Raw genomic sequence first — 121,289 nt, forward strand, 5'->3', positions numbered from 1 at the left:
TGAGCGTGCTCCACCCTGCCTTTGCGACATCTCTGCTGAATTCCTTGAACTCAGGAGTTGGAGGTGGCCCCCTCCCGGCTCCAGCTCCGACCATCGCTGGTGAAGGGAGCTGGCAGTGCTGAAAACCAAAGGGCCCTGCAGCTCCTTACATCTCGGTGGAACCTCCAATTGTGAGGGAAAAATCCATCCTCTTCTCAATAATTCTCAGGAACTCAGCAGCGAGGTGACAAAGGCTTTATTTTCTTCTCATGAGAAGGAGGAACCCTAGTGTGCAGCTCTACGAGCAAAAACTAGCTAATCGGAATGCAGTATTGCCACCCCTCTTCCTTGTATGGGTATAACTCCGGAGTGGACCTTATACTTCCTTATATGGACAGAACTCTGTAGAGGACCTAATTGAGACCAGGGCTCCTTGAACCATGTGACCTTGCTAACCTGAGGGGGAGGAGGGGATCTGAGACCTTTGTCCTACAAACAGGTCAGAGGAGTATGACTAACTTCTTATATCCACATTGAGAGGAGACAACTACCCATTTCTCACAAGGATGATTTGTAGTAAAGATAAATTTAAAGCAATTAGAAATATGAGTGGAGAGAAAGGGACATATTCTAGAGTTATCACTAAAAGTGATAGGTCATGTGGAATGACTGTTAAGTGACAAGTCAAGATGATATCAACATTTCAACTGGGTTAAAAGTGGTAAATTAGGGAAGTCGAAAAGAGGCGAGGGTTTGGAAGAAAAGATGTTATTATTTGGACCTGTTGAATCTGAGATATTTAATTCAAAACATCTATCATTCTGTTGGTTGTGCAGGTTATTAGAGCTGTTAATTAGGAAATTTATCTGTATAGACATGATTATCAAATTAATGGAAACTCATGAAGTGAGAAAACAGTTTACTACATAGAGAAAAAAACATGAGGCTAGCCTAGGATAGAAATGACATGGGGTGCAGAGCACCCCAGAAGTTCTCTGGGGCACATCAAGGAACCTTCTTCTTGAGAAACTAAACCAGAGAACAGATAACGCCTAGAGAGATAAACTGAACCAAATCGGACTGAGCTAGCTTGGGATTCCTACCCTTCATTCTGGTCTCCCTTACTCTGGGGAGATAAATTTGTGTGTGGCTGCGGCCTTTGTGTCCTGAAGAGGGATCCATAGCCACCCCTCACCCAATTCCTCTAATCACTACCAGTGGGGGATGGTCCTCTCTCACTAAAGGAACTTTTCACAGGCAGATGGTCCACCCCCATCAGGCCTCTATAAAAGTACTTTCCAGTCTCCTGTTCGAGGAGATTTGGTACCTCTGAGTCATGTGCTTTATGCCAATCTCCCCATGAAAAAGTCCAAGGATTTCTTTCATGGTTTCCCTCCCCCCACCCTTCCTTTCCCTTGCTCCTAAATAAACTATCACCTTATTCTAACTACTTTTTGTGTGCAAGAGGGTGTAATTCTTTAAAGAGGAATTCCTAAGAACCCCAACCCCTAACCCTCAACCCATACCCCATTTCCCCCCATTACATCTGGCGCCCGAACGTTGTAGGGACGCGGGATTTTCCTCTTTCCTCTCAGCACACAAAACTGGGGGGTGGGAACCTCCCTTCTGGGTTTTCTTTCTCCCTCTCCCGCCTGACTCAACCTCCCCTTTGAGTCACAGAGAGGTAGAGAGAGGGTCAGCTTTCGCACGCGACAGTGGAGGGGAGCCTGAGTCTCCCTCCCTCGCCGAAAGCTCAAAAAGACGTCTAGACCACGCTTGGCACACAACCTGGAGGTAAGACCCTACCTTCTGGGTTTCTCTTCTCCCTCTCCTACCGGACTCGACCTCCCGTTTGTGTCTATCCCTTACCAGCTCTCTGCTCTTGGTTCAGACTATTCTCCTTAGACAGTAGTTGTGGGACAGAAAGGGAGTGGTCCGAAAAATTCACCTCTGGGGTGCATCCTAAGAGATTGGACTAAATTGGAACTTAAAAACCTGAGAAAGAGATGTATGATACATTTTTGTAACAATTTATGGCCTCATTATCCTCTAGGAAGTGAAAGAAATTGGCCTGTACATGGCACCCTTAATTATAATGCCATTTTGCAATTGGACAAGTTTTACAGGCATGAAGGGAGATGAACAAACATTCCATACATATCGGCTTTTATGAATTTAAGACAGAAGTCAAAGGCAAAGGATGAGGTCCCCTTGGTGGTGGAGAATCACCTCAAGTCCAAGAAATTAGCTAACCCTTCGGGCACCTACTCTGAGACCTCAGCCTCCCCTCCTCCTCAAACTCATTCCCTACCTGTTTCTCATTCCACTCTTTCTTCCCTGCCTGCTTCCGTACCTATGGGTCAACCACAGTCATATCACTCTATGACTGAGACCTCTCCTTGCCCACCGGCTGATCTCAGAACCAATTCCCTGTGCCACATGGGGAGTGGATATCAGTCTCCTTCTATCCTGCTCTACCCCATTTACAATCTGGGGGAACTCCAATATGTTCCCATTTCTCCTGTTTTTTCCATTCAGCCGACCCCATCAGCTTTACCTAATCTGCAGTCACCTACGGCTATCTCCCTTTCCCCATCTCCACCCATGCTGCAGCCAAAGACTGTTTCCTCTCCCCCACCTACTCCACAGCCAAAGGCTGTCACCCCTCCCCCACTGAGCCCTGCGCCCAATCCTCTGTCTTCACCTGAGCTATCTCCCCAACCCAGGTCCTTACCAGTGTCTCCCACTGCTTCCCTGCTTCCATTAAGGGAATTTCCCATTGGGAAGGGCACAACAGTAAGGCATGCCCCTTTTTCTATAAGCAGGTTATCTCAGACTAAAGAGAAATTGGGAAGCTACTCAGAGAATCCCACAAAGTTCATAAATGGCTTTAAGTCTGTGGCACTGGAGTTTGACCTTTCCTGGACCGATTTGCAAATTATTCTTGCCAGGTGTTGTACCCCTGACAAGAAAAAACAGATTTGGGACCTGGCGGTACAAGTTGGGGATGAACACTCACAGGTTGGAAATTGGGTTGGGGTCCCTGGATTTACAGCTGTCCCTCCCAGTCATAGAACTGAGATGGAACTATGATAACAGGGAAGACAGGGCTCCTAGAAATCACATGATCACCTGCCTAGTTGAGGGAATGAGAAGGGGGGTTGCACACATCTCAACTTCTGTGACATTTATTTCTTCCAGTTTATCTTCAGATACCCTTGATGGAAATAATCCCTCTGCTGAATCTTCTTCCACTTCACCAGCTATAGTCACTGCTACCACTGATTCTCCCATACCACCTTCTGAATCCAGCTCTCCATTTATGTCAGCAGATGTACTTACCTATTTGATACTTAGTTTTTTCAATTAAAAGAAATCATGTTGGAGTAAACACAAAAGTCTAAAATGAAAAAAAATTGTTATTTCCTAGTTGGCCTTATTCTGTTTTTTAAAAAATTTCCAGGGAACTTAACAACAGTTTTCCAAAATGCATTTACAGAGTGGTAAGACTGCCACTTTTCTTTCTAGTCACCTTTGATGAAACAAGGGAACTGATGTTTACTTTGGTAAAGTAGTAGAGAAATCTGATGGATTTTTAAAAAATAGACCAGAGTTCTTCCATGAGTGTATTAAAACCTCAGTGCTGTATGGTAAGAATTCACAAAAGTCTTCAAAGAAGAGCTATATGATCTTTTGTAGTTTTCATGTTAAATAAACTTTGTTCTAACTTTTTCAGCTCATTCAGCTTGGCAAATATTTATGGAATGCCTAATATTTGTAAGATGTTCTCAGAACAGTGAAACTTATTACAATTCAATTACAGGGAACCCCCTAACATTTATTTATATGTTTAAGCTATAAGTATTGTAACAATTGGAATAACGCCACCTGCTGGAGACTTACTGTAGAAGAGTTCCACCCATGAAGAGAAGGTCTTTGAGGGCAAGACCAGGAGTCTTTTCTTTGGCGTCAGGAAGTGACGCAGGCTAGTGGAAGGAGGAAGGAAGAGACTGGCACTCGGGTCACGCTTTTTTTCCCTCTGGACTCTGGTGGAGAGTGGAGCTAGAAATGTGCTCTCCCTTTAATAGATAGGAATCTAGGCCTTTCTCTCCCTTTACCAAATTCTTATTCTCCTTAATAAATGCTTAAAAATCTAACTCTTGCTAAAGCTTATAATTTATTGGCGACCACTCATTAGATATTTTAGACAGTTTAGCTAGAATTTTAGCCCTTAACAGTATACATATTCAAAATTTAATTTTATTAACTAGCCATAATTAAAAATCACAGCACCTTGCTTAAGGAAGCATTTTATACTCCATTGTTGTCTATTCATTTTTGTTATAAGGATCATGGCTGTAGTCTTATAAGCATATTTAAAGGAGGGATCATTTTCTTGGAATATTTTTCGATGTTATTATTCAGACCAAAAGATTCTTTAACATTACAAACTATTTGTACTGAGGATTTGTATTTTTGTTATCGTAGATTTACCAAGGCTTCACTTTTTTTTATTTTGCTTTTCTTTGTCTTCTAGAAAGATTATTTCAACTGTCTCACCTACAACCCTACTGAAAGAAATAATAAAAGGAAAAGATCAGATTTGTGGTATAAATTTGAATACTTTTCCTGTTCTATTTATGGGCTTTTTAAAAATTCCAATAAAGAAAACATTAAAATCAGCTGTTGTTTTTAAAGAAAGATTTCACCAACATCCTTCTCTTTCCTTACCCAAAGATGTCTTATCCCTTATTACAAAGAATTTTTTTTAATGAAGGAAAAATAGCAGTTCTTCAGAGTCAATCATTATATCAGTTATACAATTAGCAAACATTTATTAAACATAAACTATGTACTAGCCAGGTGACCCCAGGCAATCCAATAGGTGGTACAATGGAGACAGGGCAGGGGCTAGAATGAAAAAGACCCCTCCTCCTGAGTCCAAATTTGACTTCAGACACTTGCTGTGTGACCTTGGGCAAGTCACTTAACATGGTTTGATTCTTTTTCCTTTTCTGTAAAATGAGCTGGGGAAGGAAATGGTAAACCCCTCCAGTATCCTTGCATAGGAGTTTATTAGAGAATTTATGATAAAGCCATTCCTAACAAAATAGACATTTTTTAAAACCATGTCCTGTATTTATTTACTTTGTTTAGCTGTATTTATTTCATAAAAAGGCAGGAGGGGGGGAAGCTAGGTAGCACAGTGGATAGAGTACCAACCCTGGGTTCAGGAGGACCTGAGTTCAAATCAGACCTCAGTTGCTTGACACTTACTAGCTGTGTGACTCTGGGCAAGTGAGGGGAAAAAAAGGCAGGAGGAGGGGATCGTTTCTCATTTTTTAAGGGGAAAGGGTGATGTTCACTTGATAGCTGCTCCTCCAATCTGAGATGTCCAAAATAAAAGGGGGGGAAAGTCTGTTGAAACTTTTTAAAAATATCCATAAGAAAAATAATATAGCTCAGAAAGAAACACAGAAAAGCCTGCTTTTTTTAAGTAGTAAGTTGATTTCATTTTGTAGTCTTTTGGATAGGTTTTTTTTTTCAATTAAGCAGTGTTAAGTGGAGATTCTGAAATTAGAGATCTAGCCATCAGTAACACTGCTCAGACTCTAATTTGGATCACCATAGGCAAAATAGAACAGTGGCAAATGGGGAAAAGTATGCTGGCTTTCAAAATCCTTGACATATTTCAGCAGAAAAAAATGATGAAAAGGATAGATTCAAAGAAAAGTGGGAAGCTTTATATAAACCTAAATGATATGGTAGATATGAGCTAAAGCAGAAGAATTTACAAAGAAAACGTTGTAAAAGCAAATTACTCTTAAAGACCTGAGATTAATTTTTTTTTACTTTAAAAAAGGGGGGCGGGGCATCTGGGTGGTGCAGTGGATGAAGCATTCAGGAGGACCTGAGTTTAAATTCAGCCTCAGACACTTGACACTTAACTAGCTGTGTGACCCTAGGCAAGTCACTTAACCCTCATTGCCCTGCAAAAGCAAAAAAATTTTTTTAATTGATATTTTTTCCTGTCTGTCTCTGGTCTGTTTTCTTAGGAGGACGGGTATGTTTTTTTCTGTCTGATTTGTAGGAGAAATTAAACATTTCTCTGATCTGGTTCGTTGTAGGAGACGGGCAGATATATCATGTTCTTTTTCTAGTTAGTAGGAGATATATTATAATTTCTCTGATCTGCTTATTAATTTGTAGGAGAAATTAAACATTATTTCTCTGATCTGTTTGTAGGAGGCAGGCAAAAGCTATATTTTAATATTTGACAAGAGAAATCATAAACAGACCCTCGGGGTCTGACAAGTTTAATTAAACATGTCTTTAAGAACATGAGCAGGACCAAAAGTTATCCTTAGGTTCACCTTATTATATCTTTAAATGCCAAAAACATAACCCTAGGGTATGTTAGGACCCCAAAAAGTCCAAAATAGAATATTAAAAATATCATTCTGCATTACTCTGACCCCTCAGGTGTATCCTTTAAAAATTGGGGAAACAATTGGATGTAGGCGAAAAGAAATGAGTGATATTCTATTGTAACACCTAATGGCTGTTATTTTCAGGAGAGAAGAGAATTAAGTTAAACAGGCCTCCTGATTAGACCCTACCACACTCTGGAGTGGGCCGGACTGGAAGGATAATACCTCACAGCTGTTGGTTTGCTTCTTGTTTCACACTGTTCATCTGCTTCTTGCCTCGTGCATTTATGTGTCTGTAAAACGTTGTAAACGTGTTGTATGGGAGAAGTTTTGGCTGAACCCCTATTGCCTTTGGAGTGGCGGCCAGGCTTGGGGGAGGTGGGGGAGGGGAAGGCAGTCGCTGATCTTTACATGTGCGTGTCTACTTGTGCATATGTACATGTTTATATATGTATCTCTATTTCCCCTACCCCCTTAAAAATCTGGTATAGACTAAAACTAGCACAAACCACATCGCCCCCACACCATCTGAGATGACTTGGTTATTTTGGAGATGTCCATCTTGGAATGTCTAATTCAGCAAGAAAATCAAAAAAGTTCAGAAAAACTTTATTTTCAAAAGCAATCACAACACTGTCACAAGTTTATAACACCACTAACAGCAAGTTTTATAATTTACTGCATGAAAGAAATGTGAACTATTTTCAAACCTTTAAAACAATTTTTAGAGGATAACTCGAAATTAGTCGTTAGTAGTTCCCTACCACTAAACTCAATGCTTAATTTCTTTGAAAAGACATTTTGGTTGAAAAAAAAACCCCTCCTGTTTCTTTTAGTATCTGTTTCTGCCTCCTCTTTCAGATCGGCTTCCTGCACGGCCACCACCTCCTGGTGCTCCACGGCTGGAAGTGCTGTATGAATCACGAGGGGCAGGATATCCCCTATCCATTGAAGAAGGAAGCCCTCTCTCTTGTCTGCCAACACGATCACGACCACTTGAATAAATATCACTTCGGCTACTTGAGTAACTTTCACGGCTTCCACCATATCCATCTCGTGTGCTGCTATAATAATCCTCATAGCGACTACTTCCCCCATAAGAGGGAGGAGGCCCTCGAGCAGTTGGAGCACTACGGGAGTTACCTGCAGGTAGTTGTTAAAGACAAACATGCAACATTTAAATCTAATTTTACATAAATATTTAAATTAGTTTTTGCAAAGAAATAGATTTCTTTTTCGATGCAAATTTATGTAAATGACATCAAATTAATCTAATGCTCGAATATTTAAAAAAAACAATTCCATAAACATCATTTTTAATTTAATGTTGAAGCAGTAGTATTTTCCAGGGACAGCCTGCAATTTTTAACTGGCACTGCCTTATACTTTTTCCAGTATTTTCACCACTGGCAAGAAAAACAATGAATGCCAATTCTTTCACGAAGACTAATGAGTAAGTTTAAAGCAATTCCTTAGAGAATAAAAATTTTAAATCCCTTAAGTTACCAGGAGACTAAAAAGATATTCTTCTTAAAACTTGCTAATGACGGGGCAGCTAGATGGCGCAGTGGATAGAGCACCAGCCCTGGAGTCAGGAGTACCTGAGTTCAAATCCGACCTCAGACACTTAACACTTACTAGCTGTGTGACCCTGGGCAAGTCACTTAACCCCAATTGCCTCACCAAAAAACCAAAAAACAAAAAACAAAAAACTTGCTAATGAGGGGCTATGCGCTTGTAGTTTATGATCTAAAAAACTATGTTCTTACCATAACTCTCATAAGAATCTCTGTAGAGCCCTCCACTTGGACGATCTGAATAGTCTCTATCACGACCTCCACCATACCCATCATGGTCACTAAATAAAGAAAACTTACTAAGTAAAAATTGTGAAAGCTTAAATCATAAATATCCCAATTTAAAATAAACCAATTTTGATGGTACTGTACCTATATCCTCTAGATGTATACTCATCACGGGAGCTAGAATGGCCATAGTGACGGTATATATAGTTCCTTGGAGTTGGAGCATAATCTTTGGAATCCCGAGGACTTGTATAATCTCTGCTTGAATAACTAAAATTATGGAGTGGGTTTTTCAAATTTAATTTAATTTAACATAAAATGAAAACACTACCCAACTAAAATACTACATTACTTTGCTTACCTCTCTTACCTAGATAGGAATCTAGGCCTTTCTCTCTCTTTACCAAATTCTTATTCTCCTTAATAAATGCTTAAAAGTCTAACCCTTGCTAAAGCTTATAATTTATTGGCGACCACTCATTAAATATTTTAGACAGACTAGCTAGAATTTTAACCCTTAACAGATGGCTGACCACGAAGAGGAAAGCTGAACCTCACTTCTGATCTTCCGGTTGGGTAAGAAATTTCCCCTACCCTTTAAACTGCTAAGTACTGGCGCACTGGCTGTGTTTTCCCTTTAAATTTTTTCGAATGGACCTTTTAAACTCCCTAATTACCCTATTTTTGATTTTAGTCTGTTTAACCAGACAAATGGGAGATAAGATCATGTTAATGCTTTGTTTTTGTGGATTTTCTATTTTTCTTTTTATTTTTGTTAAAAGAGCCAGCAACTTACTTACACAAGGAAATATCTCTCCCTTTCCCAACCATGCTTTTTCAGAGGAACCTGAAGAGATTCCTGCAGCTTTTCCCAGTTCTAACACTAATTGTTGCTCTAATTTTGCATGCCTGGAGGCAATGACCCACCCTCTAGTAGCTTTTAATCCCCTAGCGCCTGGAGGCAAAGTGGGGGAAGAGGAATCCAGGCCTGAGTTCAAAATCAAGTCTGATTCAAATTGCTCTGGTCCCTCCCCTCCTCTCCAAACCCCACCCTCTACTCCTCCCATTTTTTTCCCTCTGAGGGTCAACAAAGTGGGGCAAAACTTCAAGTATAATCTATTCTTTTGGATCATGAAGTTTTATTTAATTTTCAAGAAAACAAACAACACATTTGCAAAGGAAGTGTTTTTTCTTCCTTCTTAGGTTAAGAATAAAGAAAGGTTCATTTGACAAAAACAAATCATCAGTGTTGAACTTTGTCAGTTCAGGCACTGATTACTACATTACCCAAATGCCCTCCACGAGGTGGCCCTCTTGTTCCACCACTTCCTTGTCTTCCACCTCTAAGACCTCTGCTTCTTGGAGAGGATGATAGCCCTCGACTACCACGACTTTCAAAAGATGGTTTGGTGGCTTGTTCCACCTTAATTGATTTTCCATCTAAGGACTAAAAGGAACAATTATTTTGTCAAATGTTAAAATGAATTATAGTCCAAAGAACTCTATTTATGTTGAAATATGAGATTATTTTTTCGCTCAATTTTCTTTGATAAAGACTTATTGCCCTCTCAAAAGACAACATTAAGTTGACTTTTCACAAAACCCGTGAGTAACCCAAAAACCACCTGTTTACTGTTCCTACGACTTTAAGAATGCCTTTGGCAGAAAAAAAAAATGGACAGCAACCGTGTTCTGTTTCCTAATTTGGGATGGGATCATGTAGTAGAAAAAACGTTAGATATCAAGTGAGTAAACCCACATTTTAGCTCCAACTATGCCACTTACTGCTTGCACACAACCTTAGGTAAGTCAAATTAACTTCTCTAGTCTTCAGTTTGTTCCATCATCCACTTCTCAGGGCTGTTGTAAGGCAAAAATTAACTTTGCAAACAGAAAAGTGATTATGAATCATGATGATCAAATATTTGAAATCAATCCATTCCATAAGTAATTTTAAATAAAATAGATTTTATACATTTTGGTAAGTCTTAAGTATTGCTGTGAATAGAAAGTAGCTTGACTTGAATTTAATATTTTATATGTAACTTACAAAAACCAAAGTTAAAAAACACAAATTCCCTTCATTTTGCTTAGCCTCAGTTATACACTAATGTGGCAAACATATCAAATACCATATAGTACATTACTCTTTTTTGGTAGAGTGCGGGGAGAACCCCATCCATCTCCTTTGCTGATTTGCTACCATCAGTTTTAGCGGTTTCCATTTTTTTTCTTTTAAAGATGTTATCTATTTTATTATTTTTATGACCATGTTTGTACTATTTATACTAAAATGTTTATTTCTAGTTGCCAGTTGAGTTTCTCTTTCAAATGTTTATTGGTAAAAATGTGAACATTCTAGTATTTCTTCAAACTCAGTATTTTAAAGCCAAATTGCTTTATTGAAAATATGAGGATAGAGGCAGTGTATAAAGCACTGGCCCTGGATTTACACACCTGACAGTTATTAGCTAGCTGGGTGACCTGGGGCAAGTCACTTAAACCCTCATTGGCCTGCAAAAAAGAAAAAGAAAATATGAGGATAATATTAATTCAAGCTAGCCAGCCACCTAACTAGACATACCCATCACCTCTCATCTTGCTTTAATGTAAGATTTATATAATCTGATTTTTAAAGTTATGGTTTGATTGTTTTAAAGTTCAGTCCTTGTTTTAATTTTTCAGATTGTTTTATGTGACTATACTTTTAAAAAACTGTTAGAAGTTCATCTTCCTTTTGTTCATAAACACACTTTCTAAAATGTATCAAATAAAATGTAAAGTCATGTTTTTCATCTAGATTTATTAATGGTCTCTAATTTTTCTTTATTACAGCTTGATAGGTCTCCTTTGTGATCCTATGTATTTATTTCTAATTGTAGAATCTAAAAAACCAAAAACAAAATTTTGAAGAAAAAAATAGTTGGGTTAGATCACTTTGACATGGTTGAAATACTGAAACACCAAATGATTTTGGAAACAAAATTATAATCTAATAGGAATTGAAAAAGAAATTAGTTTGAGTTAAAATATTTTTTTAAAGGTACTGAAGTACAGGTTTTAGGGGTTAGATGTGATTGCATATTGTAGATGATTATGGAAAAAGAAATCTCTTGCAAGCTATTGCTTATACTACTATTTGTTTTTATAGAAATGGAAAATGAAGTTTAATTAAAAATATAAAGAAGGGTTAATGGGGGAAAGAATATATGTTTTTGTTAGGATGAAGTTCTGTAGATAGATATTTTAGTTGGGCAAGATTATCCTGAAAAATTGTTTGCAGAAGATTATCCCGACAAAAAACGAAGATACTGTAAATTAGGATGGATAGAATGCATGTTTAAAGTAAATGAAGTTGGGGCGGCTAGGTGGCGCAGTGGATAAGGCACTGGCCTTGGATTCAGGAGGACCTGAGTTCAAATCCAGCCTCAGACACTTGACACTTAACTAGCTGTGTGACTCTGGGCAAGGCACTTAACCCTTATTGCCCTGCAAATAAATAAATAAAGTAAATGAAGTAATTCCTTAAAATTCTGTTTTGAAAACATGTCATAAAAGGTTTGGTGTTTTTTGAGAGCATGAACCTGTTGAGATGTATTTTGTCAGGGTTCCAAACGGAATAAATTAAATGAAAAAAAATGGAAGAAGCCTGAGATGGAAATAAAAGTACAAATAAAAACTACCTTTCCATTCATGTCTCTTGCAGCATCTTTGGCATCAGCTGGATTCTCAAAAGTAATGAAAGCAAAGCCTCTGGATTTGTTGGTTTCTCGATCTTTCATCAAAAGAACTAAGACAAAAATGAAATTTTTTTTAAATGAAATTTAAAATGTTAAAAGGATTTAAATAAAGTTTTCAATGTTTTTCTGGATTAATTTCTCACAGATTTGGGCAGTAAGGTACATTAAGGGCATTTTATTTCTTACAAGATCTAAAATAATTGCCGTTTCTTAATAAAAGAGTATCGTTGATACTTACCTTCTACTATACGGCCATATTTCCCAAAAACTGATTCAAGGCCTTTTTCATTGGTTTCTGTACTGAGCCCTCCTATAAACAACTTCCCCGGACGATCCGCTTCCACCATTTTTGCAACAATCTGTAAAATAATGGTAAAATCTGGCGATTTCACAGCAAAATTCTTAACCTGAAATTTGTATATATAGTTATCCTAATCGAATTTTACTTCATACTTTTCTATTAAATGTACAATGAAATATTCTGTGGTATCTGTCAATGAGTAAATTTTCCTCAGATGTTTTAAAATCTATATTTATGAAAAAAAAAATTTACCTCAGCGCTATTCGGTGGGCGGGGCGCAAAGGAGTGAGGCGAGAAGGGAAGTGAGGCGCAAGGCGCCTGAGGCGGAGGTGGGGGGGGGCAAAGCAAGGCTAGGAGTGGGGGAGGGACAAGACGAAAAGCGCGGGAAGGAGGAGTGAAGCGCCTGGTGGAGGGAGGGAAGGACGAGGCGGGAGCGGGAGGGGTAAGGCGCGAGGCGGGGTGAGGAGGAAGGGGGAGAGGCGAGACGAGAGGCGGGGCTTGAGGCGGCAGAGGGAGGGAGCCCGAGGCGGGGCTTGAGGCGGCAGAGAGAGGGGGCGTGGCGAGGCGGAAGGAGGCGGGGTAAAACTCGAGGCGGGGCGAGGAGGGAAGGGTGAAATGAAAAGCTAGGCAAAGACTTGACCTCTGCACAATATTCCTACATGCTTTCCAGCAATGCCAAAGAAGGAAAGGGCTATAGCCACTGCATCTTCATACGTGACATGTGCATGCCAGACAAACGCTTTTCATGGAGAGGCAGCTCAGGAAAGATTTGCTCAGCAGGCCCTCTGCTTGCCAGGGCGTTCCGAAGCAACAGAAGCACAGCCCAATTACCAATGCAGTGCATGTCTTTGGATCCTGAATTGTGGAAATCTTGCATCTCGCCCCTGTGGTCTCTCCTGTTTACGGCCTGCCAAGGCCATGATTCTGGGCAATTGCCCGAAAGCCGCTTCTGGCCTTTCCCAGGAGGGAAGCTGGAAACTCTTTTCTCTGGCGTTGCTTCAAGGAAAATGGGCTTGCGCTGCCAATGGTCTTCATGGCTCGAGACCAATTCTCCTCCAAAGGAGGTGACAGTGCTTTCCTACAGAGAACCTCGAAGTGATTCTTGGCCCTCCAGAGGAGAAATGGGCTTGCAGAGCTGGGGAACTCTCAAGGTTCGAGGAGAAGTGACCGTTTCTGCCCCAATCACGTCGGAAGTTTGAGGAGTCAAAGCACCGCCCTTCTTTTCCCACTTTACCCAGCATTTTCCAGATCCACAGGGAGACAGTCACCTCGGGCCATGCCAATACGTGATCCCTGATTGCTAGAAGCCCGAAGCAATCATGCCCTGCTGGAAAGCCAAAGGATTTCTTTGGGCTCCTCTTTCGGTGGAGAAGTCCCGGAATGCTCGAACCAGAATCTGGGTTTTCAGGAATCAAGGCCTGGCTCAAGATCCTGCACCCTTCTGCAAGGGCAAACGGTCAATTGCGCTCGCTGTAGCAGAGGCCAGACATGGAAGAAAGACATGGATGAAGTCGGCTTTGGGAAGTGACCAAGTTCTGCACTTTCCCTTTTTCGGGGAACACGGGGAATGGAAGGAGAGCCTGATACTAAGATGACGTGCAGAAGGACCCCTGAGGTCTAGGGCAGAACTGAGGATAATCTTCGAGTTCCTTTGGACTCCCCGCTGAGAGCCGCCACCAGAATTACTGGCAAGCCTGCTACTGGAGGAAGTTCATCCAGCACCTCAAGCACTCTCCCTCAGTAGGAAGCCCACTTTTCCCACAATGACTGCCAAGAAGGCCTCAAGAAGTTGTTCATTGTGTGTGTGCATTAGAGCAGGTGCCATAACTTGATTTCCTGCTTCATGGAAAAGGCATTGGAAATGGAAAAAAAATTCCCTCACAAGGTCTCTGAAAATGCCTCTCAGACTATGCAAAACTTGTCTGCAAGAGAAGACTCCTTAGGAAACCTGGAAGCAGTTACATGAACTGATGCTCAAAGAGATGAGCAAAGCCAGGAGAGCATTGTACACAGCATCTACAACATGGTGTTTCCATCACCTGTGATTGACTTGATGATTCACAGCAATCCAAGAGAGTTCCAAAGGACTCATGATGGAAAATGCTCTCCAAATCCAGGAAAAGAACTGTGGCATCCAGATGCAGAGGGCACCATACTTTTTTGACCTTTTGGTTTTTCTTTCTTGAGGTGTTTCCCTTTTCTTCTGATTCTTCTTTCACAACCTGAGGAAAGCAGGAATATGTCTAATGTGATTGTGCATATGTAACCCTTATTGGATTGCTTCCTTTCTTAGGGAGTTTGGGGGAGGGAGGGAGAAATATTGGCAACTAGAAATATTAGGAAAAGAAATGCTGACAACCATTTCTACCTGTAAGCAGAAAATAATGAAATACTGTCAGAAATACTGAGAGAGAGAGAAAGAGAGACAGAGACAGAGAGAGAAGACAAATAGGTTTCCTCCCACACCAGTGTGCTTCCGGTGCTGGATTACATACTTCCATCAGCAGTTTTTTGAGGAATTCTGAGGAAGGAAAATGGAATTGAGGTCTGTCAAGAACCAGTTGAAATGCTTATCAATACCGGTGGCCTGGGGAGATGGGTTCTTTTGTGAGGAGAGCTGAGCCCACCGCCAGACCTGCTGATGTCACTTGACATTCTTAGCAACCCAACGGACTGTTTCTTTGAGACAAAAAAATGGCATTTTCCTGCGAGTGTTGATCTGTGACCAGGCACACTGAGTTGCCCCTTGAAGGAGAGAAGTCAAATCCCCCAGGTCATCTGACTAGCAAGAAACTAGTCAAGAAGCACACTCCCCTGGAGCACTCTCAGCAGGGCTGAGGGATTTGAAGACTCCTCTGGGAATTCAGTAAACAGATCTAAGTCTAACTCTATCAAGGCCTTTGTGTGTCATCCATAAAAACTTTTAAAAGAAATAAAAATAAAAGAATTGTTGTGAAACATCCAAAGCCCTGATTAGAATTAGAGGCAACACTGACACCTAAGTAGAACAAGGTACTACGGTGCAATCATATAAAAGTTTCTAGGCTTATTGGACATGGTCTACTAGTGCAGATTGTGGAAAATTAGGCTGATGGTGGTGGAGAAGCTGATGTGGCATCACTGATAGGTCCAAATAGTAAAACTGAGTTACTTTCAGTGCCTTTAGAATCCAAGCCTCATGTGCTTAAAGAGGAAACTAAGGGTTAGGGATTTGAAGGCCCCTCTGTGAGTTCAGTAAAAAGATCCAAGACTAACTCTATCAAATCCTTCAGTGTTATTAGTATCTAAAGCATTTTAATAACATAACAACTTTTTTTAAACACCCAAAAGCCCTGTAAAACTGGAGACTTAAAGGGACTAATCTGGGTGTATATAAAAAATTCTACACTTAAGAGGACACGGACTCAATGGGGCAGCTAGGTGGTGCAGTTGATAGAGCACCGGCCTTGGATTCAGGAGGACCTGACTTCAAATCCTGCCTCAGACACTTAACACTTACTAGCTGTGTGACTCTGGGCAAGTCACTTAACCCCAATTGCCTCACCAAAAAAAAAAAGTACATGGACTTAGGCAGCTAGATGGCACAGTGGATAAAGTACTGGTCCTGAATTCAGGAGTACCTGAGTTCAAATCCAGCCTGAGACACTTGACACTTACTAGCTGTATAACTCTGGGCAAGTCACTTAACCCTCATTGCCATGCAAAAAAAAAAAAAAAGAAAGAAAGAAAGAGTACATGGACTGCTAGGAAACTTTGATCTAAATAGGGCTGAGGGAGCTGGAGAGGCTGATTTGACATCAATGACAGAATCCAATTATTAAAACTGCCTAGGTCTTCAGTGGCTTTAGAACTTAAGTGCATATTTAGGGTAACTGAGGCTTAGGAATTTGAAGGGACCTGTTTGAATTGTGTTAAGATAGTGGAATTTGATTCTATTATCTATCCTCCCACTCATCTATCCATTCATTCATCCACTGAACTGTTATCTGTTTATATACCAATATTTGTATCAAGGTATGTATCAAAGTCTATCTGTCCACGGCTCTTTGCATCTTTATCTCCATACATACATTCACTAAAACCATCCATTATCTCCTCCTTATCATCCTATATGTCTGACCAAGCATCCCACAGTATCTATTTCAGGGCCATTAGAACAAATTGTTCTCATCTACCCATTCTGCCAATTAAAGTCTTCAAATGCTTGGAAGTAGACACTGCTCTAACTCACTAACAGGCTTGAAGCCTACAGGTTACCCTTAACCTGATTTAACAAATCTGCCCTGGTGGTTTACAGCAGTGTAGCCACTGCACTGTGGTAAAAAGTTTTTAACAGTTGGTTAGCATTAAAGGAAAGACACCAATTTTTGAAGGACCACCCTTTCAGGGAGGAGACTGTGCCATGTACTCCACCTCCGCCTGCTAGACACTCCACTTCCGGGGTGCAAGCTTAAAAGGCAAGGAGAGAACAGAAGTGAGGTCTTTCGCCTGCTCTCCTGGTCCAATGACTGGCACGGCACACAGAGACGCTGACAGAGGTTGAACTTGGCCCGGCTTGCCGTGCTTGACACGGCTCTCCCCGCCAAAGGTGGCCTTGGGCTTTTGGTGAGTTTTATACGGAATATAGACTAAGCTTAAACTTAAGACTATTTGTTTTGTATTTCTACTTTCTTATCCCTCTAATCGACCAGAGGCTTCTTCCATTTACTAGTCTGGGAGATAAATAAGGGAAAGGTTAAAAAGGGGAGGTTAATGCTCTAGTATCCAATTTTAAATCTCACAGCACATACTACAGACTCCTGGAACAAGTGTTTTTCCTTGGATGAAAAACACAAAGAAAACATTTGCAAGGAACAATCACAGTCAAACAAAACATTCCCTGGTGGTCATGTAAAATATTTCTCATTTTGTGCCACCTTCTGTGAGGAAGTGAGCACTCTTCATCAATTTTGGAAATCATTGACTGCTGCATTGATCAGAGTTCTTAAATATTTCAAATATTTTTGCATATATATACACACAAGATAAATCATAAAGGTATGTTGCCAATGACTTGACTTCATTGTGACTTCATTTAATTTAACTACATAGGTCAAATACAGATATACACGTCAATCCTGTATAATGATCAGATGGTCTTCAAAGAAATAGCTTTCTTTTAACACAGTTGGGAAAACTTAAGAGCCAACATACTGTCTTTTTTTTGTTTGTTTTTGTTTGCAATGGGGGTTAAGTGACTTACCCAGGGTCACACAGTTAGTAAGTGTTAAGTGTCTGAGGCCGGATTTGAACTCAGGTACTCTGACTCCAGGGCCAGTGCTTTATCCACTGCGGCACCTCGCTGCCCCCAACATACTGTCTTAACTTACAAAAGCAGTCATTTCTCTCAAGGATAGGAATTCTTAACCTCAGGTCTCTGAACTTTTCTTTTCCTGAACTTTTATATATATGTATACATACACATATATATACAATGAAACACAAATATACATACACATATATGTATTTTACATATTAATATATAGCTGTATTTTAGCATTACTGGTTTCCTTTGTATTTTTAATTTTAACAAAAATCTGCCTTCATTTCCTCTTCACTCAAAAAGGGGGAAAAATTGATGCAAAAATGTATAATCCATCAAAATAAATTCCATCATGGCCTAAGTTCAAGAGTTACGTCTTAACCTGCATTCTTGAGTCCTTTACTTCTCTAACAGGAATAGAATAATTACCAGTTTCATTATCAGGGCAAATGGCTGGTAATATTCCCAGGAAGAGAGCTATGTAGGGATTTTCCAATTCAATTTTATTTTTTTTAATCATTAAAAACCAATTTTCTCTCTTGGAAACCTTCCCCCACATTGATAAAGAATTTTGTTTTAATTTGTAGAAATATGTATAGCCAAGCAAAACAGATTTCTACATTAGTCATTTCTAAAGGAAAATGTGTGTATATATATATATTGGTACATAAATTGTACCTATTGTTGTTGTTGTCTATCATTCATTCTTTTTTTTTTTTTTGCAGGACAATTGGGGTTAAGTGACTTGCCCAGGGTCTCATAGCTAGTAAGTGTTAAGTGTCTGAGGCTGGATTTGAACTCAGGTACTCCTGAATCCAGGACTGGTGCTCTATCCACTGTACCACCTAGCTGCCCTCTATCATTCATTCTCAAGGAGGATCATCAGGAGGTAATGTCATGATTTGAATTGGATTTAAGTGAGGGAGAGCTATGCAAGGTCACCAACCTCCTCCAGATGCCATCTAGGTCCAGTGGCAGCAAATATACTTAAGGCAATTGGGGTTAACTGACTTGCTGAGGGTCTGAGGCCAGATCTCAATTCAAATCCTCCCAACTTCAGGGCCAGTGCTCTATCCCACTGCACCACCTAGCTGTCTACTACATATGTATAAATGTATAGTATGTCATTCTGTCCTCTGTGCCTTTCACTCCTCTATGAGAAGGTATCATTTTCATCACTAGTCCTCTGAAATTGTTCTTGATCAATTACGCTGATTAGAATTCCTAAGTCTTGCAAGGTTATTTTTCTCTTTACTATTGTAATTGTCTAAATTGAGCTTTTGTTCATAGGAACTAGCTTTGACTACTGTTTGCAATTTACTTACTACCTTGGATGACTTTGTGAAACTCATTTAAACTTGTTGGGCCTCTTCCAACTCTAAATTTATGTCTCTGTCATCATATAGGGGGTATATGGGTCAGCAAACCTGTGTGAAATCACTCCTCCCCTTCAATAAGTCTGTTACCACGGACATGGAAATGTCTGTTTGCCATTTAAAACTCTTTACCACACAACTACACCCTCCACATACTGGGGTCCAGTCAAACTGACTTCACACCTGGAACATACTCCCTCCTTGTTTCTATCTTGCAGCAAAATCTCTCATTTCCTTCAAGGCAGAAGCTCAACTACTACTATATAAAACCTTTCCTAAAGACCTTCCTGGTACCTACCTTCACAATAATCACTTTGTATCCAGCTTACATCTCCCTTTAAAGGTACACGTTGAAGGGAAGCTAGGTGGCGCAGTGGATAGAGCACCGGCCCTGGAGTCAGGAGTACCTGAGTTCAAATCCAGTCTCAGACACTTAACACTGACTAGCTGTGTGACCCTGGGCAAGTCACTTAACCCCAATTGCCTCACTAAAAAAAAAAATTTTTTTTAATAAATGTACATGTTGTCTTCTCTGCCTAACAGACTTCAAGAGAACAGGAACTATTTAACTTCTTTTTATCCCTAACACCTAACCCAGTGCCTGGCACTAGGTGCTATTAGATGCTTGATTGATTGATGGGCTAAAACCTTAGAATAAGGACAGAAGCACAGCCAGATCCAAAAGTAGAGAATGAGAAATTTTTTATTCAAGTAGACATCTCAAGGGTCAGGCTTTATGGCCCAAGTTCCACACTTATGTTTCTCCAAATTGGTGCAAACAAAGCTTCACCTCACTTATGCGACAGGTGGCCAAACTCCCTGGGCCCCTCTAAGATGAGGACGGACCTAGTGAGCTTGGGTGTTCACCAGGACCAGGCCTGAATTCTTGATCTTTCTTCTGCATCCTAGGAATCTCCATGACAGTCTGGGGGGATGGGGCAGAAAAGGATAAGGATGGACCAAGAGCCAGTTAAGAGTGACATCCCACCACTCACCTCTCCCTTTATTCTGTGTCTTTTATTAATCCTAGCTGCCAGCATCTTTCTTCCAGATATCTTTTTCTAGTTCCTTATGTCACTATCTCCTAGGTGCTTTTGATTCTTTTTCCTTGCCACTAGAAGATGGAGATTTTCATAATATCTACCTCTCTCTCACCCACATTGGTAGCAATACCACCTTCCCCTTCAGCAGCTTCCTCTGGGCTTCTCTCCTTGGATCCTCCGATAGCACAGTGGCCAACAGCTTCTAGCTCCCTCTTCAGCCTGTGCCAGGAGCCAGAAACGGAGAGCCCAAGCTGAGCTGAGTTATACAAGGGAGATGGACAGAGAGAAACAGAGTGAAGAAGAGAGAAAGAAGGGAAGAAGGAAGAAGCTGGAGAGAGATAGAGAAGAAAACATTGCTGAAAAGATGGATCCAGAGAGACACAGACACAGACACAGAGAAACAGTAAGAGGTTAAAGAGAGACGGAAGAAAAGACACAGATAACCAACTGATCACCACCTCTTCTGGGGTGCCTTGGGGGTTTCACCTTTGGTATTTCTGCTGTAGCTGGTGATAGCGTAGGGAAGCTGCTTCCAGGAATTCTGTGGCTTTCTTGTTTTCTTCTTCAAACAGTTGCCTAAAAAATGTTACTTGGAAATTAAAGGGGCAGCTAGGTGGCACAGTGGATAGAGCAGCGGCCCTGGAGTCAGGGGTACCTGAGTTCAAATCCGGCCTCAGACACTTAACACTTACTAGCTGTGTGACCCTGGGCAAGTCACTTAACCCCAATTGCCTCACCAAAAAAAAAAAAAAAAAGAAAAAGAAAAAGAAAAAAATAATTAAATTTAAAAAATTAAAAAATTAAAAAATTAAAGCAGCCACTTCTGGCAAGTACTGCTCAAACCCTGTCCCCCATCCCAACCCATCCAACCCATCTCTATTTCCTCCTCCTTCCCTAGGAACCAAGCAAAGGTTTACACAGCTGCAGCAGCCTCCTCACTGCACAGGAAGGCATCTATGCTGGTGACAGCCACAGCTTCAGTCTTGGCCTCAGGTGGGGTCAGTCTGTCCAGCTGCTTCTGGATGCTCTCAAGCTTCTTCAGAGTTAGCCTTTCTGCTCACAGGAGCACAATTATTTCAGACATTCTCTCATCAGGGATTTTCCTGTTCCTATCCAGCCTCCTTTCCCAAAGACTCTGAACAGGTGGACACCTCAGTTTTGGGCTCTATTTAGAACAAATTTTCATCTCCCCCAACACAGGAAAGGTATCCTTGGGAGAATCTAGAATGCAGTCCTAGGAATGGAGGAGCTCATTTTCTCAAAAGGGGCATTATTCACCTTTCTTCCCTCACTAGAACCCTCTGCCCCCCAATACAGTTACTCACCCTCCATCAGAAGCTGTTCTTTGTTGTTGTTGATGTTGCTCATTTCCTGGGACAGTTTGTCTACCTTCTAATAGAAGGAAAAGAAGGTCAGCTGTGCCTAAAGATCCCTCTCTCCAAAGTCATGCCTGTCCTCACACCTTACTGTAGAAGTTCACTGGGGCAGCTAGGTGGTGCAGTGGATACAGCACCAGCCCTGGATTCAGGAGGACCTGAGTTCAAAACCAGCTTCAGACCCTTGACACGTACTAGCTGTGTGACCCTGGGCAAGTCACTTCACTGCCCCACAAAAGAAAAAAAAAGTTCACAAAATTTCAGTAAGAAAGGACATCAGATGAGTGAGATGAGAAGAACCAGGAGAACACAGTACACAGTATCATCAACATTATGTGATGATCAACTGTGATAGACTTGATTCTTCTCAGCAATACAATGGTACAAGATAGTTCCAACAGACTCATGATAGAAAATGCTCTCCAAATCCAGGAAAAGAACTGGGGCATCCAGATGCAGAGTACACCATACTTTTGTGACCTTTTGGTTTTTCTTTTTTTGAGGTGTTTCCCTTTTGTTCTGATTCTTCTTTCACAGCATGACTAATGCAGAAATATGTCTAATGTGATTGTGCATATATAACCTATATCAGATTGCTTCCTGTCTTGGGGAGTTTGGGGGAGGGAGGGGAAGAAGGGAGAAAAATTTGAAGCTAGAAATCTTATAAAAACAATGTTGAAAACTATCTCTACCTGTAACTGGAAAATAATAAAATACTTTTATAATTAAAAAAAAAGAAAGTGGTTGGGTTTCTCTTCATTGGAAGTATTCAAATAAAAGGTGAATGACTAAATAAGAAAAAAAGAAAGGACATCAGAGTCCTTTTTTCCTAACAAGATTTTTTTACATCACCAACAGATGATCCTCTAATTGGAAACTTCCACTGAAATTTCATATCTAGTCTTCTTCTTTTTTTTTTTTTTTGTGAGGCAATTGGGGTTAAGTGATTTGCCCAGGGTCACACAGCTAGTAAGTGTCTGAGGCCAGATTTGAACTCAGGTACTCCTGACTCCAGGGCCTGTGCTCTATCCACTGTGCCTACCTGCCCCATAACTACTTTTCTTAAAACCTTCTAAAAATCAGGTTTGCCCTCCTCCATGTTCAACAAAACTCCTTAATCTATACATTCTCCCTAACCACTTTCTTTAAAAAAAAAAATAAACATTTTTATTTATCATTTTGAGTTCCAAATTTTATCCTCCCTTCCTTTCCTCTCCTCCACTCCCTCTTGGAGGCTGTAAGCAATCAGTTATGGCTTATACATGTGCAATTATGTTTTAATAATGTTTTAACATTACCATATTAGTAATTTTGTACAAGAAAACTTGAATAAAAGGGAAAAAATGAAAGAAAGTGAAAAACAGCATGTTTCAGTTTGTGTTCAATCAAAATCAGTTTTTTTCTTTGGAGATGAATCTAACTACACTTTCAATTCACCCTCTTCTCTAAACTATGGTGGTTATTTCACTGTCCCCTTCTCCATGTTAAGTCCCTTTGTTCAAGTGTTCCCCATATCCTGCACCCCACCTTCCATACTCCCCACCAATAACCATTTTTCTTTAGATACTAAACAAAGGTTATCCCTCACATGGAATTCCCAGAGGGTCTTATGCTTCTCCACCATTTCCTCTAGTTGCTGGCCAAACTCCATTCTGAGGAAGAAGAAAGCACAGGACTGGTAAGGGTTATGACCAGAAGATGCTCACCCTCCAACCCAGTCACTAATCCCAGACCTTTGGGACCAATCCAGCTCCACTTCCCTCCAGGAAGTCTTTCTGAGATTCTTCCAGTAGAAAAAGTCTCTCCTTTTACATATTTCCTACATTAAACTTCAACTGTCTCATCACTTGTAGAGTCACTCAGTTCCAGAACTAGAAGACTTCTAGTCTAAGCTTCTTACTCTAAAAATCAAGAAACTAAGAGAAGTAAAGAAAGTCTTGACAATCAGCTGGGAACAGAACCATAGCTGTCTGAACAGCAGTGCTCTCTGGGTCTTAATATCTTCCCCTATAAAATTAGATCTAACTGTAACTTGGTGTTTTCTAATTTCCCTTCAAGCTCTGCCAGTATAACTAATTACCTACAAACTTTTCAAGGTGAGAAGAAATGCAGTACAAAGCCTGAACAACTTAGTCAGGTGACTCAAGAAACTTGCAGATGCCTAATTGTGCAATACTGGGCAAGTCCCACCTTCTCTTTGGATCTCAGTTTTCTTACTTCTAAGTAATGTGCTTGGACTGCATGAGCTCCAAAGACCCTTCGAGCTTTTACATTTTATGATTTGGGTCCTTTCTAGTCTTGCTTTCTGTGTCTCATATTTTGAGGAGGACTCACTCTTCTGACTCTAGTTTTCTTAAATTCACAATCTCAATTTTGCCTTGAATTCAGAAGTCAACAAGCATTAGCCTAAAGGCTGAAACAAGGTTTTACCTTTGATTTCTTTTCTTCAGTTTTTCTTCCTGGATTTTGGAACTCAGCTCATTTATCCTCTTCTTGCATCCCTCAGACACTGCCTGCTTTCTGGAGAATGAAAGGTTGAAGGAAGAGAAGTAACCTCAGAATTTGGTAAATCTTATCCTCTCTGGCAGTCCTTAAGAACTCCTTCTCAAAGTGGGGAGAAAGAGGAGAGAAGGGGATAAAGTACTCAGGAAATTTTAAAGAATTCATCTCAACATCTTTTTTTAAATGTTTCCCAGATGATTTGAAATAAATTTAAAATGTATTGAACTCAATTTTAATGTTTTTTTCCTATCCAAGAATAAAGTAGACAGTATGGTAATATTAAAAAGAGAAAGAGAAAGAACTCCTTCTGTCTCTGATGTTCTTCTGAAGTCAGAGCTCAGTGCAGGGGAACATTTCACTTTGCTTGGAAGTCTGTATCCCTTCCTAGCCATCATCCTCTGAATTATGCCTGATACAATAAAGGAGCATTCATTTATTACTGGAATCAACTATATGTAAGCCACCTTTAGGTGCTTGGATTTCGCATGGTACCTGGTAAAGCCTAGTAGAGTCTTAATAAGTACTCGTTGCCTTGCCATCACAAGCAAAACCAATGCACTAATGCCACTTAAGCACACTTTGCTGTAGCTTTTTCTCAAAGGATGCTGGATATGGAAAGAATTCTGGTGAAATAACAAGCAGGGGAAGTGAGAGAAGGAGCCACATACCTTAGGGCCTCAGTTTCTTTCTCCTGGCACTGCAGATGAAGCATCCTCAGAGTTTCTGGTATGAAAGATGTAAGTAGGTGGCCAAAGGGTCAGAAAGGAATTTAAATGTCACATGAACTATGTTCTCAGAAGCCTTGCCCTTTAAGAGTTACCTGACAATGGAGTCACATCCCCAATTCCCAATTATTACCTCTCAAACTACCCTATATTTAACTACTTTGCATTTATTTGACTTTGTTCTCTTTATATTTAATCTTAATTTAGTTAACACATATAGTTGTTGTCTTCACTATAATGTGAGTTCCTTGCAAGTTGGGGTTGTTTTATTCTATTTTTATCTGTAACACCTAGCATAGTCTCTGGCACATAGTAGGTGCTTAATAAAGGCTTGTTGATTGGCTGATACCTTGCTTCTTGCTCAAGATTTCCTTCAGCTGTGTCTCCTCCAAGCTCACTGCAAGTGACAGAAATCAGACAGTCAACCTCACCATTCTGTCCTCCCCCACTCTTTGTATTCTTAGGGCTAGAGCAAGTTGACTGGGCTAACAAAATGATTTCCTAAAAGCACATATCTGGGGGCAGCTAGGTGGCGCAGTGGATAGAGCACTGGCTGTGGATTCAGGAATACCTGAGTTCAAATCCGGCCTCAGACACTTAACACTTACTAGCTGTGTGACCCTGGGCAAGTCACTTAACCCCAATTGCCTCACTAAAAAAAAAAAAAAAAGCACATACTTGTCCATGTTGCTCTGCTCTACTCAATCAAATTGAGTGGTTTCCTGTGGTTTTTAGGGGTATATAGATCTAGAGCCAAAAAGAACCTCAAAGTCCCCCTCACTTTGAAGATAACAAATTGAAGACCAGAAGCAGAGTTTAAGTCAATAAAAAATAAATTCCTTTTTAGCTTTTAAAGCCCTTCTCACTTTTCCCCTAACCTTTTTTTTGGTGAGGCAACTGGGGTTTAGTGACTTGTCAGGGTCACATAGCTAGTAAGTGTCAAGTGTCTGAGGCTGGATCTGAACTCAGGTCCTCCTGAATCCAGGGCCGGTGCTCCATCCACTGCACCACCTAGCTGCCCCTGCCCTAACCTATCTTTCTATCTCCATAATAGACTGTGCTCTACAACCCAGACAAACTGGCCTTCTCTCTGGTTTTCACCCAAGACACTATTTTATCCTCCTGTCTTTGCAATGGCCAGAGCTCATGACTAAAATATACTCCCTTCTTATCTCCACCTTACAGCATTCCTCTCTTTCTTCAAGTACCACCATCTATTTGAAGTTCTCCCTGATCCCCACAACATTCTAGAGGGCTCCCTCAATAACCACGTCACATTTAACAACTATGTATTTACTCACTTGATATTCATTCCATATTTGTGTACCTGTTTTCTTCCCCGTTAGAATGTAAGCTCTTTTAGAAAAGGATTGTTTCATTCTTTGCATTTGTTTTTTCAGTGTCTGGACGATAACGATATGCACTTAAAAAATGCTTGTTAACTGAATGATTTGATACTGATCCTTAGTTTTATAGATAAAAAAAGTAAGGTCTAGAGAGTAGATGGGACTTTCACTAGGTGCCATAAGGGGAAAAACACATTCACATTATATATAAAACATATATATAAAACAGTAGGTAAATTGGAATGGAAATCGATAATCTCCAAAGTCTCTTCCTAATGTCACATTCTCAATGGATAGCTATAAAATGGGGGCATCTCAATATAATCAAGTGTGGGGTTTTTTTGAAATTTTATTTTAACTTGTGTCTTGTCTTCTTAGAGAGCTTTCATCCAATAGGCAGAAACTGGAATAGATGATGGTTTCTATAGATCATCCCAACTGTACATATTTGTGGTTTGATATTGTTTATATCTCTTCTATCTCATTTCACTACCTAGCACAAAGCAATACACACAGCATGCACCCAATAGGAGTTTGTTGAATTAACCAGGAATTTAAAACTTCAAGATCTCACTGGCTCCTGTGAATGTAAGTATGGAAAGCAGACCTGGTAAGATAAAATCAGATGACTTTGGGATGGTATGGTAAGTTCTGGGGACAAAAGCGTTGTTTGAATTTGTGGCACCTACATTCATCAAGTTGTTTCTGCAAGGATTGCCTGTGGGCCTGGGTCTCACAGAGCTCCTTATTTGCAATTTTCTTAGCTGTCAAGAAAAAGACAAAAGGAGATCTTTACAAATTCCTAATCCCAACTTCTTCCACTTCCCCAGTTATTTTACTGTGGAGGAACCTGAAACTCCAAAACAGTATAGGGTCAGCTAGGTGGCACAGTGGATAAGGCACAGGCCCTGGATTTAGGAAGACCTGATTTCAAATCTGGCCTCAGACACTTGACACTAGCTGTGTGACCCTGGGCAAGTCACTTAACCCTCATTTCTCCCCCCCAAAAAAAAGAAGAAAGAAAGAAAAACAAAAAACCAGTAAAGAATTTATCTGAAATCAAACTTAAGGCACAATTCAGTGCATAGTTTCTGGGCTTCTACTCTGTGCTCTCTGCACCTTCTGGTAAATGAGTTTCAAGTACATAGAAGGAACACAAAGGCTACTGCGATAATTATCTCTACGTGGGGTTTTTTGGATTTCTCAAAGCCTTGCCTCACCTTGCTGTAGTTCATTAATTCTGCTGATCATGTCTTCAATCCTAGGCTCTGCAGTTCCTTCTGTGGGCAGGTAAGAGAATTAGTTAAAATAAGGAACAATTTAGAGCAAGAATGAAGAACTTGATCTCAAGTATTCCAAAATCTTTGACATTATGGGCATTCTCTCCATGAGCACAGGTTACAAATTGTCTACAAATTATTATAAAATTACTATGGCCTAAAATTCCCACAAGTCAACTTACTCTTGAGTCTTTCTGAGACCAGTTCCTGTATAAGACATGTTTGCTCCATTACCAGGCCCAATTTTTAAAGTCTGTTAGTAGAGCCTATCAACATGGTGCTTCATTGGCAAAGACTCTGAAAGCCTTGATTCTCTTCCACACCAAGATCAATCAGTCATCAAGTATGTATTAAACATTGATATTTGCTAGGTACTGTGCCCTTTCTTGCCTAAGAGGGATACAAAGAAAAAGCAATGGTCCTCTGCCATGAGGAAGCTTACATTGTATTGGACAGATGACACATATAAATACAAGAAAACTTTTTCTAGGCTTGGGAATGTGGCTGTTAAGTTTTCATGGAGGAGGTGGCACTTGAATTGATCTTTCAAAAAAAACAGATTTTTATGAGGCATCAGTAAGAAAGAGATTAATTCCACACATAGAATATAACTGGTGCAGAGGGATGCACACAAGAGGTGGCATCCCATGTGAGAAGACTAGAAAGAAGAAGGCCAATTTGGCAGAACAATGTGGTTTGTGAGCAGGAATAATGTGTTACTGGTCCTGGAAAGATAAGCCAAGAGAATAGAAAGGTTCCGTTTCCAGCATCACAACATGTGAGGGCCAGAAGGGACCTCAGCAATAAGAAATTAACCTGACATATATGTTAACCAAAAGTTAACAAAAGATACTTTTTTTTCCTTTGTTAAGCGTTCAGGAATACATGAGCTTCATAATGACAGACTGGCAGTTTTTCTAAGTGGTAAGCACTCTGAGGAAAGCCAAAGAGAAGGATAAAGAGGGTGATGATAGCTGTCTTCAAGTAAGTGAGGCTGAAGAGGTAGTATGAAATTGTTCAGTGTGGTCTAAAGAACCAGGATGGAGAAGAGTTAGGTCGAAGATTTGGGGGTTTGTGTCACAAGTTAGTAACTAGCCATTTATAGATGAGGAAACTGGGGCCCAGAGAGGTGGTCAACCATTCATATAGTACTTATTAAATATATAGTAGCTGATAAGGCCAAGTTCAAACAGGCAGGAAATAGAAATGGGTAAGAAATGAACTCCTTCCCCCCTCCTTGAGAAAGCAAGCTTTACAATGCTCATGCAAAACTTTTTTTCATATTAGCCATGTTGCCCCTCCCCCCCCAAAAGCAAGAAAAATAAAGTGGAAAAAAATGCTTCAATCTACACAGAGTGTTTCTTTCTATGGAAGTGAATAACATTTTCCATCATGAGTCCTTTGGAATTGTCTTGAATCGTTATACTGATCAGGATCTTTCACAACTGATCATCAGTACAATATTGCTGTTATTGTACACACTGTTCTCCTGGTTCTGTTCACTTCATTTCCCAGGTTTTTCTAAAACCCTCCTAGTAATGATTTCTCATTGCACAAATAGTATTCATCACAAGTTATTCATATGCTTTTGGGGGCCAAAATTCCATTACTTTACCACATGCCATAACTTCTTCAGCCATTTCCTAATGATGGGCATCTCTTCAATTTCTATTTTTTTTTTTTGCTACTGCAAAAAAAGCTGCCATAAATATTTATATTTTACATTTTCTTTGATTCCTTTGGGATACAGAGCTAATAGAAGTACTGATGGGTCAAAGGGTATGTACAGTTTTGTGTTCCAGAATGGTTGTGTATTGGTAAACCTATTTTTCTACATTCTCCAACATTTGTCATTTTCTTTTTCTGCCATATTAGCCAATTGTGTAGGTGTGAGGTGGTTCTTCAGGGTTGGTTTGATTTGCATTTCTCTACTCATTACTCATTTAGAGCATTGTTATATGATTGTTTACTCATAAACTGTTTCTTCATCTATAGATCTGACAGGTAAATATTTCTGTGGTTCCCTAATTTGCTTATGACCTCACCCTTTGTGTCTACAAAATATACCCAGGTTACTCAAGTCTCATCCATTAATCCATCCTATGTGACGCTGCCTACTCACACATGTGTACTTTGTACTTTTAAGTACTTTCCTGTATTTATAAGGACTTGTTGTCTTCCACTCCCAAAGCCTATTAGTGGATTTGTTTCTTTGAGTAGGGCTTGTTTTGCATTTTTTGGTTGTTTTATTTTTTGTTTGTTGTGCTTTGGTTTTTCCCTAAACTTAGCACAATGTGTGGCACATAGTACAAGTTTAATATATGGTTGTTCATTGCTTGCTTGTTTGCAGCTTAAGAGTCCTGGAAAACATTATCCAAACATCCACCAAAACACTGCCAAACCATGTTATTTACATTTGGGCCTTCATCCTGTCCACCTTCCCCTCCACCACTCAGCCAACAGACACACCTTGGATTTTGCCTTGGGATGCAGGGTTCTTAGATTTTGGTTTTATTTTTGTAGGGGACTGAACTCATATGGTTTCATTAGATTTTTTTCCCTTATGGTTTAAGCCCCAAGTTTTGAAATTCAGAAGGGTCAAAGTCAAATTGTTTGTGAAGTTTCTTGCAAATTAGTGTTTCTCCAGTGTGGGACACTGAGAAATTAATCCTTATTGCATTTGAAAGGCTCAAGGACTGTGACTGATGCCATTACCAGAGATTATTCCAGAAGGCGTATTCTGGATTGTGTTTGTCACTAATTTTTTTCCTCTTTTTTTTTGTGAAATGGTGATGGACTAGGGTGCAGAATAAAAAATACATTCGGATATGGGTAGCTGTGGATTTGTGGTTTTGTTTGAGGTGGAGAGAGGAGTACTGGACAGTTTTTAAAATAGTATTTACGAAGGGGCAACTAGGTGGTGCTGCAGTGGATAAAGCACCAGCCCTGGATTCAGGAGGACCTGAGTTCAAATGTGACCTCAGACACTTGACACTCACTAGCTGTGTGACCCTGGGCAAGTCATTGCCCCTACCAAAAGAAAAAACCAAAATAGCATTTATGAAACATTTTTTCTCCTCTACAAACAAAAGGTCAGAGAAGTTAGTTCAAAGGGAGATAGGTTGAGGTGTTGCGGTTTTGGAGGTGCTTTGGGGAGACTGGTGGCCTTTTGGAAAATACCAAGGTCTATGTAGGTATGTTATGGTAAAGGGTGATTGTTGCTTTTAGGGGTGTGAAGTTTTATTTTATTTTCTGGTGAGGTTTTATTTTAAGCATGTTTCTACAACACTATTCCGGCAAGTTCTTCCTACGTTTTTGAGTGTGCTTGTTGCTGAGGAAAGGTAGGGGAATGAAATTAATGTCATGATTGTGGGATCTTGGGGGGTTTTGGTGTGTTTCAAAACGACACAGTGAAGTGGGTATTCAGAGAGAGCGTCTTTTAATTTAGTATGTCTATATATGCATTTAGGTACTTTGCTTCCTAGTTTAACAAAAAGGTGAATGGAATGTCTACTTCCGGAATATGATGGTAACTGCTTGAGGATCGGTGAATTCTCTGAACCATTCTAAGTCAAAGTGGGTTTTTTAGTGATTTTATTTCAATCTGAAGTGTCTATACTACGGATCAGGAGGAAATGGGGGTGGGGTTAGGGTTAGTTTTTTAATAAAAGTTAATAAAAATATGTCATTTAGGTAGAAGGGGAAGGAAAACTTAGGCACTGGGAGTGTTCTGGGATGTCCCGAGAAGTAAATGAGAATTGAAGGGTCACCCACCGTTACTAAAACAACTGCCTCGGCCTTCTTCCGCACTCGACGAAGACTCCATGGCTACCGTCTCTTCTTGACGACTACAACGTACCGTTGTAACGTGCGCGTGCGTAGAAGATTGTCCACCTAAACCACTTCGCTCCGTCATTCTCTTTCCTTCTCTGTGTCCCAACCTCAGTGAGCCAAAAAACACAAATGTTTAATAACTCCTTTAATTTTTGTTTTTAGTTGACAGTACCATAACATCGTATAATTTACGTGTGAAAATTTAAATCTCGCAAATAGCGAAAAATAAAAAATAAATTTCAAAAACTTATTGAAAGACCCCCTTAGTGACTTTTGACCCACTGTACATGAAAAAAAAAGTGAAAGGAAAAAAAAAACTCGTAAAAATAACCAGAAATAAACTACCAGTAGGTTTTAAAAACAGGATGATTAGACAATTACTAGAATGCTGGGAGCTGCTGCCAGCTTCCCACATGGTCTAGCGGTTAGGATTCCTGGTTTTCACCCAGGCGGCCCGGGTTCGACTCCCGGTGTGGGAAAGCATTTTTTTTTTTTTTTCGGTTTTAAGGTCCTAATTACCATGTTTTCTTATTATTCATTTGCTTTGTCTTCCTCTACGTATAACTTTGTGCATTTAAAAACATTCTTGTTAAAAGAAAGCGATGTGCTTCCTCATAAAACCACACTTAAAAATTACTGGTCACAAACATAAAGAAACTTTTAAAACCCGAATAATCCCCACTAAAATCCCTGTTATGCCTATACAATAAGCCCAGAGCAATTGGCAATTCCTCTTACTTTCCTTTTTCTCCTGCTCATTATTTTATTTACCCCCTTCTTTTTTCTATCACAGCTCCAAACTACATCAACAAAAAACTTTCCCCCAAACATTAAGCATTCGATTGCTCTGAGCCTGAAAGTAAAAGTTATATCCGGAAAAAGATCCTTTATTATTACTGTATTAGAATTTCAGGAACTTGACTAATGTGAAATATATCTATTCTTTAAACAAAACCTGGAAATTTGCTTTAGAATATATACAAAGTAGTTCCAAAACAGCATTCCAAAAATTTTAGCAAACGCCACCCCCTCAAAACCTAAGAAACAGAAAAAAAGATGAAAAATAAGTTTGCACAAAAACAAAATACATGTCTTTTGAAATAATCTTCTCTAAAAATAAAATGTCAATTTCATTTCTACCCAAACTGCAAAAAAAAATTAATTAAAAACTAAAACCACAGAAAGTAAAATTTAGAAATCTAAAGTGTCTGATTTGAAAACATTTGGATTATTTTAATAATCTAACTCAATCTAACAAAAAAATTAAATACCACTTAAATCAGTAGAACTACACTGTGGTTTTAAAAGAACAAATACAACTGTAAAAAAATTAACTTTAAGAGGCATTTTAAATTAGATAATATTAATAAAATTTAGCTAATCAACTTATTTTATTAAGCACCTAATGATGTGGGTGGAATTTGGGGTCAAATTGATAGTGAGTTGTCCCAAAAGAATTAGAAGACTCAGTGACTCAATTTCCCAAGTTTTATTGCAATACTGTGAATGACCACAGGGAGAGAACCAGAAAAGTGGAAAGGTATGTCTCGAATAGGGAAGGAAAAGACAGTTATATTTATAGTATGGATAAATTAATTATCAGCCTCATTACAATAATCTCCATCTTTGGGAGATGGGAAGGCCCATCCTAATTTGGAATTCCTGAGGTCCTAAATCAACCCCTGAGGCAGTTACCTTTTTCTGTGTTGTGTTTACCCGTCATAAGGTGAATCTGGGGACAAATTTGGCCTTTTCTGCACATGTCTCTTTCTGATTTCCATGCTTAATTTCAAAATATCTTCATTTATCATTTATTTCTAGTCTAAGATTCTATAGCCTGTCAATGTATCATTGTTATAGTCTTAGGCCTTCACTGCCTAGCTCCCTCTGTTCTCCTTGTGGGTACTGATTACTGTGGGTAAGAGAATTTAGCATCCTGACTTGTAAGTTATCCATTAATTGGGGTCTGAAATCCCTTTTAGAGCTCATATCTGAATTAGAGCTTGTGTCTTAGATGTTTTTGTTAATCCTTTTTTTAGCCTTCTACATCACTAATATATCCCAGGCACTGTGCTAAGTGATGAGAATCTAAAAAAATAATCCCTGACCTCAAAGAGCTTACAATTTAATGGTGTAAACAACATGCAAACAAATATATATTAAGCAAACTTTAACTAGACAAATAGGAATAACAAATGAAAGGCATTGGAATTAACAAGAATTGGGGAAGATTTCCTGTAGAAGGGATTTTAGAATTTTTAGGATTAATGTTATTATGTGTATATATATGTGTGTGTGTATATATATGTATATATATATATATGTTTATGTATAGAGATATATAGATATAACCTATATAAGATTACCTGCTGTCTAGGGGAGGGGGTAGGGAGGGGAGGGAGGGAGAAAAATCTGAAATTGTAAAGCATGTATAAACAAAAGTTGAGAACTATCTTTACATGTAACGGAAAATAAAATATCTCATAAAAAAAAAGATACATATAGAATTTTAAAGGAAGTCCTAAAGATAAGATTAATCGGAGGAGAAAAACTGGCAGCATTCCACTAATGGGATGCATTCACAGAGAATGCATGCAGCCTAACAATGGAGGGTCTTTCAGGGTATTGCCAGGAAACCAGTGTCACAAGATTCAAGAGCAGAGTTGAAGAATAAGGTATAAGAAAACTGGAAAGGAAGGAATAGGATATGTTACAAAAGTCTTTGAATACTGTCAAATATTAAAATATAGCTTTTATAGCTGCCTGGTTTCTACAAACAGATCAGAGAAATTATAATATTATATTTCCCACTAACTAGAAAGAGAACATGATATATCTGCCTGTCTCTTACAACAAACAAGATCAGAGAAATAATGTTTAATTTCTCCTACAAATCAGAGACAGACAGAAAAAATATACCTGTTCTCATGCCAAGCAACTGCAGGACAGATTGTAGGTCCAGTACAGCAAAATCATCAAAAGGGGCTAATGGATTGCACTAGTCAGTCTTTAGCCAAAGCAAATAATGAATCAAATCAAGATGGTCTGAATCTAATTCAAAAAGCTGGTGTAAGTTGTGGTACCAAGTTTCAGAGGGACAGTAGGATGGGCTACACAGTTTTGCATCTGTCTTGCCTGTCAGTTTGTAACATCACCATACAGGATACAGTGGAGAGGAGCATGGATGACTTTACTGCAGCAGCTCCTATGGACTTCGGTGAAGCTGGCCACCTAAGAAAGAAGACAGATATAGCTACCACCAAGACCACCACTAAACATCAACCTAGCACAAATCCAAAAGGATGTTAAACTTGAATTTTGAGGTTTGAAGACAATGATGAAGCAAAGGTTGATGAAGGAGGTTGTGGGAGTTCTAATTACAAAATTAAATAGTTTGGATTTGAAGATTGCAGTGAAAGTGGGAAAGAGATAGTTGGAGGCAGCTAGGTGGTGCAGTGGATAAAGCACCAGCCTTGGATTCAGGAGGACCTGAGTTCAAATGTGACCTCAAACACTTGACACTCACTAGCTGTGTGAGGCTGGGCAAGTCTCTCAACCTCCACCGCCCCAACAAAGAGAGAGACAGAGAGAGAGAGAGAGAGAGAGAGAGAGAGAGAGAGAGAGAGAGAGAGAGAGAGAGAGGACAGGGATGATGATAACTAGCAAGCAGAGAGAAAAGCAAGCAAAAAAAAGAAAACTAAATCAGCATCATCAGTCTACTTTCAACCTCCCACCGAAAGCAATGATAGATAATTATTCCCAGGATAGTCAATCTAATGTAAATCCAGAGGATTTACCTGGTGTGCCTGGAAACATAAAGAAGACCACAAATAAACAAGAAGATAAATCAAAGGAAAACACAAGGAAGATTTTTAGTGGCCCCCAAACAATAACCTACAAAAGCTGTTTATAATGCTAGAAATTGGAATCATTCAGAATCAAAGGAACTCACAGCCCCACCAGTATTGAAAACTCAGAGTGGCCCATTATACACTGTTGTTCAGCATGTGAAACACTTCAACAATGTAGTGGAGTTTAGTGAAAATCAGGAAATTCTTTGATGTAACCCAAAGAACTTCTGGGTTATGCTAGCCCTGTAACATTATGATGTGGTAATAACACATGGAAAGTTAATTTTAAATGGCAAATTTAATATAATTGAATTCTGTGATGATTAAAAATGTAAGAGATATAAGGGGCAGCTAGGTGGTACAGTGGATAAAGCACTGGCCCTGGATTCAGGAGTACCTGAGTTCAAATCCAGCCTCAGACACTTGACACTAGCTGTGTGACCCTGGGCAAGTCACTTAACCCCAACTGCTTCACTAAAAATTTTTTTTAAAATACAAAAAAAATGTAAGAGATATAGTTTTGGCGTAATTTAATCATTTTAGTAATGTGGCTAGTTGTTACCTCTATCAGACCAAATACCTCTCATGGCCGTGTGGTCACAGATCATATGCCCTTTGAAAAGGTGCTCCTGACTGATGCCTGATCACCTCTGATTGGTGAACTTAATCACCACCTCACCCAGAAAGGGTGGAAAAGTGAAAAAACAATTTAAAATAAGTGTTCTGAAATAATTCCTGGTTACAAAAGAAAACATGAACCCTTGTTGTTGGCTTATTTTAGAATCTTTTTGACCCCATTTGAGGTATTGAAGTACTTTGCCAATTCTTTCTCACATTTGTTTCAATAATTTATGTGTGTATGTATGTATGTACGCATGTGTGTATGTATATGTGTGTATTTGACTATATGGGATAGCACTTATTGCGTTTTTTTAGATTTTATATTTTTGAGGTAGAGGAAGAAGTGTTGGTAACAAAGCTTGTTTTCACCAAACCATATCTGCAAATATTGTGAGGAGGTTTAAATGATCTGTAAGAGGTGAGACTCAAAATACAGTTTTATGTGAGTCTAAGCCTGTTTATGAAATGAATGAATGCTTATTTGAGAAATAACACCTTTAGTCATTTTAAATCTATTATATGATCCAATTATTCTAAAACTTTTTAAAACAGACTGACATGAATATAGTATATACATTTTTTTCATACAAAAATAGGGGAAAATATTCTTTCAAACTATTAAACATGACTTATTTTCTTGGAGCCAAGATCCAAAGTTTGTGGTGTGGTGTGGGTTTTTTATTAGTACAGTGTTTTTAAATACCTTTTTTACCTTGATGTGATTTTATTCATGCATTATCAGTCTTGCACAAAGTCAAGCCATAGTTTGTCATGTCTTTTTTTTTTTTGTCAGGACAATGAGGGTTAAGTGACTTGCCCAAGGTCACATGTATCTGAGGTCACATTTGAACTCAGGACCTCTGATCCAGGGCTGGTGCTTTATCCACTGTGCCACCTAGCTGCCCCTATCATGTCTTGATTAGACTTTGGCTGTCTTGACATTGTAACTAACAATTCCAGATCCCTTTTTCTCATCTTCACATAGCAAGTACTATTGAGTCTTTCAACTTTTGAGGCTTTTTACTTTATAAGCTTCATTCACTTCTTCAGTTTTTACCATTTGGCTACTGTGAAAGAATTTGCAGAATTTGTTAGATATAAACATGAAAAAAGAATTAAGACTATTTACTGGTTTTGGAGGCAGAGTGACAGGGAAAGAAATATATATCTCTACAATGACTTGGAGAAAGAAATGGAAAACTACTCCAGCACTCTTGCCAAGAAAGCCCCAGTCATAAAAAGTTAGAAACAACTGTTGTGGGCCTAGCGTACCCCAGAAGTTCTCTGGGGCAAATCAGAGAACCTTCTCCTTGAGAAACTAAACCAAAGGACAGACACACCTAAAGAGGTAAGTGGCATTGGGACTGAGCTAACTCCAGAACCACCACCCTTCATTCCAGTCTTCCCCACCTCTTAGGGAGACAAGTTTAGGTGTGGCTGCTGCCTTTGTGGCATGAAGAGGACAGAGACGGCTTGAGAGTTCCAGAGTCACCCCTCACCCAACTTTACCCCGACACCACCAGTGGGGGGATGGTCCTCCCCCAATAAGGGAACTTTCCACAGTCAGATGATCACCTCATTGGACCAGCATTCGTCCTCTATAAAAGAATCTGCCTGTCTTCTGCTCGAGGATTTATCTCTTGGTTTCCTTTCCCTAGTGCCTAAACAAAGTATTATTTTATTGTAATTAGATTTGTGTGCAAGAGGGTGTCATTCTTTAAAGAGGAATTCCTAAGAGCCCTATTCCAAACCCCACATCAATTTCCCCCATAACAATTAAACAACCCAACAAGATGCATATGAAACACCTATTGATATTACTTTATTCTTTCTTTCTTTATTTAGATGGTACCTTTTAGTAAAATGTAGTTCCACTGATTATCTCTTTTAATTAGGTATGTTTTTTTCATGTGTCTCCTCTGAAATCAAGATTGCTACCCCTTCCTTTTTACTTCAACTGAAGCATAGCAGATTCTGCTCTGGCCCCTTCTTAACTCCATCTCTCTCTCTCTCTCTCTCTCTCTCTCTCTCTCTCTCTCTCTCTCTCTCTCTCTCTCTCTATATATATATATATATATATATATATATATATATATATGTATATATATATATGTATATATGTATATATTCTTTTTCAAATGTATTTCTTATAAACAATATGTTTTATGACACAAATATGGTGGTGATACCAAAACCAGGCAAAGCAAAAACAGAGAAAGAAAATTATAGACCAATTTCCCTAATGAATATTGATGCTAAAATCTTAAATAAGATATTAGCAAGGAGATTACAGCAAGTGATCACCAGGATAATACACTATTACCAGGTAGGATTTATACCAGGAATGCAGGGCTGCTTCAACATTAGGAAAACTATTAACATAATTAACCACATCAATAAGAAAACCAACCAAAATCATATGATTATCTCAATAGCTGCAGAGAAAGCTTTTGAAAAAATACAGCACCCATTCCTAATAAAAACACTAGAGAGTTTAGGAATAGGTGGAGCTTTCCTTAAAATAATAAACAGCATCTACCTAAAACCATCAGCAAGTATTATATGCAATGGAGATAAATTAGAGGCCTTCCCAATAAGATCAGGGGTGAAACAGGGATGTCCATTATCACCCCTATTATTTAATATTGTACTAGAAATGTTAGCTTTAGCAATCAGAGAAGAGAAAGGAATTAAAGGAATTAGAATAGGCAAGGAGGAAACAAAACTATCACTCTTTGCAGATGATATGATGGTATACTTAAAGAATCCTAGAGAATCAACTAAAAAATTACTTGAAACAATTAACAACTTTAGCAAAGTAGCAGGATATAAAATAAATCCACATAAATCATCAGCATTTCTATACATGACCAACAAAGTCCAGCAGCAAGAGATAGAAAGAGAAATTCCATTTAAAGTAACAGAAGATAATATAAAATACTTGGGAGTCTACTTGCCAAGACAAACCCAGGAACTCTATGAACACAACTGCTAAACACTCTTCACACAAATCACATCAGATCTAAATAACTGGAAAGATATCAATTGCTCATGGACAGGCAGAGCTAATATAGTAAAAATTACAAGACTGCCTAAATTAATTTACTTATTCAGTGCCATGCCAATCAGACTACCTAAAAATTATTTTATAGAGCTAGAAAAAATAATAACAAAATTCATGTGGAAAAATAAAAAATCAAAAATATCTAGGGAAATAATGAAAAAAATTCACAGGAAGGTGGGTTAGCAGTACCAAACCTGGAGCTTTACTATAAAGCCGCAGTCATCAAAACTATCTGGTACTGGCTAAGAAATAGAGTGGTAGATCAATGGAATAGGCTGGGCACAGGAAACGAAGTAGTAAATGACAGTAGTAATGTAGTGTTTGATAAACCCAAAGGCTCCAGCTTCTGGGATAGGAACTCAGTATTTGACAAAAACTGCTGGGAAAACTGGAAGATAGTATGGCAGAAATTAGGCATAGACCAACACCTTACACCTTATACTAAAATAAGTTCAAAATGGATACACGATTTAGACATAAGAGGTGATACCATAGATAAATTAGGAGAGAAAGGAATAGGATACCTATCAGATCTTTGGAAAGGAAAACAGTTTATGACTAAACAAGAGATAGAGTATATTACAAAATGCAAAATGGATGATTTTGATTACATTAAATTAAAAAAATTTTGTACAAACAGAAACAATGCATCCAAAATTAGAAGGGAGGCAGAAAGCTAGGAAACAATTTTTATGGCCAGTACTTCTGATAAAGGCCTCATTTCTAAACTATATAGGGAACTAAATCAAATTTATAAGAATCCAAGTCATTCCCCAATTGAGAAATGGTCAAAGGATATGAACAGGCAGTTTTCTGATCAAGAAACCAAAGCTATCTATTCCCATATGAAAAAATGCTCTAAATCTCTAATGATTAGAGAGATGCAAATTAAAACAACTCTGAGGTACCACCTGACACCTATCAGATTGGCTAAAATGACAAAAAAGGAAAATAATAAATCTTGGAGAAGCTGTGGAAAAATTGGAACACCAATGCATTGTTGGTGGAGCTGTGAACTGATCCAACCATTGTGGAGAGCAATTTGGAATTATGCCCAAAGGCGATAAAGCTGTGCATACCCAGCAATACCACTTTTGGGTCTTTTTCCCAAAGAAATCATGGAAAGGGGAAAGGGACCCACATGTACAAAAATATCAATAGCTGCTCTTTATGTAGTGGCAAGAAATTGGAAGTTCCCCATCAATTGGGAAATGGCTGGACAAGTGGTGGTATATGAATACAATGGAATACTATTGTGCTATAAGGAATGATGAGCAGGAGGAGTTCAGAGAAACCTGGAGGGTCTTGCATGAGCTGATGATGAGTGAGATGAACAGAACCAGAAGAACATTGTACACAGTATCATCAACACTGAGTGTTGATCTACTGTGATGGACTATATTCTTCTCACCAATGCAATGGTACAGAAGAGTTCCAGGAAACTCGTGATAGAAGAGGATCTCCAAATCCAAGAAAAAAAAAAAGAACTGGGGAGTATAGATGCTGAATGAACCATACTATTTCTTTTGTTTTTGATGCTGTTGTTTTTTTCTATTTTGAGGTTTTTCATCATTGCTCTGATTTTTTCTCTTATAGCATGACTAATGCAGAAATATGATTGTTATTATGAGTGTGTTTATATATATATATATATATAACCTATATCAGATTACCTGCTGTTTAGGAGAAGGGGGAGGGAGTGAAGGAAGGGAGAAAAATCTGAAATTGGAAAGCTTGTATAAACAAAAGTTGAGAACTATGTTTACATGTAACAGGAAAAAAGATAAAATACTTTATTAATTTTTTAAAAACCAATATGTTGGATCTTGGTTCCTAATCCATTCTGATGTTTTTGTTGTATACAAGTGAGTTCATACATTCATATTCACAAATAAAATTTCTAATTGTGTTATTTTTCTAAAAGTGTTATTTTCTTCAGTATTTTTGTGACTTACCAAGCTATAACCTAGCTATTAATTATCTTTTGGGGGGGTTTGCATTGCTTTTGTTTCTTTTCCCAATTTTTTCTTTACCACTCTTATTTTAAAAAAATATTTTGTGGGGGCAGCTAGGTGGAGCAGTAGATAAAGCACTGGCCTTGGATGCAGAAGGACCTGAGTTAAATCCAGCCTCAGACACTACTAGCTGTGTGACCCCGGGCAAGTCATTGCCCCAACCCCGCCACCCCCCCCCCAAAATTTGCTCCTTATTTAACTTTTTCAGAGATTATTGTGTATATGTCAAATATCCTTTTTTTTCTTTAAGGCTTTGCTTGTAACTGTTTTCACATTGATTCCATCTTCTGACTTTTTTTATCTTGAGCTTCCATGTTACCAGAGAAATTTTTTATAGTAGGGGTATTTTTGTACTTTTTATTTATTCATTTTCCCAGACTCTTTCTTGACTTTGAACTTTGAACTGTAACTTAAGGTTACAGTCTTCTTACTTTCAGGGAGTTGGGCTTGGGTGGTGGGAAGGAGAGTGTCACAAGCTTTAGGCTTGTTTGTGACACTTCTGGGGATCTTTAAGTTTCCAGTGCTTCCAAGGTGATAGGGAGAAGCATTTTCACTGCTTTCCTGGGTCCATTCTTCCTTGAAGCCACAAACACCACCAGTCCTCTCCAGTCTGTAACTAAGGAGAGGCAATGGAGTTAGTCAACAAAGTTCAGTCCTGTGCAACCAGTAGTCCAATCTCCTTGCTATTTCTCTAGGCTGAAAATTTCTGAAGCTGCTACTGCTGTTCTTGCAGCTACATCCAATGTCCCCAAGTAGTGTTGCTTCATGATTTCTGTGACCACCACTGTGTCTCATACCTCTTCTTTTGACTTCCTAAGTTTTCATAGATTGGAAAAATGTCACACCCCAACTTATTTTTGCCTATTATACTAAAAAATCCTACTTCATGCATTATTTTAGTTTTTTCGAAAGGAATGTTGAGAGAATTTGACTAGAAGTCTCCCTCTACTTACCATCCTGGGTTGGCCAGTGGTAATAATCTTGGCAATAAGAAAGTTAGGAAAAAGGTATGGACTGGGAAAAAATATTGAGTTCAGTTTTGATTGTGTTGAGTTTATGATAGGAGATAATATAATATCATAGTAGATAATGTTTAGATAGTTAGCACTTAAAATGTGCAAGCTTTGTGCTTTACAATTATTATCTCATTTAATCTTCACAATGACCCTTGGTATGTATTTTACAGATAAGCAAACTGAGGGAACTAGTAGACAGTGTGTACAAAAACAGTGTTGTACAAAACCTATAAATAAGAGAGTATCAAGAAGATGCTTGATTGTATAAGAGAATAGGATGGAGGGAAATATGGTTAGCAATCATAACTGTGAATGTGATTAAAAAAACCATAAAATGGAAGAGGATTGCATAATAAATTAGAAACCAGAGTCCAACAACATGTTATTTACAGGAAACAAAAACAGATACACATAAAGTTAAAAATAAGGAAGCTGATGGGGGCAGCTAGGTGGCATAGTGGACAAAGCCCCAGCCCCCTGGATTCAGCAGGACCTGAGTTCAAATTTGGCTTCAGTGACTTGACACTTACTAACTGTGTGACCCTGGGTAAGTCACTTAACCCTCATTGCCCCACCAAAAAAAATAAATAAGGGAGTAGAATCTATCGTTTTGTTGTTGTTTTGTGAGTTTTATTTATTACTATTTTTATCATTGGTTTTGTTTATGTGATAGTACAGTAACAATTTAGGAGTCTTATACCCTTGGGTAGATGTTTGTGTGTTTTTTAAATTTTCTTATGAATATAATAAACATTTTTCTTTATAGTTTTGGGTTTCAATTTTTATCCTTCCTTTCCTCCCTCTCCTTCGCCATCCCTGAGGTGACAATCAGATGTTTGTGTGTGTATGTGTGTATCTTGTTGGCAGCTACTTCTGAAATATTTCACTAATCTTTTAAATTAAATTTTATTTTCCAAATAAGCATCTAAGGGGGCAGCTAGGTGGTGCAGTGTATAAAGCACAGGCCCTGGATTCATGAGGACCCGAGTTCAAATCCTTCCTCAGACACTTGACAATTACTAGCTGTGTGACCCTGCGCAAGTCACACCACCCCAAAAAAGCACATAAAACTGGTGACAAATTTACTGTTCAAATGGAAATGTAGTATCCTTAAATAACAATGGTAGGAGCAACATGATCTTGGTGCCATTTCCTTCTCATTTTAGAGATGAGAAAACTGAGGCAAATTGGGTTAAACAAACTGTCCGAAAGTTTCTGAGATGTCATATGAACTCAGGTCCTCCTAATTCCAGGTACAGCACGCTATCCACGGAGACCTGGCTGTCCAAATGTTTCAATAGATATTATTTTGTTGGTCAGAGACTGGTTGAAAGTACAAAGACCGCATGGTTTTTGTTTGTCTTACCTTTTGGTTTAGATATTAGAATATTCGAGGTTTTAATTTTTAATTTGTTGTAGGAGTAGCTTTTGGAATATAGTCTTATATTCTTACTAAAATTTTTCATTCTGTGGTAGATTTTTTCTTAACTCGATTTTCGAATTAATATTAATTTTGTTTCTTAATATGTTTTTGTCAAATATCTGCAGGGTTTTTCTCCCAAAGATTTAGTTTACTTTTTTTTAAATCACAGTTTTTGGCGGGTTGTTTAATTCAAATGTTTTTTTAATATTTTATCCAATCACCAGCTCCATCTGCTTTATACGCATGTGGGCTGAGGCCAGTGGTTGTTCGAAGAGACTGTTTTAACCATGGTGACTGCCAGCCAATGAGGAGGCTCTCGTGGAATCAGATATCGCGAGGTTTAGGGAATTTTTTTAGCCCCCTCGTTGTGCCTTGCGTTATACAGACTAGCGAACAATACAGGTACGTTTTTGCTCCGCCTGCTTCTGTCGCACTCCCGCTTCCTGGCTGCATTCGCGTATTCTCTTATAAACCTTTGCCTTTTTTTTTTCACCCTTGTTCAGCCTTCTTTTTTTCGTTATTGTCCTTTTCTCCTTTATCGTTTGCTTTCTTACACTTTTTTTGCATGAAAGTCTATAATTTGTATTAAGCTATTTTGTTTTACTAAACTTAAGATTCGTTCGTTTGAATACTGGAACTTACATTTACTAAAATATTTTATTCTACTCTAGGGTTTGGCGAAAATATTGTAATATAGTGATATTTTTAAAGTTAAGTGCAATTTACAAGACAGTTTTTAAGAAGATATGGAATTTTAAAATGAGTCCAAACTGTCTTTGTTATAACGTTTTAAGCTATGTAAAAATGTTTTATATATTGAAAATGAATGTTAAACTGTTTAAGAAAATTGAAAGAGAATTGTGTATTCACTCAAATCAATGGAAATCTGTACTTTTTCTTTAAATATCAATTGCATTTATTGAAGATTAAGTCTTAGCACAGATTCGTTAATGCACACTAAAGAATATGATTAATTCCATGTGTTCCTTCTAATTTAAAATGACCGTTTTAATTGCAAATTTGCTATTATCATAACCAAAGTTAGACGATATTTATATGTTGAATTCATTTTTATGCTTTCTTTAAAAAAAACACCTTTGCAGTTAATTTATTTTATTTACTTGAATTCTAAATGGCTGAAAGGGAGGCTTTGTTGTGTACAGTAATAAAACCAGGATTTTCTTCACGAGAGCCCCTAAAACTAACCTCCCCAAAAACCCTAGTGCAAATCTCTGAATTTTAAAATGTCCTGAAAATAATTTATCTCCAGCCATCAAACAGCAATTTTTAGGGGGAGGAGTGTGGCTTTGTTAAGAATAGCGGTGTGAGCACGGAGAAGCCATTTTAGTTAAACAGAACAGCCACCGCGGCCATTGCACGACTTGCCATAAAGCAATACATTGAAGATTAATATTTGCCTTTAAAATTCTTTATCCTTTGCTCCAACCCCAAAATAATACAAAACCACAGAAAACAAAAAATATTTCCTATTAAAATACTTAATTGAAACATAAAAGATTGGCTTTTACAAGAATATAAACATTGACAAAAATTTTAACCTATTCTAATCAACTTTCTCAGTGTAACCCCAAAAAATTATTAATGCTACAAAGATTAATTATATATTTAAATATTTGTGTGTATATATATATATATCTTATATACATTCAAGTTGAATAAAGTAGACTTATACCAAAGGATTCCTTTAAAAAAAACAAACTGACAACGTTATTAAAACATTTTCCATTATGAAATCAACTAAAACAAAAAGGAAAAGCTTTGTAGGTAATTATTTTCAGTTTAAAAAACCGATTTGCAAAGTTAAATGAACTGTTTTCTTTATCTGTAAACTTTCTTGTTAAAACTTTATACTAATAAGAAACTTTAATCCATTGGGAGTTTTTTATTCTTAAAACCATTAACCCAGAAACTTCTTTGAACATTACTAAGTTATATCACATTTATTTGAGAGAAGAAATAAGTAAACCTGAGTTCACATTTAGGCTCAGGCACTTGCCTCTATTCATGTGTGAAATGGGAATTATTGTGAGGATTAAATAAATAATTGTATACTGGCACATAATAAGGGAATGTATACATTTTATTATTGTCAAAATAATTATCTTACGCTAAAATTATACACTAAAAACTAAACCCTTTCTACCATATGAAACCAATTATAATTCCTTAGAAACTTCTTTTTTCTTCAAATATGTTTTATGTTGTTTCTTCTACATTTATCATTATCTTTATTTCTAAATAGTTACACACTAGAGATGGCCAAAGGTGACCCAAAGAAACCAAAAGGCAAAATGTCTGCTTATGCCTTCTTTGTACAAACATGCCGTGAGGAACATAAGAAAAAAAATCCTGAAGTTCCTGTCAATTTTGCAGAATTTTCAAAGAAGTGTTCAGAAAGATGGAAGGTAAAATTCTTTATAATTAATTGAATTATCTTATTGATATAAAAAATCTATACACTTATGATTATTTTCTATTAATTTCTTTCACCCTGACAATAATAATCGACTTTTCAAAAAAAACACAGTTCAGTGACACAGTGGACAAAATACTGGGCCTGAAGTCAGGAATACTCATCTTCATGACTCCAATTCTTAGATACTTACTAGCTGTGTGAAAAGTAACTGACATCCCACTCCAGTCAGTATTTTTTCCAAGAAAATCCAAATGGGATCACAGAAAATCAAATATGACTGAAGAATTACTAAACCACAAAAACTTTTTAAAACACCACTTATTTTTAAAAAATAAAACCTTATAATTTGATTAGTCCAGTGCTTGGAAAAACAAAGTAGACTTTTTATTTTAAATTCATATGGCATGTATACTTATCATTACTTAAAACTTGCTAAGCAATGTTTATTTTTAGTGACTCCTATTTTATGTAAAACAACACACCAAATTTCTTACATATTAATTTTAAAAATCAACAGCTATTGTGAACAAAACTGTTTAAAAATATGTAGCTATCAGTTTCCTTTTATTAAAAAGCATAATAACTTATACCTTTAAATTTAGGAAATTTATTTTAAAAGAGTGGTATTAATGCTGTTTTTTAAATATTTTATTTTTTTATTGAAGAATATGTCTGGGAAGGAAAAATCCAAGTTTGATGAAATGGCAAAGGCTGATAAGTTGCGGTATGACAGGGAGATGAAGGATTATGGACCCGCTAAAGGAGGGAAAAAAAAAAAGGATCCTAATGCTCCCAAACGGCCCCCGTAAGTAAAATTTCTGTGTTCAAGAAAAATTTAGACCGTTTCATTTCTTATGGACACATTATTTCTAAATTTCAAAAAGAAAAAATTATTTTGTATCTTTAAGACTTATTATACTCAGAAAAAATTCTCCTGAAATCCAGTGTATTCATGGATTTATTTTTTAATTTTGGCCCAAAATATAATCCCTCTTTTATTGTTACTTTTATAAAATTCTTCAAAGATAAACATCCTTGATTATTGCTTCAGTAGTTCTTTCTTTAAAATGATGAATGTCTTAATTTTTTTAAAAGCCATTAATGAACCATCCTTTAAAAAAAAGAGAGAACCCTAAATTTTGTTGGGAGTCAAATAACTAAGATTATGTTCTATAACTTTCTCCAAGGTCTGGCTTCTTTCTATTCTGTTCAGAATTTCGCCCCAAGATAAAATCTACAAACCCTGGGATATCCATTGGGGATGTAGCAAAAAAGCTTGGTGAGATGTGGAATAATCTAAGTGATAGTGAAAAACAGCCATACAACAATAAGGCAGCAAAACTGAAGGAAAAATACGAAAAGGTAAGTTAAATGCCATCAAATAACATAACCCTTACTTGCTTTCCAAAAAATTACTTAATTCATATTTTAATATTTCCAACTACTTTAACTGAATTTGTTTCCTGCTTTTCTTCTAATTCTTACTATTATATATCTGTTTTTTCCTTTGATTAGTTTCCCAACTTCATAGTGAACTTTCTTTCCCTTTCCTATTGACAACACCATCATATTTGATTATCTGTTTATCACAATTAACCAGGTCTTCATGCCAAATGCTTTGGGAAATGCTCATTTCCTTCAAATAATAATCCATGATATTGACTTTCAACATCCTCTCAAGTACTTTTGTGAGGTTTTTATGACCTAATACATACTTAGCTTAGGTCTATTTTTGCTTTTATTTTGCCTGAGATCATGATTACTACCCTGTGTTGTTTTTTTTTAACCTCACAAGCATAGATTTGCATCAGCCCCTTAGGTTTATATCCTTTTGTCTTTCTGTTTCAAGTGTGTTTCTATTAAATTATATCTAATTTCTAATTCATTCTACTGTCATCTTCATTCATCTGATTTCCATCTCTTATTCTTTTTGTTTGTGAGGCAATGAGGATTAAGTGACTTGCTCAGGATCACATAGCTATTGTTAAGTGTCTGGGCTTATATTTGAACTCAAGCCCTTCTGAATCCACTGCTCATTTCTTATTCTTTTGACATTTCTTTTTTTTCCATGACTTAAGAGTCTGTTTTACTTCTTTCCTAAAGAACAGTCCCTTTCATTCCTTACTATTTTACCTATAAATCCATATCCTTTGCCTTCTGGAATATTGTGTTCCAAACTCTTTGCTCCTTTATAATGGTAGCTGATAAATCATGTGTTTTTGGAATTTCTTTTATGAAATAACCAGTAGGGTCTTTCCATTTCCATTTTGCCCTTAGGTTCTAAGAGGTGTTGTTCCAGGATCTCAGGGATAAGCTAGGAACTTGTAGGCTTTTAGTGCCTCCAGACTGGTCTGATTCAGGACAGTCTCCGATTGCTGCCTGTGGTCTGAGCCCTGGATAGATTGTTGCTTAACTCTTTCTTTATCAGGCAGCTCTGTTGGCTCAGAGAAGAATTGAGTAGTTTTCCTTTTGTACAGGGGTGTTTGCCCTGGTTATTCCTCCACAGGCTGGGATAGGATAGATGCTTTGAAGCATGCTGCCTCTAAAGTTTTCCTGTCTTTTTACACTGTCCAGGGCCTCCATAGCCAGGAACATAATACTGTGGGCAAGTCTCTTTCTCAGTCTGTTCTGCATCTCCAATCTATTTCTTTTCCAGTTTCTCTGGTCACTAATCTGTCCGATGATTTATTCCCTACCAATACCACGGCCTAGTTTCCCTCATCTTAAAAAAAAAATCTTAATCTTAACTTGAGTGTGATTTCATATTTTCCCAAGGGAAAAAGGCATTTTTAGTTCAGACATTTTAATTCTTCAAAGAAACATTATGTATCTAGTTCACATCTTCTTCCACATAGTTATTTGACACATAATTCTCTAATTGCTTCTCATACAGGATGTGGCTGATTATAAATCCAAAGGAAAGTTTGATAGTGCAAAGGGAACAGCTAAAGCTTCCAGGAAAAAGGTAGAGGAGGAAGACGAGGAAGAAGAAGAGGAAGATGAGGAAGATGAGGAAGATGACGATGAATAAAACTATATATTTGTCTTAAATCATAGAGTTAGGGAAACACTAAAGCGTCTTTATTGATACGGTGTCTACTGCATTTGTAGCATTTAACTTTTAAAACTGACATTTTACCTGGCTTATGTGTCATGGATATAGGTGTTATGAGCACCTTGAAACTGTATCAAAGTTGTACATATTTCCAAACATTTTAAAAAGGAAATTTAGTGTTTTCCTCTCTCTGTGCACTTTGCCGTTGCTATAACAAAGCATTTTTAAAAGTTACAGGCTTTTGTGTGTGATAATTATGATTACTGGTTAGAAATCCCAAGTTGTAAACTTACACTCTCTCTTTATATCTAGAGGGGAGGGGGTATGTACATATCTCCACATACCCATATAAACATGTATCCACGTTTAAGTATACACACACACACACACACACACATATTGTGTGTGTTTGTATTTATATGTACTAGACAAATTCTCATAAATATTTGGAATTATGACACCTTAGAAAGGAAAAATTTTGATCTTTCATTAGGTGCCATGGCCCAAAGCATGCACTGTTAGAGTAGCTTTATACAACTGTCCATCTAGTTTAAAGTTGTCATTCTGTATATAGTGAAATAGCAGTCTGCTCCCATTCTTAGATGTGGCAAGGGGGTAGGGTTTCAACTGGCATGAAAAGTGGTTTTTTGGTTGTGGTTGTTAAATACTGTCTTTTTAAATGGAAACTTAAAAAAAAAACTAAAGGGACAATGCAGCAATGGAAGTTAAAACATTCTGTACCTAATACTTTGGAACATTTTGTTGATTTTTTTTTGTATGTTTAGAATGCTAAAATGTTTTCCAAACTAAATAAACAGTATTAACATTTTTAAATTGTTTCTTATAAGCTTGAGATTTAATGGCAAATTTTTTAAATTACATAAAAGTCATGTTCTTATTGTAGGATTTTTAGCAGACCAGGAAGATATTTGGGGGAACTACTGATTCAAAATTAAATTTGTCATGAAAAATATTACAAATAATGCTCTAGTGATAAGGTTTCCCTAATTTCAAATCATTAACACTAAATTAACATTGGTTTATATTTAGTTTGATAGGTTTTAGTCATTTTATGTATGTATTAGCACTGGGCTAATGTACAAAATTAAAATTTATTAGTTTCAATAAAAAACCAAAATGATGATACATTAGAAAGTATTGATAGGAAATGAATTTAAACCTGATCTCTTAAAGAACATGTGCGGGGGCAGCTAGGTGGTACAGTGGATAAAGCACTGGCCATGGATTCGGGAGGACCTGAGTTTAAATGTGGCGTTAGACACTTGACACTTAATAGCTATGTGATCTTGGGCAAGTCATTTAACCTTCATTGCCCCAGGGGGAAGGAATATGTCAAAATGTGTTAAATAGTCAAATAGAATGGATGGTCTAAATCTGTTGGTTAATTTCAACTTTCTTTAATATATGGTACATTATTTTAGACAGTTTAACATTTTATCTTTTGTTCAGGATCTTAGTGAAAAGCACCATACATTTGCTTAATTGTGCTAATACTGTGTGAGTAGCTTCTCTGATATGACCTCTACTTAGTAGGATAGGAACCTAAGTTCTGAATTCATAGGAAACTGAATCATGTGGTAAAATTACATACTGAAAATCTGCTGAACTAAAATGTTAAAAGGTAAGATAAGTTTGATTAGCCTATTTCAAACAGCTTATTTAAGCTTTAAAACAACTTATTTGAAACGAAACATTAAAGTTTATTTTTAAAACTGGGAAGCTAATATTATTCAGCATCTCATTATAGTAATTATTTTTTCATTGATTAAAAAACTTTAAAATCCTCAAGTCAAGATTGATTTATTTGAAAACTGTCAAATTTCAACATCAGGATTCCAAAATCAGTGATAACCTCAAGGAATAGTTTTTTTGTACTAAATAAATCATACTGAATTAGAATGTTTTACACCTACTACTGTTATAGTGCCTACTTTGTACTACTACTGGACAAAAGCAGGCTCAGCTTGGCACTTGGCAAATGAGCTCTTCCTGATTTGTTACCCACTTAACTACCCTATGGCTTATCTACTGAATACCTAAGTAAGTATGTGTAAGTAGTTTTAATCTTAAAAATCTAAAATGTTCCCATAAAATATATTAAAAATTCTCAATTTGTGGAGATAAGCAATCATAAATGAAGTTTTATATCTTGGGGTTTTGTGTGTTTGGCAAAGTGACTTGCCCAAGATCACACAACTAGTGAGTGTCAAGTGTCTGAGACCACATTTGAACTCAGGTCCTGCTGAATCCAGGGGGGGGGGGTGCTTTATCCACTGCACCACCTGGCTGCCCCCTGAAAATTTATATCTCAAAAAGTATCCACCCTCCCATTCCCAAACTACAAAACATTTTTGCTGTGTCTGCATTATATCTTGATTTCCTTAGAATGGAGCAACTTGAACTTAGGTCTTCCTGACTTGGGGTTAGTTTTTATTTCATGAAGCTATTACATTTGAATATAACAAACTGACATCAGTTTAATTGTGAAATTTCACTGCATTCAAATACAGAGGAACATGAATTTCTCTGCACATTCTTATATAAACATAATTATGAGCTGTATTAATATTTAATATACATAGATAAGGAGGTAATTGAATCCATATAAATTGACTTTTAAGGTAATCAGAATAGTGAATTTTCTGATATTAATCCATAAATCAGATGGTTATGATATATTCAAAAGTTCTAATACATAATGAGGAAAAAATTATATCTTTTAGATATACTTTTAGTTAATACCCCAATTACTTTGAAAAGCAGACACTGACATTTCTTTGAATTCTACATGTAAATTACTTCTGAAAATCTTTTTACTTTGTAAATTTTCTTCAAACATTAAAACTAGCTTATTTTTTTAGGATAGCAGAAAATCAATGTTTTTATCTTTCAGTTTGAACTACATTTTTATTTTTTAAAGACTGCTAAGTGTTATTTATCCATTATTTATGACAGATATGTCAGTTGCTAAGTGTGAAAAAGTGAACACTGAATGTCTCTGCAGGCTTGTTAAACAGACATAAAAACTTTTGCATATAATATATACCATTTACTGGTTTATTATCTTTCACTTTTATACTTTTTCTCAAAGGTTTCACTGCACTTTCCTTTTACAAGAGTCATCTTTGACAGACATCACTATGTCATAATATGTCCTTAATAATTGCCCAAATCTTAAAACCTATCGAAAAATCTTTTCCAGGAATTTCATCTAATTTTTTTTTGTTCTGTAATACTGTTTGACTCAACAATTGGATCTTTGTGGTTTTCAGTGAGAATATTAAAAAATTTTAGAGTTGGAGGATGGTTGGTTCTTTCTGAAGTGTAGCCACTAAAAATGAGATATTTGAGAAGGATGACACCGAAATGGTATTACTGTTGAATCTGCATGTGAAATAATATAAATTCATCATAATATCCTTGTCTGCTTTATTTAGCCTCATTTTCTGTCAATACAATATTTTTTAAATTATATTAATTAGTTGTTGGAGGATCACAAATATTGATTTTATAACCTTTTTGGTTTGGATTTAAATGAGTCATTTATGGTTATAAGTTTCTGAGTTGATATAATGTTTATTGAAAGGGAAGGGCAGTTGCTATCATGAATAATATAATTTTTTTTGTTTTTTTTAGTGAGGCAATTGTGACTTGCCCAGGGTCACACAGCTAGTAAGTGTTTAGTGTCTGAGGCCGGATTTAAACTCAAGTACTCCTGACTCCAGGGTCGGTGCTCTATCCACTGCGCCATCTAGCTGCCCCTACAATAACCTTTTAAAAACATGGATTAACATGAGCTCTACTGCTGTATGATTAGATAAAAAAACAAGCCAAATTAAATATACTCAGAAAGATGTTTATTCATCTGGAGGTGGATAGCATGCTTTATCATTAGTCCTTTGAGACTGTCATTTTCCTTTTATTACCAATTTTAGCTAATCTAATCTATCAAACTTTTTTTTTTTTTGCCCAGGTCACACTGCTAGTGTCAAGTGTCTGAGGTCAGATTTGAACTCAGGTACTCCTGAATCCAGGGTCAGTGCTTTATCCACTGCACCACCTAGCTGCCCCCTCTATCATACATTTTAAAAGAAGATTAAGTAAACAGTTTTCAGTATAAATACAAAGCCTTTTATGGAAGAACTAATAACTGAGAACTCAGGAAAGACCTCTTAAAGATAGCAACTAGCAAGAATCCTTGAAAGGTTCCAGATAAATGTTGTAAATGCCATTTGTCTTTCGTTTTTTAAAAGTACCAATATTATGATGTTATGAAAGGTGACCAGCAAAGATATTTTAGCTGTTTGTTATGGGCTTGTTAGGGTTAGTCTAGAACTAGGTTTCTGAAGATTTTTAAATGCCAAGATGAGTTATAATTTTGCTTAAAGACAATGGAACCCACTGAATCTTTTGGCAGGGTCAGACATGTTTTAGTACTATCAATTTGGCAATTTTTGAAGAATAGACTGAAGAGGGAGAGGATAGAATCAGAAAGGTCAATTAAGATTGAACTAAGGTATTGACTTTATGAGGGTAGAAAAGGATGAATTAGTGATAGGTTGAAAGGGTATAAGTAACAAGATTTAGCAGATTAAGTTGAAGGCTGATAATGGTATAAAATGGCTGGTAAGTGGTATAAAATACAAACATAAAATATAAAATATAATAATGAATCAGAATGGATTATAAAGTAGAATCAAAAACATGTTTAGAAGATACATACTTGAATCATAAAGATTTGTGAAGAATTAAAACAAGGGGCAAGAGTAAAAATCACTTATGTTTCAGCTGAAATTAAAAAGGGGGAGATAACAAGAATCATGTCAGATAAAGCAACCACAAAAACAGACCTAAGAGATAAAGAGAAACTATTTTATGGTAAAAGGTATTTACTAGCTGTGTGACCCTGGGCAAGTCACTTAGCCCTCATTGCCATGCAAAAAAAAAAAAAAGGTACTGACACAACAAATTAATATATCAGTCATTAATATGGATGCGCTGAAATGTATAGCATCTATTTTTGTTATTTTTAGTTAAAAACAATTTCAACAGTTTTTTTAAATTACAAGTTCTAAATTCTCTTTCCTCTTTACCTTTCTCCCTCCTAGAGAACATGATTTAATATAGACTGTATGTGTGCAGTCATGCAAAACATTTCCGTATTAGTCATGTTGCAAAAGAAAAGACTAGGGGGCAGCTAGATGGTGCAGTGGATAGAGCACAGGCCCTGGATTCAGGAGTACCTGAGTTCAAATCCGACCTCATACAGTTAATACTTACTAGCTGTGTGACCCTGGGCAAGTCACTTAACCCCAATTGCCTTACTAAAAAAAAAAAAGAAAAAAAAAAGGGAAAGACTAAAAAACCCCCAAGAAAAAGAAGCCAAAAAGTTTCCTTCAAACTGTATTGTTGAAAGGATTGAATCATTAACATCACTGTCCACTACTGTTTCTCACTTCACTTTTGCATCAGTTCCCCAGTTTTTCTGAAACTTTCCTTCGTCATTTCTTTCCCTTTTTTTATGCAGGGCAATGAGGGTTAAGTGACTTGCCCAGAGTCACACAGCTAGTAAGTGTCAAGTGTCTGAGGCCACATTTGAACTCAGGTCCTCCTGAATCCAGGGCTGGTGCCTTATCCACTTCACCACCCAGCTGCCCCCTCAAGTCATTTCTTATAGCACAACAGCATTCCATCACAATCATATACCATAAATTGTTCAATAAGTCCCCAACCAACACTCATTCAGTTTTGTTCAGCCATGTGTGGCTCTTTGTGACCCCACGGACCATAGCATGCCAGGCTCTTCTATCCTCTGTTAGATCTTGAAGTCTGTTCAAATTCAAGTTCATTGTTTCCATTACATAATCTGTCCATATAGCTTATCCACCTCAGCTCTCCCTGTAGTCCAACTCTCACAACCATATATTGTTATTAGAAAAAACATGGCTTTGACAACATAGACCTTTGCCAACAAGGTGAGCTCTTCGTTTTAGTAAGAAGTCCAGATGTGTCATAGTTTTTGTTTAAAGCAAGCTTCTCTCAATTTCATGGCTGCAGTCATTGTCTGCAGTTTGAGTCCAAGAATATAAAATCAGACACTGATTTTCTTTCTCTTCTTGCCAGTAAGTGATGGGACAAAATGCCAACATCTTGTGCTTTTTTTTAATGTTAAGATTCAAGCCAGCTTTTACATTTTCCTCTTGATGAGAGTAAAAGACTTTCTGTGGTATCATCTACATAACTAAAATTGTTGCCATTCTCTCTGCAACCTTAATTCTAGCTTTTGATTCATCCAGCCTGGCATCTTACATGATGTATTCTGAATATAAGTTAAATAAATAAGGTGACAATATATGTCCTTGTTATATATACTTTTTCTAATCTTAAACCAAATCTGGTTTTCCATGGAAAAAATATTTGAGGACCTTATTTTATACACAAAAATATGTAACTAGTAACAGATAGATGACAAAGCCAGATACTCATCCACTTCAGTTGTTTAAAATATAGAAAGGACTGGAATTTCCAGACTAAACTGCTTAAATATAATACCTCCATTTCATTATAGTAATTCAGAAAAGAAGTGAACTAATAGTCACCATTGTTTGAAAGGATTCTGATGGGAGTAGCCTATGTTTATATGGCTTACAACTGAACATGTTTTTACAATATGCTTTATATGAAACATTGTCTAATCTGTTCCAAATGTATATATAATTTGGGATTATAAACATACCTCATGGAGGCAGCTAGGTGGTGCAGTGGGTAAAGAACTGGCCCTGAGTATAGGACCTGAGTTCAAATCCGGCCTTAGACACGTGACACTTACTAGCTGTGTGACCCTCATTTGCATAATATTGTATTTAGGGATGAAAAAGCATCTACTTAGCATAAGTACTAGTTATATCAAGATATGATTTTCCTGTAATGAATTTTACTGTTACCAATGTGGGACTATAATCCATGTCTGTTATCTAGAATATATGATCTTTGAGAGGTGAATTCACCTCTCTGATTACTGGAACTTGCTATTTAAGACCTTATGGACTATTAACATATTATTCTGAGGCTGACTCCACATACAGTCAATGAGCCAATAAGCTATGATGCCAACAACCCTTTGAGGTTTTATGTGTAAAGGTGTTCTCAGGGAAACGCTTAGAGAATGACTTTTGTTTTCTTTTTTGGGGGAGAGGGTGAGGCAAATGGGGTTAAGTGACTTGCCCAAGGTCACACAGCTAGTCTGAGGCCACATTTGAACTCACGTCCTCCTGACTCCAGGGCTGGTACTCTATCCACTGCGCCACCTAGCTGCCCCAGAGAATGACTTTTGACAAAAGTTGAGGCTGGATTCTCCTGAGTCAATTTCCCCAATATGACACATGGAATGGAAAGTATCCTACCTGGCTGATTTTAAGGCTGACCCACTGCAATTGGCTATCTATATAACTTCTCCCTGTATTTGACATGGAATTAAGGGAAGAATTAATTCCTGGGTTTTTGTCCTTTTTTTAATATCAAAATTCTATCATCAAAAAAAATTCTAGGGACAGCTAGGTGACTCAGTGGATAGAGCACTGGCCCTGGATTCAGGAGGATCTGAGTTCAAATTCAGTCTCAGACACTTAACCCTTTCTAGCTGTGTGACCCTGGGCAACTCACTTAACCCCAAATGCCTCACCAAAAAAAAAAAACAAGTAACCAAAAAACAAACAAACAAACCTAGAGAACTGAGGAACAGAAAGAAGGTGGACAGTACATCAGAGTACATAAGCATAGCTTCACAAAACTGTAAAAAAAAAATCTATAATCATGTCATGTAATCAGTATGAACACAATATTGGACCTTCATCTTTAAGTTAATACAGAAATATCTGAATTACTATAATGAGATGCACATATAAGATTTAAAACTATTTAGCAGAGGAATTCTAATCTTTTCTATATTTTAAACAACTGAAGTAGATGAGTATCTGGCTTTGTCATCTGTCTGTTTCTAATTATATATTATTGTGTTTAAATGAAGTCCTCAAATGGTTTTTTAAAGATGCAAAAATAATTGGATTATTTAGTTTATGGGACCAAACCATTATCCTATTAATTATTAAAACTGAATCAGAGGGGCAGCTAGGTGGTGCAGTGGATAGAGCACCAGCCTTGGAGTCACGAGGACTCCAAAACCTTTGGTTTTGTTTTTGAAGAATTTAATCAGTTTTTTTTTAAAGACTTGGGAAAAGGGGCAGGGGTTGGAGGGAAATCTTTTTATCAAGACATCTCCTAATAAGGCCTTGAACTATATTATCACCAAGGATGCTTTCTGATTTGTGTATCAAAAGCCACATCCTTGACCCCTGGAATTCCTCCCCTCTTCACTTGGGAATGTGAGCCACTGACTTATTTCTTTGTAAGTCTACCTTTTCCTCCAAATTCCTTACCTGCCTTTTTTTAAACTATTATATAAACCCTTGTAATCTGTTGTCTAGCATCCTATTCAGCAATAGGCTAGATAGCACCCATGATCATGTCAAGTTTTCTTCCCTGTTTAATAAAACCTTTCTTTTAATTTTCACAGGCATTGCAGTTGTTTTAATTTGCATTTCTCTGATAAATCATCGCTTAGAGGATTTTTTCATATGACTATAGATAACTGATTTCTTCTTCTGAAAACTTTCCTGTTAATATCTTTTCACTATTTAGTAACTCATGAATGACTTGTATGCTTATGCTCATAAATGATTCTGTCACATATTTGAGAAATGAGGCTTTTATCAGAGAAAATAGCTGTAAATTTTCCCCCACCTTTGTGCTTTTCTTATAATCTTGGCAGTCTTTCTTATAGTCTTGGCAATCTTTGTTTGTACAAATGTAAAATAATCTAAGTTACCTATTTTTACCTCCCCCAATTTTTTCTGTCTTTTTTGGTCATAAATTCTTCCCTTTTCAAAATATCAGAAAAATAAAAATTTCCATGCTTCCCTGATTTGTTTATATCAACCTTTATGTCTAAATTATGTACCCATTTTGACCTTATCTTGGCATATCACTACATATGTATGAGAGTTTTGACCAAACTGCTTTCTAATTTCCCAGTAATTTTTGTCAGGAAATTGGAGTTTGGGGCTTTACAAAATACTAGATTACTATGGCCATTTACTTAAGTGTACTGCATATATTCCACTGATTCACCACTTTGTTTAGCCAAGGTCAGATGACTACTTTGTAAATCTGAGATTTGATATTGCTAAATCACCTGCCTTTACATTTTTTCATTGACTCCCTTGATATTCTTAATCTTTTATTCTTCCAGATGAGTTTTATTTTTTCTAGCTCTACAAAGTTTTAGTAGTTGGACTGATATGGCACTGAATAAATTACTTCAGGATTGTAATTTTTATTGTGTTGTCTTAGCCTACGAATGAACAGTTAATATTTCTCTAATTGTATAGCTAGACCTTATTTGTATGAAAAGTTAGTTTTGGCACAAAGACTTTTTATATTAGAATTTTACATTGGAACATCTTTCTATCTCCTCCTGCTGGACTTTGTTAAGAAATGCTGATGATTTAGATGGGCTAATTTATGTCCTGCCATTTTGCTAACATTGTTAATTATTCCTAAGTGATTTTTAATTGATTCTCCAGGATTCTCTATATATAATATCATACCTACAATTTTATTTCCTTATTGTCTATTTTAATTCTTTCAATTTCTTTTTTTTTGTCTTATTGCTATAGGCAGCATTTCTAGTACAATATTAAATAATGGTGATAACAGACCTCCTTGCTTCACCCTTGATTTTACTAGGAAGACCTCTAACTTAGTTCCAGAAAATATATATATATGTAAAATGCTTGCTGATTGTTTTCAACAGATACTACTTATCATTTTAAGGAATGTTCCATATATCATCCTATTTCCCTGTTGTGTTTAATAGGGAGGTTTTTTTTTGTCAAAAGCCTTTTCTGCATTTGAGTTTGTGTGCCATGCCCTATATAGAAAAGGAATAGTGCAAGTGATAGGTAAGCATCCTCACCTTTAATCATATAATTAGAGGTAAAGGGACAATGAAATGTTGCAGGAGGAAAAATGGTGAGATTTATTGAGTTAGTGAAGAAAATGAGGATTCGAGAGATTGTGAATCTGGGTGAAGGAAAGGTTGGTGACATCTCCAAGATTAAAAATTAAAAAGACAAGTCAGTTTAAGGAAAAATCTGTTCTATTTTAAACATTTTGAATTAGAGCTGTCTAACTATGGATAACATAAAATTGTGTCAAGATAATGGAATGTGATAGATGAGATTTAGCAGATACTCAGAAGCCCACCAGGAGATTAAACTGATTGAATTGGACTGCTGAATGGATTACTGGCTGAAGTCTAGTTAAACACATCTGGTTAGTACTTAAGGGTACTTAATGAATTTGAATGACACTAGCCAATCAGCTTGAAGAACCTCCCATTTCTGGGAGGTGAAGATTGAAGCAGGAAGCAGACACTGGGGACTGGCTCCTGCCTCTTTGGCTATGAGAGGTCAGAATAAGTGGCAGAGAACTTTACAGGGGAGTTTAGGAAGTCGAGGATTTCAGATTATAAGAAATCTGTTCTTAAAATTCATCTGGAAAAACGAAAGTTCAGTATCATGGGAATCTTTGAAAAAAAATTACAAAAGGTAGTCCAGCAGTACCAGATCTCAAACTGGTAATTATCAAAACAATCTAGTACTGGCTAAGAAATAGGGGGGGCAGCAAGGTGGTGCAATGGATTAATTTAAGCACTGGCCCTGGATTCAAAAGGACCTGAGTTCAAATCCGGCCTCAGACACTTGACACAAGCTGTGTGACCCTGGGCAAGTCACTTTACCCTCACTGCCCAAAATAAAAAAATATTTAAAAAAAGAAATAGAGGTAGACCCGTGGAATAGAGTAGCCAGAAATTATAGTAATCTAGTATATGATAAACCCAAATATCCAAGATTTTGGAACAAAAACTCATTATATGCCAAAAACTGCTGGGAAAAATGGAAAAGAGTATGGTAGAAACTAGGAATAGACCATCTCACACTGTATATGAAAATAAGGTCAAAATGGGTGCTTGATTTACATAAAGGATGATACCATAAGCTAATTAAGAGAGCATGAAATAATTTGTCAGATTTATAAGCAAAGGAAGAATCTGGGACCAAAGAAGATATAGAGAGCAAAGCAACACATAAAATAGATCATTTTGATTATATCAAATTAAAAAGCTTTTGCACAAACAAAAATAACGGAACCAAGATCACAAGGGAAGCAGAAAACTGGGAAAGATTTTTTGAAACAATTATTTCAAATACATAATAGAGAACTGAGTCAAATTTATAAAACTACAAGTCATTCCCCAATTGATAAACAGTCAACGGATATGAACAGGCAGTTCAGAGACAAAGAAATCAAAGCTATCTATTATCATAGGAACAAATACTCTAAATCACTATTGATCAGAGAAATGCAAATTAAAACAACTCTGAGGTATCACCCCACATCTATCAAGTGGCAAATATAACAAAAATGAAAAGTATTAGATGTTGGAGGGGATGTGGGAAAGATGGGATGCTAATCCACTGTTGGTGGGGTTGTGAAAAGATCAAAACATTCTGGAAAGCAATTTGAAACTATAGCCCAAAGGGCTATAGAACTGAGCATACCCTTTGATCCAGCAATACCACTGTTAGGTTTATATCCCACAGACATACCCCAAAAGAGGAAAAGACCTATTTGTACAAAAATACTTATATCAGTTCTTTTTGTGCTGGCTAAGAATTAGAAATAAAAGGAATTCACTTCAATTAGAAAATGACTAAACAAACTGTGGTATATGATGGTGATTTAATATTATTGTGCTGTAAGAAATGACAAACAGGAACCAAAAGAATATTATGCACAGAGACAGCAATATTGTCTGAAGAACTGACTTAATTATACTCAACAATACAATGACCCAATACAATCTCAGAGGACTAATGATGAAGCATACTATTCACCTCCAAAGAAAGAACTGATATTGATGGAACACACTGAAGCTTGCTATTTTTCAGTGTTTCATTTTTTCTTTTATTCAAGTTTTCTTATACAAAATTACTTAATACGGTAATGTTTTACATAATTGTACATGCAGTGAGGAGGGAAGGAGGCATAAAATCTGAACTCTAAATAACAAAGGTTTTTATTTGTTTTTAAATCTCTTCTGAGGAGCAGCTAGGTGTCGCAGTGGATAGAGCACCAGTCCTGGAGTCAGGAGGACCTGAGTTCAAATCTGAACTCAGACACTTAACACTTACAGGCTGTGTGACCCTGGGCAAGTCACTTAACCCCAACTGCCTCAGCCCCCCTCCCCCCCAAAAATCTCTTCTGTCCTAAACTGAGTTCCTCTGCCTCCCTGATATTTTTCCAAGACCCCTGGTTCTTTTCTGTACTGTCAGGATCTACTAATTCTTATTGGCCTTCTTGGACGGGTCCCTAAGCCATTCCCCAAGTCCTTCCAATGTTCCTTACTTTTTATCTTCTATATTTCTTTATTATTTTAATTTCCCCTGGGATTAATTGCTTGATCTTCTTTGATTACCTGACTTTTTTTTTTTTGCAGGGCAATAAGGGTTAAGTGACTTGCCCAGGATCACACAGCTAGTTAGCGTCAAGTGTCTGGGGCCAGATTCGAACTCAGGTCTTCCTGAATCCAGGAGCTTTAATCCACTGTGCCACCTAGCTGCCCCCAATTACCTGACTTTTAATTCCCTGATTTTCTCTCACATCCTGAATTTCACCTGGGCTTCTGGGAAACCCCTAAACCCTCTTGAAGATTAAAGAAAAAAATTAGAAAAGTGAGTCATGGAAATAAAATCATACTCCCAAGAGACAGACAATCTGTAAAAAATAAAGGTGGAGGGGCAGCTAGATGGCCCAGTGGATAAAGCACTGGCCCTGGATTCAGGAGTACCTGAGTTCAAATCCCGCCTCAGACACTTGACACTTATTAGCTGTATGACCCTGAGCAAGTCACTTAACCCCAATTGCCCTGCAAAAAAAAAAAAAATATGGAGACACTACAAAGCAAATTAGATGGAAAGGTGAATACTCCAGATCACAAAACATTTATCAATAGAAATCGATCTGGAAAGACAAATAATATTGTAGTATTTAAAGACTGAAAAATACTTTCCTCATGACATTCTTGTGATGTAGTTATACCCATTTTGTAGCTGAGGAAACTGAATTTCTGAGTTTAAATTTTGTCAGGTGTTCATCATTTCCTTATGATCACAAGCAAGTACTATTCTGTCTACTGCCTTAGAAGGAAAGAAAAAGACACTCTAGAGAGATTTTGAAGAATAAAAGAGAAGAATAGATGTAGTACAGAAATGTAAACTCCAGAGAGAAGAGAGACATTAAGGGCAAGAAAGAAATGGACAGAGATAGACAATGAAGAGAAGCTGAAAGGGAGAGGAACATTGTGAGACTGATAAGCAGCTAGGGAAAACATGGTAGACAAAAAAATATAAATGGTTGAAAAAGGATACATCTATCTCTCTTTCCCACTGCAACATTTTTCTTTTTGACCTTCAGTCTCCCTCTCTGCTTTACAATCTTAAAAATTTATTGAGGGTTCCTCCAAAGAATTTGGGGGGAGGAGGAATGTATCTGTTGATATTTTCTACGTTAGAAATTAAACTATACCCTGAGACCCTGAAATGGTCTCAGGAATATTTAGGGAACCCTAGTCCATACTTTGAGAAACACTGCAATAGAAGTATATAGTGCAAGAAACAGATTCTGTGGAGAAAAAAGCTAAGCAGAAAGATTAACTAATTAAGTGCCTACAGATATCTAGCTGGGAATACAAAAGAAAAATGAAACAGTACCTTGCTTAAAATATGCTGGAGGGCAAGGCAGCTAGGTGGCACAGTGGATAAAGCACTGACCCTGGATTCAGGAGGACCTGAGTTCAAATGTGACCTGAGACACTTGACACCTACTATCGGTGTGATCTTGGGAAAGTCACTTAACCCTCATCTCCCCCCAACAATTACATATATGCTGGAGGGATACAGATAAAGAGGGAAAGATAAATGGAAAGGATTAAAGAAGCTATATAGAGAATGTTTTGTGGTTCTCAACACATATTAAAAAGTATAAGTAATATTCATGTAGTGTTTACTATGTGCTAAGTGCTTAACAATTATCTCATTTGATTCACACATTTGGGATGCAGGTACTATCATGAGCAAACTGAGGCTGCCAGATTATTTGACCCACAGGGTCACCGAACTAGTAAAGGTCTGAGGCAAAATTTTAAACCTGGTGTTCTGATTTGATCAGGGACCAGCACAAGACCATAGCTTACCCATAAGTTTTAATAAATACATATTGAATTGAACTACACAGAGAGACAGACGTAAAATTTGACAGAAAGATAGATAAAAAGAAGCCTAATGAAAAACACATAGCAGAAAATGAGATGGTAGAGAGACAAAGATTATAAAAGTGTAGAAATATAGTGCCAAAGATACTGTCAAACATGAGGGCCAAACTGGGCTAAACTTAAGGATTCTTCGCTGAAGCATCAGCTTGATTTCTGTTGATCTGGGCAAACAAAAAGCATTTCTTCAGAGAGTATGAGTTACTAGTGACATGGGAAACTTGGGGATTTGCTTCCTCTGATCATATGGGGCACAGTTCCACTCCTGAGCCTGGAGTCAGGAAAACCCAAGTTCAAATCTGACCTCAGACATTTACCAGCCATGTGATCTCAGACAAGTTACTTAACTTCTGTTTGCCTCATCTTCTTGGATTGTAAAAGAGGGATGTATTTGCACAGTGGTCATTGGCTGGGGAATCCTCCTAATACAGTCTTGTACTGGTGTCGACTAACATTTTGCTGCAGTGTCTCTTCCAAGTGACATGTCATTCTGTCTTTTTTATCTGCACCCCTCTAACTAAAGGAAAATAAAAACAAGATACCAAAAAAACTATGGAGAAAGAAATCCAACAAAAGAAAAACATGCATTTTCTTAACTCTTCGTTAGGACCAGGTTTGTTGTTTATAATTTTATAACATTCTATTTCACTTTTAAATTCTCTTTATATTGAAGTATTTGTTGTTTTCCTTCTGTTTAGCAGCATTGCTGCTCGGGGACTGAGTGGTTCCTTTCACTTCCTTCACTTGTGTTCCCCGGCGCCTTATCTGGACAGAGTCGAGATACACACCCTTAGACTCCGTGACCCACTCCATGTACGACCTGAGGAACGGCCACAACCTACCCTGTCCTCTCATGTACCCATTTTGACCTGATCTTGGGCTACTGGCTGATGTAGGTCTACACCTGATTTTTCCTAAACTGCTTTCCAGTTTTGTTTTGTGTTTTTTTTTTTTTGTGAGGCAATTGGGGTGCGTCTGAGGTCACATTTGAATTTGGTCCTCCTGACTCCTCTGCACCACCTAGCTAGCTACCCCATCTCTTGCCATATGGGGAAGGACTTCAAATTCAAAAAAGGAAGGGTGGGAGGGAGGGAGGAAAGAAAGGAAGGAAGGAAAAGGAGAGGAAAAGGAGGAAAGAAAAGTATTTCTCACCTCACAAGCCCCACCCACCCACCCATACCTGGAAGGCAGAGGGTCAGGGCAGGGAGACAGTCCTTGTTGTTTGTGCCCCAGCATGGGGATAGAACCAGAAGGAGAAGAAGGATCCCTGAAGTCCAAGGACGGACACACACACACTGATAACTGATAAGGTCTTGGGCCAGTCACACAGATCTCATGTCTCTTCCTTTCATCACAGGTGAAGTGGTCAAGCATTAACCATATTGAAGAAAAAACCCGGGAGGGAAATGGCACAGAAAGGATGGGGAGACACACACACTCACACTCTCTCTCTCTTGAAGCCTTTCGTGGTGTTACTTACCTGTTCTAAGGTACCGGGAGGGGGGGGGGAGGTGTCATTCGGTTCCGGTGTCCTAAAGCCTAGGCTTTTTCGGAGGAAAGGCAGGGCCGCCGACCCGCGCCCTCGCCCCAGGCCCCATCTCAGGACTTCCTGGGTAGTTCTTCGCCGAGTACCGGCTACGGTGACCGAGAAGGGTCTGACTTCATTTGGCTGGGCGGGGTTTGGTGCAGAAGAGTTCATCCCCTTAGGGTTACAGGACAGAATCACAGGAGGGCAAGAGTCTCATCCCTGCATTTCTTTGTTGGTTTTTTTTTGTTTTGTTTTTAAACTTTCATTTTCCAAATTACATGTAACTCTTCAGAGTTATACTGGATCATTGTCTTGCTGAAAATAACCCCAGGCTTCCTAGAAGATCATCTTAAACTAATGCTGTTATTTTGTATACAGTTCATTTCTCTCTGCTTCAGTTCCTGTGGGTCTTTCTTTCCAGGTTTTTCTGATAGTATCCTGTTCATCATAATTTGTATATAGTACCTTGAACTTGACAGAGAATTTTCTTCACAATAGCCCAGCAGAGTATCACCTCTGCATTTCTAACTGTGCCAAGGGGCCTTGGGTCCCAGTATAGCCACCGGGTTGTCTGTCTCTCTCTCTCTCACTCCTTCAATGGCAATTTTCTAGTGACTCGGAGAGCTGCTGACCTGTAATTAGTGGAAAGAGATGAGCAGATGAGGATTTTGAAATCCATTCCCAGCCTCATCTCTCTCTCTCTCTCTCTCTCTCTCTCTCTCTCTCTCTCTCTCTCTCTCTCTCACACACACACACACACACACACACACACACACCTTTTTTTTTTTTTTTTAGTGAGGCAATTGGGGTTAAGTGACTTGCCCAGGGTCACATAGCTAGTAAGTGTTAAGTGTCTGAGGCCGGATTTGAACTCAGGTACTCCTGACTCCAGGGCTGGTACTCTATCCACTGCGACACCTAGCTGCCCCCACACACACACTCTTGAAGCCTTTTCTAAGACTCTGCAACCCTAGCATCACAAGCTGCACAAGAAACACTTAAGAAGTTTCCAGCCCTTCTCAGCCCCTACCCCCTCCACCCCACCCCCACCCCCAGGCTTTGCACACCCTGTACCACCACAGTCCAAGAAATCCTGAAGACCATAGAAGTTTAGGAAGAAAGGCCATCTGGACCTGGACAGTGACCAAAATCTTAGGGATGCAGGAAAAGTAATTTTCATTGCTGCTGCTGCTATTCATTCATCAGTCACCTATGTAAGACCCCATTTGAGGTGTTCTTAGTCAATACTGGCCTGATGTATTGTTTCCTTCTCCAGATTATTTTGCAGATAAGGAAATAGAGGCCAAAAGGGTTAAGAAACTTCACATGGGCTGCAGCCATAGAAAAGATCAGAAGCCAGACTGGAACCCAGGAAGATGAGTCTTCCTGACTCCAGGCCCCAGCATTTTCTGTCCAGTGCTACCATCCAGTGGCTCAGGCAGAGTATTACAGAGGGCTATATGTATGTGTCTGTGTGGGGAAGATAAAGAGACAGAGACACTCAAACACACACACACACACACACACACACACACACACACACGCACGCACGCACGCACGCACGCACACACACACACACCCCTCCTGAAAGAGATCCCTAAATGGTTGGGGAAAAGAAGGCTTACTAGGATACAAGTACCTGCAGTGCCGCTTTAGAAAAGCTGAGGCTCAGGGAATTGCAGCGACCTGCTTACAAAACAGGTCATCTTAGGAGACCTTCATGGTTCTGAGAATTCAACCATGTTAAAAAAAACAAAACAAAAACAAAATCAAGAAATGAAGGTTTGTTTGTTTTCTTTTTTTAAATTAATAAACATTTCTATTTATAATTTTGGGTGGCAATTTTTGTTCCTCTTTCTTTCCTTTTCCTCCCTATTCCCTGAGGTGGCAAGCAAACAGATATGGGTAATGCATACTCTCACTTCATACAAGAAAACTTGATTAAAAGAAAAAAATGAAAGAAAGTGAAAAATAGCATGCTTCAGTCTATTCCATCAATATTAATTCTTCCTTTGGAATGGGTCATCCAGCTTGTCATTTCTTATGCCACAATCCTATTACCTCAAAATCCTATGCCACAGTTTCTTTTCTTTTTTTGTTTTTGCTTTTGTTTTTGCTTTTGTGGGGCAATGGGGGTTAAGTGACTTGCCCAGGGTCACACAGCTAGTATGTGTCAAGTGTCTGAGGCCGGATTTGAATTTAGGTACTCCTGAATCCAGGGTAGGTGCTTTATCCACTGCGCCACCTAGCTGCCCCTGCCACAGTTTCTTTAGCCATTCCCCAATGGATGGGCATTTCTCTGATTTCCAATTCTTAGCCACCACAAAAAGAACTGCTATAAATAATTGTGTACCCATTGGTGTTTTTCTCTTTTTGGAGGTATCTTTGGGATTTAAAACTAGCTGTGGTATTGCTGGATGGAAGGGTGTTATTTTGGCCAAGGTACTGGAGGAATGTATTGTTTCTTTTTCCAGATTATTTTGTAAAGGAGCAGCTAGGTGGCACAGTGGATACAGCACTGGCCCTGGATTCAGGAGGACTTGAGTTCAAATCCAGCCTCAGACACTTGACACTTACTAGCTGTGTGACCTTGGGCAAGTCACTTAACCCCAATTGCCTCAGCCCCTCCCACCCCAAAAAAATCCCACCAAATTATTTTGCAGATAAGGAAATAGAGGCCAAGAGGATTAAGAAACTTCACATGGGCTTCAGAGTTAATAAAGATCTAAGGCCAGACTGGAACCCAGGATGATGAGTCTTCTTGACTCCAGGTAGCAGCCTTTTCTACCCAATGCTGCCACCTAATGGCTGAAGCAGTATTACAGAGGGGTGTATATGTGAGTAGGAGGTGAGATGGACAGACACAGAGACAGACACACAAAACAAATGTAAATCAAGAATTGGGAAGGCTTACGACTAAAAACCACCTCAAAAAACAACAATTTTAAAATCCTCAATGAAACACCGAAACAAAAATCCTAAAAATCAGCAAATCAATAAAAATCTTAGGGAAACAAAACAGTAGTGACTGCTGAACCAAGAAATAAAAGGAGTAAGAACTAGTTTTAGTTGGTGGGAAGGGGAGAGAAACTTTTTTCCTCCTTTTTTCCCAGATATTTTAAGAGATTTATCTAGTGATTTATTTTTCCACAATTACATGCAAAAACTTTAATTTGCAAATCTCTCCCTTCCTCCATCCACCCTGCCCTGCCCCCTCACTGAGAAGACAAATAATGGTATAAGTTATACATATGTAGTTATGCAAAACGTTTCCATACTCATCATGTTGTGAAAGAAAACAGACCCCCACCAAAAAAAAACCCTCAAAAGAAAAATTAAGGGGCAGCTAGGTGGCGCAGTGGATAAAGTACTGGCCCTGGATTCAGGAGGACCTGAGTTCAAATCCAGCCTCGGACACTTGACACTTACTAGCTGTGTGACCCTGGGCAAGTCACTTAACCCTCATTGCCCCCCCCCCAAATTAAGTTTACAGAAAACAAAACCAACATCTATGTTTCAATCTGTATTCTCTGGGGATGGATAGCATTTTTCATCCTAAATCCTTCAGAGTTCTGCATCTCCTGAGAATATTTGTCAGTCCCAGTTAATCATGGATGCAGATCTAGGAATGGTGTTGCTACGTCAAAGGGTATGCATGGTTTAATATCCTTTTGGGCATAGCTCCAAATTACTCTACAAAATGGTTGAATCAGTTTACAACTCTACCAATAGTACATTCATGTCCCCATGACTTAATGAAAGAGATAGGTCATTAGCTGATTGGATTCAAAGTACAGAAAAAAGAGGACCCAATGACAAAATGAACAGGGTGAATGCACAAATGATCAAGAAGACAGTAAGACAATTGGGGCTTTTGGGGTTCAACTAATTGCAAGTAAAATGAAAGATCTCCATGAAATGGATGAATGTTATGTTATGGGCCCCTGAGGTATATAAAAAGATTTCTCTTTTGGTTTAGTTGCCCTAGCCCCTAAATAAACTCTTATTTTATTTTAACTGGATTTGTGTGCAAGAGGGTGTAATTCTTTAAAGACCCCAAATCCCCACCTGTTTCCCCCACAATGGTGAAATTTAAGAGAAATTAGCCAGAGGAAGAGGAGATACGATAAAGAATCCTAACTTAGAAAAGAGAAACAAATTAAGCCATTGGAGAGTTCCCTCTGATGAAACAGAAAAAAAAAAACCCAAAGGAAGAAAACTCCCCCTTCCCCGCAAAGAAAACAACCCAGGACCAATGTGATAGGCTAGCAGATTCCTTCCACCAAACACTGAAAGAAAAATTAATTCCAACAGCACACAATAAACTGCAACTGAGGGAGGGTTGTTCAGGAGTCCTCCCAGATTTTTCTAGCACATAACTATTGTTTAAATAGCTAAAGCAGGAAGGGGCCAGCCAGAAAAAGGAAACTATGGACCATTTTTCTGAATGAAGAAGTAAGGATGCAAAAATTATAAATACAACTGAGGAGATGTGAGCAAACTAACAAAAGATCATGTGCATATATGACCAGGCCAGATGGGATGTAAGAAATATTAGCACAGGCAGTGAGGGAACAAAACCATCATTCTTTGCAAATGATATGTTTGAGGCATCAAAGTGGCAAAGCAGATAGAGCACTGGCTGTGGATTCAGGAGGACCTGAGTTCAAATCCAGCCTCAGATACTTGACATTTACTAGCTTGTGACCCTGGGCAAGTCACTTTAACCCTCATTGCCCTGCAAAAAAAATAAAAATTTAAATTTTTTTAAAAATTGAATGCAAATAGTATGTTTAGAGCACCCTAGAGAATGAACTGACATCTCCTTTGAAATGGAATGAATTTTGGCAGAGTTGCAGGACAGAAAACAAACCCAATTACATCATCCTGTCTGTAGAGGATCAACAAAGCTTGGCAGGAAGAGATTGAGAGATCAATTCTTTTCTTTTTTTGAATGAATACATTTGGATTGATCTTAATCACTCAAGGATAGGTCTACCCAATCTAAAAAAAAAAAGACTATTCTTCCAAAATTCATTTCCATATTCAGTGCCTTTACTTGATATCCAACTACCCAAGAATCATCTATATAGTTTGGGGGGAGGGAGGGGAAGATAACAAATTTCAACTGCAAGAACAACCAGTCAAGAATATCAAGAGAATGGGGGGGGGCAGCTAGGTGGCGCAGTGGTTAAAGCACCGGCCCTGGATTCAGGAGTACCTGAGTTCAAATCCGGCCTTAGACACTTGACACTTACTAGCTGTGTGACCATGGGCAAGTCACTTAACCCCCATTGCCTAAAAAAAAAAAAAAAAGAGAATGGGGGGCAGCTAGGTGGTATAGTGGATAAATCACTGGCCATAGAATCAGGAGGACCTGAGTTCAAATCTGGCCTCAGACACTTGACACTTACTAGCTGTGTGACCCTGGACAAGTCACTTAACCCTCATTCCCCCACCAAAAAAAAAAAATCAAGAGAATGGGTGAATGGGGCTGGGGGGCAGGGTAGGATGTAAAGGAGAGGCCTAGTTTCTGTTTTCATCCAGTAGTGAGGTCTTGCCTCCAAACCTTTGTCTTTCTCAAACATTATATTAACTACCTAATCCGTTCCAGTTCCACTCAACCACTTAGCCAATCTCAGATTGTTTGGGAGATTCCTGCTGTTTTGGTTTGTTTTGTTTAAACAGGATTTGAGATCCAACTTGGCTACACCTCTCACCCTGTACATGATTTAGGTATAAAGGGTCATATCATAAACCAATAAAGGGAATTTGGGAAAATGCACCTATGAACTGATGCTGAGTGAAGTGAGCAGAACTAGGACAACATTGTACACAGTAACCACAATATTGTAATGATGTTCACTTATGAAAAACTCTTCTAAGCAATTCCATGATTCAAGCCAATTCCAAAAGACTGAGGATGGAAAATGCTCTCCATTTCTAAAAACAGAGCCATGGAATTATCATGCAGATCAAAGTATACTTGTTCACTTTAACAGTTGCTCTTTTTTCCTTTCCTGTGGTGTTTCCATTTTCTTCAGATTCTCCTTTGACAACATGACTGATTATTATCACTTGATGGTCTCTAGGTAACCTATATTTGATTGCTTTCCATAAGCAATCATAAGTAAGAAAATAATGGGCTTTACCAATGCCCAAAGGCCCGGGATTGATTGGATTGACTGAGATTAACTGACTTAATTGTGTTAATTAAAAAGTTAATTCAATTGAAACCACACCTGCCTGGCCCATAAGAGGGTATTTTTCTCAGAAGCTGTAGACCCTAATCTCAACACTTAACCTCAAGTCCAGTGAACCAATAAGCTTGAAGCAGGGTGGAAGGACTGCCCCTCCTTGGGAGAACAGGCTGGTGATGGAAGAATTGAGAACTCTGGGTTAGATAGGCCTTTTCTTGACTTTCTCACCCAGGTGTTCTCTTTTTACTAATGCTTAATGTCAAACTTGGTGCTAAAGCTTCTAATTTTTAAGTAAACCCTAGCTAGTTTTCTCTACACTTGGGACAAGAATAATAGAGTAAAATAGATTTTACTCATCACACCATCTTGGGGAGGGCAAAATTGTAAACCTTAAAAAAACCTTTTTTTTATCATAAAAGTATTTTGTTAATTTTCCAGTTACATGTAAAACTGGGTTTCAACATTTGTTTCCATAAGATTTTTAGTTCCAAATTTGTTTCTTCCTCCCTCTCTTCCCCCTTCCCCAGACAGAAAGCAATCTGATATAGGTTATATATGTACAATTACATTAAACATATCTCTGCATTAGTCAGGTTGTGAAGGAAGAATCAGAACAAAAGGTACACACCTCAAAAAATAAAAACACAAAGGTTGAAAAAGTATGTATACCACAGTTCTTTTCCTGGATTTAGAGAGCATTTTCCATCATGAGTTCTTTAGAAGTGTCTTGGATCATTGCACCACTGAGAATAGCCAAGTCTATCACAGTTGATCATCAACTGTTGCTCATCTCACTCAGGATCAGTTCACTTAAGTCTTTTCCAGGTTTTTCTGAAATCTGCATCCTCATTATTTCTTACACCACAATAGTATTCCATGACATTCCTATATCACAACTTGAGTCTTGCTGGGTTGAAAAGGATCTGGGGACACCTAACCAAAATATACACCCCGAACAAAATATAGGAACTCCCCTAGGGGGGAATTAGGTTTGCCTGTTGTGTTTGTGGGTCTGGATTAGGCCTCACAAGCAAAAATAAACAGGAGCCCGGTGAGTTCAGTCAAGAGGCCGGACCAGGCTGAGACCTTGAGTAAAAGACGGGTAGAACATCTAGAGTAAGGCAACGTTTTAATAATTGGCAGGAGTCAGTCCCAAGTGAAATTAAATAAAAATAGAAATATTTTCAAAAGAAAACAAAACTGTATTGACAAAAGAAGAAGAAAGGGAAATTAGTTTGGGTTAGAGAAGGGACTGAGAGATGGTGGAAGGAGAAGTTGTAGAATTGTAAATTACTCAGAATTTGAATTGGGCCATTGGAATGTGGATTTGCTGCAGAATTTGAATTGGGCCATTGGAATGTGGATTCACTGCAGCCTCAGGTAAATGAAGGAAAAAGTGAATGTGATAAATTTGCTCTTAGAAATACCTGAAATTTGTAATAGGCAGATTAAAATCCCCTGGGTCTATCTTTAAATGGGATCCTTTAGTGAAATATTGGTTAAGCTGCCACTTTGCTAGTTTTAGATAGTTTAAGTATGTTGAGAAGGTACAAGGAAGTTTGAGAAGGAGAAATGAATGGTTAGGAAGCTGTTTGCTAGCCTACATGGTCTGCCCTGTCTGCATTGACAGTGTGACCAGGGGTATGAGAGTGAATTGTTGGGATTTTTGAGAGAGAGAAAGAAGGAAAGTAGAAGGAAGGAAGGAAAGAGAGAGGAAAGAAGGGAAGTAGAAGGAAAGAGAGAGAGAGAGAAAGAAGAAAGAAAAGAAAGTCTTTCCCCTTTTTCTGCTGTGGGGGATGAGAGAGCAAACGCCTAGTGTATATCTGTCTTGAGATCTTCTTGTAGTGGAGTAGCTTAAAATCAGGAGTTATTTGTAATGTGCAAAAGTTTCAAGGAAAAATACTTTTTTGTGTGTGTGGTCTCTAATCATTGAACCACACTGCCTAAGTTCAGTTTTTGGCTTGAAATACAGGATAGCCATCAAACTATTTCTAGGGGCTAAGAATGTCTCAGAGTAAAATGTGGAGGCATAGCTAATTTAGCAAAGCCCTCTTTGAGATCTGTTGCATTGCAAGTGGTTAAGAAATATGGTTTTTTTATGTGCACAAAGGTTGTTTAAAAATGATTAGAATTGACTAGAAATAATAAGGCAAATTGGCCTATTGGAACTTCTTTAACCAGTCTAAATCAGGATTGAGAAAGGAAATCTTAAAAAAAAAAATTCTTCTGTAGTGGAACAATTTAAGGAAAAAACCAGGAAAATAGTGCTTAGATTAAGTGGTTACTGGATGAATTAATACTAAAGTGAAATTATCAATGAGGTTCTATATGATATCATTCAGAAAACAAATTTGGGTTTAATTGAATTAATTCTGATTTAATTCTAAGTGAAATATATACTGTTCTATTTGTGTAGTTTTAAACTGACTACTTCAAGGTGATTTGTAATATGTAAGGGAAAAGTGCCCAACAGTTTAATAGTTTATTGTATAAGAGCTATAGTCACATTTGGATTCTCTAAATTCCTTTGAGTTATGAATTTAATTGAATGTGATAATGGTTTTCTGTGAAGTGGGCATAGTAAGAATATTCTCAACTGTATATTAAGGATTTAAGATCCTAACAGATCCTCAGAATGTTTTGTTATACCTATACCTATGGAGAGGTAAACTATAAGTTTATTGTATAACAAAGAAATAATATTTGTCTGTAGAGCATGATGGTTTATTATAGACAACTTATTTGACATGCACTGTTTTGAAATTAATTGGTTAAATGCCATCCTCAGTCTTTTATTAGAATTGAAGTTAACTTGGTAACTTTTATGTAAGTTTGTTTGTGGTCATCTTCTTATAAAGGTATTTTGTAACGTAAGCTTTATGTGAGGATTATGAAATGAAATGAAAACTTTTGGAGAAATAAAGTGAAAAGGATATATATATGTAATTTGGAAAGATTTAAGGGTTTTGCCTTCTGTGGCATTTTGAAACATTTAGATTGTATGACCTGTATGTAGCGTAGCAGGATAGTGTGATGTTTAAAATCTTAATTGTGGTCTCCAAAAATTAAAAGGCTTCAGTACCAGTCTTTGGGCATTAAACATTTATTAGAGCATACAGATATTTACAAAGAGTTCAGAAGGTTATGAAAAAGAAATCCTACCTAGCCTAGAGTTCCAGCCTGGTTGGGTTCTTCCTGAAGTCCTCCTCCACGAGCCTGCTTTAATCAGGAACATCTTTTAGCAAGCTGTTTGTGAAAGCTTTTTTATACATCTGGAACAGAGGCGGTCCTTACACCCTGCTTCAAGGTGATTGGTTGGCGTCATCCAAATCCATTGTCTTTGAAGGTGTTCTCAAGTTGAGTTCATAGTCTAATTTCTGAGAATTATACCTTCTTAAGGGATAGCCAGGTGTGATTACAATCCAATTAACTTGATACAATCCAATTAACTTGAAGTAGGCTTAATCAGCAGTCAATCACTCTCACTTGATTCAATCAGTATAGATTAATCTACAGGGGAGTATCTGCTAAAATCCCATTATTTCATCACAATAGTGGTAACCCCAGTGGATGAAGGACATTTGTGAACAGTTTTTCTGCTCCTGATGCAGGATCCTGGGGTTCCTGGATTCACTCTTTTAGTTTGCCCCTTTTCCCTGTCGTTGTTCTTTTTAATTTTTGGCCTTTGTCTCTTTGACCTCTTGAGAGTTTGTTTTATCTAGGCTCAAGGCTTTCAATTTCATGGTAGCAATTCCAGCCTCTATATCTCTTCACCATCTGGACCAGACCTGCAAGGATTTCTGCTCCTTCTACTGCTAGCTCTACACACATATTCAGCTGAGGCAGTTACAGAAGAAGAGATCTTCACCCTCTTTTCCTTTAGGTATTGGAAGAAGGGGTGGGGAAATGTAGTGGTAGCCTGGTGGACCTGAGTCTAGTTGGGGATGCTCAGGCCTAGAAGGGGTCAATTAGAGATTACTCTTTCCTTGGATAAAATTGGGAAACAGTTGTATTTGCTATTAAAGTTTGCTTTGTAAAAGGTTCTAATAGGGGTATCTGAGGTCAAAGATGAAAATTGCTAAGTGAATGGACACTGGGAGCATATCACTGAAATTACAAAGAGACTTTAAATCATGTTTGTCGTTATAATATTTATAGTTATTGACACCGGTTCTTTGTGTTATATCTGGGGGGATTGTTATAGAATATTTCAAGGAACAAAACCTGTCTTGGGAGGACACTATTGGATTTGTGACAAAAACTGCTTACATGTCTTCCCAAGAATTGGACAAGTATATGGTATATTGGGATAATTTTTAGAGTTCCCCTTATACTTGTCCCTGTTTAGTCCCTTACTTTATAGGTTTGATACAACGTGCAGTTCAACAGATGCAGCTGACTATGACAGGAGAAAAGGCCATGATCCTGAAACTTCACAAAGGAGAGAGAGACTGTTGATGAGTTGTACTTGGACTGGCGGGTTGAAATCCTGTATGGCTGAAGGACTCGATGACAGTGACTCAAAACCAGAGTAGGCTCTCTGAGCATAAAAAAACAAAGGGGGGATTGTGTGGGACAATTATGGATGTGAGTCAGATTAAACTCTGAGGATGGAGTATGAAAGATACCTAGCCACCCCCAGAATAGCTAGCCTCTTGCTTTGCCTGAAAGTTAATTGCTTGTCAACTTCTCACTGTCTCCTTTAAGTTTTACTGTTGAGATGATGGACTTGGGACAGTTCTGTAAATTTTGGGATGGGGTCTGGGAGATATCCAGTCCCCCAGTAAGTTTTATTACTTGTCACAGTTCTACCAATTAGCACTACTTACTTTACTTCTGCTTAGTTCCCACATGCCAGCTACACCTTAGTTTATGGCCTATAATAAAAAACTCCCCTCTCACATGTCAGAATCCCAGTCCCTGTCATGATAAATTGCAGTCAGATAAGGGAGTGATTTCTGCCTCCCTCTTTCTTTGACATTCCTCAGACTTGTACCCCTTCCCCTTCTCCCCTTTGTTCTTGGACATGTCTCCATACATGGATCACAAGCTAGGTACGCAACTTGGGTGAGACAGGATTGGATGTTAGATTGTGAGCTCATCCACCCTGGGTGTACGTGGGGACAGTCCTTTTCAAGATTACTATAAAAACCTAAAAGATTGGGCCTATCTTTGCAACACTTCAATGTGTAATTGGGTTTTGCCTGTCCTCATGAGGATGTAATAAATCTATCTTTGCTTGACTTGGTGGTCTCCTTGAGTTATTTGGATAAACTGAGGAAGTTTGTCCCAAACATTCCCATGGGGAGAAGGCATAATACAGAGACATGGCTCTCTGAGATATCTTTCTCCCAAAGCAGGAGACAGGCAGGTACTACTATAGAGGACAATGGTGGTCCAATGATGTGATCATCTGACTGTGGTAAGTTCCCTTATTGGAGGAGGACCATCCCCAACTGCTGGTAGCTCAGGGAGTTGGGTGAGGGGTGGCTCTGGATCTCTCAAGCCATCTCTTTCCCCCTCATACCACAAAGGCAGCAGCCACACCCAATCCCATCTCCCAGAGGGGTGGAGAAGACTGGTTAGGTGTGTCCATCCTTTGGTTTAGTTTCTCAAGGAGAAGGTTCTTTGATGGACTCCAGAAAACTTCTGGGGTACTCTAGGCCCAGGACAGAACAGTAGTTGTCAAATTCACCAGAGTTACCAAGCTAGGCAATGAAAATGATTGTCAAAAAAGTTTTAATCAATAAATAAAGAAAGAAAAGGAAAACAAGACTTAAAAGGGAATATTATGGTTGTCTTCAAGTTTTTAGGGATTGTTGCTCCATTTGAGTTTTCTTTTTTGAAAAGAATCCCCCTCACAACTGGTCATTAAGCCTCTGTTTGGAGATTAGTAGGTAAGGGAAGCAATAAAAAAGAGGGTACTTTGATGAGGGCAGGCCTCTGGAAGGCCTTGAAGACAAGGAAGAAACAGGAGAGAATTATCTGCAATTAATTGTTAGGAGAGGAAGAGATTAAAAGGCTGAATGAAATTTCAAAAATGGAAATAAACTTTAGGAGCATCAGTCCCTTGTGTTTTATTTTATTTAATTAATTTATTTGTTTGTTTTGTTTTGTTTTGTATTGGTGAGGCAGGGGTGGGGAAGACTGGTTAGGCGTGTCTGTACTTTGGTTTAGTTTCTCAAGGAGAAGGTTCTTTTGATTTACCTCAGAAGACTTCTGGGGGTGCACTAGGCCCATAACATTCCCCATTTCTCTCTATATAAGTGTAATGGTGGGAAATGGGGTACGGGTTGTGTTAGGGATTGGGGTTCTTAGGAATTCCTCTTTAAAGAATTACACCCTCTTGCACACGAAACTTAGTTAGAATTATTAAGGTGGTAGTTTATTTAGGAGCAAGGGAAGGGAAGGGTGGGGGGAGGGAAACCATGAAAGAAATCCTTGGACTTTCATGGGGAGATTGGCACAAAGCACATGGCTCAGAGGTACCAAATCTCCTCGAACAGGAGACTGGAAGGTACTTTTATAGAGGCCTGATGGGGGTGGACCATCTGCCTGTGGAAAGTTCCTTTAGTGAAGGTGGAACCACTGGGGGTAGCTGGGGGAATTGGGTGAGGAGTGGAGGACCATCCCCCACTGGTAGTGACTAAAGGAATTGAGTGAGGGGTGGCTACAGATCCCTCTTCAGAATGCAAAGGCCGCAGTCACACCCAAACTTATCTCCCCAGGGTAAGGGAGACCAGAATGAAGGGTAGGAATCCCAAGCTAGCTCAGTTCGATTTGGTTCAGTTTACCTCTCTAGGCGTTATCTGTCCTCTGGTTTAGTTTCTCAAGGAGATGATTCCTTGATGTGTGCCAGAGAACTTCTGGGGTGCTCTGCACCCTATGACATAAGGAAAAGGGGCAAAAATTTTTCTTCTGTAACTGCTTCATGCTGAGTGGGGTTGAAGAAATCACCTGGTTGGGGGTGGAGAGAGAAAGGGGGAAAGTGGGGAAGGCTTTTTACAGAGAGATGTGAGGTCCAGTGGGTGGGATGAGATGTATAGGCACTGGCTGTAGGTGCCATGAGGTTGAAGCCTTGAGCCTGGATGGAATAGACTTTAACAATAATTGAAAAGAGATGAGGGCAAAAAAAAAATCAGAAAGGACTTAAGGTGACAAGAGTGTATGTCAAATAAGTTGTACTTTATTTCTGATTCAGTTTTTTGGGTTTTTTTCTGGGGTGGCAGGTTGCAGGGCAGTGAGGGTTAGGTTACTTGCCTAGGGTCACACAGCTAGTCAGTGTAAAGTGTCTGAGACCGGATTTAAAATCAGGTCCTCCTGAATCCAGGGCCAGTGCTTTATCCACTGTACCACCCAGCTGTGCCCCTCCCCCCCCCATTCAGTTTTAAAATGCTGTCTGGGGAGGGGAAGGGGGAGGGGGGAGAGAGGGAGAAAAATCTGGAAAGATTGTATAAACAAAAGTTGAGAACTATCTTTACATGTAATGGGAACAAATAAATAAATAAAATACTTTATTTTAAAAAAGGGGGGGGGCAGCTAGGCGGCGCAGTGAATAGAGTACTGGCCCTGGAGTCAGGAGTACTTGAGTTCAAATCTGGACTCAGACACTCGGCCTCAGACATTTGACGCTTACTAGCTGTGTGACCCTGGGCAAGTCACCTAACCCCAACTGCCTCACTAAAAAAAAAAAAAAAGAATTACACCCTCTTGAACACAAAAGCAGTTAGAATAAGACATAGTTTATTTAGGGGGAAGGGAAGGGAAGGGGAAGAGAAGGGAAGGGAAACCAAGAGAAATCCTTGGACTTCTCTTGGGGAGAAAGGCACAAAACACGTGACTCTGAGGTACCAATCTCCTCGAGCATGAGACTGGCAGGTACTTTTATAGGGGGCTGATGGGGGTGGACCATTTGCCTGTGGAAAGTTCCTTTAGTGAGGGAGGACCATCTCCTACTGGTGGTGGCTAGAGGAGTTGGGTGAGGAGTGGAGGACCATCCCCCACCAGTAGTGACTAGAGGAATTGGGTGAGGGGTGGCTACAGATCTCTCAAGCCATCTCTCTCTTCAGGACACAAAGGCCACAGCCACACCCAAAGTGATCTCCCCAGGGGTAAGGGAGATCAGAATGAAGGGTGAAGGTCTAGAAGCTAGCTCAGTCAGATCTGGTTCCACTTATCTCTCTAGATGTATCTGTCCTCTGATTTAGTTTCTCAAGGAGAAGATTCCTTGATGTACCCCAGAGAACTTCTGGGGTGCTCTGCACCCTCAACACTGACAAAGAATTTTCTTCCTATTAGCCCAGCAAAGTAGCTACCATACATTTTGCCATTATAATCAATCATCATAACTATTTCCCTCTATCCTATTCCCTTCCCATGATATTTACTCTATTTTCTATCTTCTTTTAACCTATTCCTCCTCAAAAGTGTTTTACTTCTGACTGTCCCCTCCCCTACTCTGCACTCCCTTTTTTTTTCACCCTTCCTTCCTTATCCTCTTCCCCTCATACTTTCCTGTAGGGTTAAATAAATTACTCCTCCCAACTGGGTGTGAATGTTATTCCCTCCATTACCCACTCTGATGAGTTTAAGGTCTTTGAGCTAAATCTGTGTTCTAAATTTTCTTCCTCCCTCCCTCCTCAACCCTACCTATGAAATTGATATGGGGGAAAATGGGGTACAGATTGGGTTAGGGGTGGGGTTCTTAGGAATTCCTCTTTAAAGAATTACACCCTCTTGCACACAAAAGTAGTTAGAATAAGGTGGTAGTTTATTTAGGAGCAAGGGAAGGGAAGGGTGGGGGGAGGGAAACCATGAAAGAAATCCTTGGACTTCTCATGGGGAGATTGGCATGAAGCACATGCCTCCAAGGTACCAAATCTTCTCGAACAGGAGACTGGAAGGTACTTTTATAGAGGACTGATGGGGATGGACCATCTGCCTGAGAAAAGTTCCTTTAGTGAGAGAGGACCATCCCCCACTGGTAGTGACTAGAGGGTTAGCAATTCAATATGTCATACTTGTGCAATTATGCAGAACATCTTTACCTTCTTCAAAAGTGTTTTGCTTTTTTACTGCTCTCTCCCCCAATCTCCTTCCCCTCTCCACTGCCCCCCTTATCTCCTTCCCCTCCCTTGGGGCAAGAATATAATACTATACCTACTTGAGTATGTATGTTAATCCTTCTTTGAGCCAATTCTAATGATATTGAGGTTCACTCACTCCTCAATTCCTTCCCCCTCTTCCCCTCCCCTCCATAAGCTTTTTTCTTGTTTTCATGTGAACTATCTCTCCCCAGACCATTTCTCCCCTTCCCCCTCCCCCAGTCTATTTCTCCTACACCTCCAGGGCCAGTGCTCTATCTAAAGAACTATCTCAGTAAGGAATTCACAGAGGACACAGGTCTGAACTGAATATGAAGGGATGATGTCTATAAGCATTTATGTTTTGTTCTTTGTGGGGCAGACAGGGTGGGGTGTCTTATGTCTGGGGCAGGATTTGGGCTTGGGGCCTCTTGGGTCCAGGGCTGGTGCATTGTCCACTGTGCCACTTAACTAACCCATGATGACATCTTTAAAATAGGGTTGAGGAGGGGCAGCTAAGTGGCACAGTGGATAGAGCACTGGCCCTGGATTCAGGAGTACCTGAGTTCAAATCCGGCCTCAGACACTTAACACTTACTAGCTGTGTGACCCTGGACAAGTCACTTAACCCCAATTGACTCAAAAAAAAAAAGACAGTAAGAGATAGTTTTCATATGAGTTTGAAGTATTATCTTTCCATGTAGGAATATAAACAGTTTGATCTTTTTTTGTTTTGTTTTTTGTTTTTGTTTTGTTTTTTTCTGCCTGCTTCCGTACCTATGGGTCAACCACAGTCATATCACTGTATGACTGAGACCTCTCTTTGCCCACTGGCTGATCTCAGAACCAATTCCCTGTGCCACATGGGGAGTGGATATCAGTCTCCTATCCTGCTCTACCCCATTTACAATCTGGGGGAACTCCAATATGTTCCCATTTCTCCTGTTTTTTCCATTCAGCTGACCACATCTGCTTTACCTAATCTGCAGTCACCTATTGGCTATCTCCCTTTCCCCATCTCCACCCATGCTGCAGCCAAAGACTGTTTCCCCTCCCCCTCCTACTCCACAGCCAAAGGCTGTCACCCCTCCCCCACTGAGCCCTGCGCCCAATCCTCTGTCTCCACCTGAGCTATCTCCCCAACCCAGGTCCTTACCAGCGTCTCCCACTGCTTCCCTGCTTCCATTAAGGGAATTTCCCATTGGGAAGGGCACAACATTAAGGCATGCCCCTTTTTCTATAAGCAGGTTATCTCAGATTAAAGAGAAATTGGGGAGCTACTCAGAGAACCCCACAAAGTTCATAGATGGCTTTAAGTCTGTGACACTGGAGTTTGACCTTTCCTGGACCAATTTGCAAATTATTCTTGTCAGCTGTTGTACCCCTGATGAGAAAAAACAGAATTGGGACCTGGTGGTACAAGTTGGGGATGAACACTCACAGGTTGGAAATTGGGTTGGGGTCCCTGGATTTACAGCTGTCCCTCCCGGTCATAGAACTGAGATGGAACTATGATAACAGGGAAGACCGAGCTCGTGTAGAAATCACATGGTCACTTGCCTAGTTGAGAGAATGAGAAGGGGGGTTAAGAAACAGGTCAATTATGGAAAGGTGAGGGAGATAACACAGGGGTCTGATGAAAATCCTGCTGTCTTCATGAGCCGCTTAGCAGACTCTCTGAAGAAATATACCAACCTAGACCCCCAAAGAGATGTAGGAATAACTGTCCTCAATATTCATTTTATCAGCCAGTCTGCTCCTGACATTAGGAGAGAGCTCTAGAAGTTAGACTGGGGTCCCCAGATCCCATCCTCACAACTCCTTGACATTGATTTTAAGATTTTTTTAATAACAGGGACCTTGCCGTAGCCAAAGAGAGAGAAAAGATGGCTCAAGCCCGCTCCATAGACCAAGCAGCAGCCATCACCACATCTGCTACCAGCAGAACTCCGGCTGGCCAACATTCTGGCAGCTGCAGTAAACCAGGACACAGAAGTGGGGGACACTGCAGGAAGGTGAGGCCTGCCCTCCTACCTCTTTGTCCCCAGGGCAGCACCCAAGAGATCGGCTTAGCGAAAATCCAGGGCTTTGCAGCTTGCTCTCCTGGTCAGCACCTTGTCAGACAGATGGTCAAGATGGACATAGGAGGCAAGCTTAGGAATAGTTTTGGGGCGACCTGTGTCTTACTCTCTGGTTCAGGTCCTAGCATGCAATCAAGGCACAAGGTGGGGATGGGATAAAAGAACCCTTAATGTAGACAGACACTGCCTATCACAGAATTAGGCTTGAACTCCCTCCAGTAAAGCAGGCCACACCCTGTCCGGCAAAAAGGTCACACTTGACTCCTGATCTGATAAAGTCCCTTTTCCCTTTTGCTCTGGTCAGTTTTAATTTTTTTGTTTAAGTCTGTTCCACCTAGGCTCAAGGATTCATGGCAGATACCCATTGTGCCTACGTGTTGCCTCTGGACTCTCTGGGCCCGTCACAGCTCCACGCACTCCAGGCCTTCTCCACTTCTCTCCCCTCCCCCTCCCTTGCGCCATAATTTCTTCGACCCCCGGTCAGCATGAAGCAATTTCAGAAGAATCTTCGTCCCCTTTCCTTATATATAGAGAAGTGGGGAATGTCATGGGGTGCAGAACACCCCAGAAGTTCTCTGGGGCATACCAAGGAATCTTCTCCTTGAGAAACTACACCAGAGGACAGATAATGCCTAGAAAGATAAACTGAACCAAATCGGACTGAGCTAGCTTGGGATTCCTACCCTTCATTCTGGTCTCCCTTACCCTGGGGAGATGTTTGGGTATGGCTGCAGCCTTTGTGTCCTGAAGAGGAATCTGTAGCCACCCCTCACCCAATTCCCCCAGCTACCACCAGTGGGGGATGGTCCTCCCTCACTAAAGGAACTTTTCATGGGCAGATGGTCCACCCCCATCAGGCCTCTGTAAAAGTACTTTCCAGTCTCCTGTTCGAGGAGATTTGGTACCTCTGAGCCATGTGCTTTATGCCAATCTCCCCATGAAAAGTCCAAGGATTTCTTTCATGGTTTCCCTCCCTCCACCCTTCCCTTCCCTTGCTCCTAAATAAACTACCACCTTATTCTAAGTTTTGTGTGCAAGAGGGTGTAATTCTTTAAAAAGGAATTCCTAAGAACCCCATCTCCTACCCCAACCCCATACCCCATTTTCCCACAATAACACAATATTAACCAGGTAAAAATGAGTCTATTGATAATAATGGTCTGATATTGAAATGCTAGTAGATGGGCTTCAGATAAATTGAGAATTTTACCATATGGAAATAGTTCGAATTTAGGTCAAATTGATTGTGAGTCATCCCAAAAGAATTACAAGACTCAGTGACTCAGTTTTCCAAGTTTTATTGCAATATTGTGGGTGACCACAGGGAGAAAACCAGACTATTGGAAAGGTATCTCTTGAATAAGGAAAGGAAAGAGTTATATTTATAGTACGGATAAATTGATTAACAGTCTCATTATAACAATATCCACCAATCCTCAGGTTTGGTAGACTGTATAAATGAGATCATTAAGGTTCAGCCTCAAAAATTTATAGATGATTTGGCCAAAAGCCCTTCTCCTATTTCTTCTGAACCTTAGGGTACCCTTTTGGTAAACATTCTCTTTCATATTTTGAAATCATCTCTGGGTTCCTATGCCTATCTTTTCTCCCTTCAAGTGACTCCCTCTCCATCAAGGTTTTCCTTCTGTCCTATTGTAAACGCCTCACCCAACCTTTTCATCACCTTAATCATCTAGTCCGTCAGTCATTTTCTAGAGGCTCAACCTTAATTCAATCTAACCTACAGTAGGAACCTAGAGACTGGGTTTATTGAAAAAGGATTCCCTACCAAATGCTACTGACCAACCCCTTGGCTGAAAGGAATTGACAGCTGGATCCACTTATCACATCTGAAGAAGACAGTTTTATTTCTAACTAGGATGTGTCTGAGAGTGTAATTCTTTACAGAGGAATCCTAAGAACCCACCTGTTTTCCCCATAACATTTTTGTGTCATTGGGAGATAAAACACCACACAAAGAAATCAGAAGGGAAAAAAAAGGAAAGAAGAGAAAAAAGACAAATGCACCAGTCAGATGTGTGAATATAGAAAGAGTGGATGACCAAACCAGGGTATCACAGGAAGTGAAATGGATAATTTTTATTCCATGAGATTGAAAGGTTTTTGTACATGACACATGCAATGTAGCCAAAATGAAAAGAGAAACAAGAAACTGGATCTTTCTCATTCTTGCCCCTCTTCTCCCCACTTACTGCATGGATAACGTAGATATCTTTCACAGATAATGACTATCTTATTTTTTGCTGGGCTACTTTCAGTACAACACTAATATGGAAATGTGTATGAAATATATATATACACACACTACTTATATACACACACACCAGCCCCACAGTCTCCTCCCTACAGCGCCACACTGCACACACACTCACGCACATATTTATTCCTTTCTTGCCTTTTCAATATGTTTGTGTGTGTGAGATGGGGTATTGGGGGAGAAGGAATGGAGGGAGGGAGAGCATGTACAACTAAAAATAAATCCAGAAAGAGGCACTTGGCACTTTTTAGTCTGGAAGGCGGCAGCGGGAGGGAGGGCTGGCTGACTTGGCTGCAAGGAAGAGGGTTTCAGATGTCAGTTTCCTGGGTGACTGACAGCAGCCTGTGGGCAGGGGCAGAAGCAGGGGTACTGGCAGAGGCTCTCATGCACGCCGGGCACAGCACCCCCCCCACACCCTGCCCCCCTAGAAGGAGAAGAAGAATGTTCCTGGGATTTGTTGTTGTGATGCTAAAAATTCCCCCCCACCTCCTAGTTCATTAAGCTCAATGGCAAACTTTCAAGGGAGTGGGACTATCAGCTGGTAGCTCTTGGCCCCAGTCCTTCTCTAAGCTAGGAGAGTGCTCTGGAGGGAGGCGAGGGGAGAAAGGAGTAGGGTGGGCACAGGTCCCCGTAAGGATTCTTTGTCATCCTCTCCGGCTTCCCGTCTCGCTCGCCCGCTCCTCCCCCCCCCCCCCCGCAGGTAGTGAATTTTTGTTTTTTTTGATGAGGCAATGGGGGTTAAGTGACTTGCCCAGGGTCACACAGCTAATAAGTGTTAAGTGTCTGAGGCCTGATCTGAACTCAGGTACTCCTGACTCCAGGGCCAGTGCTCTATCCACTGCACCACAAAGCTGCCCCCACTAAGATCATATTGACTTGCTGCTCCTTATGTAGGAAAGCTTTTTCCTGAGAAGAGTCCACTACTTCATCTGGTCTCTGGAACTCCTTTTCATGGGAAAACTCAAGTTGCCTAAACTATCTTCTGTACTATAAACCAAGTTCTCCTGGTTTTGAATGGTAAGGGAAAGGAATGGGAGGGAGATTTTTTTTCCTATTCCTGTAGCTTTCAGGAGCAATATGTTTTTATCTGAGAACCAATATACCCTTTCCATTTTTCTACAAGGTTACCTTGGGTTGACTGCTGTGTTCAGGTGAGAAGGCTGCTGAGCCCTTTCAGGGCTGCTTTCCACCTTTAGAGTCCACCTGAGCCACCTAACTCTCATTTGTGTCTCCATGAAGCTGTACACTCCAGTAAACCATTTTGGCAGACAGGGTAAATGAAGTTGAGGGTAACTGAGGGGGGTCTCAAACCCATTGGTGATTTGCGGGGTGTTTGCCCCAAATATGTGAAGACTTCCCCTGGTGAAATGGGTGGATGAGAACAATTTGTTCCAACAGCCATGAAGGCACCTGAAATAGGCACTGAGGAGTTGCTTAAAGCATGGTGAGACAATGAAGACCCCAAGGTCATCCACTGCATCTCAAGCCATCACCATTTGTCTTGACTCTATCCTGCTACTAGACTGTGGAAGAGTGAAGCTGATGACTTCTTCCAACACTGCTTTGATTAAATCCAATTTATGCATGAGTCAAAAGACATCACCCATACCAATTTATATAAGAGTGCTTTGATAATTCCAGAAGATCCAATTTCAAATCCAGCCTGAGAAACTTAGTCCCATTTTCCAAGTTAGGAAACTAGAGGAGATGATGATGTCTTGCCCATAATCACATGGCTAGTGCAGTCTCTTTTATCGAGGAGAAAATATCTAATAAGCATTTTGGGATGCAGGGCCAATTTGGACATTTTGGGTAATGATAATGTGCTGGGCAGAAAATATATGCTATTCCTAAGGACAAAGCACCTCTTTCTGCACAACTGGGTTCCTTATAACTACTTTAACCCAAGGACCTCAACCTCCTTCAGATTTCTTATCTCCAAAAATGACAATCAGCAACATTGAAAGCAGCTAGGAAAGAAAACCCAGTCAGTACCTGCTACTCACTTTGTTTACCACTGACAAAAATTTCCCAAAACTATCATTACTAGCTCAGAAATTAAATTGCCATTGTACTGTTCTAAATACTTCTGGGATTTGGAGAACTCACTGGACATCTTCAGATCAAATTCTGCAAGATTGGCACTAACTCTAATTGCTTTTTGAGCAATACTGGTTGTTTGTCCTATGATAAGTAGCTTGCACAGCATGACTTTTACTCCCCCACCCCAGCCTTGAGAATAAGTTCATAAAAATTTGATTACCTTAGAGACTGCTTCAGCATTTTTTCATTAAGTTAATTTGAGAAGTAACGGTTGGTCCTTGAGCAATTTTCTGAACTAGTCAGAACTCTTCAGCTCAAACAACCTTGTTCTAGCTTTAAAGGTCCAGGGATACTTTAAACTGTTTCAGGGGTTCCCAATAAAAAACACTCTAATCTATTTCCCAACAGAGTTCTAAATTCTCAAGTCTTGAGCTCAATATAACTCACATAATAATGCTGTCAGCAATTTCTGTTAATAACTCTTTTATTTTGAATTCAGGTTTTAAACAGTATTACAAAGGTTCCCCATGTGTCCTGAGTGCTAAACTGAGCAGAGCTAAACCAGTGGCCTAGAGGCTTTGTGGATCTGGGCCATCTGGCTAGCCTTATTAGGGAAAGAAGGTGTTTAGGAAGGATAGTGGAAGGGTACTAGGTTAAGAATGAACAGAGATGGGGCAGAAAAAGCAGCAGCCAAGGATCAGCGGATGGTGTATCGTACATAAGGCACCTCCACATCCTCACCACTATCATCATTGCAGCAGAGCTCCAGCACCAATGCCCGCACATGACGGCCCAGCTTCCTCTTTGACACTCGGCTCACAATTTCTGTCATACTGGGGTCCAAAATAGGTGAAGTTTTGTTTTCAAAGAGTCATCTCCAGGGAATTTTTTCCCACCTCCCCATGGCTCATATTATTCATTGTATGAATGGAAGAAAACTGGGCTTACTAATATTCCTAGGGAGAGGTTGTTTCTAAGGGATCTCTCACTATTCCCAATAGTTAGAAAACTCACGGCTGATCTAGTCGCTCCTTGAGTTTTGTAGCTGGCATGAAGAAAGAGTAGAGCATGGACACACCCTGGGACAACATTGTGATTTCCAACTTGTGCTCTGTCTGTGTAGGAGTAAATAAAAAGATCAGATCAGAGATCTCCCTTTCTCCCTCCCTGGATCCACTCATCCCTCTCCTAGATCTCTACCTTGAAATAGTCCAGAAACTGCTTGAGGGTCATTTCTTCGCCCCCTGGCTGTAGCCCCTTGACTTCAAAGCGGTCCCAAAGAGTCCATTCATGGTCATAATACTGTGATTAGGAAGGTCCCAGGTCTATAATCAGCTCTATTCATTCCCACAATGACATATTTTCCCATCTTCTCCCCATGGCCCTTCATCCAGCCCTTTAATCAGTTACTGAACTTTTTGGTGTTACCTTGTGACGGGGTGCAGCAATAGGCTCAGAGAAGCCAAAGAATGGTAGAGCAAGGTTGAGGAAACCATTTTTATAGGCTTCAAGCCGTTGGTGTCCCTGTACTACCTTATACAGCTCCAGGCATACAAGGCCAACCACTGCAGCAGTAGTTGTGGCAATGGCTGGGATGATCTTTCCCGCAATCAGTTTGCTCTGTAGGTATCAGATATGTACCCCCCAGACCCCAGGCTGGTTAGTCTTAGGACTAAAGCATGAATACATTTTTACGTCTATATATAAACATTTATGTAAACATACATCTTCAGAGCACTCACACCCACATGCTCACACACACACACACACACGTTATATATCTAAAGTCATAAACTCACCTTGTGCCTGTCAGCAGGTGGAATATCATAGTTCTCGGCACGCAGGTTAGAAGCAGCCACAATGAAATCCATATGGAAATTATTATCATTGTCCTACACAGGGGAAGGTCAGATAGGATAGCTAGCAACCTTATATTGTCCACCAAATGAGGAACACACAAAACCCACCACTAACAAGTATACATACACAAAAACATATATTCCCCTTGAATTATCCTGGGCCCACAGCACCCTTTCACCTTCTCAAAGTCGATTGGGGACATCTTGAAGCCGGGCAGCTTCTCAGGGCTAGGTAGCATGGTTTTCAGTTCCTCTAAGCGGCTATCATCTAAGGAAGCAAGAACAGACAAAAGGGAGAGAAATGTTTCAAGACTAAGTCTTATCCCACTGGACAAAAAGCAAACAAATGGTACTCACCAACAGAAGCACTGGCACTCTGTAGTTCCTGATCAGAAACGTGAATCTTGACACCAGATTTAGGGGTGAACTTGGGGATATGCACTGTCTGTAAAAGATTTGCAACTGCAGTCCGGTCCTTTGAACCTGCTAGTCCATATGTCTGTGCAAAGAGATTGGCAGCTGCCATGATGTAATCAAGGTGCAAAGGCTGTAGGGAGAAAACCAAAAAAGGATCCACAGGATCATAGGTAACTGTAATAAAGGATCTTAAGACATGACTACTGCAAAGAGAAAACTAAAGCTCAAAGAATAAGAACTTAAATAAGATCACATGGACAGTAAAAGTGACTTGAACCTAGGTTATTCACTCAAAATCTAGAGTTATTTTAAAAATACCCACTTCCCAAGGCCCCAGAAAGTTGATATAATGTATCATACTCACATTTGTGACATCAAAAATAAGGGGATGTGGGCATCTTTTAGGCCCAGACCAGAAAGGGGTGCCAGAGCTTGTGAGCTGCCAGAGATTAAAAGGGCAGGAATCCCCAGGTTAAACAACAACTTGCCCTTTGAAAGCCTAGATACAGTTGAAAGATTAATGAGTTAAATACCTGTTCTGGAGGAAAGTTGTGTAAGAGCTGATGGATATTATTGGCATACTGGGAGTGCCAATGGAGGCAGGCCCACCTCACACAATCAGTCCAGTCATGGGGACGTTGTAACACCAAGCTCCGATGTACAGCCTCTAGCACCTCCAAGGGCTGTGTTCCTGCCAATCTCAGAGTTCGTTCCACAAACTTTGGATCCCTGTAGGTGTAACAGATGGAAGCAGGCAGTCAGGTTTGGAAACAAGACAATTTTTAATATCTAGAGATGGGAGTCACATAGGGTCAAATGGGAGTTATTTAAAGCCCACAGAGAAACAAAAACAGGTAAAAGATGCCCTGGTGTAGCTTAACTAGGGCCAGAGAACTAGAATTATGGGGTAAGGAACCAGCAACACTCACGTGAGATACTGGTTAACATTCTCTGCTGGCTGCTTAAAGAGGCCTTCAAACTCGTCCCGGGCCCACTGTGTGGGGTGAAGTATGGATTTTTAATTAAGAGAAGGGATCTAATTACTTTCACCTCCCCCAATAAAACATCTCTAAATCCACGGCCCATTTCCCAGACCTGAAGTGTGTGTTCGATGGCATTGGGAAAATTCTTGAGCGTACAGATGGGGATGGATTTCTCAGGGGGGTCCTGGCTGGAGCTGTAAGACTCTGTCAGAAAGGGTATCACCACCTGAATATTTCCTTTGGTTCCCAGTGTGCCTGATTCTAGTAGTGGTTTCCGGTAATACACACAACGTCTGTCCATATACATTCCTAGAATAAAAAAAGAAACGAAACCCAGGAGAAAGCAGATGATGTGGGTTAGGATAGTGGGGATAAAGGCTTAACAACACAAGTTCATAAAAACCCTCATCCTAATAAAAACAGCTTCTAAACCATACCTGTTTAAAATTCCCTCAATGTTCTCTGTTATCAATTTTAAATTTAATTCTCTAATACTTCCACTCATACTTTTGCCCTCTTGGATAAAACACAAATGAATTCCCTCTTCCACTTGATTGCTCTTCAAATTCTTTAAGAAAACTAACCTGTCCCTTTATAAATCTTTTCCACAGGCTAAAGATCTCCCAGTTCTTTCTATTTATTCTGGTAAGACACATGCTCAAGGGCCTTCAGCATCCTGATTGTTTTTCAACAGCCTTCCTAAGCATACACCTAAAACTGAACAAAATACTCTAAATGTGGTCCCTCAATTATCTATTCCTGAACAGGTTCTCTTAAATTAATTCAAGATGAAAACGGTTTAGACAAGGAAGGGGATATCAATCTCTTATCCTCACGGGCATCAACATTATCCAGTGCATTGGCCACACCATCCAGGGCATGGAAAAAGTCATCATCATAGATCCGTTCTGTATCAGGTCCCACTCGGTTTTGGTGACTAGTTATGTGCATCTGTGGGTTCATCTGTTGCACAGCAGCAGCTGCTGTGTCTGACTTCAGCTTCTGTTGGGTTAGAACACCAAAGAAGAGACCAAAATTACACTTTGGATCTATACCTCTGACCCAGAATTTTGACTAAGCAACTTTGTGCATGTCTGTAAATACACCTGGTATTTATATGTCCTACTCTTACCGTGACATCCCAGGGCCGGAAGAGAAACTGTCGATTAAGGTTGGACTTTTCAATAGTGTCCATGTCTGTAACAGTGATATCGCCTCCTTCCCCACAGCCCAATCCAATCATGGCAAAATTCTTGAGAAGTTCACAGCCAAGAGCCCCAGCTCCAACCTGAGGATGTAGAGGTCCATATGGAAGGACAACAAATAGAAAAATGAAGCACTTAGGATAGGGATGAAGAGTTAGGGTGTGAGCATGAAACATCTGAGTGGGATGCAGTTAAGGGATAGCCAGAACACACTGGAAAACTCTAGACCACTGACCAGGAAATACCGCTGCCTGCCCAGTTTCTTCTGTAGGTCAGAGCCAAAAACAGCCACCTGTCCATCATAGCGAGTCTGACGCTGTAAGGAAAAAAGCCAATCAGGTAAGTAAACATACTCAAAAGTTTCCCTACTCACCCTGGTACCTAGATAAATATATACCGGCTGACAGTTGGCCTCTGTAAGGGTCTCCTTATCTTCAGGCAGGCACTCCAGTGCATCAAAGTAAAGCCACTGCATGATAGGCATGAATTTTCCTGAGCAGGCCTAATAATAGAGTACAAAAAAATTCAGGAGTTCAATGAAATCCATTTTGGAAAGGCTTGTAGAATGTAAAATGGTTTAATACAGGACTTAGCACATCAAGGATTGATAACTTCAGGAAGTTAAAACACACCACAGAGAAGATGAGGCAATAAAGATAAGTTTTGGGGTAATGGAAGGACACACAGATTAGCTTAGCGTGGATGCCACAGACCTAGAAAAACAAAAAGTGAATATGGTCCAGAATTCATTTAGAACCAAAACAAAGACATAGCCCAGAGTTAACTGAAATGATACATTAAGGTAAAACATGGTAGATTTATTTGAAAACATGGAGGTCATCCTTTCATTTTCCATGTTTGGAACTGGGCTTCTTAAATTTATTTCCTAGCTTACCTTCATTACTTCCTGAGCAGCCAGACCCCCAATAAAGGCATTGATGGGGGCTAGGTCTCCAGCTGCCATATAAGCCAGCTGTTGTACCAGCTCCTTATCTAAGTTTTTCTGTTTCATGTGGGGTGAGGAAGCTTCATTTATTGCCTGTGCCAGTCCAACCATTTCTGTGGCATCTGCCTGTAAGTAGGGTAAGGATGGTAAAATGTGAGCTCATAGAAATCATATCCTAAAAGGCAACCTCTCCGTAAGAAATAGGTTTCTATCCCAACTCCCATCCTTTCTTCTTTCTGAAGAAAAGCACCTGGTTTCGGGGATGTGGCAGCCGGCTATGCTGGCGAAAGAACTGGTGAAGAGCCTGAAAGGCTATGTGCAGATGAGGTGGATGTGAAAACTTGGCAAAGTCTGTCATCACAAAGTCTGGCTCAGCCAATGCTTTGGCCAGGGATTTCTGAAAGGAAAGGGTGAAGTGGGTGAACCAGTCAGTCTATAAGCATTTATTAAGCTCTTATTCAAGAGGGAAAAAATGCATAAGCAGTAGGGGAGTTTAGGATAGGAAAATAGGCTTTGACCTGAATCTTGAAGAAAATTAAAAAGGTTGAGATGGAGTCACAGCAGAGAAATTGAGATATCTACCTTGTTCAGCATCAACCTCTATCACTTATACTCCTAATACTTCCCATTCACAGGACTCACAAAATTGATCTTCCTGGGCACTTTAACCTGTTGGACAATACCACCTCGAACATAGTCTGAGAACTTGGTTGTGTCACAGATACTGAAGGTATATGGGCCTGTAGAACCAGAAGATAGAAGTCAGAGGATGTGACCCAGCTCCCAGTCTTTTTTAACTGTGGCCCCATTGAATAAAAAATGTGAAACCCTCCACTGACTCACCTAGGACTTTAATTTCCACAGGTGGGCTGCTGTTAAGCTCACTCATACCCTGTATCTCAGTGAAAGAGACAAAGTCACCACTCTCAAATCCATGGCGAGTCTCATCCAAGCAGGTCACTACCCCTGGGCTATCCTAAGTATACCAAAGAAAAGTTGGGCTGTGATGGGGAAGAAGAGCAACTGTTTTGCTTTGTGTCAAGGAATCCCAATTTTTAGCCCCTCACCTTGGTTACCATTGAAACCATGGCAGTGAGTGGTTGTTCTCCATTTGAGTCAATTAGGACCATTTCCTCCCCAAAATCACAGAACAGTTGCCTGAATAGATATTGTAGAAAAAAGTTTGTTCTCAATTTCTTCTTCTGTTTCAAAGAAGATTTATCTAACAATTTACTAATCTGCCCCAAGAGATTCTATAGGACTGTTACCAGATTGGTTTGTTTGCCCCAGGGGACTTTAAATTATCAAGAGATAGACATTTAAAACAGATGCCCTGGTGAAACTGTTCTGGAAGACCCCATATGTAAGGTGGATATGACTTCAGAAAAACATTTAAGGAAACTCTACAGGATTGGTACAGTAAAAGGGAATAGTAATACTCACCCAAACAGACCACGAGTGTCAGCCACTACCAACTTGATAGCATGGCTATGGCAAAATTCACCAACCTGCAATTGTTCCTCTAGTGTAGAGTTGGTGAGAACTACCACCTAGGGGTACCAGAAGAGAAAAAAACAACAGGTCAATAAAAAGGGGAAAGGATAAACACAAATAAAATATCTTTTATGGGGAATTTTAGAGGAATCAAGGACATCTCAGTCATTTATTAAGTTTTCGGGGATGGAATTTTGGAAAGCCAAATGAATTCTGCATACCTGAAAGCTGCTTAGGAAGTCCTCAGTGAGGGGACCTGTATATGCACCAACAGGTACATAAGTGTTGAGCTCAGCCAGGTGAGGCTGTGATGCTTCAGCTCGATTCTTGCCTACATCTTCCTCTTGCAAATAAAACTGAGAATCAGAGAGAAGGAAAGTGAATAGGTTGAGTTAATGAGTTACCAGAGACTTTTGGTTCATTAAGGTTTTAAAGGCAAACATAAGAATTGATAGGTTACCTGGGAAGAGAGGTCAGCCCACTGGGCAGTACCTTGGTCATGTAGGGTAACAGCTTTGACACCACCAAGGATGATGTTCTTAGCAATCTCAACACCCAAGCCACGCAGGCCAGATATCAGGACACTAGAAGTCTGTAACCGCTTCATTGCTTCATGGCCCAAGACATATCTGGGAAGAGAATGAGGGCAGGTGCTGAGTAGAATTGGGCTTAGTGAAAGATTTATATTTCTATTTTGCACAACCTCCCTTTTTTTCGGTTTCTGTTGTTGGGCACCAACTCCCCTCCCCCCACTGTGCTCCCATAGTGTTTTCTTTGGCCTTACAGTTGTCTTGAATATAGACCTTCGTCTATAACTGCTTCACTCCCATTTTTTGCCATTCCCTGTAGACATGTTAAGAATTGTGATTAGTAGGGCCTGGTAAGCATTATCAAATTACAATTATTTTTGTCACAATCTTTGAATCAAGATACTAACGTTGGCAGGTACTGTGGGAGATTCAGTAGGTACAAGATGTGCAGGGGAGTGGTTAGAACCTGGATTTGGATCAGGCTTGGACACGCAACGTTTCTTGGACAAAGGCGAAGTGGACATCTGGTTGAAAAGGAAATAAAACCCTGAGTTGGTTTTAATGTAGTCTGAGGGTAAATTAAAAGTTCAAGAGGATGAAGAGTGATGTGCATTTGTTAAGAAATGAAGTAAACGAGTGTTAAGGACATAGCTAACGCAGTTTTGGGGAGTGTTTTTGATGGAGAGAAATCGAGGAAAATTAGTTTTGGATATTTAACTACTTAACTTTTTGAGAAAATACGTTGTAGGATACGGGACAAATGGAAAATAAGCGTGTTTTGGTAAAAAAGTTATCAGGCGCAGTTAGGATAGAATCTATTCTTTAAAAGGTTCCACATTCTTTCGTTTTTAATTACCTCACACACACAAAATGGCGGACGAAAGTAAAGCGTCCCGGGTGTTTCGCCCTTCCCCCTCCCAAATAAAAGTTGCCGCTAATGGTTTACATATCGAAAAAAATCACCACAGAAACTTATAGATTGACGGGGTCATTTTTTGAAGTTTTTCTTAAAACCAAACTTAAGGTAGTTACATATCAAAGTGCACGTTCTAATGTAGTTGAATTATTACCAAAAAATAAAGATGCAAATCGTCAAACGCCAACGAATGAAGAATGCCTAAAGAATTGCATTTAAAGTAAATAAAAAGTAAACAAACTATCCTAATGATAGAAAACAAGTCTAAAAAGCCATTTCAATTAAAATTAATTTTCTTCTCCCTTTATCCCACATTACAGTATCATCACATTCTAATTTTATTTAACCCTGTTTAATTTTCAAATTTTACCAATCACAAAGTTACAAACAAAATAAAACACCTTTTCTCCTCTAAAAACGCTACGTAGTCTCGCTTTTTCCGGATCAGCCTTACCCCCTCCTTCGCAGCGTAACAGTCCGAGCTTCGCCTTCCTCTCCCACTAAAACAAGTTCCCAACGCAAAAGTTAGGGACAAACGAACAAGGCATCGCGGGATCAAAAGAGGATTGTACCAATTGGTGGACGAGGAATTATTTCTATGAAGTCACTGTAGATATGCCTCAAAATGCTGATCCTACAACTGAACATCCTGCTAACCCACATTAAAACCTTTCTTAAAACACATTTTTTCCTTTTTCTCTCCTATTTCTCCCCTATTCTTCAAAAACGAATCTTAAGGCCCTTAGACTAAAAGATATGGTATAGTCCAAAGTTAGTCGCAAGGTATCTTGGGTTTTTTTTTGAGGAACAATAGCCTGGAACACGAGACGCTACCCTGATTTCGTATATAATATTTTTTAAAGACTCAATTCTTTTTTGTAGACTGCAGTAATTTGGACAAGCTTAGTTTTAAAGTAAGTAGAAAAAAAATAGTTGTAGAGTTGACAAATTTTCTTTTCAAATGTTCCCTTTAGACTAATGATGAAGCATATTATTTGCCTCCAAAAAAAGATTTAAGACACTGAAGTATGTACTTTTTTACTTTAATTTTTCCTTTTATTCGAGTTTTCTTATACAAAATGACTAATATGATGTTTTAAACTATGTCTAATTGTTTACTGCCTCAGCGATGGCAAGGGGAGGGAAGAAATGAGGGATAAAATTTAGGAAACTTAAATGTTTATTTTTTTTAATATCCCCTTCAAAAAATTAAGTATACCGATGTTACCACGAACAAACATAACCCAGGACTTAGATTTCAAGTAAAAAAAAACAACAACCTGTGGTTTGGTTAAATGAATAGAAATCCTGAAATCACTTACACCCGTAATTTTAAGTAAAAAACTATATGAAAAATGCTGATTAAAAACCCTACAATTTAATTTCTTAAAATGTTGAAAAAGGGTAAATACATGTTTTTTTTTTTACTTCAACCCTAGGAAGCCATCTACTGTATATGAAGAGAAACTAAAATTTTACACAATTTTTTAGAAAACACAAATGAAAAGTAAAATCAATTAACACAAATTATGAAAGATGAACTCTTAATGTAGGTTTTTACCTATAAATTTATGATCATGACTGAAAAAAGTAGAAAATAATTGAATACCAGTATGGGGTATGCTTTGGTCGTGAACGATTGTGATTTGTTCCTTTTTTGTGAAAATATGCTGCGTTTTAAGATGTCTTGTGTAGACCCCCTCAACAGCAACGCTCTTCTCCCTTAGGTTGATTTGCTTAAGGGAAATCCTTTTTCTCTGTAAATATTAATATAAAATGGAGTACAAATCAAAATTCAAATAAAGTACCACACCACACCCCTAACCCTCCCCCCCTAGCCCGCCCGCCCCTTTTTCCCACTTTTGCACCAAGCTGTTGGATATAGTCAACCAATTGCCTCGACTCGGGGGGCGTGGCTTAGGAATCTAAGGTCTTAGTGACGCAAAAAAACAGCCAATGAGAATCGAGATTTGGGCAAGCGCGCAAAACGCAGCCTCCAATGATTGTACGCCAAGCTCAGACTTGCCATGGTGACAGACTGAGGAAAGTCAGTTGGGTAGGGGCACAAAAATCGCGAAGTCCGCCATTTTGTGTTGGTGTTTCGGGGCAGCTTTTGGTAGAGTGCATTTGGCTTTGGTCGGGACAAGGGGGGGGGGGGGAAGGGGCGGTGCGGGGGTATAGCAAAAATAGTACATTCCCTGCCTTTAGCCTTTCCCTAATTCAGTCTATGTGACAGGGTGCGAGCCTCGGTGTAGTCCGTTATACGTTTGCGCGTGCGCCTGAGCGAGGGGGCGTCTCGCCGAACTCCTCGCCTCAGAAATCGAAAGTAGCAGGTGAGTGAGAGGAAGGAGAACTGAAGAAATACTGAGGTACAGACCCAGGCTGAGGATTAAGAGAGGTAGGGTTATGGGGTGTTTGTGAGTTTGGTTTGAGGAAAAAGGGAGTAACAGACTTCTGTGGAAGTATGTGTATGAAGGATCATTAATGGGTAGGCCGTTGCCTAGGCAGGCAGAAGCTAGGTGGGTGGGAGGTTTGGAAGGAAACCGCTAAAAACGGTTAATCTCCCCTCAAGCCCTCCCTCTCCGTGAGGGAGGAAAATACTTGACGGTTGGTTCCCTCCTTATTCAAAAGGGCGACATGAATGGACTAACGTGAACAAGACACAAAAGCTAAAATGTTAAAATGATGGTCAGGGCAGCTAGGTGGCGCAGTGGATAAAGCACCAGCCCTGGATTCAGGAGAACCAGAGTTCAAATACAGCCTCAGACCCTTGACACTTCCTAGCTGTGTGACCCTGGGCAAATTACTTAGCCCTCATTGCCCCGCCCCCACATAAATAAATAAATAAATAAATGAATGAATGAATGAATGAATGAATGAATGAATAAATAAAAGTGTGGGATTCTAAATAACACAATACTGCTATAAAAACTAACCATTCTCACTTACGTTTTCCTCACTTTGGACAGAATTTATCCGTAGGGAAATACTGTTGGGGTGGGAAAACAGTTTTACATATGGATTATTTTCAGAAAAATAAAAGTAATTTTCCTGACGGTGACACGTCACAGTAACCACAGGCATTATCCTTAGAACCCTTGAGAACAGCTCATTTCAAACCTTTTATATTCTACCCCAATTCTTATTCTGTTTATATCAATAATAAGTTCTATATACCCTTCAACACACCATCTTCTCAATGGACTTCATTCCAAAAATAAATTATTTCGTAACTCTAAAACAAATTTCTTTCTACAAATCTGCCCCTCTACAATTTTAATAACATTAACTTTCTTCATTAAACAACTCCTTCATAGCAAGGTCTATTTTTTGCCTTACTTTGTATCCCTAAAGTTTAGCACAGTGTCTGTCTCAATAATAATAAATGATAGTCAATTCCCTTACTCCAATTCTTACTTCCCTAGATAAAAATGACTATTCAAAGACACGTGTTCAAATGTTAGTAAAAAAAAAATCAACTATTTTTTTCACCTCTGATTGGATTGCTATCCCTTAATTACAACAAAATATAGCACCAAGTTATAAGTTATAACCCTAACCCTAACCCACCTTCCTGATTTCAATTGTAACCCTGAACAATTCACTAAGCCCAGTTTGCCTCAGTTTCCTTAACTAGATAAGAAAATGTGATACTCCTGTATCTTAGTTAAGAAAAACCCACCTAGAATCACAAGGAGTCTGAAATAACTGAACAGCAACAATTAACCATCACTCATCTCTAATACTTTCCTGTTAAAATAGTGAAAGGGGCATATTCTTATAGCTTCCTTAGAATAACTTCCCTTAGATTGCTCCATCAATTTTACATATTTAAGTTGGATGTTGTTTGTCTAATATAACACATCTAAAGACAATTAGGAGATGGTAGCAAAATCAAAGTCAAAACTATTTTGTAATTTCAGCTCTTTACTGATTATAACAAATCACATCACACACCAGTTTTACTTGGTTCAAAAGGGGTACTTTTTGAAATACTGTAGTTATTTCAGCCTAAAAAACAAAAAGAGGAAGAAAAAATACAGCAACTGTACTAGGAGAACAAAGGAGTTTATAACAAAGCAGCTTTTAGGATTATGTGACTCAAAGTAGGGAATGTCAAAATGAAATTACGTAGCTAAGAAGAACTTCCTTAAAAAAAAAAATAAAGACATGAGTTGGACCCTCAAAGATAGACTAAATAGCAAGTAGTTAATATTCAAAGAAGGAAGAGACAGTCTGATAAATATATGGAAATTGGTAGAGGAAGAGAATAAATCTGGGTTGATCAAAGGATCAGAAAGGAAAAATTAAACTAGAAAGTATTGTTAATATAGAATTAACCATCTAGTCCACCTTTTTGATTGGTGAATTCAGGAAAAGTAATTTGGTACACAAATGCCTAGGGTACACAAATGAGTTATGCTATAGGTAAGACATAAATAACTCCTGCATGCTTTTTAGAATACCATGCTATTTCATGGGACAGATAAAATTTATCTAATATAGTTAATGGCCTGTTCTGATGGGATCAAAGGTAAAGAAGAATAGGTTGGAGGTATTTGAGAAAGATAAACATATCTCCATTAAGACATTACTGAGCAGCCAATACTACTTTCACCAACTAGTTCTTGCACAATATGACTCCAAAAGAACAATCAATCTCTGGCAAAACATCTTGGAATGATCTGAGAGAACTTATTTTCCATTCTCTATTTCTTCTTCTTTTTTTTTAAGGGAGGCAATTGGGGTTAAGTGACTTGCCCAGGGTCACACAGCTAATAAGTGTTAAGTGTCTGAGGCCGGATTTGAACTCAGGTACTCCTGACTCCAGGGCTGGTGCTCTATCCACCGAGCCACCTAGCTGCCCCTCTACTTCTTTTTATCTCTCTTGAAATGTAACAAGTAGGTTAGCCAAAATAAGCTAGTTTTTCATACAGTAGACACATAAATTCATCACTGCATTGTTATTTAATATTTTTTAAATCATTATCCAAATTATTAAAACCTAGGACTCAATGCCCATTTTCAGTCTACTAAAACTTCTTTTTTTGACCTTTGGAAAACCTTCATACATATTTTCTTTAATTTTTTTTTTTGTTGTTGTTGTTTGTTTGTTTTTCGGGGCAATGGGGGTTAAGTGACTTGCCCAGGGTCACACAGCCAGTAAGTGTCAAGTGTCTGAGGCTGGATTTGAACTCAGGAACTCCTGGATCCAGGGTCAGTGCTTTATCCACTGCGCCACCTAGCCACCCCCATACATATTAATACTAAGTAAGTAAGCCTTATATGTATGATTTTTGGTCTGTTCTTACAGCAACTCTGATCCCCTTCAGTTTATTTTATTTCTTTTATTAAGATCTCCAGTGGAGACATCGTGCAGGCTGGCAGAACATGGTGCTGGAAGCAAGGGTGGTGGTAGTCATTTCTGGAAAGTGAAGAGAAGCCATTGGCCCAGGAGGAGTACCCAAGATATGGAGTATGAACGACGGTAAGTCAGTAAACATTCTGTACTATACTGAGCACTAGGATTACAAAGAAAATAAAAACTCCTCAAGAAACTGTCAGTTTAATGGAGGAGACAACATGCAAACAACTATGAACAAGCTAGCTACATTTATAATAGCCTTCATTTTTCTTTTCTTTCTTTTTCTCTTTCTTTCTTTCTCTCTCTTTCTTTCTTTCTTCCTTTCTTTTTCGGGGCAGTGGGGGTTAAGTGACTTGCCCAGGGTCACACAGCTAGTAAGTATGAAGTGTCTGAGGCTGGATTTGAACTCAGGTACTCCTGAATCCAGGGCCTGTGCTTTATCCACTGGGCCACCTAGCTGCCCTTACATTTATAATAAATTGTACATAATCAACAGAAGGAAAAAAATTAATTCTGTAGTCTTCTTCCTATACACTAAGATGCAGACAAATCAACTTTCTTGATATTCTTACTAAAGAAACTCCATCTTCCATTTATGTGTGTTTATGATAGCCTTTACTGGTATGCAGTCCCTTTTCATCTATACCTTAAAGAATCCCTCTTTCTTTCAAGGTGCTTTTCCTGACCCCTCTAATCCTAGTGTCCTCCCTTCCTAACTACTTTTTAGTTATCTGCATTATTGACATTTTTCATAACTTTCTTAAATCTAGACAGCCAACAAAATAATAAAGCCCTAATTTGTAAATGCTCATATTGAAAGTTTAACAATTACCTCAATACAAGTTAGCTGTAGTGGATTCTTTATTTATTTATTTATTTTTTTACAGTGGATTCTTGACTAGAACATTTAGCTCTCTGTCATTATGTCTGACCTGCATGTGTCTTACTCTCCAGAGGTGGCCGTGGAGACAGGACTGGCCGATATGGTGCCTATGAGTACTCCCAAGATGAAGGAATAGAAAGCCGAAGTCTGAGAGACCATGACTATCGGGACATGGATTACCGTTCTTACTTTAGTACCCAGGAACTCAAACATGATTATGACTCATCTGAGGAGCAGAGTGCAGAGGTAATTGCTAAGAAATATCTCATTAGTTTTCTTTCTCTTCTTATCTACCTTGTAGTGCTATGAGGAGGAAAGTATTCTGACTTTTGTTATTGTTCCTGAATTTGACTCTGGCTGTTAGGAGGACCTTCCATAACTATATTGTGCAGCTAGTTCTGTCTCACTGAAATCCAGTTCCTGCATAAATCAAAATATCACCCATATTGCATGCCCTCTTTTTGGCTTTTGAGTGGAGTTGGAGTTGCTCCCTTCTCTTTCTCCCTTGGCTTTTACTCTAAGGTTTCCCTCTGTCAATTGTTTGGGGGTTTTATTGGTGAGGCAATTGGGGTTAAATGACTTGCGCAGGGTCACACAGCTAGTAAGTGTTAAGTACCTGAGGCTGGATTTGAACTCGGGTTCTAAGGTTTCCCTATTCACCCTTCTAATTCTAGGAGGTGCTTGAGGAATTTATACCACAGCTTTCTGGGGAGCCTAGAGTGTATTGGTCTCTGGGTTTTTAATTCAGTGTCTTCTCTTTTTTCCTCTGGCCATATATCCCAAAATAGTGGAGGTTTGTTCTTTTAATTCTGCTGTTAAGAAGAAGTCCTCTCTCAACACATCCTTGTTTCTTTTGGGAGGGAATAAGCCTCTGAAGAACCTGCTGGAAATTTTGTTGAACAAGCCTAGGTTGTACTGTTGTATTGTGATACAGTGTGCTAATAAGGGAAGAGGGGATAGTACCCATTCTTGTTTCAGTTTGAACTTTCTTCTATTTGATTAGGATCATCCTCCCCTGACACCTTTCCTTCAAAAAGAATTAGGTAGAGCTGTGTCTAAAAACTTACACAAATCTGAAAAAAGCCATTTGTGCTCTAGATTTGTCTGTACCTTTAAATTTGAGCAGGGCTTTCTTTTCCTATTTTTTGCAACCACATTTAAGAACCCAGCATCAAAATAAACTGATTACTTTGTCTCTTCCTTCTTATACTTAGGGTTCTTATGAGGTTTCTTCAATTTCTGAAACACTGCGCAAGCGGAATAGTCCTATAGAGCCACTTAGTTTCCCTGGAGATTGTGGCTACCGGGACCAGGATTATCGGACAGAGCAAGGGGAGGAGGAAGAGAAGGCCAGTAACATCATCATGCTGAGGATGCTGCCACAGGCAGCTACTGAAAGTGACGTACGTGATATTGGGGTTTGTTCTAGGTCATATTGGAAGGGCTTATTCTAAAATGGGTGACTGAGTTGTGAGAAGCTGAGAGATGTTGGACATTATGTTTGTCTAATTTGTCTCCTTAGATATAAATTTCCTCAAACTGTAAAGTACCATTGTCGTGGAGAATTTTTGGAGTTGTTCTATAGAAAAAAAGGAGCAAATGCTTCCTTTTGCCCAATCTGGTTTGGAAGGATGGGGTACACAGTAGAATTTATTTTTGTAGGATCAGTACAAGAAGATGTTGATGTTGGTGTTGCTGATTGTTGTTTACAGGGATAGAGAATAATCTCTAGCCATTAATTTAGGGCATACTACCAGTCCTTTCATCTGGAATCTGACTGGATAAATTTCTTGGTCTTTACCTTTACCTTTCTTCCCTAAAATTCTTCTTTTCTGTGGTTCTTAGGAATTTTCTTTAGATAGGTATGCTATCTTATGTATCTTTCACTATTTTGAAAATTCTACTCCTTGTTCTTCCTACCCTTGTTTATACTTCTACACATCTTCCTTGGCCTAAAATCAGTTCAGTTCAATTAATAGACATTAAGTATTCAAATATAACTTCAGCGAGCATTTTACTGGGAAGGAGCACTAAAAATGTGGACGTGGGGAAATGAGCAGAGGTTCGAAGGAAAAAAGGAGAGGCCGTAAAATATGGTTGTGCTAATGCATTGATGAAATTTGAGTTTGGGGGCAGCTAGGTGGCACAGTGGATAGAGGCACAGGCCCTGGAGTCAGGAGTACCTGAGTTCAAATCCGGCCTCAGACAATTAACACACACTTAATAGCTGTGTGACCGTGGACAAGTCACTTAACCCCAATTGCCTCACTTAAAAAAAAAAAATTATGAGTTTGGGGGAGGTTAGTTAGAGTAAAAAAAAGGAAAAATCTGAAGAGGTAGTTTAGAGTTAGATTGTAGAAGACATTAAATACCTGGCCAATAGATTGGTATTTTTAAATTTTTTATCAATATTAAGAAACCATTGAATATTTTAAAGATGAGACTTGTGCCCTGGGAAGATGATTATTATTTTAGGATTCAAAAAACGTTCAGCTGATGGCTGGAAATATACTTCCAATATAAAGGAGAAGCTGGACTTAATAGTGAAAACTCTAGTCATTACTTTTCCTCTAATAAACCTGCTTCACCATCACATTTCTCTGTATTTGGATACCAACGTCTGCCCAATAATTTAGATGACCTTGAAGATATTTTTACCACTCCTTTTTCTCACTTTATAATACTAAGTTACCAGTCATATCTACTTTATAATTTTACTCATACAGGTATAACTTGGACTAAGGAAGACCTTAAAAACCTTGTGACCTTAAGCAAGCCACTAAATCTTTCTTTGCTAGTTTCCTTATCTGTGAGATGATAGGAATGGATTATGTGACCTCATATATGATAAGAGTATATGGAAATCACTTGCAGTCACAAAATGGCTTGTTGGACAAAAAATAAATATGCCCTTTGTACATATTTAAAAAGTTAAAAAACTAAACTAAATGCCTCTCCAAGGAAAGGAAGATATATCCTCTGCTCTGGTGCCTATGCCAAGATTGAACATTACAATTATGCAAAACTTGGTTTTGATCAAGTTTTCATTTACATTATTGTAGATAGATATTGTTTTCCTAAATCTATTTTCCTTTATAGCTTCAAATGAGTAAAATTAATTAAAAGAGAAAGTCAGAGAAAGTTCTTTATTTTGGCCAGGAGGGCATTAGATGCCAGGATCATTCCAGAAAGCAAAAAGGAAGAATAAAACCACTTTAGAAAGATGACTTCTTATTCCTTCAATCTATGTGCTCTCCTATCTTTATGCCTTTATACAATATATATACACCTCATGCCTGGAATGTACATTCTCTTGGCTCAATGGCCACCTCCTAAATCAAAACTATTTTGATCCCTACATACTAATTCACACCTCTCAAATATATATCTATTTTTTATATGTTTTTTTTTCAAAAGAATATAGGCTTCCTGAGTAAATGGATTATTTTTTTTGTTTTTATGTGCGTGGGGTCTGACACATAATAGGCACTGAGTAAGTGCTTGTTGAGTGAATGAATTAGAAGAGGGGATTGACTAGAGACTAATTAGGAAATTCTTACAAGGTAAGAGGAATGAATGGGAAAATTAACGTAAAAGCTTTTATTTATAATTTACAATAGAAAAGGCACTGTGCTAGATAGCAGCAATACAGTTTGCACTTATATTTTAAAAAATTTGTGTGGGGGGGGGCACTGAGGGTTAAGTGACTTGCCCAAGGTCACACAGCTAGTAGGTGTCAAATGTCTGAGGCTGGATTTGAACTCAGGTTCTCCTGAATCCAAGGCCAGTGCTTTATCCACTGTGCCACCTAACTTCCCCTAGCAATACAGTTTGAAAGGCAACACTGTCCCAAGTCTCACATTCTGAAAAATAGAGACTACTTGTATAGGAGGTTTCAGCTACAAAGTCAGATGGAAAGGCCCTGGGGTCCTTACAGTGGCAAAGCAGATGGTAATGCATCTTCTTCAATGTAATTTCCTTTGATGAAAAAAAATCAATTTCTGATGTTGAACCATTTGAAAGTGCCAAAGACTTTGGTGGCAAGAAATTTCTTTTCTGAGTCTTTAGTAGCTGTTGCTGCTGAGGAGGCGGGGGCTGCAGCACCTACAGAGGCAGTTGACAGGTCGAATCTCCACAAGTGTTGCTCCCCTGGACAATGGCTGTGGGGCCAGGTAGCAGGGGTGGGGGTGGGGGTGGGGGGGTGGGGGAGGGTATATGACTGTTTCCAACATTTTGGGGGTTTACCAGCCCACTGGTGACAGTTGGTTGGCAGTTGGTGTTATTAATGGCAGGGATGGTGGGTCCCTTCTCTAGTAGGGTTGCTTCCCTTGATTGTGGCTTTGGGGGTTGTCCTGGAAGCAGGACCAGTGGTTTGGGCACTTCAGTAATTAAGACTATTGGGCTCTGGGTCTGGATGTCTCCACAATCCATTTGTTCTGCCCAGAAGTTACCTGCTGAGATTTTTGTGAGACCTTCCACTACAACAGATTTTTGACTAGTTCTTCTAACACCCCCATCTTATCTTCCTCTTCGTAGATCCGAGTACAACTTCAGGCTCATGGGATCCAGGCTCGGGAAGTACGTCTGATGCGAAACAAATCATCTGGTAGGTTGTTGCCATTATTTTTTCCCATTTTTCTTGTTGTTCTCCTTATTTCTTTTTTCCTCTTATTTTTTTCTTTTTCTTTTTTTGCTGGGCAGTGAGGGTTAAGTGACTTGCCCAGGATCACACAGCTAGTAAGTGTCAAGTGTCTGAGACTGGATTTGAACTCCTTCCTATTTCTTTACCAGCTATGCATCTGTCGATCAGATAAATTGGGGGGGGTGTCATTTTTTTCTCACTTATTTCCTTTTTATTCTTTCCAGTTCAAGTAAAAGGACAATAATACACACGCACACACACACACACACACACACACACATACTGTAGGTCATGCATTATGCTAAATGCTTTTTACAAATATTATTTTATTTCATCCTCACACCACCTCCTCTGTGTTAGGTTCTGTCACTCACCCACTGTGTCTAGGTAAATCAAGGGGAAACAATAGACCTGGGTCAAGGAATTGGTTGAAACTACAGTGCCAGAGTGAGTCAAACTTACCCCTAGACCCCAAGAACCTGTTTCTCCTTTCCCTGTCCTAGAGAAAATTTGAACATCTAAAATGGATTTCCCTGTCATCTTCCTTTACTGTCACCATCATTACTTTCTTTCAGCTATATCTTTTATCTACAAATTTTGATGAACCATCCTGTTGAATGGCTATGATTTTTTCAGTTAGTCTGTGTGTGTCTGAGTTGAATATAAAAAATGTAGAAAACGGGGCAGCTAGGTGGCACAGTGGATAGAGCACTGGCCCTGGAGTCAGGAATACCTGAGTTCAAATCCAGCCTCAGACACTTAACACTAGCTGTGTGACCCTGCGCAAGTCACTTAACCCCAACTGCCTCACTAAAACAAAAAAAATGTAGAAAACAATCAAATGATAGCAGAGACTTCCTGAAATAAAAAGAGCTCCCATTCTGTTGATGGGTTGGTTTGTTTTTTTGAACGTTTTCTCCTTTCTTCTCTCTGACACAGTCCTTTTTCTTCTCACTACTCGCATAGGCACCATTTTAGTTTAGGTCCTCATGTCTTCATTTCTCACATAGATTATCTTTTAACCAAGTGGTTTCCCTGCCTCAAATCTCTCGAGTGTTCTGTCTCTTTATATCTTTCCTAAATAAGCTGGACTATTAATTTTCCCCCTTTTTATCTATGACACTTATAGCACAGTACATGGGATATATTTGGTACTTCACAATTGTTGATTGATTGATTATAGATTGACCCATATTTAATCCTCACTTCCCTCTTTCTTATGTCCAAACTCAAATCTTAAGGAAAGCAATGTGTTGAACAAAACTGTTAACTAACCCACTTTTTTTGTATCTGAATGCTATCTCCAGGTCAGAGCCGGGGCTTCGCCTTCGTTGAATTTAATCATTTGCAGGATGCTACACGATGGATGGAAACCAATCAGGTTGCTTTACTGCAATTGAACCTACTCTCCTCATAGTACTTTCTTAAGTGCTTATGAAGAGTGGTTTATATAAATGCAACTACTTGCTCTCCATAGTATTCAAAACTGAGCTCTTTTCCCCTTTATTTCTGCTTCCTATGTCAGACTCTGAGACCTTACACCCTTTATTGATTCCCTTAACACCATCATTTAGGGCTATTGCTTTTATTCTTTCATCCAACATCTCTTGTTAGAAGTGGAGAGAGGAAGAAGTCAAAAGGAGTATATTTGTCATTGCCTTCCTAGTTCTGACCTCTCTTGTCTCATGGTTCCAATTCAAGAAGCAATAAAGTTAAGAGAATTGATGGTAACAATAAACTAGTGTAAAACTGGAGAACAAGGCTGTGGACATAAGACTTCATAGCATTTTTATCATGATTGCCTTTTCTTTCTTTTTCTGCTTGAGGTGGTACGTAAATGTGGGTTATACATGTGCAGTTATATAAAACATTTCCTTCCATATTCCCACTTCTTTCTTAATCCCATGTGTAAGTAGCACAAGTCTTTATGACTTGTGTGCTTGAGGGCTACTGTTTAGACAATATACATGCTGATGCTTATAAGAGTAATGTATGCTCATACTTAGACAGATATATGGTCCCCCTATAATATTCCCTCTCTCGTCCCTTGTCTTTCATTCAGCTGATGGATCACACTTTCCTTATATACCAAGGAGTGTGTCAGATTAGTCCTCTAAGCCCAGAATTTACTGTAACTAACTTCTTCCTACAGCATTCCCTCAACATCTTGGGTCAGAAAGTTTCCATGCACTACAGTGATCCCAAGCCTAAAATTAATGAGGATTGGCTTTGCAACAAGGTGAGAAAGAGGAGCAGTGGAGGAAAAGCTTCATAAACTATCAAACCTAACTCAGATTATATTGGAAAAAGAATTTATTTTATAAGAACTCCAACAGTCATTTCTTTAAAGAGTTTTAGTAAAGGGAACCTGGGCAGGGGAACCATTTATTACCTGGGGAAGTACTTGAGGGTAACTTTAAGTGAAATAAGGTTTTTGCTTAAAAGTAAACCTAAATGTTCCCATGTTCCTAGTTCTGCCATATGTGTTATGGGACCTGGAGTCAGGAAGACCTGATTTCAAATATAAGCTATATGTTATATGTTATAGGGGAAACAGGTAGGGGTAGGAGTTTGGGATAGGGGTTCTTAGAAATTCCTCTTTAAAGAATTGCACCTTCTTGCACACAAATCAAATTAGAATAAAATAATAGTTTATGTAGGTGCTAGGGAAAGGAAACGAAGAGGTGTCTCTGTCCTTTGGTGTAGTTTCTCAAGGAGAAGGTTCTTTGATGGACTCCAGAAAATTTCTGAGGTACGCTAGGCCCAGGACAGAACAGTAGTTGTCAAATTCACCAGAATCACCAAGCTAAGCAATGAAAATGATTGTCAAAAAAGTTTTAATAAAGAAAGAAAGAAAAGGAAAACAAGACTTAAAAGGGAATATTATGGTTGTCTTCAAGTTTTTAGGGATTGTTGCTCCATTTGAGTTTTCTTTTTTTGAAAAGAGTCCCCCTCACAACTGGTCATTAAGCCTCTGTTTGGAGATTAGTAGGTGAGGGAAGCAATAAAAAAGAGGGTACTTTGATGAGGGCAGGCCTCTGGAAGGCCTTGAAGACAAGAAACAGGAGAGAATTATCTGTGATTAATTGTTAGGAGAGGAAGAGATTAAAAGGGTGAATGAAATTTCAAAAATAGAAATAAACTTTAGGACCATCAATCCCTTTTGTTTTATTTTAATTAATTAATTAGGGTTTTTTGTGTGTATTGGTGAGGCAATTGGAGTTAAGTGACTTGCCCAGGGTCACACAGCTAGTAAGTGTCAAGTGTCTGAGGCTGGATTTGAACTAAGGCCTTCCTGATTCCAGAGCCAGTACTCTATCCACTGCACCACCTAGCTGCCCCTTATTTTATTTTTTAAATTAAATCTGTTTTTTGATCATTAAATCATTCTTTCTCCACACTCAAAAAAAGAGTAAAAATCCTTGAAACAAATGTGCCCAATCAAGCAAAGTTAATTTCCATATTGTCCAAAAATGTGTGTCTCATTCTATATAGTAAATAAATCCGGCAAGGAGATATTATTATTGCTATTTGGTAAACTCCCCCCTCCTTATTTATTTTTTTTATTTCTCACTCTTGTTTGATGTATTCTTTCTTTACAGTGTGGAGTCCAGAATTTCAAACGCCGGGAGAAGTGTTTCAAATGTGGTGTGCCCAAGTTAGGTGAGAAGTTAAGTCAGCTTCTGGGCAAAGGGTGATTCATTTGGGATTTTATAGGATTGGGAATGGTAACGGCCATGGGAGCTTGTTTATTATGCTTCTTCCAGTAATTCCTCCCTCTCATCCTTTTTTCCCTCTCAGAGGCTGAACAGAAGCTACCAGTAGTTATGCAGCTAGACCAGCAGGCAATGTCTTTGGGTGGCAGGGAGCTGAGCCAAGGCCTGCTGCCTTTACCCCAGTCATACCAGACCCAGAGTATACTAGCTTCCCAGGTTCTGGCCCAGGGCTCTGAGCCTAATTCTGAGAATGCGAATGACAGTGAGTGAAGTCCCTGGGGAGGGATTTCCATTTGGGGAAAGAGACCTGACCACAGCTGGTTGAAACCTTTCCTGCTTTCTGATGGCACTATCCTTATTTTCCATAGCCTTAATCCTACGCAACCTGAATCCTCACAGCACCATGGATTCAATCTTAGGGGCTCTGGCACCCTATGCTGTACTGTCCTCTTCCAATGTTCGAGTTATCAAAGACAAACAGACACAGCTGAATCGAGGTTTTGCCTTCATCCAGCTATCTACCATCGTGGTGAGAGTGGCACAGGGGGAGGCCGGGCCTGATGACCATGGGCCTTGGCCTCCCGGGGTGGTGGTCCCTTCTTCAATCCTTCTCCTTTTGTTGTTCCCTTCCCTCATGCTTAGCATAAGTTCTTGGTTCAGACCTCACCATTCTTTTTATCTTTCTCTTCTTTGAAGGAGGCTGCTCAACTTCTTCAGATTCTCCAGGCTCTGCACCCCCCCCTCACTATTGATGGCAAGACAATTAATGTGGAATTTGCCAAAGGCTCCAAGAGGTAAGAGCTGTCATTATTTTTTTAACCCCATCCATCTTTTCCATCACAGCCATGTTACATGCATACCCATATTCTCTTTTCAGGGACATATCATCCAATGATGGGAATCGTATCAATGCTGCTTCTGTGGCCAGTACAGCAATTGCTGCTGCCCAGTGGGCCATCTCACAGGTACAAGCCCTGAACCATCTGTACCTCGCCCAACAGAGGCTCATTCCCTTCCCATTTCCAAGTATATCCTTTGATTTCTGGAAATGTTGCCATATGCCTTAATGGCCTTATTTGCCTAATTTTTTCTTTCTCTCTATGTGACCAAGGTTGAGTATTTGTTCTGCCTGTGGGGTGTATTTGAGACTTAATATCAAGGGAATGGATTTAGCTAAAAAAATATTTGAATCTGGGTTAAAATTATGTTCCTGACACTGTGTAGGCTTGGACAAGTAATTTTTCCTCTTAGTGATTCAGTTTCCTTCTAATAGGTTTATTGTGATGTTTGTATGCCCTGAAACTATGTATTTGTGAACAACTATTATGGTGAATCTTTGCTCCATCTTCTTTTCCCTCTGATTTTGTCATATCTGGTAGTTATAGGAAATTTCCTATCTTCCTTGGTGGTTTACAGAACCCAATCTTTGCCTTTCTCTTTTTAATTTTTCTTCTCTTCCCTCTCTTGATTTCCCTGGGTCTTTCTTTCCCTTTCATCTGTTTTCACTAATACTAATTTTTTTCTTGCCTAATTTTAAACTTATAATAGTGGTTGTAGCATTTCTTCATTCATCTGTATTCCTATCACCCATCCAGCTTTAACTTTTTTGTGATTTTTGTCAATTTGCTGAAATCATAGAGATGTTTTTATTTTCATTTTTTCCCCCAGTGATTTGGAGTAGTTTTTATTATGATTATAAACATATCACTTGAACCCATTCCCTAAATGATTATGGCTTTAATTTGCAAATTTTTTTTTTTTTTAGTGAGGCAATTGGGGTTAAGTGACTTGCCCAGGGTCACACAGCTAGTAAGTGTTAAGTGTCCGAGGCTGGATTTGAATTCAGGTACTCCTGACTCCAGGGCCAGTGCTCTATCTACTGCGCCACCTAGCTGCCCCCAATTTGCAAATTATTAATATCAATTTCCTATTGTTTCAAACAATTTTGATTTTACAGTTTCACTCAATCTTTAACATTAAGAATTATGAACTTAACAAACATCAAATATTGAATATTTTAACATACAAAAAAAGAGGATTATATGTGAAACCTAATTTTAGAAAAATGTATGTTATATTTAAAACCATAGTACCAAGGGACAGCTAGGTGATGCAGTGGATAGAGCACTGGCCCTGGAGTCAGTAGTACCTGAGTTCAAATCCAGCCTCGGACACTTAACACTTACTAGCTGTGTGACCCTGGGCAAGTCATTTAACCCCAATTGCCTCACTTTAAAAAAACAAAACAAAACAATACGAAAACCATAGTACTAAGACTTTCTAAGATGACATAACTAGTACATATTTGAAGCTTGACTCTAATTCAAAACTTCTCATGTCAAGCCTAGTGACTGCACTTGTACTGCACAACTTAGCTGCTTCTAAAGAATACTTTATAGTTATATAAGTATGTATAAGAAGGAAATGACAAACCATTTCAGTATCTTTACCCAGAAAACCCCAAATAGGGTCACAAAGAGTTGGACAGGACTGAAATGACCAACAACAACAAAAAATACATGTCTTAGATTAAGGTACAGGAAAAGATCTCTTTTCAGGTATATAGTTCTATCTCTGTACTCATTATTTTTTTCTCACAATTCCACAGACATCTCAGGGCAGGGAAGGAAACTGGATGGCTTCAGAAGAGCCAGTGGCTGACTACACCTACTATCAGCATGAAGAGAGTTATTGTGGCCCGAGAAGTGAAGCTACCCTCCATGGCCATAGCAGCTACCTTAAAAGTGCCAAGACTTTGGGTATAACAGGCAGCAAAGGGGACCTGGCTGAAAAAGGTGAGCAATTCTTGTGGAACTAAACTTTAAGCAGGGGAATGAGTCTAATCTTAGCTCTGACTCTTATGATCTTTCTCCTCAGGCTCTGAAACTTCCCTGGAACCTAGCATACTTGGTGTAGATTCTATGCCACTCATTCATGCCTTCCACCATGCCCAGTCTAATGTTTATCAACAACCAGGTACTGAGGTGGACAGTACCCCATGCACAGCAGCCAATAGCCAGGTGAGATGGTGTTAAGAGAAGGGGATGGAGGCATCTCACTTGAAGGAACATAGTGCTATTCTGTCTTCCCTTTTCTAGGCCCAGTCATACACTATTGTGTCCCCTGCTATTTTGAAGTCAGAGCTTCTGAGCTCTGAATCATCATCTGTCACCAGCACCCCTGTTCAGGATTCCTATGGCCAGTACTGTGAGTTACTGTGGGATTTGGGACATAGTCTCTCCCATTTAGTTAATTTAAACTAGTATTTATTTATTTATTAAGAACTTCACTATCTGGGGGTACATCTTCTTCTCTTACCTCCTCATTTAGGCCTAAGATCCATTGGGGAAAGGATCCTGGAACTATTCCTTGTTTTCTTTTTCTATAGCTGTCCCTGATGTTTCCACCTACCAGTATGATGAGACTTCAGGCTATTATTATGATCTTCAGACTGGACTTTACTATGACCCCAACTCTCAAGTGAGTTCTTAAGTTAACCCTGATACTTCGTCTTGTTACATTGTTTTGGCCAGGAAACTTAGTCACATTTTTGTTTTTCCACAGTATTATTACAATGCCCAGAGTCAGCAGTACTTGTACTGGGATGGAGAATGGCGTACCTATGTGCCTGATGTAGAGCAGGCAGCTGAGGGGCACAAGGATACAGGGATCAACTTGAAGGAGGGCAAAGAGAAGAAGGAGAAGCATAAGACTAAGACTGCACAACAGGTGAATTCACTTATTGTGTAAATAAATGAAAAGAAACAAACAAAAACAAGAATGAACAATAACAGATTGTATTAACAGTTTAATAATTGATAGTTTCCTTGAGAAACAGTGTGATATAATGGTTATCTTTGGCTGTGTGCCCTTGGTCAGGGCAAGTCACAACTTTTTTCTAGGACCTCGGAGAAGGTACAGACCTACATTAGTGAAATCACAGATTTCTATCATTCCTTGTTCTTATTGGTGTTAATATTATTTTCCTGAATAGAATGAAACCTTCTTAAGGTTTGATTTGCTTTTGTTTCTCCAGTATCTAGCACTATGCCCGATCCCTGGCAAGTGTTTAATAAATGTTTCTTGAATGAGTAGATGAAAGCACAGAGAGGGGATAAATAGAAAAAATTAATTCTGACTGTTTAACACAGTGCCTGCAGATTATTGACAGACAAATAAATTGAACAAATAGGTTATTCCAGCTTAATACTTTAGAGGCATTTAGTGTGTGTGGTTTGACAGCTTGTCAGCTCTTTCCTCTCTACTCTTTCAGATTGCTAAGGACATGGAACGTTGGGCCCGAAGCCTCAACAAGCAGAAGGAAAACTTTAAAAATAGCTTCCAGCCTGTTAGTGCTCCAAGGGAGGATGAGCAGCGTGAGTCAGCTACAGCTGATGCTGGTTATGCCATCCTTGAGAAGAAGGTGCCTTTTCCTTTCTTTCTCTGTAAATTTGCACATGAATACATCGCTCTCCCTCTTCTCTTTGTGGCCTAAAAATAAGCTTGTCTCTCTTACTTGTTTTAGGGGGCACTGGCTGAGAGACAGCCTGCCACCATGGAGCTCCCAAAGCTTACCAGCGATGAGCATGTGGTGAGTTCCTGGGTTTTTAGGAATGAAATTTAGTAGTTTTATTTTTTCCATTCTTTCTCTTTTCACTATCTATTGATGTTGTCCTTACTCTATAGAGTCCACCACGAGGACTAGTGGCTGCATACAGTGGGGAAAGTGACAGTGAAGAGGAACTTGAGCAGAATCCTGAAAAGGAGGAGAGGCTCACAGACTGGCAGAAACTGGCTTGCCTTCTTTGCCGACGCCAGTTCCCTAGTAAGGAGGCCCTAATCCGCCACCAGCAACTTTCTGGACTACACAAGGTATGGGAGATGAGAAATCCAAGATGAATTGGAATGGTTAGATCTGAGGGAAATCTGTATCATGGATCTAATGTCATCACATTCCTCTTCTAGCAAAACCTAGAGATTCATCGACGTGCCAACCTATCTGAGAATGAACTAGAGGCCTTGGAGAAGAATGACATGGAGGTCAGACTCTTCCCATATTGTCTTTTCCAACTTTATTCCCTCTTTTTGTTCTTATGTCCATTGGAAAATTTTCTCCTATCTACAGATGAAATATCGGGACCGAGCAGCAGAACGCCGTGAAAAATATGGCATTCCTGAGCCTCCAGACCCTAAAAAAAGAAAATTTGGAACCATGACTGCCACTTCCATGTGAGTGCTGGAGTTGTGACTGGAGCTAGATAAGGTGGATTCAAGGTTGAGGCACTTACCTTACTTTGCTTTTCCTCTTCAATCCCATGTTGTAGGGGCCTTGAACAGTCAGCTCAGGAGGGGCTGAGTAGTAACAACATTGGTAATCGCATGCTGCAAGCCATGGGATGGAAGGAAGGCAGTGGGCTAGGCCGTAAGAAACAGGGTATCATCACCCCCATTGAGGTGAGACCTTTTTTCTTTCCTTCTTTCTTTTTTTCCTTGTGTTATTCCTAGTGATCAGCTGTTTGGACCTTCTGACTCTGGGTATTCTTCTCACTTTCTCCTTTCTTTTGTCTTCTCAGGCCCAGACAAGGGTGAGAGGCTCTGGCCTAGGTTCTCGGGGCAGGTCCTACAACATCGCCTCATCTGAGTCATACAAGGGAACTCTGCACAAGACCATGCTGACTCGCTTCAGTGAGGCTGAGTGAGCCCCACCTGCCACCTCCCCAACCCCCTCATGGTCCTCTTCTTTTGGGACAGGCATGGTTTGGGGAGCAAATTTTGGAAGATGGCAAGGGAAAATTTGGACTCTGCCTTTGTTAACCCCCCTCTTTCCCCAATTTACACACAAGGAGGCCTCCCTGGCACCTTTTAGTTTGCATCTTTTGTTGGGAAGTTATGGCCTCCCATTTCTCCTGTGTGTCCTGTTAATTTTCTAATAAAATCACAAGGTCATGAATAATCTCTGGGCTTCTGAAGTTGGTTGGGTCAGAGGATGTTCTGAGGTCTGCCTATAACCCTAGATAGCATTTAACAGAAGGTCTGGTTCATTGATTCCTTACGGCTATAGAAGTTCTGAATACACAACTAGGGTACACAAATTAGAAAGTGACAAGTGAACCTCAGGAAACAAGGACATTACATACACACACACACACACACACACACACACACACACACTCTCTTTTGCATGTCTCCCTGACCCTGTGGTACCTTTTCACAATAGTCCAAGTGAATTTGGGATTCATGTTCATTGGATTGAGCCTGGGGTACTTTCTCATAAACAATATTTTCTCTTGACTGATTAAAAATCATACTGATAGCAGTCAGTTACACCTATGTGACTAACATATTTATTTGATAATCAGATGTAGCTAAGAAAGTTCATAGCAGGGTTGGTATTCCTTCTATTACAGTTCCCTTAAAAGTTCATAAACTTTTATCCTTTTGGATAAAAGTCTGAGGAAACAAAATTGTTCTTGTGTCCTGAGAATGCTTGTGAAAAGCAAGGGAACTTTGAACACAAAGATCCAGACCAGGGCTAGGATTAGAATTTGCTTTAGAATTAGGGTTAGCTTCCTACTGTTTCATAATTCTATCTCAGGAAAAAGGAAAAAAATCATAATATATTAAAATACAAAAGTCATTACTCATTTCTTAAACACTTTCTTAAGAACTAAAAAAACTTCCTCTGATCATCATCTTAACCTTGAATACAGAAAAATGTTCTTTTGTCATTGGTCATGGTCCCAATCACTTCAGGTAACTTTGAGAGGCAAACCTTTTATTTGGAACATAATTACTTTTGGTTATTGGCATTTCTATATAATCCATAGTTTTTGATCTGTTTACTCTCAAAAAGGGAATCATTGGTATCTTATTCTGTTAACTTTTATGTCCAGGCTTACTTGCCAAATTGGGCCTTTTTGGTAAAACCTGGCACCAACTTCTTCTGAACAATTGTATGAAATGGCCAAAATCTTGACAGTTTTATCTTGAGGATAATTAGACACTTTCAAGAGCTTACATTCAGATGAGTTTGGGCGGAAGATAAAGATAACAGTTTAAATGCATAGTGTTGAAGTCCCAGAAAATCAAAAGCACACCCAAATGGGATCAGTCTGTCGATAAACACTTTATTAAGCCCCTACTAACAGTAAAAGAAAAAAAGGATGGCAGAGAATGAGGTGGATTATGTCATAAAAATAACAAATATGTATAGACATCAAGAGATAGTAGAGAATAAAAGGGCCTTAGTGTGCTATGATAGTCTATGACTAAATGACTGAACTACAACAAAATGTGCTAAGCCCTGTGCTTAGTGCTATGACAAAGGTAAAAGACAGTCCCTCCTTTCAAGGAGATCTCGGTATAATGAAACACTAGAATTAAAAATGATCAGCAAAAAGTTTCTAATAGGTGAGATTTTCACTGGCACTTGAAGCCAGGAGATCAGGGAGATCAAGGTGAGAGGGGAAAGTACCAGGTATGAAAAATGCTCTGAGCCTAGAGATGGAATATTTTATTTAATTAATTTACTTATTTTGGTGAGGCAATTAGGATTAAGTGACTTGTCTAGGGTCACTCAGCTAGTAAGTGTCTGAGGCTGGCTTTGAACTCAGGTCCTCCTGACTCCTGGGCAGCAAGGAGTCCACGTTCTCTAAATTGTAGAATGGGGCGGGGGGGGGGGGGGGGTTAAGAGGAATAAGGTGTAAGGAGACTTGAAAAGGTAGAAAGGAGCCAAGTTGAGAAATTTTTAAAAGGAGCTTATATTTGGCACTGAAGGTGATACATTGCTACTGGAGTTTATTGAATCTCTAGTCAAAATATTATACAGTGAGAAAAATCTTGAAAAATAGACATTCCAGGGGCAGCTAGGTGGAGCAGTGGATAAAACACCGGCCCTGGAGTCAGGAAGACCTGAGTTCAAATGCAACCTCAGACACTTTACACTAGCTGTGTGATCCTGGGCACGTCACTTAACCTTCTGCCCCACCAAAAAAAAAAAAAAGATATTCCCCATAAACAGCTCCAATTTAACGGATTCTAAGCAACATTTACCTAATTTTCTACAGATGTTTAATTCTTCCATTTTATCAAACCAAAACAAATTACCAATGTACCTTAATATCTTCTTATCCACTATGCCACCTAGCTGCTCCTGAGATGGAATATTTTACATAAAAAGCAGCAAGGAGTCCACGTTCTCTAAATTGTAGAATGGGGCGGGGGGGGGGGGGGTTAAGAGGAATAAGGTGTAAGGAGACTTGAAAAGGTAGAAAGGAGCCAAGTTGAGAAATTTTTAAAAGGAGCTTATATTTGGCACTGAAGGTGATACATTGCTACTGGAGTTTATTGAATCTCTAGTCAAAATATTATACAGTGAGAAAAATCTTGAAAAATAGACATTCCAGGGGCAGCTAGGTGGAGCAGTGGATAAAACACCGGCCCTGGAGTCAGGAAGACCTGAGTTCAAATGCAACCTCAGACACTTTACACTAGCTGTGTGATCCTGGGCACGTCACTTAACCTTCTGCCCCACCAAAAAAAAAAAAAGATATTCCCCATAAACAGCTCCAATTTAACGGATTCTAAGCAACATTTACCTAATTTTCTACAGATGTTTAATTCTTCCATTTTATCAAACCAAAACAAATTACCAATGTACCTTAATATCTTCTTATCCCCAAAACTGCAAAAAAAAAAATGCCTTAATTATTAGTACCACTCCCTCTAACAAAATACCCTTTTAATCTCAGGTAGACCAAGTAGATTATAGAACACAATTTCTAAAACCTCTGAAACTACCTCATTTGTCTACTTAATAGTCCATTATCTTTTTAACTCTGCATACTACAGAAATTAATTAATAATTTATTTTAAAGTAATAAACATTTTTATTTATAGTTTGGGGTTCCAATTTTTATCCCTCAGTGGCAAACAATCATATATGGGTTATACGTGTATGATTATGTAAAACATGACCATATTTGGCATTTTGTATAAGAAAACTTGATTAAAAAACAAAAAGTAAAAAATAGCTTGCTTCAATATGTGTTCTGTCAATAACAGCTCTTTCTTTGGAGGTGGATAATATGCTTCAACACTAATCTTGGATCATTGTATTGTTGAGAATAGTTAAGTCAGTTCTTCATCAGACAATACTACTGTCTCCATGCACAATGTTCTCTTGGTTCTGCTCACTTTACTATACATCACTTCATACATGTCTTTCCAGGCCTTTCTGAAGTCATCCTGCTTGTAATTTCTTATAGCAGAAGTTAATTCTAACATGAGTAGTTGTGAGAAATACCTTTGCAAAATGTCTACCATTATGTGAAGATACTCCATAAAATAACAAAGGAATAGTAAAGCCCACTTTGGGGAGCCCACAATCTAAAAGCAAATATGGAGAAAAGACAATTCTTTCCCCAAAATGGTTTAGTTCATGATGTTTTCTCTATGCAGTTGAAAAGAAAGTTACTATTCCAGACTACAGTTATCCCTTCTACATCAAGGAGTTATATTGTAGATAGAACCCCTGTAATCTGGAAATCCATGTCAAATTTTTGACCCTCCTTTTATGTCAGAGAAGTGTGAATTTTTTCTTTTTCTTTCATGGGGTATTTATCCTTATTGTAAAATTTGGGTTAAGTATTTGGTTATAGGCTCTGTCATTTGCATCTTCAGCTTCCATAAAACTCTAAAAAATTGCCATTTAAACTGGGATAGGGAAAGTCACAATGGAGAAGGGATAACTACTAGTTTTTTTCTTTGTTTTTAGGTTATACAGTACAATCACGTTAAACACAAGAAAGAAAATAAATAAATATAATAAATCATAAATAATAAATAATATAATAATAAATAAATAAATAAATAAATAAATAAAGTGAAAATTGTATCTTTCAATCTTCATTCAGACTCCATTATTTCTATTTCCTGGATTTCGAGAGCATTTTCCATCATGAGTCCTTTGGAACTATCTTGGACCATTGTATTGCTGAGAAGAGTCAAGTCTATCACAATTTATCCAAACACCATGTTCTAGATACTGTGTACAATGTTCTGTTTTTGCTCATCTCACTCAGTGTCAGTCCACTTAAGTCTTTTTCCAGGTTTTTCTGAAATCTGCCAGCTCATCATTTCTTATAGCACAATAGTATTCCATCACATTCATATAACAGCTTGTTCACCCATTCCCAATTGGTGGGTATTCCCTAAACTTGTAATTCTTTGATACCACAAAGAGGCCTGCTAGAAATTTTTTTTATAAATTATGAAAATTAAATGAGATAAACCTTGATAAACCTTTGCAGATCTCAAAGGAATATAAAAAAGTTGGTTATTGATCTTTAATTAATGTTCAGAAGGGGCCATCACCTCTGTCTTACCTACTGAGGAACTGAGTAATTTTCCAACTTTAATCTCCAAATTGTTCCTCACACTAACACCTATGGATTACATTTCTATTTCCTTCATATGCATTTAAGTAACTGGCAATTATGCAAAAAGCCTCCAAACCATAGATGAGTTAAGAAAATGTCTATCCTAAGCATATGACTTACCCCAGCAAAATAGGCGCATTACCTTAGTGTCAGGATTCCTGGCTGAATGTTTGTTCTTGCTCTGCATTTGAAGTAAATATTTTTAGGTAAAAGACAATCCAACTGTTAGCTAGTTAAATGGAAATGTTGTTCAGGGGACTGCTAAAATTGGAAGAGCATGATTGGTGGGGGCTGGTCCCAATGCTACAGACTAGACATCTCCCAAACCTCTATAGTACTGGAGAAACCTGGGTCAGATGACATATGCAAGTATAGTCACTGTTACACTCACAATTGCTATTGACTGAGCAATATCATTGTCACTTGATTTTATGTAGAATATATGTGAATGGGAAATTGGTACAACAGCATTAGAAGAATCTCATAGCCCCTTTAGGATATTCCTTAAAGCCTAAATAAAGGAGAGAACGTAGCCAGCCATATTCTGGGGTTTCAACCTGTTTGTGTGTGGAGCTTGTTCAGAAACTCAATATACCTTTATGTGTATTGTTTATCTCCCTTGATAAGTTTTTTTTGATAATAGAAATTGTTGAATTCTTTGTATTAGTATATTCCCAATACCCAGCCCATCACTTGGCATATAAGTAGGAATTTAATCAATACTTATTGTTTCATGCCTTGCCATCAACACATGACTAATTCCTCTTCTTTTTCCCTAAAAGTTTTCTGGATTTCTTTTTTCCCCAAAGTCCCTCATTAGTTATATGTTAGAGCCTTTTCACACTCACATTATCTCCTATAGCAAATTTATTTATATGTATATTCTTAAGAAACTGTCATTTCATTCATATGAAGAAATACACATAGTTAGAGAAGTATATAAATACCTACATGTCGATTTATTGGGGCAAGAGGCCACTTTTTTTTCTAAATATGAGAATTCTTGTGAAGTTTTCCTGGCCCCATTTCCAAACTCCTAATTCAGGGGTTCAGCATTCAAATGTAGATCCCAAGGAACAGTTGCAAACTTTTGAGGAGAATGCATCCAGGCCACATTATTTAGAAATGGAGAAAGATAATCTGTGATTCGTTAATTCATTGTTCGATCCTTCTCCCTCCCTATTTTCATGTTTGGTGTAATGTTTGTTGATTTATTGTGCAACATTATTTTCCCTTAAACTTTAAAATCTTCCTCTTCATTTTGTTTGTATGCTTCAGCACTTAAGTTACTATTAACATTATTCTGAAAAAAAAAATAAAAAATTTTTAAATTAAAAAAACCCATCATTTTGAGTTCTAAACAAAAATTTAAAGACCCTACTGTGCCCCTTAAAGATAACTTCTCTGTGATTTCTATTAGCAACAACTGCATCCTAAATCTCTATCATAATTATATATATATGTATATAAACATATATATATATATTTATATATGTTTGGAAACACACATATACACATATGTGTACATGTACAAACAAATGTATGCATACATCACTTAGTCTGACAAATGTGATAAAATTTGGCATATGCCTGGGGCCACACCTGATTGATTTAGTATTGTTTGAATTGGGTGAGAATGAGAAACTGACTAAGTACCTACTTAAGGGTGGTTAGATTGTAACCACACCT

At 38.9% G+C, this 121,289-nt stretch overlaps 5 protein-coding genes and 1 non-coding gene across 8 annotated transcripts; 3 read left to right on the plus strand and 3 right to left on the minus strand.

The window, feature by feature from the left end:
* Positions 1 to 7,236: 7,236 nt before the first annotated feature.
* LOC122734035 (RNA-binding motif protein, X chromosome-like) lies at positions 7,237 to 13,651 on the minus strand. The gene is made up of 7 exons (XM_043974709.1): positions 13,088 to 13,651; positions 12,194 to 12,314; positions 11,899 to 12,005; positions 9,511 to 9,662; positions 8,360 to 8,485; positions 8,180 to 8,268; positions 7,237 to 7,553 (listed from the first exon to the last, which is right to left on the minus strand). The coding sequence occupies exons 2-7, from the start codon at positions 12,300 to 12,302 to the stop codon at positions 7,243 to 7,245; spliced, it is 894 nt and encodes a 297-aa protein (XP_043830644.1). The 5' UTR covers positions 12,303 to 12,314; positions 13,088 to 13,651; the 3' UTR covers positions 7,237 to 7,242.
* A 5,802-nt stretch (positions 13,652 to 19,453) lies between these two features.
* Positions 19,454 to 64,613, minus strand: LOC122733836 (synaptonemal complex central element protein 1-like). 3 transcript variants are annotated; one of them, XM_043974543.1, is made up of 14 exons: positions 64,473 to 64,613; positions 34,124 to 34,271; positions 30,981 to 31,147; positions 27,147 to 27,206; positions 26,616 to 26,690; positions 24,930 to 24,977; positions 24,524 to 24,578; positions 23,784 to 23,873; positions 22,942 to 23,005; positions 21,303 to 21,369; positions 20,895 to 21,030; positions 20,464 to 20,553; positions 20,079 to 20,196; positions 19,454 to 19,859 (listed from the first exon to the last, which is right to left on the minus strand). In XM_043974543.1, exons 3-14 carry the CDS (start codon positions 31,120 to 31,122, stop codon positions 19,764 to 19,766), a joined length of 1,041 nt encoding a protein of 346 aa, XP_043830478.1. In that variant the 5' UTR covers positions 31,123 to 31,147; positions 34,124 to 34,271; positions 64,473 to 64,613; the 3' UTR covers positions 19,454 to 19,763. The 3 variants fall into 3 exon arrangements, with proteins under 3 accessions (XP_043830478.1, XP_043830477.1, XP_043830479.1); XM_043974542.1 differs by having other exon boundaries at positions 33,960 to 34,271; XM_043974544.1 differs by lacking the exon at positions 34,124 to 34,271.
* TRNAE-UUC lies at positions 31,448 to 31,519 on the plus strand. The gene has a single exon. It is a non-coding gene; the product is annotated as a tRNA-Glu (tRNA).
* LOC122733837 (high mobility group protein B3-like) lies at positions 43,327 to 51,949 on the plus strand. Its single transcript, XM_043974545.1, has 5 exons — positions 43,327 to 43,432; positions 45,294 to 45,456; positions 46,133 to 46,272; positions 46,655 to 46,829; positions 48,361 to 51,949. The coding sequence occupies exons 1-5, from the start codon at positions 43,335 to 43,337 to the stop codon at positions 48,496 to 48,498; spliced, it is 714 nt and encodes a 237-aa protein (XP_043830480.1). The 5' UTR covers positions 43,327 to 43,334; the 3' UTR covers positions 48,499 to 51,949.
* A 22,217-nt stretch (positions 64,614 to 86,830) lies between the features above and the next one.
* LOC122733660 (ubiquitin-like modifier-activating enzyme 1) lies at positions 86,831 to 94,163 on the minus strand. The gene is made up of 25 exons (XM_043974240.1): positions 94,047 to 94,163; positions 93,894 to 93,952; positions 93,570 to 93,738; positions 93,331 to 93,465; positions 93,059 to 93,165; positions 92,683 to 92,773; positions 92,459 to 92,591; positions 92,258 to 92,355; positions 91,866 to 92,012; positions 91,565 to 91,741; positions 91,067 to 91,171; positions 90,905 to 90,985; positions 90,597 to 90,752; positions 90,301 to 90,466; positions 89,577 to 89,773; positions 89,411 to 89,475; positions 89,015 to 89,210; positions 88,846 to 88,920; positions 88,422 to 88,611; positions 88,244 to 88,332; positions 88,005 to 88,097; positions 87,634 to 87,825; positions 87,406 to 87,507; positions 87,220 to 87,320; positions 86,831 to 87,038 (listed from the first exon to the last, which is right to left on the minus strand). The coding sequence occupies exons 1-25, from the start codon at positions 94,161 to 94,163 to the stop codon at positions 86,903 to 86,905; spliced, it is 3,177 nt and encodes a 1,058-aa protein (XP_043830175.1). The 3' UTR covers positions 86,831 to 86,902.
* A 5,848-nt stretch (positions 94,164 to 100,011) lies between these two features.
* On the plus strand, positions 100,012 to 114,860 carry LOC122733689 (RNA-binding protein 10-like). The gene is made up of 23 exons (XM_043974302.1): positions 100,012 to 100,043; positions 100,875 to 101,049; positions 102,018 to 102,206; positions 105,340 to 105,409; positions 106,753 to 106,826; positions 107,598 to 107,684; positions 109,048 to 109,108; positions 109,247 to 109,423; positions 109,530 to 109,690; positions 109,858 to 109,955; positions 110,039 to 110,126; positions 111,770 to 111,956; positions 112,039 to 112,181; positions 112,260 to 112,368; positions 112,550 to 112,641; positions 112,726 to 112,890; positions 113,435 to 113,584; positions 113,687 to 113,752; positions 113,848 to 114,033; positions 114,127 to 114,201; positions 114,287 to 114,390; positions 114,486 to 114,615; positions 114,735 to 114,860. The coding sequence occupies exons 1-23, from the start codon at positions 100,027 to 100,029 to the stop codon at positions 114,858 to 114,860; spliced, it is 2,730 nt and encodes a 909-aa protein (XP_043830237.1). The 5' UTR covers positions 100,012 to 100,026.
* Positions 114,861 to 121,289: the final 6,429 nt, after the last annotated feature.

The sequence above is a fragment of the Dromiciops gliroides genome, chromosome X, assembly GCF_019393635.1.
Source record: "Dromiciops gliroides isolate mDroGli1 chromosome X, mDroGli1.pri, whole genome shotgun sequence".
Taxonomy (NCBI): Eukaryota; Metazoa; Chordata; class Mammalia; order Microbiotheria; family Microbiotheriidae; genus Dromiciops; species Dromiciops gliroides.

What these genes read in the sequence shown, in the direction of transcription:
- LOC122734035 (XM_043974709.1), bottom strand. Translation starts at nt 12,302, where the DNA reads ATGGTGGAAGCGGATCGTCCGGGGAAGTTGTTTATAGGAGGGCTCAGT. An exon ending in CAAGAGACATGAATGGAAAG is followed by an intron (nt 9,663 to 11,898) that starts GTAGTTTTTATT and finishes TGTTCCTTTTAG; the next exon opens with TCCTTAGATGGAAAATCAAT. An exon ending in TATACATCTAGAGGATATAG is followed by an intron (nt 8,269 to 8,359) that starts GTACAGTACCAT and finishes TTCTTTATTTAG; the next exon opens with TGACCATGATGGGTATGGTG.
- LOC122733836 (XM_043974544.1), bottom strand. Translation starts at nt 31,122, where the DNA reads ATGACGGAGCGAAGTGGTTTAGGTGGACAATCTTCTACGCACGCGCAC. An exon ending in CTGAAGAAAAGAAATCAAAG is followed by an intron (nt 23,006 to 23,783) that starts GTAAAACCTTGT and finishes CTTCTTCCTCAG; the next exon opens with AATGGAGTTTGGCCAGCAAC. An exon ending in CTACAGCAGAAATACCAAAG is followed by an intron (nt 20,197 to 20,463) that starts GTGAAACCCCCA and finishes CTCCTGGCACAG; the next exon opens with GCTGAAGAGGGAGCTAGAAG.
- LOC122733837 (XM_043974545.1), top strand. Translation starts at nt 43,335, where the DNA reads ATGAGGAGGCTCTCGTGGAATCAGATATCGCGAGGTTTAGGGAATTTT. An exon ending in AGTGTTCAGAAAGATGGAAG is followed by an intron (nt 45,457 to 46,132) that starts GTAAAATTCTTT and finishes TTTTTATTGAAG; the next exon opens with AATATGTCTGGGAAGGAAAA. An exon ending in TGAAGGAAAAATACGAAAAG is followed by an intron (nt 46,830 to 48,360) that starts GTAAGTTAAATG and finishes CTTCTCATACAG; the next exon opens with GATGTGGCTGATTATAAATC.
- LOC122733660 (XM_043974240.1), bottom strand. Translation starts at nt 94,163, where the DNA reads ATGTCCACTTCGCCTTTGTCCAAGAAACGTTGCGTGTCCAAGCCTGAT. An exon ending in AATGTTAACCAGTATCTCAC is followed by an intron (nt 89,211 to 89,410) that starts GTGAGTGTTGCT and finishes TTACACCTACAG; the next exon opens with GGATCCAAAGTTTGTGGAAC. An exon ending in AGTTTCTGGACTATTTCAAG is followed by an intron (nt 87,321 to 87,405) that starts GTAGAGATCTAG and finishes ACTCCTACACAG; the next exon opens with ACAGAGCACAAGTTGGAAAT.
- LOC122733689 (XM_043974302.1), top strand. An exon ending in ACTATGACCCCAACTCTCAA is followed by an intron (nt 112,642 to 112,725) that starts GTGAGTTCTTAA and finishes GTTTTTCCACAG; the next exon opens with TATTATTACAATGCCCAGAG. An exon ending in GTATCATCACCCCCATTGAG is followed by an intron (nt 114,616 to 114,734) that starts GTGAGACCTTTT and finishes TTGTCTTCTCAG; the next exon opens with GCCCAGACAAGGGTGAGAGG.